The sequence below is a fragment of the Engraulis encrasicolus genome, chromosome 10, assembly GCF_034702125.1.
Source record: "Engraulis encrasicolus isolate BLACKSEA-1 chromosome 10, IST_EnEncr_1.0, whole genome shotgun sequence".
Taxonomy (NCBI): domain Eukaryota; kingdom Metazoa; phylum Chordata; class Actinopteri; order Clupeiformes; family Engraulidae; genus Engraulis; species Engraulis encrasicolus.
Genome location: NC_085866.1, coordinates 50678535 through 50805032, shown reverse-complemented (window position 1 = coordinate 50805032; position 126498 = coordinate 50678535). Strand labels below are relative to the sequence as shown.

Below are 126498 nucleotides of genomic sequence, written 5' to 3'. Positions count from 1 at the left end.
TCCACAATGATCTCATTCAGTGATGATGACAGAAAAAATAATGCTACGCACCGATTGTTTTTCCATAAATGCACTAGACATGGCATTATTTCAGTCTGACTGAAATATTTCAATTTTCAATTCACTGACAAGTTGCCATACCACAAACACATAAGGCGCAAAAGGGCAAAATTGAATACTGGTAACACTTTAGAATAACTACAGTGCCCTCCATAATTATTGGCACCCCTGGTTGAGATGTGTTAAAAGCCTTAAAATAAATTCAGTGTTTATTGCAGAAGAATACTGTCACACTGAAAATTTTAGGAAAATGTAGCCTTCATCTCAAATGAATTGTAGGAAAATAAAAAAAATCCCTGACTAAAAAATAATTATTTTTCATTAAATCACCTGTTCCACAATTATTGGCACCCTTAACAATTCCCAGGAAATAAATATAATTGAAGCATTTCTGTCATTTCTACAGTAGTTTACAAAGTTTACCAGAGTATGTAGGAACATTTAATTAGTAATTCATCACTTCCTGTTTCCCTGGGGTATAACTATGACGTGACACCGAGGCCATTTCTCTTATCCACTCTTAAACATGGGAAAGACAAAGGAACACAGCATACAAGTGAGGCAGATGTGCGTCGACCTTCACAGGTCAGGCAGAGGCTACAAGAAGATTGCCACTCAACTGCAGCTGCCCATATCTACTGTGAGAGGAATAATTAAGAATTTCAAAACAACTGGAACAGTGGTAAACAAGCCTGGACGAGGACCCAAGTTTATTTTGCCACCACGCACAGTGAGGAGGATGGTAAGAGAAATCAAAATATCTCCAAAGCTCACTGTTACAGAATTACAACAAATGGTAGCATCCTGGGGTCACAAAGTCTCCAAATCAACCATCAGGCGCTGTCTACACGCCAACAAGCTGTTTGGGAGGCATGCACGGAGAAAACCTTTCCTCACCCACAATCATAAACGCAAACGTCTGGAGTTCGCCCAGCGGTATTGGGGCTTCAACTGGGACCGTGTGCTTTGGTCAGATGAGACCAAGATTGAGCTTTTTGGCAACAAACACTCTAAGTGGGTCTGGCGTGCCACGAAAGATGCGCATGCTGAAAAGCACCTCATACCCACTGTGAAGTATGGGGGTGGGTCAGTGATGCTGTGGGGCTGTTTCGCTTCCAAAGGCCCTGGGAAGCTTGTTAGGGTGCATGGCATCATGAATGCTTTGAAATACCAGGACATTTTAAATCAAAATCTGTTGCCCTCTGCCAAAAAGCTGAAGATGGGTCGTCACTGGGTCTTTCAGCAAGACAATGACCCTAAACATATGGCCAAATCTACACAGAAATGGTTAACCAGACACAAAATCAAGCTCCTCCCATGGCCATCTCAGTCCCCAGACCTCAACCCCATTGAGAACCTGTGGGGTGAGCTGAAGAGGAGAGTACAGAGGAGAGGACCCAGGTCTCTGGATGATTTAGAGAGATTCTGCAAAGAGGAATGGCTGAAGATCCCTCTTTCTGTCTTTTCCCATCTTGTGAAACATTATAGGAGAAGATTAGGTGCTGTTTTGTTGGCAAAAGGGGGTTGTACAAAATATTAACAACAGGGGTGCTAATAATTGTGACACACATTATTTGATGTCAAATAATTATTTCTTTATGTGGGACTTTTTCCCCACTGAATAAATGCACTTGTATTGAAGGTTGGATTTTTCTCTTTTTTTCCATTAAGGTCCCATATTATTTAGAGAAAAATAATAATAATTGGAAGCTAAAAAACACATCTCAACCAGGGGTGCCAATAATAATGGAGGGCACTGTACCTACTCACAGATTTATAAACACTTTATTATTAATAATAATTATTTAACAAAGCATTTACAAATACGTCGGGAAATATTTTCCTATAGTCACGTGTGGACAATACATTATCCCTTACGTGTTACCTGAATACTAGCTTAACGTACTGTAGTTGATAATGAGCGAATGCTAATTCTCTCCTATATTAGGTAGCAATAACTATATAACCCATGTCCACAGTCAAGTGGTGGTTTGCTTGAACTGTTTGGCATACAGGGCATTTACCAGTGGGTCATCAGTTCTCAGGAGCCACTTCTGTTTGGTTTTGGTATTTTCTTAGAGATGGCCCCGCAATTTACTGTAGGTTAAGTGGAAAAATGTCTGGGCCTGAGTGGTGGGTATAAAGGCCAGCTGCAGCTATCTCTATAACCAAATTGGAGAACCAGGAAGGTGTGGGAGAAACACGTCATTCCAGTAATGCTGATCCAAAACCTGGGTTGCACTCGTGGTCCAAGTGCACAAAAGGTGGAAATGGAACATGCCTATTCATAGAGGATGGAGGTGATGACGAGTCACCATTGAGGAAGCTGGAACGGATGGAGTTAACATGCAATATCCTTCCTGTTGTGTCTAGATGTAGGGATGCGCAATGGGTCATAGGCCTTATTGCTGTGCTGGTGTCATGCAATGTCAATGTCAATCTGGGACATTGGGGTGCGCTGTGGCGCTGCACCCAGATCATATACGTACATGGGGAGCCAGGCTTGAGTCTGGCCTGGGTCTTCTCCCATCCCGACCCCATATCTCCCTCCCCACTTCTTTCCTGTCACATTTTCCACTACTATCCTGTCCCATCACAATAAAGGCACCAAAAAGCCCAAACATATACTAGACTAGAAATGCACTCAGAGAGTGCAGACCTCCACCAAGGAAGCTGTTTGACTGTTACATCCTAATTTCTTCTTTAAATCTTTCTGCCTTGTTTTGTGGAGTTAAAAACCGTAATGTGAAAATCCGTCCTATCCCGCAATGGTGAAGAATCTTACAAATAATTTAAAAAATCCTGGATACGGATCACCACCAAAATTTAATCACTTGTTCCTTTTGTAATTTCCAACAAAATGTCATCAAAATCAGTTCATAACTTTTTGATTCATCCTGCTGACAGACCGACAGACAAGGAAGAAAAATCTGCACTCACAAACTGCGTCTCATTATTTATTTATATTACCACCATGTCCAAAAGCAAACGCGTTTCGGCTATCAAGCCTTCATCAGTGCGTGGTAAGGTTTCTTCCTTAAGTTGTAAGTTCCTTACATTTTATCGCGCACCCAAAGACTTTCGTTTTTTCCAAGAAGTTGAGCGCGTCCTTTGCCAAAACTTGAAGACCGACAGACAAACCAACGCAACTGAAAACATAACCTCCTTGGCGGGGGTAGAAATGTAACCAATGAAGTGAACGTAAAACTAATATTGGAGTGGTGTCAGAATCGTTTTGTGCAGTGACTGACATTGACATGCCAGTGACCCAAAGTTTGGTGTTTCATCTCCAACTGCAGGTGACTTCTTAAAGTCAAAACAGTCCATGTCACACACACAGAGCGAAAACACTCACTCACTCCTTCACGCTCTTTTAAAGTCGAGGCAGCAACAGCAGCAGCGCCAACTCTCAAGGGGGTGGAGTGACTCATTTTCATCCTGCGCCAGGGCCGCGCATAACTTTGGCTGTCATTTGAAAGGGCCCCCAACCAATACACACAATGTAATGAGGACCCAATTCTGGGGCCCCTCTTTCCCTGGGCCCGCGACAAAATTACCCCTTTGTCCCCCCACGTTGGCTTCCCGGGTTCACGCAGGGCCGCTGACAGCTTTGGCTGGGCCCAGGACAAAGATGATGTACTGTATGTAATGAGGACCCAATTCTGGGGCCCCTCTTTTCCTGGACCCGTGACAACTGACCCCTTTGTCCCCCCCACGTCGGCTTCCCGGGTCCATGCACACACAGATGTCCCAGGCTGGGAACACAAGGTTCCTGTTGAGTTCTCCCAGGGCCTGCTCCATCGCAGCCCCGAGCCTCATCATCCCATGGCCTTGTGTTTGTCTGTTTCCATGTTATTGACCCAAGGACAGAGATACACCCTGGGGACCACCCGGGCCAAGTTAATGGGCCTTGTCGAGGAGGGATGTGGGAGGGCGGGTTAGGGGGTAATTTTTTTTGGCCGCGGTCCAGACTAGGGTCAAACGGTCAAACAGAGGGATGTGAATGTGCTGGTTTCATATGGGGGTGATGCGATGGAGACAGAGGCTGCTTTGTATATAACACAGGGTAGCAGACCTTTGCCTTCTTGTTCTTTTGGGGCTAGAGCTTTGCTATTTTAAGAGCAGCGTTCAGTACTTCTCAATTCTTCTTTATTCAATGCTTAAGTAAGAATCACGCCTGTTTTGGAAGAAGAGCACACAGTGGGTTAAAGTGCTTTAATGCAATTCTGAAGGCCTATTTATTAATATTTATATTCTCAACAACTCCTTAGCACTCCCCCATGTGGTGATAAGTAAGTATGATGTGTGTGAGTGCGGCCATGCTTTTTTTCACATGTGAGCTCTGAGCAGCTCGGGCCCCCAGAGGGATGACTAAGTAATGGAATCCTTACATCTATTGGTGTTGCGCAAGCCCTCTCGAAACACTAACAGCATGGATTGATTACGGCGACCCAGCATTCCGACGGTGGGGACCCGTCCCGGGAGTGGGTTTTTATTTTTTTTAATGGGAGTCCTGGAGGACATAGTGGGCTCTTTCAGAGCACCCCCTGACTGAGCTGTGTGCACAGATTACACTGTGGAGTCAGGAGGACGTCCTTCTTGTTTATCGCAGACTGTGGATTCACATAATTTAGCAGAACTTACATAATTAAAGGTGCTCTATGTAAAAATATTTACAGCGAGTTTTAAATAACGCAGAGTTAAGTCAGAGGTTGACAAATGACATGGGTAATGTACAAAATTGAATGACTGGTTCCACCTTGGTAGAGATATGATAATTTCTATGATTCTATGATTAATTAAAAGTTAATTTTCACTTAACACATTGTTTATGGTTACATTTTGAAGAGGGGACAATACTTCTAAGTATTTTGAATTTGGTTGCAGTACCAGGTTTGGCTACAATCCTACATATATATCTCTTTTGAGGAAAAATAGTTAATATAAAAAGAAAACAAAGTAAACTTGGGCACTTTTGAAAGGCCATCCTCATTTCTGTGACGACATTGGTAGTCCTAGAGAGTCATGTTATTTGTTTTAATGTGAAAACAGTATGGAGACACATAAGCGCAAAGTGAAACAAAAACAAACAGTAATACTGATTCCTCCATTTCAGTAACAGTCCTTTGAAGTCAAAGCCCTATAAAAATAGCAACTCTGAACCTTTTTAGTGCTCGGTCAGCACAGCTTTTTACTCTGGCGTTTCACACACTGATTCCAGTGATCCAACCATAAACGTAGTGGTGCTAAATAACATCCAAGATGGCAAGGGCCAAATTCTTCAGCTTCCCTCAGAAAATGTTGAATATTTTCTGGCTTTCATTTTCATAAGACTAATATTACACGGGTAAGGCATTGGTAAAGCAGTAGTATTACTGCTATGTCAAAAGGTTGCAGATGATCCAACAGGGTTCTTCTACCACCCCTACCTGGCTTATTTTCAGAGATATTTAGGAAGTACATTGTGGCTAAACTACAGCTGTGTGTAAAAAGACTGCATGGTGTCCTTGTAGGGAGGCCCCTTAGTATGCATAAGGATGAGGTATACCTGCCAGGAGGGCACAAGTTAGTTACTTATGCCTCTTTCCCACAGCCGTTTTTCTGGTAGGCCTATAGCTCGACACAGCGCAACTCGGCCGCCACATTTTGCTTTTCGAATAGGCAAGACACAGCTCAATCGCAAAGCAAAAAGTGGCGACCGAGTCACGCTGTAGGCCTACCAGAAAAACGGCAGGGGAAAGGAGGCATTACTTACCTGCTCTGCATTCAAGACTTACCAGTTCTAGCCTGGCTATTGCAACGGCAAGTCTCTTCAAGACTTAAGTCTGGCCAGGCAAACAATCCACAACATGTCTCTGTGGGAGATGCAAAGGGTTTTCAGATGCCTCTGTATGCAACAGGTTTAAGCTTCAATCGTTTAGACCACCCAGTCCTTTACTTTACTTTACCTGTTAACTGAGCTGGTGTGTCACTGCCTAAAACACGGCCATTGTAGACGTGTTCAAAATCCACTGGTTCCCTTGTTCAGGGGAGTTTGAAATGTTGTAGATGGTTTGCCAGGACAGACTAAAGACTCGAAAAGACTTGCCGTCGTGATAGCCAGGTTATGTCAGTCCAGCCACAGAGGGCGAAGTTCTCAATTTGCTTTACACAGAAACACCAAGCTGACGTTGACAGGAAATATAGGGGGGTGGATATGTATTGTGCATCCATAACATCATCCTCTGCAAATTTTAGAATGTACAATAACGACTTCTATATGGAGTCTATATGGAGGTAGTACTTAAAACCTAATGGAAACAAGAGTCTGCCGGAGTCTGCCTGAGGCTGCAGCGTGGAATATACTGTATACGGCTCTTCTCCCCCTCACTCAAGAGTGCAATGGTGTATGATTGTGTGTCCCAGCAGACGAGCATGATTTTTTTTGTGTGTTTAAAATCCCCCGCTTATTTTGTTATAGTCATTTATTCAACATTTCATTTCCCCCATTTTCTTTTCTCTTTAAAACAAGTCCAGTATTTCACTAGGTTTAGGTACAGTCCACAAGAAAGCGAGAGAGGAGGAGTTGTTGGGTTGTTGATGTTGGGTAATGGGTTTTCAGTTTTGACTTAGATGTAAGCAGGACAAGAGCTGGATAACAAGTCCTTCAGTGCTGTTGTTGAAAGTTATCAGGAGGCGTGTCGTTCTTTAACGGCACCCTCGTTGCTCCTCCTTTTCTTTTTTCAATCCACACTCAGATCCACTTCATCTCCTTGATCTCCGTCCATCAGCAGGGCTGCGTACTTACTCGCTGTGCTGAATTTCTGCACAAAACAGGAGACAAAATGAAAAAAAGAGTTCATGAAAGGCAGCACATTATTCAGGACTGTCCCTCAACAAAAATGCATTTATATGAAATGGAAATGTGAAACAATGACAAAAAAAATCACAAAGGCGCTTGGTTTGAGAACCATAGGCACCTTGAAAGGCACCACATTATTCAGATGGTGTAGTGTGGCAAATGCACAAATATAAAATGGAAACATGAGACGACAATGACAAAATTTAAGGGGTCAGCTGTGTGTGTGTGTGTGTGTATGTGTGTGTGTGTGTGTGTGTGTGTGTGTGTGTGTGTGTGTGTGTGTGTGTGTGTGTGTGTGTGTGTGTGTGTGTGTGTGTGTGTGTGTGTGTGTGTGTGTGTGTGTGTGTGTGTGTGTGTGCGCGTGATTCAGGTTGGTGGAATGATATATTTTACTATTGAAGAGAGACCAGCTGGGACACATGAGTTGAAGGAAATCAAAGAAAATCCAAAAACTGGTGTGAACAACAACCATTTCTGAAAACAGGCCCGGCAGTGTTAATGATGTTCAAAGCTCTGGTGTTTCAAACACATTCCCCTGGGGAGCAAAGTGGTTCTAACCCAATGACATAATATTCCAGTCCATTAGCTGTGGAGTTCAACATCAGCTTCTGCTAGGGCTGTAACGATATTGTATTGAACCGAGAAATCGTCACAATACTGTATCGCGTTACAAGGAGTATCATACACAGTATCATGATTTGCCCTTTTAACTTTCTGATACCCATAAACCCAGAAAACAACCATGATATGAAGTGGTAGTGCTTCCAAGCATCATCATTATTACACAGAAACTTTTAAAAATTATTAGTAGTCTCTTGTAACCTATTTTACCTATAAACTATCATAGTTTTTATTCATAAAGTTTGTAATGTTGGCAATTGTGAAATCGTGGGGTGTATCGAACCGCGATACAAACCGAATCGTGAGTTGAGTGTATCGTTACAGCCCTAGCTTCTGCCCAGCGCAGAGAGAGGAAAAGAGGCAGTAAAACAGGTCATAAATCTGACACAAACTAACATGCTGGACTCCACAATAATATACTAGTTGTATACCATCAAAGACTCACGGTCAAGAAACGTTTAGATAGGATAAAAGAATGGTTGGACCTCTTCTTAAGCCCTTTCTAAAAGGTCCTAAAAGTGTTTTGCTGTTATATTTTAAGAGGAGATTATGTTAATTAGACAGGCTGTACAGCACATCCTGTAAATCACCTACTGTAGCTTTCCCCCCTCCTTAGTTTATCTGCTAGTGCTGCTCTGTAAATGTGCAGCACTTTTCTGTACTTGGGGGAAGAGGGATGAGGGGTGGGTATGACCAAGGGAATTTTGAGTTTTTTTGTTCTGAGATGATGGAGGTCATTGTGTGAGTAAATATAAAATATTCTGCTTTCTCCAGTATTGCTCTGCATTTATACAGTAATTCATGTACATATTTACACAATACACTGTTTACACAGTACGTACATATCAAATGTGAATTCATGAAACAAAACCAACTACATCTGAGGGAACAATAGCGAGGGGAAAACAGAGACAGAATAATGATGTGTTTTTCTGTGTTTTGGTGGCGTTCCCATGACAGAAATAACCATACATGTTATGCAGGAAAGGCCAAGCACCACCCAAGAGCAGAACTAAATAAAAATGCATCACACAGAGGGACAAAAAAACAAACACACACAAACAGTGAGAGTGAGAGATGTGGGAGGGCAGGTTGGCATACTCTCACCAGACCACCGGGGGGAGGAGGAGAGGAGAGGAGAGCAGAGAAGAGGAGAGGAGAGGAGAGGAGAGGAGAGGAGAGGAGAGGAGAGCAGAGAAGAGGAGAGGAGAGGAGAGGAGAAGAGAAGAGAGGAGAGGAGACCAGAGGAGAAGAAAGGAGAGGAGAGGAGAGGAGAGGAGAAGAGAGAGGTTTGCCTTTCCTGAAATCGCAAAAACAAATACTTTGGAACCAGCTGGACAAAACCACCATAACCACTCATTTGAAAGCGCTTCCGAGGTGGTCAGACGTACAAAATGGAGCTTACAAAAATAGAGGACTACGTGTGTGTGTGTTTGAAATAAATAGCCTGGGAGGTGCATTTCACAATTCAAGAGAGATACGGTAGCCTGATCTAAAACAGTCCCAGCTGTATGCATATCTGCGGTGAATTTATATCAGGTACAGAAACTAGTGTGGTTGGTGCAAGTTCTGATATGGTATTCCCCTTGTGTAGCTTCACAAACATCAGAGGTTTGGCCTATGCCTACAGTACAGTTTTGAAACTCAGTGTTGGGCGGGCTATGCTGGATCACTCAGTTCAATTATCCTACTGCAACCCTTGTTCAGCGAATCCAGTTAGAATGTTAAATACATACTAAAAATACAGTACATGAAAGGAAGTTATCCTGCATTATCTGGAAAAAACACAGAATGTTGCAAAGATGGAAATCTATTGTCTTAAAAACAAAAAAACAAACAAAAATAAAACATAAACAAACAAAAAACAGATCTTGTTACTCATTAAGCTTGCTGAACTACAGAGTAATGAAGTTCCATCACAAACATGTAAATGACATTGTAATGCAGCTATTATACTGCCACATGTGCTGTTGTTTAATTAGCCTGTATTATACCAATGCAGTAGAGAGGATGACATTTTTCGGGAATTCCCGCGGATACTCGTCAAAATTTAAAGAATGAACAGGAGCGGGCAGGAGCGAGAATAAAGATGAACGGGAGCGGGCAGGAGGGGGAATGACAAAAATAGATGATATTCATCATATTTAAAACAACCAAAAGTAGCCTACACCTGTCCACTGTAACACAGTTTCACCCTTGAGACCGCATTTGCTACGAGAGAGGACAGAGTGAACTACTTATTTTTTCTTTTCTTTTTTTTTTTTTTGACGAAACAAGATAAACACGAGAAGGCGGGATTGGGAGACATTCTTACAGGAGTGGACGGGATGGGATTTGTTTTTTTTTTACTCCAGCCCAGCCAAGGAAGGGACAGGATGGGATTTTTGTTTTGGGACCAGGATGGGACGGGAGGGAAAATCCACTCCTGTGACATGCTCTACAATGCAGGACATATTCAGCATTTAGGATTTGAGGAAAAGGTCCTGTGCACAGTTGGGCACTAAAATAGGCCAATTATATGAGCAACAGTTTGGGGTGTCATCAACAATTGATATTGAAGCTTCTTAAATGTTGGACTGATCGTGACTCAAGGCTGGACTTAAAAAAAGCTCTAAACTCACAGACTACACAGACACTTTATGGACTGTATGGAGGTTGGGGTCAGAAGTGCAGACTCTCTTTTCTTGTGGGGTGTAAAATTCACCTGTGTAAGATTCATGGTCCACTACTGACATTATAGTTGGCACTGATTATCATCATGTTTTCAATTAAAATGTTCTTTAATACTTAAAATATATAGGGTAACACTTTACTTGAAAGGATCGTCATTAAGCATGACATGAATGTCATGACACAGTCATGAAAGTACTGAAGTTGACCCAAGGCACAAGGTTAAGAATTATTAAAAACGCCAACAAGCTTCGGCCAAGATGTGACCTTCAAATAGGTTAGAGTCAATTGTTATTTAGTCAGTTGTTTCATATTTATATAATGGAAAATCACAGCTCCCAGAATAACTATACCACAGTACTTATACAAGCTAGCACCTATTATATCTACTGAGTATCAGATGCATGATAGGCTACTGTAAAACATCACACAATATGAAGTTCCAGGCTTAGGACTGCAATTGCATGATTAACCTGCCAACCAGTGCTGGGTAACCTCATCTCAGAAGTCATAATACAGTACCATATATTTGATCTAGCAATTCAGTAAACCAGTAGTTCAATAATTTACCAATACTTTTACCTGATATAGTAGAGATGTACAAAATCAAAGGGAGTGTACACTGCACACATAAGCAGACCAGGCTAATATGAAATATGTGATACTGTTATTTAAGCTTCTGAGTCCAGGTTAGAGCCCAGGTCACTGTGTGAAGGTGTCCAGGTAAGGTCATGTGTAAGGTGTGTGTAAAGCCAAGCTTAAACTACACGACTCCCGATGGTTTGTCCAATTTTGACGTCGGGGTGAAATGCACACAAGAAGAGAATCGCAACTGTCAATCTTATCCCTGCTCGCAACCACCGAGACAATGCCCGACGTTCTACAAGTATTTCCATTCGCAAATATCAAACATTGATTTCTAAGACTTGCGATCGGAAACTCTTTGAGCTGCCAAAGTTCTTTCTTAGAACGTCGCACACGACGAGGGAATCTTTACAGACTATGGCTTGCGATGGTCCTGGGGGCTAACGTTCCACCGATTGTCGGTGGGGTTTTCAGCCGAGAATCAGACCGATAGTCGTGTAGTTTGAGCCAGGCTTAAGGTGGTGGTATGGTTTGGGAGAGGGGGCACACTACTACCAGAGACAGACAGGCACTCACAGGGCTAGGAGGTTCCTCAAATCTCTTTGGCTCTGGTGCAGGCCTGAGATCACGCTCTCGTCTGCCGTCCTTTCTACAAGCAACGTACAGCACAATAGGAGTCAAAGAGCAAAGACCTGGAACTGTGACTCACGCACACAAACCACACCATCACACACTGACGTCATGTGACACACTACCATTTCAGCACAGCTTTTCTTCTGTATGGAACTAGACACTATCAAATACAATAATGTGGTACTCGTTCATTACAGACATCTAGCTTATTTTGGAATACTGTAGCTAGTGGCTATAATAATCATTTCCTTACTACGTACATAAAGTTATCGTTCAAAGACTGAGCCACTAGATCCTACTGTCAAGATGAACCAACTATTGTAACCAATTTGTCTAAACTCAGACAAAACTCCATAAACAGGTGTTACAGATCGTCTGTAGTTGCTATCCCCCTGTAGTATGCTGCAATAGCGAAGTAACATTGCCCTAGTTAAATCAGTCCCTGAGATATACAGTATTTACATGTCTTACGCAGCATTTCTTACAAAGGCTGTGTTAAAGCGTTCTTGCTTGGGACATATTCATCAAACAAATAAAAGCCTGAGTAAAAGCACGAGTACACAAAAATATGTGTTTTTATCATTTCACCACACCACTCTTGATCGGTCCTAAAGTAATCCAGGACAGGTCTTTTAGCTGTTTGAGAATTCTGGCCAGCAGGCAGTTGAATGAGTCAGTGCTGACAACAACTGTGAAAAAAGCCACTCACAGCATATTAGACAGTAATGGTGTGCATTGGCACTGCCCTTATGATACGATTCGATTACGATTACGATTCGGGAGGTAACGATTTGATTCGAATCGATTCAGTCCGATTCTACGATGAATGGCAATGCATTAAATTTTTGTACTGAAAGCAAGACAAATATTTCATCAGTCATGTGGCAATACAAGTAGTCAGATACTGAACAACACTTAATTTGCTGTTGTGTGTATCAGCCATGCAGTTTTCCATAATTGAATGTCAAGTTCATTTGCTCTGGAAATGCCCATGGAAGTAATTGAAACTTCAAACAAATATGCTGCATCAATTATGGCATTTGCTGAATCGATGATTAAATTGTCCTGCCCCGCAGTGCGATGCATTGCCGAATCGATTATTGTTGACACCACTATCAGACAGCACTATCTGTGATATCCATCACTGCCATAGTTGCTGATTCTTAATCCCTGTGGCTACAATGACCACTTCCATGCCAGTTGTAGCCATAGGCTAGCAGTTCCTTTCTCTTACATACAAGACAAGGATATGGAGAAGGAACCATGATATGAAGGGAGGAGAAGCAATGAATGCGCCATCAACTCGAAACAAGTCCAATTGAGGAAGCTACAGTTGGGATGATTTAGGCAAACACATAAAAGATAAAATCAGTGAAATTCAATCATAGATATGAACACTAGATGCTGTGTTCAGCCTGTACAGTAGTTGTGGTGCCGCCGTCTTGGTCTGGTATCCTGCGTTTTTCTTTTTAAAAATATTTGTTTTAGGGGCTTTTTATGCCTTTATTGGACGGGACAGTGAAAGATGGGACACGAAGCGAATGGGACAGATACACAGGGGAGGATCGGGAAATGACCACGGCCGGACTCGGACTCGGTCCTTGTGGGTGGGCATGCAAGCCCAAATGTGGGGGGCTTAGTGCGCTGCGCCACAGCGCCCCCCGGTATCCTGTGTTTTTTTTACTTCCAACAACAGGATAATGTACGTAAGTATCGTCTTGTCACCAATTGATGGCAGCGTTTTATCAGCTAAACATGGCAGTGATCTAGTCTTGAGCCATTCGTTCCAATACAAAGGAGTGGTTAACACGGCACCTAGGGTTCATATCTACGAGATTCAAAATTCTAGCCTTGTAAGGTTGGTGTCTTGACGAGATACCCCAGAGAAAATGCTTATGGAAATTAAAAATCAGTATTTAAGGAATTTCTCTAGCAGACACAGCAGGCACACACACACACACAAACACACAGACTAGTCATTACAACAGTCTAATATGAAAGGTCCCACAAGTCCACCCATCTCTACGTACTGGCAAATCAAATGTCACGTGGTCAATGGTGATCTGTACACTGGAAGTGGTGATATGGACTCCCGACTAAATCGGAAATTTAATCTGGCAGCAGGACACATCAGAACGAGACCGAGCTGACGGGTGAGCAGTGCCCAAAATGAGGAGGTTGTCATGGAGATGGGGAGATGGGCGGAGCCGCAAGAACTGTGTGCTCTGTAGCGCTACAGAGGATTGGCCACCACTGCCGCCACCGGCAGCAGCAGCAGCAGGGGCCGCCTCTGATTGGCTGACCTGTCCGCTTCCTTCCGCCGCTCCCGGCTGGCTGCGTCTCCGCGGCCCCGGCCCAGGCCTCCCGAGGACCCCCCTCCTCCCCGTCCCCGAGAGGGGCCCCGGTCGCGGCGCAGGCCCACAGCCACCTTGTTCTCATCTAGGAAGGAGAGGCTGATGTTGAGCTGGCTGCAGGGGAGCGAATCAGGGAGGGGAATGGAGCTTGAGGTGGGGTGGGGTGGGGTGGGGTGGGGTGGAGTGGGGTGGGGTGGGGTGAGGTAGGGTGGGGTGGGGTGGTTGGGGGTGTTGCTACTGAAGGTTACTAAGGGATCTGAGACAGGCTCAGGCTGGAGGAGCACAGGAGCCACACACATACACATAAACACACACGCATGTGTATACACACGCACACACACACGCAGACACTCACACACATACACACGCACGCACGCACACATACCATTGATAATGAGGAAGCTGGTGCACGCATACACACACAATAGACACACACAATGGACACACACACACACGCATGCACGCACACGCACACACACCACAAGGGGATGGCAGTCTACTACGCGGAGACTGAGCAATCTTGCCTTTCAGAGAGAAAAGCTTCAGAGGAAAGGATATGGGTGCAAGACATTTGAACAAGAAAATATACTCAAAACCAAAATGAATGAACGAATGACAAATGAATTTCCAGTGGACGGTCCTCTTACCTTTACCTCTTTGGGGTTCTGTCTCATCAGCTGAGCTTGGGGAGCTGCAACAAAGTTTACAATATAACGTTTTTCATTTAAAATCACACACAAAAAACAAAAGGCTTACCTTAAAGACAACACTGCATCTCTGTACATTACACTAACAATCCAAAGTAAAGAGAAAGCTTCCACATGCTGACTTCTACAATGTTGTGGGGAACTTTCAAAATATTTTTTGCCCCCCTGCCTAGCCACTAGCAGCTCTGTCAACATTATACTTTCACAGGACATACTGTGTGGATGTTATGTTACACCAGCTTTATATTTGAACAAATTCATCTCCTTGAAAGCTTACTGTGGACTAGTGTTGTTAATTTCAAAACAACCTAAACAAAGGACCTGGTCTATCCAATCAGATGCCTGCATCCAAATCAAATAAACATTGGAAGTAAAAAGCTTTTGATAAACTGTGAGTTTAATTCCTAACAAACTGCAATATTTTAAAACTTCATATTCTATGCTGTAAGATGAGGTGAGTGCAGTGGTCGCTGCTCTGGTGGAGTGTATTCAGCAATAAAGGTTGGCCTGGCAGGGCATTCAGTGATATCTGTGCAGTGTGCTATTTTTTGTGCTGTGTATCTGCAAAGTTTGTGTGTGTGTGTGTGTGTGTGTGTGTGTGTGTGTGTGTGTGTGTGTGTGTGTGTGTGTGTGTGTGTGCGTGCGTGTATGTGAGCGAGAGAGAGAGAGAGAGAGAGAGAGAGAGACTCTGTGCGCGCATGTTTGTGTGTGTGTGTGTGTGTGTGTGTGTGTGTGTGTGTGTGTGTGTGTGTGTGTGTGTGTGTGCATGCGCGAGTGTGTGTGTGTGTGCGTGCATGCGTGCATGTTCCATACCTGCTGAGTTTGGGGGGATTGCCGCTGATAGGGGATGTGGGGGTGTCTGTGCTCGAGGGCCGCGTGTCTCCATCGTTAGAGCTGGCGTTGGAGCTGAGTGCGCTCCGTTTGGCCCAGGCGTTCTCCTTGGGCGGTGGCGCGGGCACCACCTTCAGCGGCAGGGCTTCCTGTTTGGGTGGGGGCGGGGCTTGGCTACTGCTAGGCGACGGAGGCTCCTCTTCGCGCCCGCTGCCAAACACCTCGTTCTCCACAGAGCGCTCGCTCTCCCGGCGCCTAGACCCTGCGGAGGAGGAGGAACCAGAATACAACACCAGGATGAAACTTGAAAGCAGAGCACGGGAGGCTAGCTGCGCTGATGTCTACCAAACATGACAATTATTGATGGAGCACGTGAAGCTGTGGACAGATGTTCAACAACATTCATCTCAGCTAGTGTTTCTCAACAGGGGCGTTGGTGAGCCCCAGGGGGGCGTTGAGAAGGTTACAGCTGAGTGGGGGGGGGCGGGGCTGAGTTACCATCATGGGGCATAAGTCTATTTTATTTTTCAATACTAGGGGGCATTACCAGGCTTATGATGAGGTCAAGGGGGCGTTGGGAAGCTTATGACGAGGTCAAGGGGGCATTTGTTCAAAAAAGGTCGAGAACCACTGATCTAAGCCCTGGCACATTTAACAGCTACTGAAAGGCCCAGAGGAATCTGTGCAGATTTACAGACCTTCACACAAATTCAAGGAGTTCAAAAATAGCATAGAATGACGGACCCTGCTAAGCCGTTAGGTGGAATAATTAAGGAGTTGGCCTTGAGATCAGAATGTTGCAGGTCCCAAACCATGTACCGTAGGAATCCAGTTGGTTATTTCCATAATGCTACACTGTAGTGCCCTATAGAGCAAGGCATCTTACCCTACTATTTCTCCAGGGACTGTAACCAATACCCTGGGATAAACGTCTGCTAAGTGTAATGTTGTATTATAATGGCTAGCTAACCACCGTTTGATGGAGCACACCCAGCTGGGGCCAGATGTTCAACAACATTAGTCTACGCCCAAGCATCTAGTCCAGGGGGACAAAGGGGTTAGTTGTCCCGGGCCCAGGGAGAAGGGGGAGTAGAATTGGGTGATCATTACAATTGGTCCTGGGCCCAGCTGAAGCTGTCAGCAGCTCTGGTTAGAAGTGTTTGAGGTACTTGAAGGATGACAGCAAAGAGCACCACAATTAAATACAGCCTAGTAGGCTAGCTACAATGATGTCATCCCTGATTTAATGGTGAAAGACTTAAGGGCAGATTATAGTTCAGCAACGGCGCCTGTTGGTTACGGTCGCTTACCACTGTTGATGTTATAGATCTGCGCACGAGGTCTCATGTCGTTAGCCACATTTGGCTACATAGCTACAAGGCTACAGTACAGTAGTCAGACTGCAGGCATAGTGCCGTGAGTGCTAAACTGATGTATTGTTTGTTTGTTACTTACTAATTCAGTCATTGTAGTTTCATTTATTTACACACACTAGAAAGAAAGCGTTCGTATTCCACAGAATATTGACAGTTTGGCTCTCGTAATCTACCGGAGAGCTGTGCCGCCACGAGAACAAGGAAGTAGCGAGACGACCAATCACGGCGCCTTTTTTCTGCGACCTTCGCAACCGTCTGTCGCGTAGTCAGGTTTTTTTTGAGGCGCGCGACGACGGTTGCAGAGCCTCTGCGCGGGGGGCGTGGTCGCGCACAGACGGTTGCACAGGCTCTGCAACCGTCAGCGCCAATAAGTATAAATTGGCCTTTAGTCTTGAACAGAGGATTGCACATTTGAAACTATGTAGCAGGAGAAGTCATTTGGATGGTGCCCTGGAGCAAAGCACCTCACCCTAAATTTCTCCAGGGACTGTAACCAATATCCTCCGATAGTAAGTCTAAGTGGCTAACAAACAAGTTAGTGATGGACACATCCAGATGTTCCACAATGTTTCTCTAAGGCCTGGCACCTTGTGTGGTTATTGGATGTTCATGAGGAATTTGGGCAGATTTACGGAGCTTCAAAGAAAATTGAAGGAATTCCCAGGGTAGTGAATGAGCGTTAATAATTGATGGTATTGCCTCAAAACAACAGCGAAAGATTTCCGGAGAAACACAGTGCAGAACAGTGCGCTCTTTCAACCTCCCCCAAAAACACCCACACACGAATAAGATCTTCTTTTCTTTGAAGACAGTGTGGGCCAACATCAAAGATCACAAGAAAGTCTAACCCGGTCAACAGACCGATGACACATGGAAAAAGCAAAGCGGTTTTGGACGGTCTGACCGTCATAGTGGCATATAGAGACCCATAAGCATGACTAGAAAGTAATGCAGTATTAGAGGTGAATCCCCAGAATATTTCTGAATTATCTAGTACTGCAATTTCATTGACATGACAAAAGCCCATTTGTCATTAGCAGCCATTTCCTTGTGTACAAGCAGATTACATTCCATTACAGATACATTAAATGGACATGTGCTTTTATCCAAAACGACTCCCAAAACATGGAGATACGAACTAGTCACCATCATACAATGTGTGGGGAAGACTAGGTGATTTGATTATATGTAATGAATGTGTAACATGAACCACTAACAAATCAGCCCCCCTCCAGGGATCATGCAGCTGGATGCTGTGAGACACTAAAGGTCATGACCTCTCACCTCGGCCTGACATGCTGCCCGGCTGCGAAGACTCACTTCCTGTCCGGGAGCGTTCGAGTTGGTCCTCGCTGCGCCAGCTGGGATGCCTGCAGGGAGGTGAGTGCTGCGTTAACGACTCATATACCCGCAGTGGAGTAATGACCACAATAAAGTTTACGGCCCATTACAGACCACACAAAGCAGGGCCTTCTTCTTTTCAAAACAAACAACCTGCTTGTGGTGTTTGTTCTTGTGTGCTCAAGATTCTATTCTGCTGCCATGTGCTTTTGAGGTGGGCAGGGGTCCCTGAGGATTACTTGCTAGCCTGGATCATCTGATGACACAGAGCCCATGAGATGATACTGACTATATTGATCCTGAACAATGGTCGTCATTCCTGCCCAAGTTGTTTAAATATTACAGCAGAGGCAAAGCCTCTCCTCGTTCTGCTCCCTGCTCCTCTCCCAGTTCTCCTCCTACCTGCTCCTCTCCTAGTTCTGCCCCCTGCTCCTTTCCTAGTTTTCCTTCTGCCTCCTCTCCTTGCTCTCTTGCCTCCTCTCCTAGTTCTGCCCCCTGCTCCTTTCCTAGTTCTCCTTCTGCCTCCTCTCCTTGCTCTCTTGCCTCCTCTCCTTGCTCTCTTGCCTCCTCCTCACCTTTCCCGGGCCTGCGCTAGGGCCCCCTGCACCTTCCCTTCCTCCAGCTGTCTCTGCTGCCTCTCTAGCACATACAGTCCCTAAATTGTCCATGTGTCATGTCCCTATATTTGAATGTCCCATATTGAATATGGCTCTTTCTCAATGCTCAGTGTTCTAGCCTTGCTAGGACGTGAAATGGACCGTGATTGGATACTCTTTGGTGAACTCCGCGGAGTATCCAATCACCAGGTGCTTCACGTACTAGCAAGGGTAGAACACTTGACATTGAGATGGGCATTGATGTCTGGGTCACCTCTCGCGGGGCCTGCGCTCGGGCCCCCGGCCCTTCTCGTCCTCCAGCTGTCTCTGCAGTCTCTCCTGCTCCTTCTTCAGCCGCTCCTCCACCTCGCGCTCCTTGGCTGCTGTGTCTACGGGCCGCGCGCCGCCGAAGATGGAGGACGCCCGGTCGGATGCTGGCGCCGGCGCACCGCTGCCCTGCTCCGACGAGTCCTTTGGCACGCTGCGCGGCTTCAGCTGCAGCTTGGGCCTCTGGGTAGGGCCTGCAGACGAACACGTGTAACAGACATGCAGTACAGTGCACATGTTGTCAGCCTCTGGGGAGCGCATGCAGATAGACACAATAACCTGTTAAGACACAGCGTTATAAATTTGCTGTTACCAGAACGGCAATGACCAAGTCATAGTGCATTACTAAAGGCCCTGTGTTATGCCATAGTAGTGTAGTACTACAGTACTATGATAGTTAACTTTTCAATTACTATTTCAGCGTGCCGCTAGAGGTACGGCGTGCTTTAAGGGGTTAACAGTTTGTGCATGGATACATTTTACATGGCGTCATCCTCTGGGGAAGGAGTTTAGATGTACACGGTAACGTACAGTGGGTTACAAAGGGTGTCAGTCGTTTTACCTAGATTCTCTGGGAAAATTTGTTTTTTTTCACTCAATGCACTTTAAACTCAACTTTGATCTCTGAGGATAATTGAAATGATGGCTTTACAGTTTTTCTCGATGGCTTCCACACAATTTCTGGTACTTCACACACATTTCTCGGAACATCTCACCCATTTCCCAACTCCCCTAACCAATGTCACTGAACACTAAACACAATTCCAACAACACAATCTTTACACTCATATTTCAGTTTTAAAACACACTCTTTTCAAACCACTACACACAATTATCTGGATTACACACAATTTTCATGAAGGAAATCCCTGGTTGTCGCATTGAACACACTGTCATTCAAAATACTAAAATCAACCGCCATACTATGCTCACTTCCTCATCACATGGGCAGACTCTCTTCATACCGGTTTACAATCTGAAATCATCACCCCCATAAGGACACACATTGCATGTGATATTGATGAAAACATGAGTGGATGCAGTGAGAAAACACATTTGTTTAGTTCTTGAACTCCAAAATACTTTATACAGGAGATCACTTTCATGTGGTTACCAAATATTTTACAATAAATTAGTGCAATTTTTCAAATGTCAGAAAAAAATGTAAAATATACACACATCTGTGTAGTCCAAGTCTAAAAATAATATTTCAGTATTTTACTACAGAAAAATCTCTTTAGTAAGTAGAACACTGAAGAAAATACGTTTCTGTTGTGAGTCAAGTTGAGCATAGAGTTTTACCTTGTGCATATTACTGTGCAATGGTTCACATAAGAGTGTATTAAAATGACTACTTGTGTGTGTCATTTGAGAACAAAATGACCTTTTTAGAAGAGAGTACATTGTTTTGAGACAAGACGTGCGTTTTTCAGAGGAAGTGAAGAGTTTTGCCCGTTGTGTGTGAGGTTTGGAGATTTGTGTGTAGAGTTTTGAGAATTCGAGAACTGATTCCAAAAATTGTGTGTAAGCAATCGAGAAAAACTGTAAGACAGTGTCATGCCCTGGGTCTCTGACGTGAACGCTGAATACTTAACTAGACATCTGCAGTACTGATAAAGATAAATTCAGTGTCTGTTGAGAGGACCAAAAGCCTACCAAGGCGAGTTCAGAAAGTCAAATCACTGTCTGGCATTCGTTTCTTCTTGCCTGTGAACTTCACACATGTGAAACTGGCAATCAGATAATCTACTTGGCTGCTGATTTGAGAAATTAGGATCAGATGGTTCAGTGAGTGGCTTGAATACATATGTTTCATGACTTCTTAAGAAGCTGGAATGGACACCCCTAACCCACCTCTATCCCTTCGCATTGAGCTCTGAAAACCATTTTTTGATATTGGAAAGGAAACTTAGTTTGTGTGAAGTGGGAAAATACAGTGGAAAGTAAACTAATCATAGATTAACATGTCTTGATGGTCTTATTACAGCATGCAGTCTCAGATGGAAATTCAGTCTCTCACTCAAACTCGGAAAAAACTTATTTCTCGTTTACAAAAGGAGAGAAAATGACTGATGATAAAATTTGAGCTTACTCACCTCGGTCCTCACGCCTCTCATCCCGTCTCTCAAATGTATCATCCCTGTCACTATAGCGATCGCGGTCACTATAGCGATCCCGCTCTCCGTAGCGATCACGATCACCATAGCGGTCTCCTCCGCCACCTCCACCTCCACCCCTGTAGTCATCCCGCTTGTCATCATAGTCACGTCGAAAACCGCTGCCAAAAGGCCGACGGCCACCGCTGCGCGAGTCATAACCACCTTAAAAAGAAGCAGCACAGTACAGCACGTGATCAAATAAGCACATTGTCATGATATGATATTATACATTTATTATGGGCAGTAATAAATTAGTACCATGGATCTGGTTCAGCCAATCATTAGAACTAATCATTAGATTAGTTTAATAATCCTAACTGTCCCCAACCTCTCTGGGTCTGAGGGCTACCAAGGGCTACCCGAGGGCTACTGAGAGCTACTTTTGTTCAAAATCCTCTACTGATGTCTTGGCATCATTCTCATATCACACTATTATTGAATGATAATTGGCCTATAGGTTATAAAGAATAAATAATCTCATATTTAAATCAAGAAAAGCATTAACTGTGGCTAAAATCTGGTAGTCGTCACTGTTTATTAACATCCTTGGTGGGCACCACAGAAGCTCCTGGAGGGCTACCTGGCACCCGCGGGCACCACGTTGGTGACACCTAACAGTTGCGTGCACAGACATTTTGGGGGCAAGTGGAACTTCTGACTGCCTTACCAAGCTTATAGAGGCTATATATTGTATCGGGGGAATATTGTAACATGCATTTGATCGTGAAGCATTTGTAGATTTATCATGTCAACATGGAACTCAGTACACTGTGAAAAAAAAACTTTCAAAAAAGATTTTCCAGAAAGGGTATTTTTTTTTGTTCAGTAGGGCAAATGGGCAGGTGCTTTAACACCACCTCTTTCCTATCTGTGCACAACCCCATCCTGTTTTCATGCCTTAAATGTATAGCTGTCAAATGCCAGTTGTGCTGCTTCTGTCCTGTGTCTGACACCATCGGCTCAGAGATGAGCAAAACCAAATATTGAAATCACAACCAGTGCACTCGACAAGATGTACAGTAAGTGATCTGGAAAAAGTGGTGTTGTGGTGTAAAAACATGGAAAATGTGGTGTGATTCTAATTTCTAAATCAAAGTAGCCAATCACATTATAATGCAATAAAAAACAGTGGACTTTGTGATGTCTTGGTGTTGGACAGTGTGGAGCCAAGGGGATAGTGGGTGATTTCATGGCTAGACGGAGGTCGTACCTTTATCAAAGTCTCTGCGGTCGCGGTCATCGTACCGATCCCTGAAGCGGTCTCTCCCGCTGTCAAAGCGGTCACCGTCTCGCCGTGGCCCATCTCTAAATCGATCTGACTCGCGGGACCCTGTGGAGTGTTATCAGTTGGGGATAGACAAGGTCAGGAGAATCTATGCGGTCACATGACTGCATAGCCTAAACTACACTTAAACAATTAGATAACACAGTGAACCAGACAAAGGAGAAAGGTCAGAGGGCTTCGGCGTTCACTCCGGTTTGGCAAAGGTGCTCTTTGGTTAGCCTTTACTTAGGATTCAGGATATGAAAAATATGTTGGCACTCTTCTTCTTGGTTAAAAAAGCTATTTAGAATAAAAGCGACTTATGCTAGGCCCAGCCACTATGGACCTTACGCATCTAAGAATCCTGATCCTAACCTACGTTGACCTTATGACTCTACAATCTCTATCTATCTCTTCTTCCTCTGCATTCCTGCTAGTTCTGCCTCTCCTCTATACCTCTCCTTTTAAATCCATCTCTAATGATGTTTTTTCCGATTTGTTAAGCACTTTGAGTTACATGCCTTGTATGATACAGTGCTATACAAATACAATTATTATTATTAATGGAACTGTTAAAAAATGCCAACATGTTTCGGCCGACAATGGCCTTCATCAGTGCTTTAACTGTTAAAAAAGTCCAACTGTTTCGGACATTTCAAAGTCCTGATGAAGGCCATTGTCTGTTGAAACATGTTGGCATTTTTGAACAGTTCCATGAGTGTATGAGTGTATGAGATGAGTGTATTGGCACAGTACAGTATATGTGAGAGGAGAGTTCCTGGCTGGTCCGCTGCAGGTGTACAGTAGAGTACTTACGCTCCCCAAAGGACTCGTCTCTCCAGGGGCCGTTGTCTGTGTCGGAAGAACTGGTTCCCCTGGCCCTCCAGTCTGAGTCCGTTTTATCCGGGCCGCCGTCACCACCACCCCTGTTCCGGTCCCGGCCCGACATGCCCCGATCATCTCGCTCTAAGACATAAAAAAAAAGCAAAGTCAATCACGAGATGGCACCCTGGCACCTACGCTAGACGCACATTATATGATGATGTGTGTTTGGTGCCCTCTGCAGACTACCCAAAACACTGTGAGACAGACAGACAGACAGACAGACAGACAGGCAGACAGACAGACACATGTATGCATCACTTTATGTGCGCAATACATGAAGGCCAACTATGAAAAGCCTAATAATAAAAACAAAAATGTAAGGCAAACCATTAACACCTACACACCTTTTTCATTGGACTGATCTGCAATGTCCACCCTGATCCTTCGATTGCCCAAGTTCTGTGCATAAGGAGAGAAGAGACATTAAGGCCCATAGGAGGAAGAGAGAACAGTAGAGCACAGCACAGCACAGAAAAACGAAAAACACAGTATTGAGTAGTTAGTGACACTTATTTCCGCTACTTAATCAAATTGAATTACATCACACAACGATTATGAGGCCTTTGCAAATCTTTCTGCCTTTTTTCCAGATCTCATTTGAAGCTACCTGGGACAAGACATTCATGGCTCAATTTGAACACATTGCCATGTACAGTACACAGATACAGTACTGGTAGGAACAGAAACCATCAAAAACTGTGCAGTCTTTACTTAAGGTTTACTGAGAGGGACCAACGCCTTTCTCTTCCAATGTTTGCATTTGAGTATGACTACGCAACTTTCTGGTACATTTCTGTTTCGGCAAGTCATGATATTACAAAATTCAATATACAAACAAAGCTGAGTTTTCTCCAGTGTACTAGATGACAATACAAAAACCCATGCCAGGAAACAGTGTCCAACTAAAACATGAGTATGAAGTCAACATCCTCCTTGGCCTAGTCTATTGTTGTATTGTCTAAATGTGCCTGCATTGTATGTTCGTTCAGCTTTTTTCCCGTTGAAATCAAATTACAACATTTTGAAAACACAGGGCGCAAATAACTTCCATGTGTACCACAGTCATTCTCCCCTCTATTAGAATTATGCATTCGCCCCTTAGGGCTAACATGCAAGACTTCACACACATTTCTCAATCTCTTCAGCTCAACCCTCTGACCCATTCATAACAGTATTTTGTTTTACTGAAAGGAAACGCGACAATAATCTTGCTTTCAAACATGCTGTAGTATAAGTATGTAAGCAGCCTATTGCAAATGGCCATTTAGTGGCAAAGGCATTTTGTTTTTTGTTTTCAAGTAACATTTCGAACATCAAATGCACAAACACCAATGCCAAGGTCAAAATCTTCACATGTACAGGTTCATCTGTGCAAGATACAAAAAAAACATGTAGACATTGGCAGAAATACAAAGAGGTGCAGTGATAGCAGCACGCATCTGCAGTCTCAGGCTGGTTATAAATGATGAGCCGACTGGCTGGCTGGCTGTTCTGACCTCCTCGTTGAGACTCAGGGCGCGCAGTAGAGAGTCCACATCATCAAACTCTGCATAGCCGAAACCTTTGAGCCGCTCTGGATTACTGGGCTCTCTTGGGAGTCTCACTGCACTGATCTGAAGCAAAAAAACAAAAAAACAAACAAACAAACAAAAACAAGAGCGATAAGAGATGGCAACCTGGCCCCATTAGTTCCAATGCCTGATGTGTGTAAGGTTATGTGTTTGGTGTCACCCGCGGGTGACCCAAAACGCTGTGGGTGGACACACAAAAAGACAGACAGACAGACAGTCATTGCAATAGGCCCAGTCCTCTCTAGGGGCAGGTAACAACAGACAAGGCACTACTGTTGTAGTAACCCATTTTAGCCTGATGCAGCGTACACATTGTTTGACCTTTGGCGACATAAATGGTCCATTCAGGCTCTTGAGATTTGAGCTTTTTTATATTTAAAGTGTGGTTATGTTAGAGCTAAATGAACCCATTCTAATGCACATTGAGGGTCCATGCTTTAAAATCTAACTTATTCCATGTTTTTTTGTGCTTCGGAGGCTGAGATATTTAGGTTATAATAGGCAGAGGGCACCTTTTCCCAAAAAGGGCTTAGGCATTCAGCAGCCGTTTTTTTTGCAAGTGCCTTAGGCTAAAATGGATTAACAATTTGTTACATACATACACAACAGAGACCGACTCAGACATTCAAAAGTTAGGATAGGGCTACTAAGATAGGTCACAGAGAATCAATACAACAGACTGTATCTATGGTACATACAGTATATGGTCAGTCTAAACAACAGATGACCATACACGTCAGTCAACATTATTGACATCAAGTTAAAAACTTTCAAATAGCCAGGCCATTAACTACAGTTAAGCACCACACAATAATTTATGTTGTTTAACTAAGCAAGTTAGCAAGCTATCTAGCTTTCACCTGTGCCACTGATGCAGCCATCAGCATTTGCAAGGCAAATTTACTTTTACCTTAAATAAGCTTGCCATTCCCTGGCTGTTGCATAAGTAGTGTTCTACGGGGTCAGCCCTATGTTCCCACGGCCCAATGGTCCCACAGCTTATTCCTGCTGCTCCATGTTCCCACATTTTTGAGAAATTATTAAAATAAAGGCCCATATGTTCCACAACTCCCATGTTCACACATTTCCGTGTAAACTATGGACACATAGTTTGAATAAATTTTGAATAAATGTTGGAACATGGAGCCGCAGAAATATGCAGTGGGACCAATGGGCCGTGGAGCCAATGGACTGTGGAACCAATGGACTGTGGGACCAATGGACTGTGGGACCAATGGGCCTAAAAATGAATATTAAAAGTCTTAGTGATGTGGGACCAATGGGCCGTGGGTACATAGACACCCTCCCGTGTTCTACATTGATCAATTGGAAGGAAAAGGCACTGAATGTGTAATTGTTGTACTGTACATGTCAACATTCAGTACACATTATGTGGTCTGAGTCTGGCATTTATGTATAAATGACGTAATGCAATTAATTTGTATTATTAGGGAAGATCTAAAAATAAGCTCACAGCTTGCAGGTATGCATCATCTTCTTAAACATCTGCATTGAATAAATTATGTTTTGTTGCGTAATTTATTATATTATATTTATTATGATATATATTTTAATACATTTTGAAAGCATCATTTGAGCATTAAGATAAAATGGTGGAAAAACATTTTAAGAGTAATCTATTAAAAACATCTTAGAATTCCTCATTCTGCAAATTCGTATTAGTCACGGTCCTACTCGTTAGGAAGCAGGTAAGGTAGTCTTTTAAGTAATAAGCCCAACAGTGAGATGGATGACCGTTTTTCTTTAAAACTGCTTATTCTACCACAATGACCGATCATTACCGCATAACAAACTGAGTACCAACAACGCAATAGTACGTATTTCACGCCCATGCCTTGTATACCAAATCGTAAAAAAGGTGTTTTTTTGTGGTTATATTTCAAAATTAGACATTTCAGTGCACATTATATGTGATTTTGATAGCTCTTTGATGGATAAAACCGACATAGATAGCACAGCAGTAAAACGTTTGTGTCATCATCAAGACATTTTAATCACAAGCAATAGGCCTACAGGTACTCGGCGCCAACACAACAACAGTTTTGATGAGGCTGCGTTTGATTGTTGTTTACCGATTGTCATTTCCGCCTTGTTACCAGTCAGGTGTGTCAATTAGGCGTGATCGACTTTGATGCTGTCGATCCAAGTAGACAAAACAGAGAGAACTTGTTGTCACGATGTGAGTGGTATCAAACACTGCCCATTTAAGAGCCAGCCACAAATATGCACGAGTGGATGAGCTTGCACCAGTTTGACCTACTAGCACACCATGTGTGAGGTGTGGGGGGACAGGTGAGGAGGAGGAGCTGAAGTGGGGAGCAGTGCAAACTTGTGTAGGGGTGTGAGACAAGGTACCTATACACGTGAGTGAGTTGTTGGCCAACCAGTTCAGGGGTGCGTCCCCTCGGAGGCCGTATGCAGACCCTTGCAGACGAGCATCAACGGGGATAAGCAACCGCGGGAGTTGCAAGGTCTGTCTGCAGTCCACAGTGACATTAACTTTTTTGCTCACCGGCCACTGTGGTTAGTGGTTTTCCCGAGTCACTAACCATTCAGCCTTTCTGCTAGCCAGAGTTTTATTGTCCATTTTTTCCTCAGAATATTCTTGCATTTAAATACAAACAATTGGTGCAACTACTGTAATTTGTCACACCAAAGAATAATTTACCAGTCAAAGTGGCTAGTGAGACTGAAATTGTTACTAGCCACAGCCAAGTTTTACCAGCATTTGGCCAGTTGGCAGGTGCCAGTGTCAAGCCCTGCTGCAGTCGCATTGATCCCGCGATAGTTTGGCACCATGTGACATGTCACCTCGTGGACGCAACATGACTGAAATTTGGTCAATCGGACATGAAATCTAACCATCATACAACATTTTCATCCAGAATACATTGCTGTCTACATACGTATGCAGCCGTTGTGGAATCTCGAATAAGGCTTTACCCTGCACAGCGACGAGGCGGAGACAGACTGACTTATTTTTTTAACTATTTTTTGGGGGGGCTGTTTGGCCTTTACTATTACAGTACAGTGTGAGAGTAGACAGGAAATGACTGGGAGAGATGGGGCAGGGCCGAGAAATGACTCCAGATGGACACGAACCGGGGTCCCCGTGGGCAATGTATGCCCAAATGTGGGGGGCTTAGTGCGCTGCGCCACATCGCCCCCGACAGACTGACTTCTAACCAGACTGACGATTTCGTTGCAGACAATAGCTTACCATTCTTGGAAAAAGGTGACTGTGCAGGAGCGCATGAGTTTTTTGTTTTCTTTCTCGCTGGCATTGTCAAAAAGCCATGATGAATCATTGCACGCACCCTATTTCAACAATGAATAGCGAAATCGGTTTCAACTTATTTGGAGGTATTTGCACGTCAGTGACAACCAGGCAAACAAGGGTGGTGACAAGCTGTCTAAAATCCGACCTGTGTTAGATCATGTGTTACCAAAGTTTGGTAAGCAGCAGCCATATGCATAGCTGTTCCTGCACAGTCATCTTTTCCATGGTTTGCCCAAGTTGGTTTGGTCAACTATTCACCAGCCTATTGATGAAGTACAGGCCCACTGCAAAAAAATAAAACCTACTTTTTTCTGTGCATCATGTATGTGCGTCAAGTGCCCCCACACCTCAGAAAGTGCCTCAGAAGTGCTTCAAAACTTTATTCGAATTAAATGAATAAAAGTAAATAAATTATAAATACTGAAAAAATATGCAAGTGTGTACAGTATTATTATTTATGTAAAGAATGTGTATAGTAATTGTCTCAGACTTGCTATGTGATGCATGTTGTAACAGATTTTCCTTTCATTTCCACTGTCGTCATTCTATTACAATACTGTAGAAATGTGGTTGCTCCTCCAAACTTCTTGGTGTTTTTATGATCATTTATACTCCTTTGACACAAGGAAAGTACGACCCGGATATATAGTATCAAAAGCGCGAGAGGCAGAAACAGCATGTTTCACAAAAGCCTCGATATCTTAGTTTGTTGTTGATTTTGGCGGATACCTGCCTTAGTTTAAATTAGGATAGGTCGGCAATGGAAGAACCTTGAGACACACAGTTTTCAACTACAAATCTTTCAAATGAGCCATAAAACGTTGTAGTAGCCCAATCACAGAATATGCTGTGACTGTACAAAACATTTCAAAAAATGGCTTAGAACTCCGGCATTCTACTACACAATTCCGTAAACACCGCCGGTATTCAATGTGTTAATATATAGCTACGTTGGCTGTACCAATTAATGTAATGATCTTTGATGCAATTAAAAGAATACCACGCCTTGTGAAATCCACATAGCTTATAATGAATAGCTACTCCAGTTTAATCGTGCACACATTACAAAACATTTAACACAATCCGCTTCTGAATGTTTGTAGCCATTCTTTTGCGTCATACGAAATTGGAACTGAATTAGAATGCAATATGTGCACTTACTGATTGAAAGAAATAAAATAACCATAACAGTCATACACATAAATACACATGAATAAGAGTAACATTTCAACAAGAAAACCAATCTAGATTTGATACACAGAAAAATATACATAATATACATAAGTACATAGTACATTAAAAAATACATTAACTAAAGTATAATGTCTCAACGAGGTAATTTAACAAAATTTGCTAAATGTATGCAACAGCTCTGCTCTGGCATGCCATGTTCTGCATGACTCACGCTGAGGCCGCGGAAAAAGTCCTTGATGGACTCCTCTGTGACGTCATAGGGCAGATTGCCAAGGAAGGCAGTGTAGGGGGGGCTGCGTGGCAGGCGTGAGCGGTCAACGTTGGGCTCGCGTGCGGCACGCGGCGCTGTGGGGAGGATGGAGCGGTCGATGGGCGGGGCCCGGTACACATCCTCCTCAGTGTGCCAGGAGGTAGACACTGCAGAAGAGAGGGATGAGAGGAGATACAGTAAGGAGATGAGATGAAGAAGAGGAGGAGGGGGAGAAGGAGGAAATAAGGAGAAGAGGAGAGGAGATGATGAGGAGGAGGACAGGAGGGGGCGAAGGAAAAGAACAGAGGAATGAGAAGAGAGGAGAGGAGAGGAGAGGAGAGGAGAGGAGAGGAGAAGAGGAGTAGAACAGGAGATGGGATGAAAAGCAGGAGGAGGAGAAGAGAGGAGAAGGAGAAGAGCAGAGTAATGAGAAGAAAGGAGATGAGGAGGAGGAGAGGAGAGAGGAGGGGAGGAGGAGAGTAGAGGAGGGGGAGGAGGGGGAAAGCAGCGAAAGGAGAAGAGAGAAGATGAGGAGGAGGAAATAGGAGAGAAGTAGGAGAGGAGAGAAGTAGGAGAGGAGGAGAGGAGAGGAATGAGAAGAGGAGAGGGGATCAGGAGGAGAGGATAGGGAATGGGGAGGAGAGGAGAGGAGATGAAGAAAGTAGGAGGAGGAGGGCCGAGAGAAAAGAAAAGGGGATAAGGAGAGGAGAGGAAAGGAGAGGAGAGGATATGAGAGGAGGAGGTGGGGGAGAAGAGGAGAGGGAAGAGAGGAGGAGATGAGAGGACATGAGAAGGAGGAGGGGAGAGGAGAGGAGAAGGAGGGTAGGGGGAAGAGGAGGAGATGAGGAGAGGAGAGGGTTGAGAAGAGAGGAAGAGGAGAGGAGGAGAGGAGAGGAGAGGAGAGGAGAGGAGAGGAGAGGAAGCGGACAGGAGGATACGAAGAGAGGAGAAGATACAGTGAGGACGAGGATGGAGATTAGGGCTGCACAATTAATCGAAAAATAATCAAAATCGTGATAAAATAGTGAAATCAAACTCATGATTTTAATCGTGATTTAATCGTGGCAATAGTGACCTACTTTTGAGAGCTTCCTTGAAGCCAGAACATACAGAGAGGCTGGTGTTTCTGGCCAGAAATCTGTCCACCTAAGTTTCATGCTATTGCCTTTACATAATTATTACAATTTATTTTATTTTGCTCATCCCATATGTAATTCATTCTTGGTTATATTTCATCTTGCTATAATTTTCAAAAAAAATCTGCAAAAATCAATAATCGTGATTAATAATCGTGATTATGATTTTGACCAAAATAATCATGATTATGATTTTTTCCATAATCGTGCAGCCCTAATGGAGATGTAATTTTATCTTTTGGGACGGGCTACTCCTCAAAGATGGAGATAGCATTAAAATATATAATCTCAAATCAACAACATTATACATATTATAACCCTGAGGTCCTCCCTTCCAGACATCTGCATGTGAAGTCAGTTTAACCTCGACAATAAGAGCTCACACAGTGGCCATTCCTGCACCTAATCTCGAAGCAAATGGCGTGTTCACACCACAAGTCTGGGCGTTCGGGAACCGGAAAGTTGTTTCGCAATGCGAACCGAACAATACGTTTTTCTCTGCAAACCGTGATGACAACGTGGACATCAGCAGGTTCATCCTGGTAACAAATGGTCACTTATGGAAAAGTTCACAGCCCGTTCTGAACACGGGTGGTTCGCATGTAAGCGAACGTACCTGCTGCTGGATGGGAACCGGCACCGTTCTGGTCAGCCTGAAAACAGTATGTGAAGATGAAGCCCAATAACTGACTACTGACTCCAATCAGTGTTAGTGCCATGGCCCCACAGTAGAGCGGTAATAGGCATCATTTGATAACACTTGACAGTACCATCATAAGCATGACATGACACAGTCATAACAGTGACAAAAAAGTGCCAAACAGTGTTGTGTGCACCTTGACGGGAAGCTTTAAATCCCATTGTACTGTGTATAATGACAATGAAGGCTTTCTATGACACTTATCGTAATCACAACAGTCATAAAAAACAACATTGACATAATGTTTATGTCACTTGTCAGGACATTGTAATGACGCTTTGATGTCACGTTTATGACAGTTGTTATTACCCATCATTGTAAATGCTGATTAGTTTTTGTAGTACCAATCATTGTGTGTGTATTTTTTCCAAAGCATAGTCTCGTTCTGTGTTCTGGGATGTCCTGCTGTTTTCAAGCTTCAGGAAAGTGGTTTTGGAAGACTGCGTGAAGCTAAATTAAATGTCATGCTGTCAAACTATGTCTTTTCTTAAACAGGAGCTAACTCATCATCACCAATGTCTGTTACAAGAACAGTCGTTTCTGAGTCTTGAGACAGGTCACAGTGTGAGTGATATTATAGAACAAAACAGATCTATAATAATGATAACACAGTACATGCAACACGGAGTGGTCTGACAGCCTTGGCCCCTGGCGGAAGCTGAGGCCTTGCGGTCAGGGAGTTTGTTTGATCTGAGGACTGCAGGGTACAACAGCAGGGCATGTGGGGGAATGAATAAGCATTGCATTCTCTTCTGCATCCTCATCTAGAGTTTGAGGTGCCCTTGGGAAATATATCTGACATTGCAATGCTCCAGAGCGAACTGTCCCTGTTCTTCATTTCTTACCTGTGCATCTACTTTGTGAGGGGAAAGGGTAGAAGGGGGAAGTCAATCAAACTTAATCTTAACACATGCAGAGAGTTCCCCAGGACAAACAGATGGCTCTCGCTGGTTGCCCAAGCACACAAAGAAACAAACAAACAAAGGGAGGAAGATTAGGAGGAAGGAGAGGAAGAGGGAGAGGAGGAAGAGGAGGAAGAAGAGGAAGGGTCGGGGGAGAGGAGGAGGAGGACGAAGATGATAATGAGGAAGAGGAGGAGGAGGAGGAGTATGAGGAAGACATGGGGGAAGGGAGGAGGAAGAGGAAGATAAGGACGAAGACGAGGAATGTGGAAGAGGAGAGAGAGGGGGCGTGTGGAGCTCACCATCTCCCTCAAGGTCATCAGTCTCGTCAGCCCAGCTGGTGGGCTTGGTTGGCGGGTAGCTGGGAGGAGCGTTGCCCCCGCTGTCTTCCGCCAAAAAGTCAGTCAGGGTCAGGGTCTTCCCCTTCTTATTCTTCTTCTTAGCTGCATGGTAAATAAGGAATAAGAAGATTTAAGACTTTCAGTTTAAACTTTTAGTACATTTTAAAATTTGATGACAAAATGACAAACTGTGGATAGTTTAAAAGTCACGTCTGCAGGTAAGGTTCATGACTCAACAAGAAATAGATTCATGATGTTTGTCCACTGTTAAACAAGCATAGTCTTTATAGGATGTATAGTTGTTGAGGATCTTTGTGCTCATGTCCATTTCCTCTGTAGTGCTCAATTTGCAATTTCTGTGATATGAAGCTTTTTTTTTTTAAAGTATGGCCTGAATGCCCAACCTCTTCCTCTGTTCTGTTACTTGAACTTTGAAAAATGTAGTGTGGTCAATCTGGCATTGACCTACAGTTTATTCACACGCAATCGCAGCACTAGACAAGCCTGCATTTGCTGAAATCTTTACAAGCGCTTTCTGTCCAGGCCAGATCAATGCCACTGCTAAAAAAACACAAAAACAAGTGTGTGTGGTGTGGGTAGGTGGGTGACATCAGGGGTGCACCACTGCCTTGTTTTGACAACTAACATTATAGGGGGGGTAGGTTTGTTTTTCCCTGCAAGCATGGTCCCCCCCACCCCCCACCCCTCCCATATGCTATTGTAGGAAAAGCGTACAGTCAGGGAATTCCTCTGGTGCGCCACTGAATCAAGTGTTTACTGATCTGGTGTGACCTCCCAAGCAAGCCATGCTCGGGGACAAAAACACAGAAATCAGAGCAAAACAAAGGCAAAATAACACAGCTGCCACAACCATTGATATGTTTGCATAATGTCTGCGAAGATGTCTCATTCATCCGAGTCATGTTACTTAAGTGAGTTACAGTGTAAACAACTGGATGTTTTTGGACGTTCCAAGCCCCAGAAAGAAGCTCAGTTCCATATGATGCACATGGATTATTGTTTGAAGTTATATGAATTCATCTGTCAAGCTTAACATCTACAATTCAGGCTGTTGTTTGAAATGTGTTACACACAGACTGTTGGGTAACACTTTACTATGATGCCAATGTCATAAGCATGTCATTACAGTGTCATAGATAAGTCATAAACATTATGTCTGTCATGAACAACCTAGGGTTGTCTTTACCATTACCAAATGTCACTTAAGGCCAACAGTCATAAAATGTTTATGACATAGACTTAATGTTTATGACACGTGCATAACTGTGCCATGACTGTTATGACACTGTAATGACATGCTTATGACACCCGCGTCAAGTAAAGTGTTACCGACTGTTGTTTGAAGTCATGAACCAGTTGGGCTGTCCTGAAGTCTTGCACTAATAGAGATCACTCTGGGTCAAGATCTCTCTTATTCAGGAATCAGGTTGAGTTTTGTGCTGGCAGTCAGTTTTTAAACCAGTGTCACTATTCCACTAGCAAACAACAACAACGACAACAACAAACTCATTGCGTCACTTCCTTTTATAATGGAAGAATAAGATGTGAGGATAAAAACATATATATTCTGGACTTCCGGTTGGCGTGATGTGGTGTTAAGACGCGAGAATCGTGAGCTCCGATACCTTTCAGTTTATAACTTAACGAAAGTACCTTAACTCTTCACGTATCTTACATTTGGTGAGATATGGAAATATAACGGTAATATACAGTTATACGTTATGCGCAAAATGGGGAAAACTGGTGGAAGATCGACGCCAAGCCAGGATAAAGCAAGTGCTAGCAACATGGCGGATGCTCCACTGACGACTGAGGCACTTGTCACAGAACTGGAAAAACTCAGAAAAACTATGACCGACGAACTAACTACTCTCCTGAACACCTCGTTGGAGTCTATTCGTTCTTCGGTTGAATCGATAGAGTCAACACTGGTCACCCAGGCTGGCACAATCAGGGAAATGGAAACTAGTCTAACCGACCACAGTGACCGCATCACGTGTGACGGAGGTCATCTTGCACCTGTTCACCCCCCTCGGGGATCGAACGTGCGACCTCGTCAACTACAACGATTCGGCAATGAGAGACACAGTACGATACCGCTGGGCCAAGAGACTAGTCTCTCGGCCCAACGGCACGAGACTGTATGAAGCTATCGGAGGGAGGTTTTACCAACGTTCCACGCCAACTCTGTGCTAGTTTAGCCTCCGTTACACTCACTCTCCCCCTTAAACCTCACTCCCATCCCGGGTCATACGGCACCACTGTGACGGAGGTCATCTTGCACCTGTTCACCCCCCTCGGGGATCGAACATGCGACCTCGTCAACTACAACGGTTCGGCAATGAGAGACACAGTACGATACCGCTGGGCCAAGAGACTAGTCTCTCGGCCCAACGGCACGAGACTGTATGAAGCTATCGGAGGGAGGTTTACCAACGTTCCACGCCAACTCTGTGCTAGTTAGCCTCCGTTACACACGCAGATCGAAAATGAGGTGTGTGTGCTACAATGTACACTGGATTCATTGATGGAGGAGAATGCCGCGCTCCAAACAAAGGTGGAAGATTTGGAGTCAAGATCAAGGCGTCAAAACCTTCGTGTGCTGGGACTACCGGAAGGCATCGAGGGAGGTGACTGCAGAGGCTTTATGTCTAAAATGTTCCACACTTTACTCGATGGGTCTTTGTCTGAGCCACCGGAGCTGGATCGCGCTCACAGGACCCTACAGAATCAGCCCAAAAAACGAGCAGCCCCTCGCCCAGCCCCACCAGAGTCTGCACAGAGACCGCGCGCTCTGATTGTACGGTTTCACAGATTCGTTGAAAAAGACATTGTGCTTATGTGGGCAAAATCTCACAAAAATATCTCATACGAGGGTCACCAAATCAGAATTTTCGAGGATTTCACTGCAGCAGTGGCAAAGAAGCGCTCAGCATTTAACAATGTCAAAGGGCTCCTCTACAAGAAAAACGTCAAGTTTGGCATGATATATCCAGCCCGTCTCCGCGTCACCTACAGAAACAAAGAACACTTCTTCAATACCCCAGAAGACGCAGAGACATTCTATCAACAACACATCTCAACCACGGGCGGTGCACGGCCGACGGCAGCTGAGGAGGAGGGCTTACCCGCGGACTCGTCCATTTAAAGTTGCTGCCTAGTGCTTACAGGTGATTTTCAGCCTGGCTGGCTGTTCTTTGTAATGTTAATTTGAAAGTGTTATCCTCAGTGAATTAATATAGGGGTGTTCAGGGCCCTTTCTTTCTAAAATAGTAGTCACATGTCATTTGACGTTTAGTTTTCTAGTAACGCATAAGATTGTTTTCATTTGAGTGTGGGGAAATCATGTGTGCCGTGTTTTTTTGCTTTTTGTGGAGCAACGTCGCCATCTAGTGGTCTTAATGCAGATCGTGTTTCAATGTCTGCTATTTCCCTACACCCTTGTTTATTTGTATTTCTATGTCTTATTTTATTGTTTGTTCAAGGTATAATAGCAATTTCATTTAGGAGCAGGATCAACACTACATGATTAATCGGATGTATGTCCACTATCTCTGGCTACTCGCCGCTCAAGCGGACGAGCTTCAGACATGTTTGACTGTTATGCTCATTGTTAAAATTTTGGGGGTGGGGGGTTGGGGGGTCGGGGACGGGGTGGGAGGTGTGTTAGGCCAATTGTCTCTTTTTTGTCTAGTCCAATATTATTTGTTTTTCTGTTTTATTTTTATTATTTTCCTTTTAATCTGTGTCACTGCTCTCTATTTAGTAGGGGTGTGCCCCCCTGGTGTAGATCCCATATGATTCACTTAGTATTTCACGATTTCAAAGTCCTGATTTAGATGACAACTCCCTCTACAATGCAAGGTGGATCAAATAGACACCCAGTTTATATAGTAACCTGGAATGTACGTGGGTTAGGTGGGCCAATTAAAAGATGTAAAGTCCTCTCACACTTAAAGAGCCTCTCAACTGACATAGCTTTTTTACAAGAGACACACTTAGGCCACACCAATTTAATTTGTTGGTTCTCGGATTTTTTCAGGAAAAAGTTGAAGCGAGAGGGCGAAAAAAAATAAATAAATTAGTCGTGTGGTAATGCCACGGATGTAATAAGGGGACTGTTATGTTATACCACCTGTATATCAGCCTCACATGGACCTCCAAAGGAAGGTGCAAGACAGGCAAACACCTGGACATGGAGAAGGACAGTGTAGAAGGGAATTAAGGCAGCCAAATAGACCAGGCACAAAATTAGCTCATAGGGCAAGTATTATATTAATCTGGTTTGAATAAACTGAGATGATTCAACAGTCTGAAACCGCAGTCTTCATTGAACAAGACAGCAAATACAGCATTGTGACCATATCAATGGAATTACAAGCTATTTTAGAATGTTAGACCACTTACAACAGTGACCAACAAGCACAAGTCCCAAAATCAATAAAATAAAAGACCAAAAATAATGTAATCTCACTCTTCTTTGAGTACAGAATGTGCACAAAATACTACTAGTAACAGAAAAAGTTACAGTAATTAAATTTTAACAAAACAAACAGTCCAATCTGATTCAGATTCTTGACTTTTTCTTGGCACTTCAGGGCTCCAGACTAACTTTTTGCGCTGGTTGCACTGGTGCGCCTAAACATTTTTTTAGGTGCACCAGCACAAAATTTATGTGCACCCAAATGTTTTCACCACCCCATACACACACGCACTCAGCTTTAAAAAATAATAATTAAAATAATAACAATAGCAATAATAATAGCAACAATAATATAATTATTATTATTATTATTATTATTATTATTATTATTATTATTATTTTATTATTGTTGCTGTATTTTAAAAGACCTGGAGCATTTCATGTGCTATAGACTAGTCTTCCAAATGTGCTCTTTATAAAAGACATGACAGTAGGCTACCTAACTAACACATCTTGACTACAAGCAGTTTGGCTGGTAGAAAAGACCAAATTAGTAGCCTTTTAGGCAGTATGTGTTTGACTAGTAAGATCAACATACCAGCCTTTTCTGCAATAAGGCTATGCACACGGCACAAGTAGAGTTACAATATGAAGATAGATGGATGGATGGATGGATGGATGGATTTTTTTTTTAACAAACTCTGCTAAAAATGTCATAATTTTTAAAATCATTAGGCACAAATAGCCTAGCCTATGTTTACAGTGGAATCTGAGGTGAATTGGGTTTTGTCTATTTCCCCGTTTTTGAGCGCTCTCCCTCTGCATAATGAGTGTGGTATCTTAGCAAGCGCTACGAACAGACACGACAGCACTAGTGCGCTGCGTCTGCGTTTTTGTGTGGCAATGCGTTTTTGTGTGGCCATTTAGTTTCCCCCCGTGATTGTGACTCTCTCGTGTTTAAAATATCCTCAAGTCATTTTGCTGTTTCTACCGTGATAGTAACTCTCTCGTCCGTTGCAAAACTCGCCTGGTTGAGAACACAAAACTCGCTGGCACACTCGCTGGCACAACTCGGATAGTTGAGCGAAGTCGAACATTCTATTCTGAAACGTCGGGCTGCCTGTGAACGAGGAAGGGGGAGAAATTAAGCTACCGGTAACCCGGGGGGTTGCTTCCTCCAAGCGGGACCATAGTTGTTGTATTACTTTTTTAAAACTGCTATCCCACTCCACTAATTCCACTAAGAGCCATACTGTGTTTCACCGCTGCTACTGCTAACCCCACAGACTTCTATTATAACAGTGGCTAACCCACAGGGGCTTCAACTTTCCATTGCAAGTTTGTCTGTAAAACCATTTGAATGTAACGCGTTTCCTGATTCGCTAGTCGTAATCGGCATGTTGAAAGGAGTGATTTTATTGGTTCTCTACGTCACATGACCTCCAACTACTAAAGAGACACCTCTCCGTTCATGAAAACATGCAGTCTTCGGGTTTTTTTAAGCGATTTCATTTTTTGGGGTATTGAAACTGTTTTTTTTTTTTTTTTCATTTTGATACAAAATACAAGCGGCGAATCCGAGAACCAACAAATTAAATTGGTGTGGCCTTATGCAGAGAAGATCATGTTAGACTACGCAAGCCATGGGTTGGTCAGATCTTCCACTCCAATTTTAACAGTAAATCCAGAGGCGTGGCTATTTTAATTCATAAAAGAATCAGGTTTTCTCCTGATCAGATACACTCTGATCCCTATGGCCGCTATATTATAGTTTCTGGTTTACTCTTTGAAACTCCAGTGGTTTTTGCAAACTTGTATGCACCAAATTGCGATAGCCCAAGTTTCATGTCAAATGTTTTTTCTCAATTACCAAACTTGCATACTCACAAATTAATTTTAGGTGGAGACCTGAACTGCACCACTAGCCCTATTGACCGTTCTCAATCTAAAACAGGGATGCCATCAGCTATGTCCAAGACGTTAACAACTTTCATGGAACAAATTGGCTGTGTTGACCCCTGGCGCTTTTTACATCCTAGTGCTAAGGATTTCTCATACTACTCTGCTGTCCATAAGGTCTTCTCACGTATTGATTATTTTTTTATTGATAAGACTCTTCTACCCTTTCTTAGCAAAGCACAATACTCTGCTATTGTCATTTCTGACCATGCCCCCCATATCTTAGGCCTGTGCCTGCCATCAAGTTCTCCAAGGCATCAAGGGGGATGGAGGCTTAATTCTAGTTTGCTTGCTGATTCTGACTTTTGTAACCATGTCTCCACAAACATAAATGTTTTCTTAGAAATGAATAGATCTGAACAAGTATCTCCTTCTCTCTTATGGGAAACATTGAAAGCATATATCAGAGGTTGTATTATATCGTATAGTACACACCTGGCTAAAAGTAGAAAATTGAAGCAACAAGAATTAACTGATGCCATTATTGACATAGATAGACAACAGGCGATAACAATTACTCCTGATCTAACTGCCAAACGCTTACAATTACAAACTGAATTTGACTTATTATCCACTGGGAAGGCAGAATACCTATTGCAGCGTACAAGAGCAACGTATTATGAGCATGGGGATAGAGCTGGCTGCCTTTTAGCCTCACAGTTGAGACACCAGTGTGCTTCAAGTTTTATTTCACAAATTTTTGATGCTTCCCATAACCTAACTACAGACCGCTCCTCCATAATTTCAGCATTCTCCTCTTTTCACTCTACTCTATATAAATCAGAACCTCCCTCTGATAGTTTGTCCATGGACTCCTTTCTAGATAACCTAGAATCCTCATCTCTAAGTGAAGACCTGTCAGGAAGTTTAGAGGAACCCATTAAGCTAAAAGAAATCACCTTCTGTATTTCTCAAATGCGTAGTCACAAAGCCCCTGGCCCTGATGGCTATCCAGTAGAGTTCTTTAAGAAGTTCTCAACTCAGCTAGCACCCTTACTACTGGATGTTTATAATGACTAATTGGAACAGGGTGTTTTACCTCCAACTCTCAATCAGGTTGAGATTTCCCTTATATTAAAGAAAGACAAGGACCCTAATTTATGTGGCAGTTATAGACCCATCAGTCTACTTAACAATGATGTTAAAATTTTAGCAAAGGTGCTTGCACGCCAACTTGAGACTTGTCTCCCCCATATAATTTCAGAAGACCAAACAGGTTTTATCCTTGGCCGTCAGTTATCATCTAGTGTACGTCGCCTCTTAAATGTGGTTCTATCTCCTTCCGCCTCTCCAACTCCAGAGATGGTTATCTCATTGGACGCAGAACGAACCTTTGACCGAGTCGAATTTAAGTACTTATTTTCTGTATTGCACAAGTTTGGGTTTGGAACTAAATTTATATCTTGGATTTGCCTTTTGTACTCTGCTCCTATGGCTAGTGCTAAAACTAACTCTGACTATCTCTTCCCTTCCCACTGACACGTGGAACTCGCCAGGGGTGTCCCTTGTCACCATTATTATTTGCAATATCCGTAGAACCCCTTTCTATAACCTTGAAATCTTGCCCACATTTCTCTGGTATAATTAGAGGAGGCCTTGAACATAGAGTCTCACTCTATGCTGATGATCTATTGTTATATATTCTTGACTCTCAAATTGTATTGATAACATTGTGGATTTACTTAAGTTGTTTGGAACTTTCTCAGGATACAAATTGAATATTGCTAAGAGTCTTTGTTTTCCTGTCAATCAGTCTGCTAAATTAATCCCTCCAGGTACACTGCCTTTTCAGTTTTTACCCAGTGGCTTTAAATATGTAGGCGTTAATATCTCCCATTCACTTAGCTCTCTTCATAAAAACAATTTTATGAAACTCTTTGAGAATATAAAAACAGACCTTCAGAGATGGCATGCCCTACCTATCTCACTTATTGGCCGGATTGAGACAATCAAAATGAACATACTACCCCGTATCTTATTTCTGTTTCAGACACTCCCTCTCTTTCTACCCAAATCTTTTTTTAAATTATTGGATACCATTATATCCTCTTTTATTTGGACTGGCAAGAATCCCAGGATTCAGAAAAGAATGCTGGAGAGACCCAAGCTGGTAGGGGGTTTTGCTCTACCAAATATGTTGTTATACTACTGGGCAGCCAACATTCAAATGCTTAAAAAATGGTATCATCACCCAGACATTAACTGGTGTGTAATTGAAGCTAACTCTTGCACTACATCCTCACTTCCTGCCTTACTCTTTGCTCCTCTCTCTACACGCCCTTCTCAACACACTAATAATCCTGTGGTACTTTCTTCCTTAAAGATATGGAAGCAGTTTAGGCATCACTTTGGTCTCAAATCTCCATCTGTTTTCCTTCCAATCTGCAACAATCACTTATTTTTACCTTCCAGTATAGATCAGACCTTTATGCGATGGAGAAATGTGGGAGTGGTCTCCTTCAATGACCTTTATTCAGGTAACTCTTTTGTAAGCTTTGCGGACCTGGTCAAAAAATGTGGTATTTCAAACCATGATCTTTTCAGATATTTTCAATTGAGAAATTTCACTAAAGCTCAGTTCTCTTCCTTCCCAACATTGCCAGAGAGAACTTTGATAGAAGACATTATGTTCTCCTCAGTCTTTAATAGTCGCATTTCATCAATACATAATCTTCTCATCTCATCCCAGCAGTCTCCCCTTCTGGGACTTAAGGATACTTGGGAAAGGGAACTTGGTCTTCCATTAGATGAATTCTGGTGGACAGATGTTTTGGCTAGGATTAACACCACATGCATATGTGCACGAATGAGTCTTATTCAATTCAAAGTGGTTTTCAGGCTTCACTATACTAGGGCCAGGTTGAAAAAGCTGTTCCCAGATGCGGATGACCTCTGCATCAGGTGTTCTCACTCTCCAGCAGACCATACACATACTTTCTTCACTTGTCCCAAATTATATGCTTTCTGGTCATCTTTCTTCACCACTTTTTCTGAAGTCCTGAATATTCAAATCTCCCCTTGCCCTTTAATTGCAATTTTTGGTGTGTCCCCTGTTTTAGGGAAATTTAACAGTTACCAGGCGGATGTTATCGCATTTGCTGCACTGATAGCCAAACGCCAAATACTACTTCACTGGAAGAGCCCTAAACCACCTGGCTCTTGTTCCTGGTTTAGAGAGCTTTTGTCTTTCCTACACTTAGAGAAAATTAAGCATACAGTTAGAGGATCCTTGAAAACATTCCATAAAACGTGGGACTCCCTCCTTTCCTATGATCCACAAAATATTAACCAAGTATCCGACAATGAAGATTAGTGACACCCCCCCCCTTTAAGATTTGTTTTTATATGCATGTTTTGTTTTATTTTATCTTTCATTTTGTTATTTATCAATTTTGTTTTTATTTTTATTTTCCTTTTCATATATGTCTATTCGTGTATGTGTATCTTTCTAAGTTGTAATGTATAGGCCGTCTTGTCCTTCCCATATAATGTTTTAAGTTACTTTCATTACATGGGTGGAGTTGGGGTGGCGGGTGGGTGTGTTGGGGGTATGGGTTAAGTTGTTTGAAAAATGAAAAAAACTATGGTAGGCCTATGTAATTGTGATATATCTGGCTGTATTACTTTGATGGTTTGCCTAATAAACATATTATATAAAAAAAAAAAACATATATATTCTGATCTACCTCTAGGGTACACTTAAGCGGCATTTTAAATAACCAAGCATTGTCCAAAGAGAACTTGAGACTTCCATCCAAAGAATCTGGTTCAAAGAGCATGGATTACTTTACTTTCAAAACAAGCATCGATATTGACCCTCGCTGACTGCACAATAAAAAGGCAAAACAACCCCATCTGCCACGGGACTGTCATGAGGGGAATTACAAAATCAGAGCAGACGTGAACAAAGACAGACACTGTTGCATGAAAACGCATAAAGCAAAATGAGGAATTAACATGTATAACAGCACGGCCACTTCATCATACATTAAGATAGCGTTAAAATCTGCTATACAAAATAATTGACATATCCCTGAGACCCCGCCCTACGGACGTCCACGTGTGAAGTTAGTTTAGCCCCAAAACAGTGAGCCCCTCCCTCGGCCTATGAGCGCCTGCGCTTGGTAAACAAATCGAGAGTTTTCATGCGTGGCAACAATACCGCTGCGTCTTTTTAGATGCCCCATAATGTGCAATGACAGCGATTGCATACCAAACATCCATATTTATCCCAAAGCATGGAGTAAGTTTTACCGCACACTGCACAACAGTGTGGCTATTCGCCAGGGCTGAACAAAAAACTTCCCTTGACAGGCTGCAGAAAACACAATGCCTGCGAGACAAGCGACAAGACATGATCTGTGCGCATACCCAATGCATGGGAACGAAATAGCAAGACATGTAGAATAGAGGAGGTGGACGATTGCAGAATGAGTATAATGTCAAGTTAGCTTCCAGTCCGAGCTTGCTACCTCAAAAAATCGAGCCAGCCGCCAGCTAGCTATTAGCCTTCACTGGTGCAGTTTCTACGCAGCGCACTCGCGGAGGCAAAGCAGTTTTTTTTTCAAGTGCCCGTTAAAGTCATAAGAAAACGCATGGCACATATAAGCGGTCGAGAATACATCTTCACGCCTGTAAGAGCACACACTAGCAGGTTTTGATACAAAACATTTTTTTAAATGTAATTGCAATAGTGGTGCATGCACAGACCCAAATAATCCTCACCTGACGCCGCCATGACGGAGAAACTCTGCGTATCATTTTCCCGGATGCAGGCGTCACCATCCCACTGAATCGACGCATCACCGAGTGATGCGCGGGTACATTTGGAAACGATTTGGACCAACTAAACAACTGGGCCAAATATTGTTCATTAGAAAGTGATACCTGACATGCTGTCTGGCTAACACCCCCTTTTATTTGTTCGAAACAACAAATATATGGTTTTATTTGCTACATTATAATTCAGAGCACCACAGCGTGTTGATATGGTGCCATTACGCATGGCAGTTTAACGTGGACTACATGTGACCAAGGTAAGCAACCTTTGTGTTACGCCTTGTGCCAGTGCTGTTGTCATGGACAGCAGTAGTATTCTGACAAGTGAATGTAGATCTTACTACCATGCCATGCGCTATGAGTGGAAAGCTAACGCAGCGCCTTGGTGCACCCCCCTCTCCAACTCCATCTCAGCAACAGTTTGCTTATTTCCCGTGCATTTACTTTTTTCATTATTTAGAATAATAATACTAATAATACTAATACTACTACTACTACTACTAATAATAATAGTAATAATAGTTAATAGTTAGTAGTTGTTGTTGCTATTCTTATTATTGTTGTTATTATGTAATAAAAGTGTATCAAGTTTGGGCGCAAGCAAGTGCCCATTCCATTTGACGCTAACCGCCACGTGACAGGTAGAAAAAGGTGCGCCGGGGGGCGGGTCTCAGTGTAGCTTGTCTGTGGTCTACTCTCACTCACCTGGGGGCAAAGTGAAATCTTTACGGAATCCCGGAGCTTTGATTGTGCTACAGCGTTAGAGGTGTGTATTCACATCATGACTTCTCCCGTGCAAGCGGGTTTTCACAGAGTTGAGATTCAGAAAACAACCTGGGATGTCTCGGACAGATACACATCTTTGCAAGCCATTGGTTCCGGTGCCTATGGGACGGTCTGGTAAGAGCGGCACTGCACATTATCTATATGTATGGATTGTCAAAAGTTGATTGTATCCTAAATTCATTGAAATCAATATCAGAAGCAATTTCTGGAACAGAAACAAAACGGCACTGCAATAGTATAAACCGTGTAATTATATCTTCACTCACATGTTTTCACAGTCCCCCCTAAATCTTTCATATAACATGACTGTCATCTCCAGTAACCAACAAGTGGATTCCTGTTACACATGTTGGTACAGGCTGAGATGGGACAGTGAGATACAGTAGCTAAATAAGGGATGAGACAGGAGCTAAATAAGTTATTACAGACATATGCATGCTTTCTACAGAAGGTTATGAGTGACCTAGAAGGCTTACAACATGGTAACAAGATGAAGTTACAACATACTTCAGTTTTCACCAACCACTATTTTGAAGCCATTCATGTCAGTGCATGTTGTCAGTATTGATCTTTGTGTCTGTTATTGTTGTTATTCTGCACACCTTTAGTTCTGCCATTGATCAAAAAACAAAAGAAAAGGTGGCCATCAAAAAGCTGTATCGTCCATTTGAGTCATTGATATTCGCCAAAAGGGCTTACCGTGAAGTTCGACTGCTCAGACACATACAACATGACAATGTAAGTTCCAAGGTCTTATCCATTACACCTTGAAATCATGATCAATGTTTACATTCTTTACATTTGTTACAGTGAATTCATAGGTAATGGGGAAAATGCTATTTAATGCTCAAAACCAACCATTAAAGTTGCAGGAACATGCTTTGCCTGGCACTGTCATTTAATACCAAACCAGTTTTGTTGTATTTTGGCGAAAAAAAGTAGTGCAGTACCCTCATACCATTTTTGTTGACATGCACTACATAAATGAGTGACTGTCAGCAAACAACAACATCCCTGTGCACTCTGTGATTAATCATAACTTCACATGAGGGTTCAAGGAGACTTGTTTTACTTAGACCTTCTGTCCATACTGTACTGTACCTAATGAATATTTTGTATAGCAGGACATGTCAAAAAGTGTCAGTGTGTATTATGAGGGTACTTTTCTTCAGGTTTTAAACCTTTTTTTAATGTATTGCATTTGGCTTTTTAAAGGTGATCTCGTTGTTGAACGTCTTCACACCTGATGCCACTCTGGACAAATTCCAGACCTTGTGAGTAGGGCCTTAGAAAAGATGCATTCCTGTGTTAGAATTCCCAGCTTGTTGAGACAAGCCATTTAATCTGGGTCATGTCTCTCTCTCTCTCTCTCTCTCTCTCTCTCTCTCTCTCTCTCTCTCTCTCTCTCTCTCTCTCTCTCTCTCTCTCTCTCTCTGTCTGTCTGTCCAGTCTGTCTGTCTGTCTGTGTCTGTCTGTCTCTCTCTCTCTCTCTCTCTCTCTCTCTCTCTCTCTCTCTCTCTCTCTCCCTCTGTCTCTGTCTCTGTCTCTCTCTATTACAATCGTTTTCCATAATAATTTATGTGTGTTTGTTCACGCATGTACTCTGTTTATGTGCATATCTCTAAATTACTTGGTCAATGTTAGTCAATGCACATACATGTATTTCAAATACTTTGTGTGTGTGTTTGTGTAGGCATATCTACATTACTTGATCAATAATGGTCTGTTAATGTCAATAAATGTCAAATGTTAATGCCAAAAATGTCAATAACATTTTTCAAATACTGCGTGTGTGTGTGTGTGTGTGTGTGTGTGTGTGTGTGTGTGTGTGTGTGTGTGTGTGTGTGTGTGTGTGTGTGTGTGTGTGTGTGTGTGTGCATGTGTGCCTGGCTGAATCACTCTCTGTGTGTAGTACTACTATTGCATGTAGTTGCTACATTACCTGATTTATAATACTATAGTCTCAAAATCAAAATGTAACATTAGTTCTCTCCTCTCTACTTCATGCGAAGACTTAATGGATAACTAAATGGATGTCTTAGTCAAATGTTATGTAATAACCTTACAAGTCTCTACTCATTCAGTCTGTCTATTAGGCAGAGCTGTTATCACTGTGTCAACATCACCCTGTGTAGGAATGTGCTTGACATTTTGCTTTGGCCTTTTCAAGTTACCAATTTACAGGTACTGTAAATATTGCTGAAATGCTCTGAATGTATCATTTCTGTTACAGTTATATGGTGATGCCCTTTGTGGCCCAAGATCTTGGTCACATCATGAAGAGAAAGAGACTCTCAGAGAGAATTATCATCTATTTATTCTACCAAATCTTAAGGGGACTGAAGGTTTGTTCAGTCGTTTGAGTTGTCTTTGTTGTTATGCTATACCATCATTATTCTGTCTACATTACACTATTGTACAATTATATTCACTATTTTTCCCTGATGAAGAGTAATTGTCAAACTAAATTTAGGCCTACTTTTTCTTGTTTCTATTTCAGTACATTCATTCAGCTGGCATCATACATCGCGTGGGTATTTTGTCGAACTCTTTGAATTATGTAATAAAGTGTGTTGCTTTCCAATATGGCTACACGCACGCACGCACACACACACACACATACAGACACACACACACACACACACACACACACACACACACACACACACACACACACACACACACACACACACACACACACACACACACACACACACATATACAGACACACACCCACACACACACACACATGCGCGTGTGTACGCGTGCACACACACACACACACACACACACACACACACACACACACACACACACACACACACACACACACACACACACACACACACACACACACACTAGTTACACACTAGTCACACACTGCTTTTTCACCGGTATAAAATGTGTCTTTGTGTTATAGGATCTCAAGCCTGGCAACCTGGCTGTCAATGAAAACTGTGAATTAAAGGTAATATAGAGCCTAGCTACAGCAATTCATTTACCATCACCTGATACTGTACTGCTGTGGTTCTTAACCTGGGGTACAGGCACCCCTTGGGTTTGTTCCAGAGATTCCAGGGGGTGCGCAAAATTTGGTTTGTGTTGAAGTTATGACCAAAATTCTGCTTGCGAAAATCACAATTAGGCCAAATCAAAACCAAATTAGTTTACTTGAAGAAGAATTTGATGGTGGTGGTAAGTATTCATGAAAAAGGTAACATTAGTGAATGGGTAGCATGGATTCTGGAAATAAACAGCTAAAAATCTCACACAGTGTCCCTTTAAGGCAGGGGTGGGCAATTATTTTGGCCCAAGGGCCACATTGGGTTTAGAAAGTTGACCAAAGGGCCGGATGTCGTAGGCAACTTGCCCGTGCCAATAATAAGAAATGGTGTACGCCAACATAATTACACCATTGTCAGTTATGCCATTCCTGCTAATTGTATCTAGATGTAGACTTTAGTAATCTTAGGTTTCCAAGACCCTTGTTTTAGGTAGCGCATTGAAGAATGAGTGACCATGTGAATCTGCATTTTTTTTCTTGGAAAGGCTCTGAGGGCCGCATGAAATGGCCGAGCGGGCCGCATGTGGCCCCCGGGCCTGAGTTTGCCCACGTCTGCTTTAAGGTATTGATTAATGTATCAGACAAGAATCATTGTAATAAAACACTTTTCAGTGTTTATACATATGTAGAATTTTCAGTTTGGGGTGTGCGTCTTGTCTTCGGCACAGGTAAGGGGGCTAAAAAAAGGTAAAGAACCACTGTGCTGTACAACCGAACCTTGAAGAAGCCTATGTTGTACAGAGCACAAGGAGACAATAGGCCCATTGTTGAAGATAATATAAAAGCTGCTGCCGGTGGGTCTTCGTAATTGCAGGACCTTGGCCTTGGAATGACGGCAGATAACATCCAGGTCCCTCCCCCCGGTTCCCACCCTTTCCTGTCCTCCTGAACGGCCCTCCTGTATTTCTACTCTTCAGCCTGTTGCAGGCTGTTGTACATCAGAAAAAAAAACTAAAACTCATGTACGCTGACAATTTCTCTTTATCCACGACATTTCAGTTTCAAATAAATTTTGATCTGATGTTATTAGCATTACATTACATTGCATTTGGCAGACGCTTTATAACCAAAGCGACTTTCGAAAGAGGATATAATCATAGCCAACATCACTAGCAAATACAAAGTGCACAGGAAATATACAGAACAACAAGTGCAGATGCAAAGAAGGGTTAGTACATTACATTACATTGCATTTGGCAGACGCTTTATAACATCTGATCTGATGAAGGTCAAAGGTTAAAGTGAAATAGTGCGGGAGTTATAAAGTTTTATAGACCTATGGGTTGTCTCCAATGTGCCTGCCAGCAAAACAATCCCAAGTTGTGCGCTAGTGCACATAGCACAGCTTGCTCAGGTGAATACACGTAAGTAGCTTGATTGACAGGAGCTGCCACTCCCTTCTTCATTCCGACAGGTTCCTAAATCCTAATCCTCGCTGTGAGCATAATATTTCAGCAAATCCGATTACTGGCTGTAGGTGGTGCCAAAGGGGTCGTAATTTTTCTCGATTTTCAGTGACTTGTAGTACTGTTTCTGACAGCACAAGTATGTTCAAGAATGTCCTCAGCTTGCCTTAAGTGAAGGATTCTTCAGCGCAACTGACATTAATCAGCCTTCTTTTATTTGAGAGTCACAGTATTTACATCCCTTGGTTTTGGCTAACAGGCAGAATGTAGGTAAATGTAGTGCTGTGATTCTTCTCACAAAAGTCAAAATTGCAGCAAGTTTTGTTAATGTCTAAGGACACATGATGGCTAATTTTCACTATGTCCTACACATTGTACCTTTTTTGGGGGAGAACGGGGTTGGTTATCACAAGTTTTTACGGTTGTCACACTCGTCATATCTCAGCCTCCAAAGGTCGCTGATCAAAACAATTGACACAAAAATGTCTGTAATTAGTGTAAATACAGTGATAGTGGAGGTAAAAACATTACAACTGTGAGATGAGGCAACATGATGTGTTTTTCACAAGGTGCCTTTGACAGCCCATTGAAGGCAATTGATTTCTTTGGAATCTATGACTATACAAATGTACCTGACACATGAAGCATTGAATCGATATAGAAATGGTTTCCCTACAACATACCGTTTTTCCTGAAATCAGATGAAATCAGTGAAAAATAGGACAACCATCCCCAGTCTCCCCTCTACTATTTATTATAACACACATCTATTAATTCTGTCCTCTGGTAGATCTTGGATTTTGGTTTGGCCCGACAGACGGAGATGGAGATGACGGGTTATGTGGTGACACGCTGGTACAGGGCTCCAGAGGTCATCTTCAACTGGATGCACTACAGCCAGACAGGTCAGCGCTGTGCTGCTGTACAAAGGCAATGTGCAGTAACTGTGGCCCTAAAGCTTCTTTGTCAAAGCCACAATACAGGCTAGGTTATATGCTATACCTGAAATGGCATTCTTCTTATTTAAAAATCTTAGTGGTGCTCTTTGGTGTGGGGGAAAACAAAGTCTCATCGAAAAGGAGTGCCTTTACATAAGTGTTGCCTCCTGAATGTTTGCTTTTTCGAATGAACAGGTTCTTGCAAATATGTGTGATTTTACTGCTTGTTTGTTTTATTCTCAGTCTGTTTAATGGTCTCTCTCTCTCTCTTCCTGTATTCAGTGGACGTATGGTCTGCAGCGTGTATTCTGGCGGAGATGCTCACCGGCCAAGTTCTCTTTCCTGGCAATGACAGTATCCTTTGGTTTCTCTACATTCCACTGAGGAACACCCTGTGTCGTTCTCTAATGCCACTACGTATATTCACCTGTAATTATGACATTACACTTAAGTGAGTGTACAACATGAGGAGGGACACCCAGTAGGCTATGTGTTGTGTCCCTCCTTCTTAGTACCTTCTAGTAATCAATATTACCGGACACATAGAGCAACACAGACCACTTCTTACTGGTACAATGGTGGTTTATTATCAAACTGAAGGTTGCCTAGGTTACATCGAATGTCCTAGTGGCAGTATGCCCTCACGTGGTAATCCTTGGTATGGTCATACATAACACTATGTACAATAATTTATGGCATTTTCAGATTATTGTATATTAATCCATTTCAGATTATTTGGATACTGTGTTTGCCCAATGCATCGTCTGGTTTCATTTCTGTAAACTGAGTGGAGCCACTAGGTGGCGACAGAGTGACAAGGGTATTTTCCCGCCTTTCCAACTCAATAGTCAATATGTTACATCACCATTAGCTGACACTTTTATCCAAAGTGGCTTACAGACATTACAGACTATTAGTTACAGTCCCTTCAGCAGTGTGGGCACCTTGCTGAAGACACCTATCCTGGAGCAGTTTGGGGATAGGCACCTTGCTCAAGGGCACCTCAACCATGGAGGCGGGTAGGGATTGGTAAGGGTGGTGATTGAACCTGCAACCCTGTGATCTACACTCCAACTCCCAAACCATTACACCACGGCTGGCTTATAATATTCTCACAGTCTCTCAGTCACAGCAATGTTGTTAGGATGTAGTAGTTGAGGCTTTTTCAGCATACATTGAGTTCTGCACCAAAAGGCTGCTGCTCAGGCACCTCAGACCCTTTTCACGACTCGCTGCACAGTTCAAAATGCCACACCACACACACACACACACACACACACACACGCACACACACACACGCACACACACACACACACACACACACACACACACACACACACACACACACACACACACACACACACACACACACACACACACTACCTCAACAGCTAGAGTTGAAAAGAGCTGTTTGAGGGCCCCTTGAACACTTACAATAGACCCTTGGAGGACCACAGCTGTGAATGGCTGAAGGTCAGAGACTCGGGAGTCAGTGGCATCCCCACAGATTCGGGTGATAAATGGAAGCAGTGAAAGAGGACAAGAAGTTGGTTGGTGTGAGAGCGAGGTGATGCAGAGGACAGAGATGGAAGGAGATAAATGGGTGTCTCTGTGACCAGCCCCGAGGGAAACAGCTGAGAGGAGAACAGGAACACGGACTTGTCTTACTGAGACCGCCTCTTGGAAGATAAAAGACGCGTCGCTGTGTAACAACAGCAACCAGTGTTGTTTGAAAGTAGTGTCCCCTGTGCATGCATGTGTGTGTGTTTGTGTGTGTGTGTGTGTGTGTGAGTGTGTGTGTGTGTTTGTGTGTGTGTGTGTGTGTGTGCACGTGTGTGTTTGTGTGTGTGCATGCATGCGTGTGTGTGCGTGCCTGGGTGCGTGTGTGCGCACATGTGCGTTTGTGTGCATGCATGTGTGGGAGTGTGTGCTTGCACGCATGCATGTGTGTTTAACATCGGCCCGCGGACAGCCTTAAAGGAAGTCTCTGAAATGCCATTGCAAACCAATTCTGGCCCCTGTGCTGTCCCTGGGCACGGCACAACTGACTCTCTTTCCCCACCTGTATTATTTACATCGTATGCATGCGTTCATGTCTGCACTGTGTTGTCCTTGACGTCCTCTCTCAGGCATCGATCAGCTGAAGAAGATCCTGAGGGTCACAGGCACGCCAGAGTCCTCCCTCTTCCAGAAGATGCAGAGTGAAGATGTAGCCTACTCTTCCTTACTGTTCCGTGAGCACCACATGTAGAGTACTGATGCAGACAGATAGGGCTGGACTGGTATATGATATGATATGGCATACAGGGCATTTTCCCGCTGGGCCGACGACAGCCGATGCTTTTGTTTTGTTGTTTGTTTCTTTCAAATGTTCCCCTACGTAGAGACCGGCCCACAATTTAGATGGGGCGGCCCATCAGTGCTAGCCTGGCTCTCACGCAGACCCTTTGTGCTTCGTGCATCTTCGTTAAACTTCCATCTGCGTGAGAACCAGGTTACATCAGTGGATCCTTAATATACATTGGACTGAGCCCATCATAATTGTAGTATGGGGGTGCGTTTGGAGGGGCTGGCCTATGCCAGAAGTGGCCAGTCCAGTTAATGGTACCAGTCCAGCCCTGCAGACAGATGCACTATAGAGTTATGCGGAGTTGTATAAAGTAGAAGTGAAGTTGAAACCATGTAATATCATACCACTAGTGTTGTAATCACATCTGTAAGAGTACCTCTACTTCTGCTTTATACAGCTCTGGTGTTATGTTAGCAAATTAAATATCTGCCCTGGGTATAGTCTAGAGATGTACGGTATATTTCCCATAGGGCATGTAGCCAAGCAATGTAGATGTACCTACAGTTAGCAAATGATCTGTCCTTTTTAAATGCATTATTTTCATAATTCCCTAAAAGTTTGTTCATGCAAAATTCACCTTCATTTCTTCAGAGTGGAAGACAATTCCATTTGGATACTATTTCATGTTAGGTTACACAAGGATGTTTATGTAGCTGCATAGCTGCTGTGAACAAACGTCAAGTGCCATTGTGAATGTATCAGCATGTGGCATCAAACCCCTTTCTTCTGTAAATCCACAGGCTCGCTCGTATGTGCAGTCCTTGCCCATTCAAAAGAAGAAAGACTTCAAAGAGGTCTTTCCCTCGATGGACACTAAAGGTTTGTTTGCTACTGTCGTTCTGAGTATCGTACACAAGGTGGCAGTGTGGTGTGTTGAAGAGCATGATAGCGAAAGACAAAAGCCAAAGCCCACCTGGGAAACTCCACCTCCCGTTGTCACTGTGACACAGCACTCCACAGCACACAAGTGCACACTGCACACAACAAAATTGCATTTATGCCTCAATTGTGCAAGGGGGCAGTCCCCAATGGTGCCCAAAGGGAGCAGTGTGGTGTGACCATGCTCAGGGTACCTCAGTCATGGAGGAAGATGGAGGAGCACTGGTTAATTACTACCATCCACCTGGTGGGAAGTCGAACCGGCAACCTTTGAGCTACAAGTCTGACACCCTAACCGCTTACCCATGACTGCCCATGTGCTGTACAATCAGGTTGGTGGGGGGAGTAATAAACTAGTGCTCTCCCCCATCCTCCGCCATGACTGAGATACACTGAGCATGGTACCGTCCCGCCACACTGCTCCATTGGATCGCCATTGGAGGCTGCCCCCTTGCACGGGTGAGGCATAAATGCAATTTCGTTGTGTGCAGTGAGCACTGTGTGCTGTGGAGTGCTGTGTCACAATGACAATGGGATTTGGAGTTTCCCAGTTGGGCTTTTGCTTTTGCTTTCGGCCTTTCTCTCTCCCTCCTGTCTTTGTCTCCCATCCTTTCTCCCCTCCTTCCTCTGTCCTGTGTGTCTCATCTCACCTTGCCTCTGTCCCCTGTCCCCTCTCTCCATATCCATATCCCATTCCTATATCCCTTGTATATCACCTCTGTCCTCTGTCCTCTGTCCCCTCTCTCTCCATGTCCATATCCCATTCTTCTACAGTATTCTTCTACCCCTTGTGTCTCATCTCATCTCTGTCCCCTGTCTCCTGTCCCCACTCTCTCCATATCCATATCCCATTCTTCTACAGTATTTTTCAATCCCTTGTGTCTCATCTCATCTCTTGCCTGTGTCCCCTATCTCCTGTCTCCTGTCCCCTGTCTCCTGTCTCCGGTCCCCTGTCTCCTGTCCCCTGTCTCCTGTCCCCTGTCCTCTCTCTCTCCATGTCCATATCCCATTCTTCCACAGTATTCTTCTACCCCTTATGTTTCATCTCATCTCTTGCCTGTGTGTCCCCTGTCCCCTGTCCCCTCTCTCCATATCCATATCCCACTGTGTCTCATTGTGTCTTGTGTCTCGTCTCATCTTGCCTGTGTGTCCCCTGTCCCCTGCCCCCTCTCTCTCCATATCCATATCCCACTGTGTCTCATTGTGTCTTGTGTCTCGTCTCATCTTGCCTGTGTGTCCCCTGTCTCCTCTCTCGCCAGCGGTGTCCATGCTGGAGGCTATGCTGCTGCTGGACCCTGAGGCTCGCATGACGGCCGCGGAGGGCCTGGCTCACCCCTACCTGTCCGAGTTCCACGACCCCGAGAGCGAGCCGGAGTCTCTCCCTTACGACGACTCCTTCGAGAGCCTGGAGCTGGATACGAGCGAGTGGAAGAGTAAGGCTGCATTTAAAGATGTCCTCTCATCATTATTTCATGAATACTGCTGTGTTCCCCATTGTTATTGAATGTGTTACGCATTGGTCCTGTTTAAAAAAACGTTCTGGTTGCAAGCTAGCAAGGTGGCTTGTGGACAAACGAGAGGGTATTCCAGGTTTTTCGTGGATATCCGTCTCTGATTGGCTCCCTCCTCCTGCTCTGCAGAGAGATTCTAAAGGTTATAGACTCGCCACTTCCCCAGGTGGTACTGCACTATAGGGGCGCCAACGGAGGCGTGTAGGCTCCATTCAGGGCTGTGCTCTCTCGACAGCGACCCCTAGGCAAACTGCAGGCATGGGTTGACTAGAGTGGTGAGGCTGTATGTAAACTGGCTGTGTGCTCTGTGTGTATCTGAGAGTAGCAACCAGCTGATAGCTAGGCTAAGCTAGGTTTCGGGCCACCAGGCGTTGCTTGTTTTTAAAACAAGCAGAAAAAAATACTCAACATGTTTTTAGAAAAATTGGTCGACATAACCTCATGTGGGCAACGCCTTCATTCGATGTGATGCAACACAGGCAGGCTTTCGTGATTCGCTCCTGGCTCTGCATTGTTTATGTGAATTGGGAAACACAGCCAGGCGAGGTGACGCACCACTATGAAGCCTTGCATGTGAGTTTAACTTGGGGTGACTGTCCGACAGAGGTTTAATTCAATATCTCGGAAGAGCACAATTCAAAGGTCATTTTCTCATTTGCTGCCGGGATGTTAAATGAGACAAAGTCTTGTGGATAGGCTGACAGCGGGGAAACTTTATTGTTTTCTTCAAGGAAGGCGGGGCATCAGCTAAGTGTGAGGACACAATCACAGGTCGAGGATGGGAGTTAGGATAATGGAAAGAATCCACTGTATATCACCCTGGTCTGAAAACCAGGAAGTGTCATTCACCGATTTGGTCCAATAGCGTGCAGACATGATGCCTTAACTTCGTCCAATTGTGTCACTCTGCAGTTTAGCAACTTAATGCTCAAATAGAAAGCAATTGGTTTAATAAGAAAAATAAAGCCTCAAGGTAATGTGGTACAAACAATTCCCAAATCTTGTGAGGTGAGACGGTTTCCACCGAGTGAAATGAAACTTGCTTATGCATCAGACCACAGGCATGTAAAGAGGCAACCCAAAGTTTCATAAATCTGAAAATTGTACACTGAAATCTCTTTGAGACTTGGTCTAACCAAGAGCTTAACAAGTAACATTTCCCAAACTGCATGTTAACCAGCCTCCATTGGTTTGCTAATGGTTGTTTGCTTCCTGCCAAAGTAGGAGGAGTTCCCGATTTTTCGGGAGCTAAGAAAGTGCTTGCATTGCTCTTGACCTGACTAGTAGCAACGCTGAAAGTGTTGCGTCACTAGCAGGTCATGGCCTGGCTACAGCAATATTACACCGAGGACCCAGGTTCGATCCCGAGGTTGTTTCCAAATCCTCCCTTGTCTCTCTCTCTCACTTGCCTCCTCTCACCATCTTACGCTGTCCTATCGAATAAAGGTATAAAAGCCCCTTAAAGATCTAAATGTAATGTGTTTGATGGTACTAACTGTATGTTTGTTTCTTCCAGGTCTCATCCACATGGACATCATGACCTTTGACCCCGACAACCCCGGATTGGTGGCAATATAGCACTACTTGGTAAAACACCTGCAGCGCAGCTACATGTTACAGACTGAAAGGGCTTAAGAGATAGAGAGTGTAATTCTATAGTGGTTTGTTTAGTAGTTTGTTTCATGCTGCCTATTCACAAATGTTATCTTTTTCATGAATATTTATCACCACCATCAACTTCAGTATTCATTGTGACTGGGAAATTTGTACTTGACATGCACTGTACATGAAAAGGTGGATCTTCTCAGTGTCTGCCATTTTGCATTTCCAGTAAAATACATATTTGGCTGCAAAACGTACTGTACTTTGGTCACACCATAAATATTAGTTTATTACTTCATAAATATTCATATATGCAAAGTTTGTGAATAGGCCGCATACGTTAACTAGAAACGCACTCAGAGAGTGCAGACCTCTGCCGAGGAGACTGTCTGATAGAACATTTGATTACGTTAAACCCCTTTCTGCTGTTTTTGTGGAGAGAAACTGGAATGATAAAACATTTTTGGATCTGGATCGTGATCTGGATCACCATAAAAATTGAATCACTTGTTCCTTGTGTCATTTCCAACAACGCGACCGAAATCATGACCTCCTTGGCAGAAGATATTACATACTCCCTTAGAACCTTTAATGAGTTGAGTTGTACAGTTTTTTTGTCTTCATCATCATCAGACACCACTGCCATGTTATATGTCTGATAAAATCATAAATGCATCTATGGGCCTTGGTAAATCATATTAAAATGGTGTTGTTGACATACAAAGTTGAAATACGTAGTTATACATGGGTTCTCAGTGTTTATCAACACAATGTTATGAGGAGGGGCAAGACACTGGCAGCCAACCATGTGAGCAATTTTCCAACAATCTGAGGTTGAGTTGTGCGCAGCTAGGTTGGTGCAGTCAGGTTATAAACAAAATTTAGAACCCATATATTGCATGATGCCCAAGTCTTCTTCCTACAGTTTCATTGGAGGAGCTTGACTAAGCTTTTATTTTGAAAACCACTTTGACTGTTTCACTGACCAAATAAGCTGCTTCTGATAAAGATCTAAACTAAATGTAATAGACTAATAATATACTGCAATCTAACATTTCTATGTGTGTCATCCACAGGGCATTTATGTCAAGAGTAATTTAGCCATATATTTTCACATTTCAGTGAGGATAGAGCGAATTTGTTACATAATTTTCCGTCTTTAGATGTGCACCACTGTCATCAGGAGAAACTAGCTTTTTACTTGTGTATGGTTTGTAACCACAAGATGTCACTATTCTCAATAAGAGATGAAAATGTTTGAATAATGAAAAAAAACTATGCAAAGGATCTACAGTTTAGAATGTTGTGTGTTGACAAAATAAATGTTTTGAGTGTTGTATTTACATTGTTTTTATTATTTGTGAGGTAACAACCACTTTATGTGGAATTATTGCTGATTATGGTGGTGGTGTCTGAAATTTTCATTCATCCATTCACTCATTCACTCATTCATTCATTCATTCATTCATTCATTCATTCATTCATTCATTCATTCATTCATTCATTCATTCATTCATTCATTCATTCATTCATTCATTCATTCATTCATTCATTCATTCATTCACTATAGGCCACTGCATGCTGGGGAGGCGGGGTGGGTGGCTTGTTTGTTCCCTATACAGTACACAACACAGTGAAGCAGTGAGCATTTTGGATTTGGCCAATGTGCCTAAAATACTAAATGCTGTTAAAAAAAACCTCATTGTTTCTCAAAGACCCTTCAGGTAAATGCAGGGAACGGCGATGAAGGTATAACAATATAATATGGGCCCACTGAGGGCTATATAGGCACTATTATTAGACTCTATTATTATGAATAAAGGGCTATAAACTGCACTGTATATTGTTTCATGAGATGTCTGCAGAGTCAGACCAACCATATGGATGTGATTGTATTTATATAGGCCCTATATTCCATGCTTGAAACCCACATGACCCTTTTGATGCATGCTGATCTGATTACTCCCCTCTGGCTTTTAAACAAGTACAGTAGTAACTCCGTTCTGTTCACACCATGGAAATTAAAGGCTTTGTTGAGGTTTTGGTCAGATGGGGCATTATAGATTTAACAAATTGAATAACAGACCCATGTGCACATATTCATGTTCACACTCTGCAAATGAAAGGCCTTATCGAGGTGTTGGGGAGAGGGGGGTTATTATAGATTTGACCAATTGAACCACAGAGACCCACGTGTCCCCATTCAATTGCATGCAATGGCTACAGTACATTGATGAGAAAATGACTTTGAAAAGCTGCCCACCAGTGTGTAGATCAATGCTAAGTGGCCGGTTAAGTGAGAGTTCATTCAAGACGAAACAAAACAGTTGGTAATCAGAGAAGTGCATGTGAAACTCACCTAGTTTCCAGTCAGGCCCTGCAAACCACCAGGGCTGTGAAACATGTGGTACAGGATCACGATGAAAACCAAATGTCAGCGTGGGACCAAGCCATAGAAAAATGCCTCACAACCAGATGTAGGCCTACATTTATTGAGAATAGCAAAGTAGGCAATATGGTGCAACTGGATGAACTGATTATTACCATGTTTACTGTAAGTTGCAATTCAACAAAAAAGCAATATGCAGCAACTGGATGAACTAATCGCAACCATCTTTACTGTAAGTTGCAACTCAACAAAAATGTATATTGTGTAAATGTATATCGTCAACAGGCAAAATGCTGCAGCGGAATAATTCTTTCTCGCAAGTTAATCACTGCCATATTTACACCTTAGTATGTGCAACAGATGGTTGCTATTTTGTATTTTTCCTTAGAGCAGACTTGTAAAATTTTATTGCCTCATTTTGATTCCCCTGTGGAGCCTTGGGAAAGGGAAGGTTGAAATGAGGACACAGCGTTACCAAAATGGAGCTGGGTGTTTGATTGTACACCCAGTGCACCTTTTGAGTGCACTGACTTGTTAGGACTAATCCTTCAATAAAATATGTTTACTGGGAGTGTTGCTTGTTTCAACTCATAAGGTGTGTCACTCGCACGTTAAACACTCTTACAATGGCAGATATTTGGCACCAATTTATTTGCTCTTGAAGCTTCCTGGACTCTGCTGCAGTTGTGTAGGTGTTGTGTTGAACTGGAAGTCTACTGTACATTACAGGCGCTTAAATGGTTTGGCAGTTTCATTAAGAAAATCCATGAATATACTGTAATATGATGCTAATTCCTATTTCAGATATGCCAAGAAATCCTCAGAGAAGTGTGAACTTTCCCTGACACAAAGTATGAGTGGCAGACAAACTCCTCTTCAGCTTAGCCCTCATCTGGGTTGTTAGGCTATTTGTTTTGTCTTGAGTTATTACAAAGAATTATAATGCAGACTTGACAGATTTATGAATGCAGTAGAATATATTTGTTTTAGTCATTTACATGTAAATTGTTTGGTTTGTCTTCAGTTAATACAAAGAACTGTGGAGACGTCAAATTTAAGAATGCAGCCTTGTTATTTTTTTACTTTGAGTCATACAGTCTATGTGTGCACATGAGTACCCACGTTATTCAATAATAATCCCCATTCAATAATTCCCTTTAAAGTTTCAAACTCACTCCTAAACCCCTGGTAAGCACTGTGGAGCACTGTAATATTACACCACCAGGTATAGGCAGGGAGAGCACAATCCTGTAGCATGGTCCAATTCGAGACGGTCGGATAATTCATATGGATTGTCTATCAAATCTATAATTAATAATTAACGGTTCGTCGGTAAGCGTGCCTATCCATTGGGTTCTCCCGGTCGCGGAAAACTCTTATTTGAATCCGTTGATCACGTTGCTGAATGTGCATAAACTCAGCCATGTCTGACTTAAGGCGACGATATCGGTCCCTCAGATATTTTCCCTTAACTTGGTTGTTAAGGTCTTTTGTGCAACGATTTTAAAAAACTTTAAGGGATTTCTTAACTTTAAGGGGAACTCTTAAATATTTAAGGGGAAACCCTTAAGGAAAACTTAAGGGGAAATTTTAAGGGTGTTTGTGCAACTGACTTTCACTTAGGGGACCCTTAACTCAGACTTTAAGGGAAATACTTAACTTAAGGTGTTTTGTGCAACCGGGCCCTGACCTGACGGCTTTGGTAACTGTATTACATAATCTCAGTCCTCAGATAGCAGCTCTGTATGAATCACCACCAAGGTTTCATCCATGCAGTGTGACATGTTTCTCAATGATTCCAGATGGTCTTTTAGCCCCAAGAGCATCATAACTCTCAAAGTATGCACTGCTCTACCCCTCTCATTTTTGGCAATCGCTATGAATCTTCTTTTTTTTCCAGTGAGTCAGTCTGCTTTTGGATATCTGCCATTTGTGTTTACTCCAAAATTACCACCAGTTGGAATGTTCGTTTCCAGCTCTAGTTTAACACTTTGGTTTCAAAGGGTTTTAAAACAGTTTTTGCATCGTCACATTCATCCATTCACTTTTTAAATGACGATCTCTGTTACAATGTAATGTTTTTCTTTAGTGTCACATCACAATATTACTTAATTACACTGTGATTTTGCATTTCTTTTCATTTAGCTCTTTTCTTTTCATTTGCTTTGCTTTTTTTGCTTTTTGCTTTAGCATACTTTGGTTTTTCTTTGATTTTAGTTGTTGGTAAACCTGGGCATTACAACTTAGTTCACCTCAGCAGGTTTTGTTTCTTATTTTATGCCAAGTGAATGCAATCTAGAACAACAAACAACGAGAAGACAACAGTGATTTATAAAGAACCCAGATTTATTCAGCATTTTCACGTGGTTACATGGCTTCTCACACATCCTAAATCTGGTTAAGACAATCAGCCGCGTTGCAGGTTGAAACATGAAATAAGGGACTGATTACAGTGGGTCGCCTACAAAGCCCTCTGTAAGGCCCACAATCCCAGGGGAAAAGGTAGACGAGAGAGCAAGAGCAAATGATGAACATCCATTCTGTAGGGCTATCGCACAATCGCTCCATTCAAGGAGGGCCAGGATATCACTTTGCTCAAGTTGCTTTTGAGGCTCCCTGGGCCCTGTATTTGGAAATGCTTCAGACGGGAGGCCTTGTGACTTGCAAAAAGCTGCAACAACTTCTGGAATATATTTTTTAGTTCTTTTCAGCTTTTTTCTTTCGAAATGAGTCACGTGTGTCACGGCGCTCGTTGAAGGCATTTCCAAACAGTGACAAAAAAGACTGTGGGCTGTCTGATTTTTCTTTTCACAGATGACAACGGGACTGAATGATTTTGGGGGGACTTGACTTCCACACTGCCGGTTTTGAGCTATCTCTCAGGTTTGGTCATGAAAAACAGGTATTATTGCAGGATTTGGAGCAGGTAAGATGGAGACTAAGTAAGGAACGAGTTACAAGTAAGGACCACTGACACACAGAGCATAACATTAGCCACTATTCTCCAGACATAAAGTGTGAGGTTCCTTCTCTATGGAGAAAACTTGTCGCAACATGATGCTCAGTGAGTGAGTGAGTGACGAGAGGCCGCGAGGACAGGAAGAGGAAGGGAAGGAGGGAGAGCAGAGAGGCAAGGGAGGAGGAGGAGTAGAGGAGAGGAGGCTGGAGTGCCTTGTTTAGTAGCGACGCATGGAGGAGGATGAGGAGCGGGACATGGACATGCTGCTGCCGCCACCGCCCATGCTGAAGCTTGAGCCACCGCCCATGCCTCCTCCGACGCTCATGCCGTAGCTGGAGCCACCGCCCATTCCCATTCCACCGCCCATGCCGATGGACATGCCCGAGCCGCCGCCGTAGCCGAAGCCACCGCCGCCGCCGCCACCACCGCCGAGCGCCAGACCGCCTGTGGAGGAAAACAAACCCGTTAGGAGTCAGTGGAGACACAGTGGACATGATCAAAGAACGTAGGCTACGTATATTACATTAGCTGCTTTACTGTAAGTACTTTACTTGAACACATTGCTCAAAAGTGTTGCTAGCCACTCAGCAACTTAAGTTGGTTGCTCAGAGGAAAATGCATGGCAACCAAATGAGTTGATAATGTATGTAGTTAGCAACAATGCTTTTGAGAAACATACCCCAGTAATATGTCAGTTGTATAGTACAACCACAGTGGAGATAACCAATGAATGAACATACTGTATATAAACTGTTCTTTGTTTCATGTTATGTTATCAGAAATGTTCATGTATGACACCTACCTCCTGAGGAGGACTCCTGGATGTGGACTGTTGCAGTGGCACCTCCAGCGGAGATTCTGTGGAAATGGACAAAACATTACCTTTAGTTCCATTCTTTGTTGACACCCAATAACAATAGTCAAAACAGAAATCAACTTCTGATGGTCTCACTCATAAGAGTCCAGAGTTCTGCTCACTATGTTCCTCAGCAGTTATATTCATAACAGTCCTCAAAGTGTTCACCGTGTTCCACAGCACTCTTACCTGGTCTCCTCTCCTTCCAGCAGTTTCCTGTAGGTGGCGATCTCAATGTCGAGGGCGAGTTTGACGTTCATGAGCTCCTGGTACTCGCGCACCTGGCGGGCCATGTCCTGCTTGGCTCTCTGGAGGGCCTCCTCCAGGTCCCTGATGCGCAGCTTGGCGTCCTTCACTGCCAGCTCTCCGCGCTCCTCAGCCTCGGCGATCTGAGCCTCCAGGCTGGCGCGCTGAAAACGCACAACGACAACAGAGGAAGAAGAAAAAAAATCATTATGCATGAATCATGCTGAGTGAGTGTGTGTGTGGGAGGAGTGAAGATCATAGAGATTCTTTCATAATTAGGTGAGAAACAAAATGTGAGGTGAGAGGGAAGAGGTGAAAGGGAATGTGGTCTCACTTGTCCCTTGACTGCCTCGATTTCGTTCTGGAGACGGCTGATCATGCGGTTGAGCTCAGCGATCTCAGCCTTGGTCGTGCGAAGGTCGTCTCCGTATCTGCCGGCAGAGGTCTGCATCTCCTCGAACTGTTAAAAGGGGAGCACAGACATGGCATTAGCATGTTGCTAGCGGCTGTCTCTGTGCTATTGTGAACCCGCTAACATATAAAGGTAGTCCAATTGCTGGATTGTGTAACTTCTCCCAACACAGGTTATTTAAAAAAAAATAGCCAGTTCAGAAAGTTATTTGGAACTCTGTTATAACTTTTAATATGTGCCTCTGCAAAAAAAATGGTTAAAAAATAGACAGAAACACAACGCAGGAATGCCAGTCTGATGGCAGTTTCTCAGCACTCTCACCTTCTGTTTGTACCACGTCTCAGCCTCGGCTCTGCTGCGGTTGGCGATGTCCTCGTACTGAGCGCGCACTTCGGCCACGATGGAGTCCATGTCCAGGGTTCGGCTGTTGTCCATCTCCACAATGGCAGAGGTGTCCTTGATCTGGGACTGCAGTTCGCGCAGCTCCTGTGGAGGGAAGAGGGGAAGATGGGAAAAACGGTGGTGAGTTTGTGTGACTGTGTGTGTTACTGGGAGATCCTGAAGCTGTCCCGTAAATGTGTGACCACTGCAAATGTGTGACCATTGCAAATGTGTGACTTTTTATGACCAAATATGGCTGTCTCAGTCTCTCTCACCTCCTCGTAGATGGCCCTGAGGAAGTTGATCTCGTCTTGAAGGGCATCAACCTTAGCTTCCAGCTCAACCTTGGTCATGTAGGCGGCGTCAACATCCTAGTGGAGGAAGATAGGAGGGGATTAAAAGATGTTAAGGTCTGACTGCACTGTGCAGCACAGTAGGCTCCAATGTCCTAACAGCAATGGGATATCACTGGGATAGAGAGTTGAAACAGAGTTCAGTTGTCTTTACCTTCTTGAGCAGAACAAACTCATTCTCAACGGAGGCACGCTTGTTGATCTCATCCTCGTACCTGCACAGCACAAAAAGGAGCGGTGGTCAGTTGAGAAAGTTAGTCAAGTCAGAATAATGAACTGAAGAAACTGATATCCTATCCCATAAGTTCCCTATGTTTGACAGGTGGTAGATACTGGCCACCGCCCATGAATAATTCAGATCAGGGCAGCTGTGACCTAATAGTTATGGAAGTGGTCTTGGGAGCAGAGGGTTGCAGGTTCGTATCCCACCCTTAACAGTAGATCTCCCAAGACCTTCCTCCATGATGACCGTGAGAAAGGCACATAACATGAAGCCTTCTACCTGGAGAAAAGACTTGCACTGGCTATCTCTCCTTTTATCAGTAAAATTACTCACTTCAGTTTGAAGTCCTCCACCAGACCCTGCATGTTCTTCAGCTCTCCCTCCAGCTTGATCTTCTCGTTGCCCAGGCTGTCGAGCTGTCTGCGGAGGTTGGCGATGTAGGCCTCGAACATGGAGTCGATGTTGGAGCGAACGGTGGTCTGGTCCTGGAGCAGAGACCATTTGGTCTCCAGCATCTTGTTCTGCTGCTCAAGGAAGCGTACCTGTTGGGAACATGGAAATGGAACATGGTTATTCATTTAGTGGTGCTTAGTGGTAGCTTTAGTGTGGCATAGTAGTGAATAAGAAGTGTGTCTGTAGAGGACTTCGAAGGAACTCAAGAAGATTCTGTGAACATTGAAGTCGTGGTGCACGTCCTGCATTTTGTTTGATGCCGTGCACTGCCATCCATGGTCAACTGTTGAGGCACGCTTTGTAATTTTACTGAAGGCTTGTTATCAAGCAGGCAGTGGAACATTGGTTCACACCTCCGTTTAGAATTGTGTATGCGTGTTCCAAAGAACTGTCAAGTTCTGCAAGGTACATGCCCTCATGCTGTGCAAACAGCTTGTAGGCATAACACTCTTTATTGATGATGCCCTCAGAAGACCTGACGTGCCATGAGCTTCTCTCATGAAAGGAGGCCCATCCCTTCTCCCTCAGGGGAAATAGGGCGAGGCAGCAGCCACACCCCATGCCAAGCCCACTTGAAGGGCAGGCTTCGGCAGAGATGAAGAAAAAAAAACTGCTCTTGTGCCCGCGAGGGACTGCGCTGTCAACAGTCCAACTTTCTACCGTGCCAAAAATCTACGGCTTGCTGCACCCTTGTTTTGCAGGGTTCTGCACCTTGCAAGTCGTTTGTTTAGGGACTTTGTCCCTTGCAAGCTGCAAAACCCTAATTCATGGGCTCTGCTTGCACATCACTGAAATAATTGCAGGGTTGTGCATCATTGGTGTGCTAGCTCACTGCCTCGTATTTCAAATGATCGAATATGGCACCTGACCAAGAGATGATCACAGCCCCATTCATTCAGTACCTGCCTGAAAGGCAGGCGTGGCCCATTAAAATGAAATGACCTATCATCATCAAGGTGCGGCGATCGACATTTTATTCCTAAGAGAAAACCCCACCCTACTACAGTACATATCATGTCCCCGGGGCCACTGACAACTTTGGCCGGGCCCCCGACAAAGTAATCAGAAAGGCCCCCCACCCTATAAATACGATGTAATGTGGACTGAATTCTGGACCACCCCGTTCTCTCTGGGCCTGGGACAACTGACCTCTTTGTGCCCCCCCTGCTGACGGTTTCCCTGTGGGTCCCTGGGTAGCTATACCTATGGCCGAGCATGTTAAGTTAAGGAGGACACAGAGCTGCGCTAGCGGACCCAGGAGACTTTTACACAGCGATCGGAGCGAGCGAGGCCATTCATCCACATCTCGGGTTTGTGAGCCAGAGAGTCAGGGCTGCCATGGGAATGGGCAGATAACTTGATCTCCGCCCTTATTTAGACAGAGGCTGCAGTCATAGGATCTCTCCAGGCTAGAGTTTCAAAACCCCCACTCTCTCTCACTCCTTCTCCCTCTCTCTATTTCCACACACAGTCACACACACATTCACCCACATTTTGTTGGTTAATTCTGTTGGTTTATTCTTGCAGCCTGACAATACAGCCAAAATAGGCCTTTCGCTGTCCCTCTTGTAAGAAAAGTGGGGAAAGTGTTTTTCTATTGAGCATTAAAAACGAATGACTGCTTACTACACACAGTGGAGCTGCTTGCTTGCTTCATGTATCTTTTAGCATTGTGCTATCTGAATCCTATACCTTCAATACTTCCGGCACTGGGGCAGGCTTTAGGAATAATTCATGAGGATCACCTGAGTGCACCTGCTTGCTGTTTGCTGTTCTAACTATGTCACTCTGGATGGAAGACATGTGAGTTAACATTGCAATGGTACAACATTCTGCAATGGTAATTTCCAATTCAACTTTTTTTTTGTCTTGGCTTAAATTATATTTCATCAGCAAAACATTTTCAATGCCCTGTGCTTCAATAAAGACAATCTAACACAAGGCAACACACCCTTCACACATCATCCATCCAGATGATTGATGGGAGAATGAGATATCCCCAGATGTGAGTTGTGTCATGCAATCTTGCCTATGCTTGCCTCACTCCAGTGCCAAGTTTTTTACAACGGGAATGAGAAAAGAGCACAGACCTTGTCGATGAAGGAAGCGAAGCGGTTGTTGAGGGACTTGATCTGCTCCTTCTCCTGGGTGCGGACGGTCTGGATGGTGGGGTCGATCTCCAGGTTCAGGGGGGCGAGCAGGCTCTGGTTGACGGTCACGGCTGTGATCTGGGGTGCGATGAAGCCACCGCCACCACCACCCATGCCCATGCCGAATCCGCCTCCGCCGCCGCCGAGGGCCAGGCCGCCACCGCCCATGCCGAATCCGCCACCGCCTCCGCCGAGCGCCATGCCGCCGGCTCCGAAGCCGCCGCCGCCGCCGCCCATGCTCATCCTCATGCTGCCGCCTCCCATGCCCATGCCCAGGCCTCCGCCCATGGAGCGGCTCATGGAGATGCGGCTGCCACCGCCGAATCCACCGCCCATGGCGGACTGGCTGGAGAAGCTCTTCCTCATGCTGCCGCCGCCGAAGCCGCCGCCGCCGCCGCCGCCCATGCTGCTGCTGCTGCTGTAGCTGCTTGACATTCTGACGGACATGGTTGCGTTTTTCAGGAGCCTAGGACGGCAAGAGGCAGGAGAGATAGAACAGGACCGGAGCAGGTGAGTCCACTAAGAGGAGATGAACCTCTGAGTGCCTTCGTTGGTGGTGCGGACGGTCTTTATACTCTGCTGAGGGATGGGATGGGGAACGGTGGAAGGAGGGAGGAGGGAGGGAGGGAGGGAGGCGGCTCTCACCTGCATGGGCTCTGCTCGCAGCCTCCCTGCACCAGCTCCTAAGGCCCCTCCCCCCCCCTGCAAGCTCACCTGCCCTGCCGGGGATGCTGGCAGACAGCTGATTGGCTAGGGGAGGGAGCCAACTCTGAAAGCTGATAGGGCTCCTCCAGAAGCACACTCAGGTGCACAGTACAATCACACATAAGGGGGGGGGGATGGTGTGTGTGGGTGTGGGTGGGGGTGGGGGTGCGAAATTCACAAAATCCCCTGGAGGGGTTCTGCTACCGTAGGAATGGCAGTCGTATACTCTACTCTCACTGAGCCCTCAGCCTGATTCACACACACATGACAACCGTTTGCATGAACGCCTGCTAGCACATTTCTTAGCTGCCCCCCCAGCCTTCCCCTACCCCCCTTACGCATCTTTGTTTAGTTTTAGGCATGTTTCAGATCACTTGCCTGCAGACAATTAGGAGTTGTTCTTCTGCTGTGCAAGCAATTCCAGTCTAGATAGGAGGTACTTTCATAACTGTCGACTCCATTCTCCATTGCCTTACAAGTTGTGTAAAAAAGTAAAAGTTGAAGTGCTCTTACAGTGTATCTATCTCATTAGTGGTAGAGTGGAATAGACGGTGCATAACCCTTACGAAATCATGTTCTAGAGTTGCAAATTCATCTGTGAGCGTACTTCTACTTCTACTTCTACTGTGTATTGCATACACCTCCTGCAATTCACTTTAGGGCAGTTACACATAATCTTTTGTGAAGTGGGAATCTATGGTCACACCCATGTCCACTACTGCGCCACTTAAAAGGTGTAGTAGTAGGCCATGGGCATGTTAACTTATGCTAACAGCCAACTTGAGAAGCGATTATCAAAAAAGGATCTGGACACATTTGCACATTGTCAAACAAAAAGCCCTCTGTCTTTGCTGAGTCCTGAAGCTCTCAGGCAGGCAGAACGACAGTGAATTAGGCAGCGGTTGCATGCTGCTGCCAGATGCACACTATGCACTGCTGCTCGGCATGAAATGATCTTACTCTGGTCTTACTCTAGTCATAATTCACTCCTATGCTACTTCTTGATGCACACTCATTGTCTTCCATCCATGCATGCATGCAGGCATATACTGCACATGCATGCTGAAACAGTCATTCTAAAGAATACTTGCAAGAATGTCTGCTTCCTGCTTCCTGCCTTCTGTTTCATTCTTCACATTTGACCAATTCTTATGCATCATGTTTTCACAAGAAAATCAACCCTTACATAGGAAAAGCAGGACACATTCTACAACCTAGTTCTTGGCCTGGTAGTGTCAGGTTGTAGTCCATAGGTGGCACCAGAGAGGACAAGTCTGTTTCTTGCAAGCGGAGTAGACCTGTTCAAAAAAAACTTTTTTTGTAATTTTGACTTCTGTAACTTCTCCAAGGTGTGAAATGGCCAGGTATAAAATTATTTTGATTTTGGACCATGGGAAGACCTGCCTCAAGAGCCATAAAGTTTCAATGTTTATTTTAATCAAAAACGCCTGACATTTGGCCCCATTTTGCCTAATAACTTCACAGCCATTTGTCATAGAGCATTGTGGGTGGTGTCACCTGAAAGCTGACAAAATATCCTTTCAGGTGATACCCAATATGTCAGTATCATGCACAGTTATAGCTGACTTTAAAGCAGAAATGTGTAAAATTTAGGCGAATTTTGGTGGTTTCAGCTCAAACAATACTCAATTGGACCCCAGAAAGGTTTATTAATTCACCAAAGTATAGTGCCAAATTGAAGTCTGAAAGAAAATATATTTCCTAACATTTCATATATTGCCAGTGACACATCCTGAACTGTCAGAACACAATATATAAAGTCGTGATCTCTTGCTTACTCTTCCTGTGCTGTCGGAACACAATATTGGCCTAATGGATCCTGATTTTGTTGGTTTGCCCACCAATAAAGTATCAGTCTGTAATTTTAATATTAGGTGTATTCTAACATGGAAAGATAGAATATCAAAAAGCAAATCCAGAAAGTAGCTTAAAAGAATATATATTAGGAATTTATTTCTATTACTTCAAGACACCTGAAAATAGTCAGCTGACTTAAAAAGTCTCCCGTTGATAGAAATGGTGAACGAATCAGACACAAAACTCTCCAAACATGTTAAAGAGCCAGAAGCTGTAAAAAGGTGATGTTAGCTTGTGGACCTGAACATGGGTGGAATGGACAAAAACAAGTCAGAGTGTTTCAGTAAACAGCACCAACAGCTGTGTCCTTAAGAAATATAAAAACGACTGCTGATCTACCTCAGTCTTAGGGTGCAATCAAAACACAGTCAAAATATCAGGCTTATACTAAGCATAAAACATAAAACCAGACTATTGTAGCCCACACTTCCACAGTGGAATGCTGTAATAGTTGTTGAAAAGACATACCATACTATTACCATACTACTTACCAAAGACTACCATAGTACTACACTACTATTGCATTACACAGAGCCTATAGTGATACATTACGATTTGGTCATTGCCATTCTGGTAGCAGTAAATGTATGCTGTTGCCTTATGTCTTATGTCATGTCCCAAAGGTGTGTGTGTGTGTGTGTGCGTGTGGGGTCTGTGTGTGTGTGTGTGCGTGTGGGGTGTGTGTGTGTGTGCGTGTGTGTGTGTGTGTGTGTGTGTGTGTGTGTTGTCAATAAACCATGGATGAATGGATCTCGGCCATTGTAGTCATGGACTGTTTCAGCTGCCACTATCTGGCAAGCAACAGGATAGAAGCCATGGCAAAACAGCTATTTTTACCAGATAATAAGACAGATGAACTCAAGAGAAGCAGAACACACACACACACACACACACACACACACACACACACACACACACACACACAGACACACACACACACACACACACAGACACACACACAGACACACACACACACACACACACACACACACACACACACACACACACACACACACACACACACACACACACACACACACACACACACACACACACACACACACACACACACCTTAAACTTCATTATCATGTATAATAAGTGTGCTAAGTATACAAAGTGTGCAGACATTGAACTTTATTTTCATAGTGTCTGACCCTTTTGTCCTGTACCTTCTCATGGGAGAATTTCAGATGATGAGTTGTTTGGAAGTGCCCAACTGGTCTGTGGAACCAGAAGTCTTAATGGTTACCAGGGGATCAAATGCCTTTCTCCCTCAATGTAATAGAAATCAATACATATTTTTTAAAGTTACTTTTTACTTTGCTTTTTGATATTCTATGTTTCCATGTTAGAACACACCTATTAAAATTATAGACTGATAATTTCTTTGTGGGCAAACCAACAAAATCAGGATCCATTAGGCCAATATTGTGTTCCGACAGCACAGGAAGAGTAAGCAAGAGATCACGACTTTATATATTGTGTTCTGACAGTTCAGGATGTGTCACTGGCAATATATGAAATGTTAGGAAATATATTTTCTTTCAGACTTCAATTTGGCACTATACTTTGGTGAATTAATAAACCTTTCTGGGGTCCAATTGAGCATTGTTTGAGCTGAAACCACCAAAATTCGCCTACATTTAACACATTTCTGCTTTAAAGTCAGCTATAACTGTGCATGATACTGACATATTGGGTATCATCTGAAAGGAAATTTTGTCAGCTTTCAGGTGACACCACCCGCAATGCTCTATGATAAATGGCTGTGAAGTTATTAGGCAAAATGTGGTCAAATGTCAGGCGTTTTTGATTAAAATAAACATTGAAACTTTATGGCTCTTGAGGCAGGTCTTCCCATGGTCCAAAATCAAAATAATTTTATATCTGGCCATTTCACACCTTGGAGAATGGGAATCACAGCAATTGGCTTCAAAATTACAAAAAAAGTTTTTTTTGAACAGGTCTAAAGCGGAGTCTTGCCTCACAGTTAAAGATCATCGTCACAAACAGCCCTCACGCACACACCAAAGATAAAAAAAAATGCATTTGTGAGCTTTACACTGTGGGCACATTTGTTACAGAAGGTGTACACATTTCGATAGAACAGGATTCATATGCTATGAAATACACGCTGATGAAATGTGATTCTCCACAGTGCATTACATGAATTAGGTTTTTCTTTGCAATATAATCTCTGATAGTAACAAGTATCAGATATCAGAGTTGTCTCATAGGGCTCTGGGTAGCATCAGCAGATTTATGTTTGAATAAGGTGCGTGATTAATACCGGTAAGTATCTGCAAAGACTTAAGGTTATATATTGATTTAACTCCTTATTTGTGTTCGGGTCATTTTTGACCCATTTTCAAGTTTTAGTGTGAAAAAAACACACTTTCCTTTATTTTCTTGGAATAAGGCTTCATCTAATCCTCAGTCACAATCATTGCAACACAAAAAAAATATGTTTTATCATTTTAGTAAATTTCAAAGGTCCAAAAAAAAAAAAGTTACATCTGTGGTGTTCAGGGTCAAAATTGACCCGGCATAGATTTTTGGCTGTTGTATGCATTTCTGAAAAGCTGTTGGTTGCCCCTTGTCTTTAGTTTGGTGATTTATGGTGAGGAAAATATATTTCTTGCCTGATTTTTTTTTCCCAGCTTTTTCATATTCCAAATCCAATATGTCCGCCGGACAGTCCCATACACTACAATACGTCATATCTCCTGTTGTGAAAGGAGTACAGATGTATTTCTGGTGTCTACTCATATGTTTTCATGGTCAGGGAATCCATTTCTGCATCATATAATGAGATTTTTTGCACATTTGTTTGCAAAATACATTTTTGCACATTATTTTTTCCAAAAAACGTATCAAAAATTCATAATGGCACCCAAACATGTAGAACTGGTTTTATACTTTCCATAAAGTTGATGTGGCAATGACATAATGGTCCATGTTGATGGCATAGGGGATTCAGATGAATAGTGTGACTTTTTTCATGTTAATTGATGTGTTCATTTCCAATATCTTTGCATTAGATTGGTGGAATAGCTGTGACTCGGACAGAATTGTTATTTTGTATATTTACCACACTAAAATCATATAAATATTGAAAAACACCAAGTCAACATATTTAAACATTGATTTTATGCACTGAAAAACTAAATTAGTTGACATTTGGTCTTTATCCTGCTATAAATCTCTTTGGGTTGGTTTGGACCTCAACACCACAAATGCCACTATTGATGATATTTTTCAATATTAGAGAAAAACCAATACAATAAATTTGGGGGTTGTTGTACTCTCATATCAGCTGTAATACATGGACAACATAATCACTAATTGTATCACTTTAGGAGGTATTAATAGTGAATTTATGCAGATTTTGATAGTTTTGGTCATCAAAAACGATTTGCATAATGTAAGATAAAAGACCAGTAAAGTCAAAAAGATGAATACATAAAGTAATATTTCCATGGATATGAATACATACTAAGTTAGCCATGAGATGAAAAACAATATTTGATGATAACTAGTGTTTTTGGGTATTTTATGGCTGAGTTTTGTTATCACGGGTCAAAAATGACCCGAACACCACAGGTGTATGCAGCTTACGAACACAACACAAGGGTTAACTCCTTATTTGTGTGTGAGCTATGGGTGTATGATATTGTTTTGTTTGGGAAAGCTGCCCAGAAAGAAGGTGCATGATTATGCAATACATATTGCAAAACACTTAAGTTAATATATTGATTCAACACCATACAGTATGTGTGTGAGAGCATACGGTGTACATTGGGTTTTTTGGACAACTGCCCAGAAGGCTGTGTTTTAACAGATATGTGAACATACAAATTTTAGAAATGCAGCTTGACATTTACGCCGAACACACCCTAATCCCCAAAAATGCGGTTGACCTTTTGAAGCTGCTATGATTAAGCTGAAGTCTTATTCTCCTCTTTCTGAGAAAGGAAGTCATTTGACTACAGGGCTCCAACGGAGCAATCATGCCTTTTCAGCACTACTCTGCCTGGGCAAGTGCTGCGGTGAAAGTGAGAGAAATGAAACAGGCCAAACAGGCCTCCTGGCCTATACTTCTACTACACCTTTGGAATTAAAGTCTTAGTGGAAATTAGAATCAACAGGCCTTATATATACACTACTGTACTTAACCTTCTTGCAACTGTGCACAGGGCTGCCGACAAGGGTGGGAAGGGCAAAGGGGGCAGTTGTCCAAGGCCCAGGAAGAGAGGGGGGCCCAGAGTTCCTCATTACGTTGTATGTATTTTGTTTGGGGGGGCCTTTCAGACAACTTTGTCCTGGGCCCGGCCAAAGCTGTCAGCGACCCTGATTGTGCATTGTATTAAAAGTGTTCCTTAGAATGAACTTGAAAATGTTTCGATGAAAGTGTGGGAAATGTTGCATGGTCGCAACGATGTTCATTTAGTTTTTTTCTGGCTATTTTCTATTTAACAAACATCGCCTTGTGATTCGTCGCCCTTGCATGCACAGTAAAGGCAGCATGTTCCTTTTTTGCAATGCTACAGTGACTAACACTGTGCACACTTTGCAAATACCTCTCTCTGTTGCTTGATTTATGGGGCATTGGCTGTACAACACAGAAACAACCCTCAACCCTGTTGCATCTTTAGCATATGCAGAAACTAATGTGTCCCATACGCTGCACAACTTTTTCGAAAATGCATTCGATCGTTACAGTGAACTCTGCCTTCTTATGTAGTATCACAGTCTTACATAATTTGGAATGGCGCCATGAATTTGATATGTCAGTAGAAAGCAAAAGGTGTGGGTGTAGGAGGAGGAGTAGAAGGAGGAGAAAAGAGAACCTGTACAGGCAGATTGTGCCTGGCAGTGTAGGACAGGTGCAGATCTGTCCCCTGATGCACACTCGCCACCCCCCGCAGGCCCAGGGAAGACACACCCATCGCTTCACTTATCCCAGATTTAACTCACTGTGCTCCTATGGGCTCCTTCAACACACTACATGGGTGCTGTGAATGGTTTTATGTCCAAATATGGTAAAAACATATTTAACTGGTACTGTAACACATTATGTTTGTCCAAAGGTCTCCTCAGGAGAGTGGCTCTGCAGTACTGTGTTGCAGTGGGGGAAATTCTGACACAGAGGGAGTGGGTTAAACACATCAATGTAATGGTGTTCATTATGAGACAACGGGGCAAAGCTTGTTATGTAGGCCTAACAATTTGCATTTAAGGCCTTCAAGCATGTGCTAAGTCTCGTAAGTGTATTTTAATAGTTATTTTCATATTGTGTCAAATGGTTCCGTGGTGCAATGGCCATTTGTTTTAAGTGATGACATGTTTAAGGCCTGTAAAGTCAAATGTTCCAAGAACTAATACCTGACTTTGAATAGTATTTGTGTCATATTATTAAAAAAACTGCATGATTTGAAAATAAATCCCTTAGCCCCTTAATGTATGACGTTCCACCAGATTAAATGCAGTAATAGTCATTGATAAGTGAACTACCATAATACTACAGTACTATGATACAACACAGAGCCTTTAGTAATGCACTACGACTTCATCATTGCCATTCTGGTAACAGCAAATGTATAATGCTGTGTCCTAACGGGTTAAATAAAATACAACATACACCTTATATTATAACATGAAATAATACAATTAGTAAAAAGTTCAGCAAAAAACATTACAACAACCAAACAATAAGGGGGTTGAAGTCACAACACCCACACTAAAAATTTTACAGAGACAATAAAAATGTCAGATAAAACGTAACTAGGCCAGTCAATAGTCTATCATTATCCCCCCTTGCGCATCCCTGGTCTACAGATTTACTAGAAACATGCATTCGGTCTCCTATAGATTACACTTTCAAAGTTTTCTCTTTGGACACGTACTGTATGCCTAAACAATTCCTGCTACTGGCATACATTAAACATAATGATAGAGCGATTACTTGTGCAATGAACGTATGTCCTGCAGAAATACAGTGTGAACATTCATTTTTCTGAAGTGGAACAAAAAAAAAGCCTTCTGCGTTATAATGAATTTCTACAAATCAGTTCACACTGGCTGACTAAAGTGACATTTAGCCTACGTAGTCTCTGGTTGCTGTTGACCTTTAAGGAAAATAATACAATGATTATGTGGTCTTTCCATAATTGTACAGGAGGCTGACAATCACTCGGCCCGTTCATGGTGCAACTTGTTATAACAACTCATTTGATTACTTTCAAAGTTACCCTTGACATTTAGCGCTTGTCAGTGCAGGTTATGGTATGCTCTGCTGGCTGTGCAGGATCAGGGGGTGGTCTCTTCAGCCATATGTGTTGGAGAAATAACACACTGCCATGATACAAAAGTGCTGCACTTGAGAGAAAATAAAAACAGAAAACAATTAAATTGTTTAAAAACTCAACATATAGGCCTACTTTTCATTAGTTCTTGTTCACTGCAGCACTTTTAAGTGTGAGCAAACAGGCAAGATAATGCCCTTCAGAAATAGCTGAAACACAGTTAATAAATGAAATGCCATTTATATACAAAATGTTGCTATTTTGAGATGCTGCTTCATCTATCTACACAGTGGATCATTCGGTCACAGTGGTTTAAGTGGTTCATTCAGTGATTTCTGTCACTTTACTATACCCCAATTCACTCCATCCCATCCCACTCTGAGACCAGGCCTTGGGCCACTCTTATTCTTCATAATCCCCCATTGCTGTGTGTATAAAAAAAATACAATTTACACACGAAAATGTTGCCATTTTGAGATACTGATTTACATATGTATCTATGCAGTTGACATATGGTGTATTCAGTAACTCCTGCTCACCCCAGTTCACTCCACTCCTTTTACTTACTTTTTTACATAATTTTTACAGGCCTACAAATATGTTGCCATTTTGCGATGATGCTTCATCTAATTGTATCTACATGTACACAGTTGACAAATGGTTCATTCATTCATTCCTGGCACCTCACCCCACCTCACCACACCCCATCCCTGGGCATAGGCGATGGGCCACTCTTATTTTGCCCAATTGCTGCGTGTCTAAAAATGTTACCATTTTGAAATGCTACTGTAATTCATCCATCTACATAGTTGGCATTTGGTTCATTCAGTGATTCCTGGCACTTCACCTCACCCCTCTCCAGTCTCCACCCCACCCCGCCACGCCCCAAGCCCAGGCGATGGGCCACTCTTATTTTTCTTACAGTAATGCCCCATTGCTGCGTGTTTCAACAGCTTCAGTCTGCAGTCATTCCTTGGAGGTCACTGCAATTTACCCACCACACCCTTTTCCTCTTCACTTTCATGCTTCCTCACTCACTTTCTCTCTGTCAGGTAAGATGCCAGCACGACAGGACTGGTCGAGTTGAGGGACAGTCGGTGACATATGACACGACTGGTGGAGTGAGGGGATTAGGACATTTTTTTGACTGCAAGGTAGCAGCCTTTTACAATCACCAGACCAAACGGTAACACTCACAACACTGTGAAAGACAGGCCAACTTCCATTATCTTAACTGGTGCATATATCAATTAACAACAAGCTGATGCTATTAATAAATCTTTGAAGATCCTCATTCATCGAGGTCATCTCAGTCAAAAGAGTTTTAGGTGAAAACAACTGGTCTTCTGTTTCAGAATGGGCTGGTCTGGGATGAAAAAGCAGGCCAGGCATTTTCAGTCAAGACCAGTATTGGCATTGAGAGAGACAATGAAGCCCATGAAAACACTTTTAGTAATCTATTGCGAGCCATTTTGACCACAACAGCCAAAATTAATATTTAAATCGGACTCTGAGAGGTCAGCTGTATGAAGAGGGGAGGGCCAGGTCAAAATCATCAATGGACCACCGGGCAAATGCCCTGTATGCCTCATTGCCAATCCAGCCATTCTACCCCTCTGATCTAAAGTAGCCTATATAGGTTGGCTTTAGGTTTCGGTAACGTAGTGCAGATCTTGGCAGAGGTTGTGACTGAGCATGTTGATAAAATTGACAGGTTGGAACATCATGCACCAACTCTCTTGTCATCTGTGTTTTCCTTTTTTCTTCTCTGAATTTGAAAGCACACAGCAACACTGTGGTGAGGAGATAGAACATTATGTGCTGCATATTCTACCTCTAAAGCTTTCACAGTGCTTTCCTGTTTTACACGCTATGGAACGCACTACAAAGTTATTTTTGTTTGCTATGCAAAATGCAAAGGAGCTCGCATTGGATCGCCTCCAATTTACAGAAGCTTTCAATAGGCTATTGTTGTTCGCTGAACAGCATGCCGAAAATGTTTTCTTCACACGCCAGATTCATTCATGTTTCCATATCAGTAAAATAAACTGTGGTGTGATCTTGACCAAAATATTTCTACCAGAAATGTTTTGAAACACAAACACACACAGACACACAGACACACACACACACACACACACACACACACACACACACACACACACACACACACACACAGACACACACACACACACACACACACACACACACACACACAAACAATTACACACTGATAGGGCCCCCATTCAGCCTGCCAAGGTGAAAATAGGGCCCCACCACCAATACAGTATGCTAGGGTCCTGGACCCCGGGGCATATGCCCTGCTTTCCCCCAATAGCTCCACCACTGCACACACACACACGCACGCGCACACACACACACACACACACACACACACACACACACACACACACACACACACACACACACACACAGGGACGCAACTACTAATTTCTGGGGGGGTATGCAAGAACTATTTAGGTGCACCCCCCCCCAAAAAAAATAATAAAATAAAATTATTTGGCCTCTCTTTGGTGCCCCCCTCTCTCTGGCGCACCCCTGCAACGCATACGTCGCATATACTGTAGTTGCGCCCCTGCACACACACACACACACACTCATTTGTACCCAAAGTTCTATTGAACTATTGAAACAGTGGGATAAACAGCTTGTCACTTTGACGCACAAGGCGCAGGCATGTATGAGGAGGACGGGGTGGATTGATATAGTGAAGTGAAGTGAAAGCCCAACTGGGAAACTCCAACTCCCATTGTCATTGTGACACAGCACTGCACAGCACACAAGTGTTTACTGCACACTGCACACAACAAAATTGCATTTATGCCTCACACGTGCAAGGGGGCAGCCCCCAATAGCACCCCCATGGAGCAGTGCAGCGGGACAGTACCATGCTCAGGGTACCTCAGTCATTACTCCCCCCACCAACCTGGCGGGTCTGGAGTCGAACCAGAAACCTTTGGGCGACAAGTCTGACGCCCTAACCGCTTACTCTGACTGCCCAACTGCCCGTATATGGGCCAGGGCCACTCAGGCACAGCCTCAGGGGGCCACATGTCCCAAGGGGCCAGGATGAACTGAAACATACCCCAGGGGCCTCATGAACCAGATAACATGGTGTAGTCAGGTTAAACACAAGAGTAATCTTGTAACTGTTGCATGCTAACCTAGGGTGACCAGACGTCCGGTTTTCCCCGGACATGTCCTACTTTTGAGACCTAAAAAAATGTCCGGGGGGAATTTCAGAAATGTCCGGGATTTTGTTGGACTACCTGAAATATAGACCTAATTCATCTGCACTGAATTTTCACTCCGTTCCATTTGACTCCACTCCAGGTTTCTCTCTGCCGTTCACAAATTAGTCACGCCCTTCTCATCAAATCTAGCCACTTCGCACCATGAGGCTGTTCCAAACTTCGTACTGTCCGCCCTTCCCGCACTGTGTTTGGGTACGCAGGGCAGTTCCATTTCTAATCGCGGCGGTGAAGTGTACTGTAAACTACCCGGATAACGCCCTCAAATCGGCCATGTTTTGAAGTGTGCAGTTATGTACACTTTTCGCACTCAACGGCCGCCATGTTTGTTACGTAGTTTCCTCTCTGGTTGAGTGTCACATTGGTCAAACTGCCGAATCTCTGTGATGACAGCATAGCTTTGATTCAAAAGACAATAGCCATGTGTATAAGAGAAGGGGGTAACTTTTAAAAATTGTCAACATAAGGAACAGTGTCTACCGTGATGAATTGTATATTGGCGGTTGGTAAACGCTGATGACACGCGACAACCGTCATTTCCGTGAAGTGTATCAAAGACTAGAAGCATTTCCAGAAAAAGGCCCTTTATAAGGGTGTTAGAAGCATTTTTTAGTAAAAGTTGGGAACCTAGTTTTCTAAGACAATTAGAGTACCCTGAATTCAGCTAGCCTGGTTCCCAAGCTGAATTTTGAGTTTTTGACCATGAAATGGGCAAAAAACAAAATGGCCGCCAAAATTCTTGATTTTGAGCAGAATACGTTAGAAAGTATCACTTTTCCACGGAAATAAATGGGCAATGCTCACATATTTGCATTTAAGATGTATTCCTACACTTACACAAAGGCAAAATGTCATGGCAAAAAGATAAAAATTACTATAATTATGCCTTTTTATAATGTGATATCCTCGTAAACTGGCATTCAATAGCAATAGCCTCCGTAAAGCACATTATCATACACAATTGTCATTCAATAAGATTTGGAAAGAAAAAGAGAGAGAAAGAAGATAGTATTATCTAAAAAACTAAATATTGGAACATGAATATGTCCCCGGTTCTTTAAAGGAGATGAGTGAGCCATCTCTATGGGAGCACACTCTCAGCTGTACGATTAGCTGAAGACCTTTGCAATCACGCCAAAGGTCTATGGGCGGGATGTCCACTTTCTCAAAACCGAAAATAAGCCACTTTGATGCCAAACCCCTCTTAGGCTGTCGGCAACGAGGATGTCTTGAGAGATGGCTCACTCATCTCCTTCAGAGAACCGGGGACATATTCATGTCCTAATGTTCTCTTTCAGTCGAATCGTTCGCATATCTATGGGAGAGTTACAATCACTCCCGATTGCTGGTCCAAACTAGGCAGAACTCCAAGAGCCTCCTGTAAGGATAGCGCTCCTATCACCCTACAGACAATCAGTGGTCGTGCCCAGAACCCTATGTTCCTGTGGCAATGTGGTCACATCTAGCCGGTAGAACCGGACAAAGGTGGCGGGGTTGGCCCAACCAGCCGCTCTGCACACGTCTGAAACTGCTGCACCCTTGAAGAGAGGACAAGATGTAGAAACCGCACTGGTAAAGTGAGCCCTAATCTGAGCCGGGGGTTGGCGACCCTTGGACTCATATGCCAGGACAATGGTTTGAACCAACCATTTGGAGACCTCTATTTTAAAACTGTGAGCTCTGTAGAGGGCTTGATGAAGCACACAAACAGCTGCTCAGTGTTCCTAAAAGAGTGAGTCCTGTTCACTTCATGTACATGCGTAATGCGTGCACAGGGCACAAGTTGTGTTGTCCCCTCTCTTCCACGGATCTGAAAGGTGGTGTGCAAAAGCAGTTTGGAGAGACCCCTCTTGGAGGGGCTCGAAAGGGGCCCCACACATAGACTCCAGTACTAGAGAGATATCCCAGGTGACGTAGCACGGGGCGTAAGTATCTAGTGGATGGGCACTCAGAGTGTTGGAACTGAATCCTACATGGCACAATGAAATCGCTGCAAAGTAGACTTAAATGGTAAAGCATTGTCTCCCCCCAATAAGTCTTGTAGAAAGGACAACACCATTGGTACTGAACACTGAGAGGTTGTCTTGTCGCGTTGGTCACAGTAGCGTTCGAAGACAGACCACTTCAGGTTATACAGTGTCCCAGTAGATTGGGCCCTGGCCCCTTCAATTGTCCTGATAACGTTATCCAGAAAACCGGTTAGGTTCAAATGTTCCCTTGCCAGACTCATAGGGGCAGGTGGCCCCTGGGCTGGGGGATGTCCTCCTCCTGGTCCGGTGCCAGACTCGAACCTGCAGGAGAGAGGAAAGTAGCAGGAGGGGCCGAAGCCCCTACGCTCTCAGCTGAGGCCCCTGAGCCCCGTGGGTTAAGGTCGGACAAACCCTGAGAAATCTCGCCTCCTTGCAGGAGGGGAAAAAGGGAGGCGTCAGACGAAGGCGCTCGTGGTGTATTATACAGGACTTTTGGAGTCTACAAGCGCGCCATGAATGGTGACGGGGTGCGCTTTTGTGCCAAGCGCAATGGCCTGCGGTGATGGCCAAGGGGCTCCAAGGCAGCTGCTCGAGCTGGGGAAGCCACATCAGCCACTAGGGTGGTGGTCAGTCCCTGCTGTATGAGATTCTCTGTGGTGGCAGGGAGTTGGGATAAAAAGTCGTCCACCTTAGGCGGGAGATCGAAGCACTTTGCCAGGGGGGAGTCAGAGTCTGACTCCACTGAAATGCGTTGCCAGTCGACCGTAGTCAAGAGAACAAAGAGACAGAGCAGGCTAGAACTAGTCAAGCTCTCGTAACTCGTGTCGTTCAGGGTACTCGTGACCTCAGTCAGGAGACGTGAGTCCAAGGAACTGGGTACGCACAAATGTGTGTAAAGAACTTTTACTCCGTATTGTTTCTAATCTGCGGTGAGTAGGTTCCGTCATTGAGAAGTTTCTTGCTGCCATGGAGGACACTGTACATTCCATATGTTTGATCTGCAATGTGTGATCTCAGGTTAAAAGAGAGTGTCCACCTACACAAAGCTGAGGCTGTCTCGGTGATCGTAATGATGCTCTTTTATTGCCTGTGACATTTACCCACTTCATAGCCTGATCAGAATCTGGCTAAACTTGTATGTTCCTGTCCAAAATGTGAAGATATGACAATGCATTTGTATTCAAAGTATCAAAATGTGTGCAAAACGTGTGCAGTAGCGCATAGTAGGACTATTGGCAAATACAACGCAGCAGTCTGTTGTTCCTTTGATGACAGTGACTGATTGAACACTGACCAAGAAGTCTTCATGTCTAAGTTTTGACAATGCAAGAAGAAAGCTAGGTCCGTAGCCCTTGCTTGTTTAGCATACTTATGCTCCTCTCCAGATTTTCCAAAGCATGATTCAGCAATGGGTGGTTGGTTTGAATGTCCTAGGAGTAATCCTGAGAGGATGTAGTTCCATCAGGGCATTTGGCACATTTAATGTAGGGCCTATGTCTAGTGGACACCTCATATTTTTAACAGAATAATCAATTGGTTGGCCTCTCTGCCATGCTGCCATTTGTGTTGCATGGGAAGTATTCTTCCCATCAAGTGTTTCATCCAGGATGTCAATGTTATCACATGTGTAGTGGATGAATTTATCTGCCGCAATGTTTGTTGGAATAATGGCACCACTCTCTTGGTTCAGTGTTTTTACAGTGCTCTCAGCTAAGGAGGATCTGGACTTGGAGGACCTGGTTGTAACTCAGACAATGACCTGCCAGGTTGAATTGTCGTATTAGGTCTTTTACCCAATAGCTTGATGAAGAGTACAAGCAAGACCGACATGTTTCGGAGTCCATTTTTTGCCATCACTGACACAATAAACAAGGACTTAAGCCTCATTCAGAACTGTACTTTGAGCAAGTTTTTCCTTGCTACCAATTCCATCATCTTCAAGAGATCTGGCCACTAACAATCAGGCTGAGTAGCATGTATAGACTATCTCAAATGTATGCAATAGTATCTTATAAAATAAAATATGTCTGAACATTTTTCAAAATGACACAAAATAACTTATGTTATATGTAATATCATTATGTCATCTAGCGATTTCTGGACAGTTTTCAGAGAGCTAATAGCAACTTTAAGTGTTTTTTTGGAAACACTAAATACTGCACATTATGCTAAGTATTTCTAAAATACTTATATCAATTTTCTTAACCATATACACACATAGGCTACAAATATCTTATTAGAAAAGCTAAATATTTGAAACGTTTAGGCTAACACCTACAATATTAGCATTATTAGCATTCTAGAAGCTATTTTATACTTTTTAAAATCCTCTATAGTAGATACATTCATCAAGAAACATTATTGGGACACAAAATGTTAGAAAAGAGCATTTATTTCCAAGTACAGCAATACTTGGTAAAATGCTCTGTCAAAAATAGCGTAGGCCTATTTTGGCAGCCATTTTGTTTTTCAAATGTAACTGTCAAAACCTCAAAATCCAGCTTGGGAACCAGTCTAGTTGAATTCAGCACACTTAAATTATGTTAAGTACATAGGTTCCCAACTTTTACTAAAAAATGCTTCTAACATTCACAAATATGAAAAATGTGTCTAGACTATCAGACAGAACGTGAATTGGACCTGCACTTCACCCTCAAATTTAGCCGTTAAGTTGAGGGTGGAAAGTGCACTGTATCACAGTACACAGTGCAGAGTGTAGAGAATGGAACACGCTCCCAGTGTCCGAAAGAAGTAGCCTAGGGGACTAGCCAGTGCGCCCCATGTTTACAAGCGAAAGCGCATCGGTCCGCCGGTTCGACGGACTGCAATGCCGATAGAAACGCAAATGCACGTTCGCGGTGGGGTTGAAAAAAAATTCCCGCGTGTGAAGCCAGGTATGAAGGTAATCTAACACAGGAGTATGCCTAGTAACACCTAACCTGACTCTCGCGCAGATGCATGAAGTGTAACGAAGATGCACGAAGCACTAGGGGTCTCGCGAGAGCCAGGCTAAGTAACACCACCAAATCCATCATTTAGGGAGGTACAAGTTTTGTTACACCTTGTCACAAGACTTAGCCTAAAAATTATTTCATGATCTGACATTTCCAAGTTATTTGCAAAAGCAATTTCTCGGAGCTTGAAGGACTCATTCCTGAGTTAAGAAATTAAGCTTCTTCTTCATCAGCTTCTTCTTCTGTCTATTGCCTTTGCAGTTATTGATAACACTGTATGGGTTATCTTATTAATGGTAGTTAAAACTCCAGTTCCTCTCTTAATGGCTGCAGTGCCCATTGCTAATCTCTGAGCACCATGCCACTACAAATAGCCTATCTAAATAGGCCTAATGGATGACAGTGGAGGGGTAAATTGTGAGGTGTCTTATAAACATATTAAGCCTAAAATGTAGCCTAATAGAACTTCATTATCAATTCAGTTGAAAACCACAAATGTTGTGTTTTTTATATTTAGTTTCCAATGTTATATAGCCTAATGCTGTTCATCTTTGTGGGAAATGGCTGAGATGGGCCTACATGATGGTGAATCTATTTTTAAAAACCTAATGCAGAAATTAGAATAGGCCTATGAAATTGAGCTGCATTGTTATGCTGTTAAGCTACTCCAATATAGGTGTTAGGCCTACTATCTAGGATTGTACACTCTGCATCATATGATCACACAAATTATGTGATAGGCCTATAGGCGTAACTGAAGAGATTTTAATTGTCATTTATGGTAGACAAATGAATGTGCATGCCAAAAAGTTTGAGTGGCTTTTAAACAAATTACCATTTTGGATGCGTTGATACTTTATAGGCCTACTATCATACCTCATACCCATATATACTTTCATACCTGTAGATACACCGATACACCGACGATACCCCCCCCCCCCCAAAAAAAAGTGTCCTCCTTTTTACAAATCCAAATCTGGTCACCCTAGCTAACCTTTAAAAACCCAAACCAGTTTCTGCAGTTGCACTCGACTAAATCAATCGTAAAGGGTACTAGGGTACAGGTGAAATGAATGGAGGTGTAAAACAATGTTTTTTGGCCGAAGGGTACGGTATTCTTTAATCCATCCCTGGAGGAGCCTAAAACTAAGGGTGTTAGCAGCGCGGACTAGCCCGTGTCTTACAGCTGCCATTGTTTTTCGTGTCATATACTATACTTTCTGGTTTTGGAAGTTGAACAGTTATATTTATATCTATATCATCTGTATCGATATCTATATCTATATCTATATTTATATCTATATATTTCATACACGGCAAGTGTATGAAATTCAGACTTTTAGATGTAAAAAAAAGAATCCCTTAATCTGCACTGATCACCCGATGACCTTTTGGTAGTCTCTGAGTCTTCAAGCTTTTCTGCATTTCACCATCCTTTGATTACGAGACATTAATATATTATTTTGATGATATTTCCTTCAACATCATCCAAACCCTGACCCTTCCGCAGACAGACAAAGTTGTGAGAACTCAGCCATTGAAATATGCCTATACATATATTGAAATATTGGCTCTTTGAGTCATCAATCCTATCAATAATATGATGTGTTTGCGTTTGTTCATCTGTGCTGTTTTGTTTAGGTCTATTATCAGACAGTGCTGTGATTTCTATGAATGAGTGTTGTAGAGGATCTGAGTAAATTGTACTATGTACTCATAATACCAACATACTCATAATATCAACACATTTCTTGTCGAATCACAAACGTATACTTACTTAGTACCACCACCATACATTTCAAGGATTCTTGTTAGCTTCGAATGATTCATTGGTCATCTTGAACTACGTATGTTAGCAAAACAGACATACTAGCTATCAAGTATAATTTTCCGCCTGCAATGACATGATCTACTCACAACAGGTATAAAGGTCACTTTTCAGACTTGGCAAGTTTGAAGAACGGAAGGGAAATCTTACACATCAGACCTTTAAAAAGGCTCCCTATGGAATGCACTATATATTATTATTATGGGCCTGTGTTCTCTGTCTGGCACTGTCTGTGTCTGCTGCATTGTTGACTAAATTGCCCCAGGTCCATGGCCCTAAAGGTTAAGACATTAAAAGGAATTGTTTGGAGGATTAGCAGAGGCACTTCGCAGAAGTGATGAACCCTCATCATACCACTATCCTTGCTGGGATGACAGTAAAAGAGTGACACTCTTCCAATGCTGCTCACACACAGGAAAATGCTTTAACTGAACAGGTAAATGGCATACAAATTGACCTCGTGTGATGCATCAAATGGATTGTAACATAACAAAAAATATTCCCACCATCTGAATGGTAGGCTATACTTCACTTACTTATCAACTTACACCAACTGATCAAGTAAATTCCATATAAAATGACTTCATGTGATGCTTTCAAGTGTGTAATATTACAAAAAGATTAAAGTAGGGCCAACCTGAAAGGACTTGAGTGATCATATGGTAGAAGACTGGTACAAAGAAGTCGAATAAAACTATTAGGTGCACCATTCATTGCATAAAACAAATCATACAGATGTTGTTAAATATTTTCATTCATTGACACATGGGACTTGAACTAAGCTAAAGCATCAACAAAGAACGGTTATGGTTACGGTCACAAACACACATTAAAAGATCACGTCGCAAAGTAAAGTTCACAAAGTGTCTTTAAAGACTAATTGCACCTGTACCACGACATTCCAGCCCTTAATCCCTGCCAGGCATATGGCACACAGACCAAAGCCGGTTATTATAATTTGATCATACAACCTGCCACACCTTCAGCTGCTGCTGACTGTGAGTGACTTTGTGTGAGAAGAAGCCTGCAGGTCTAGGGCAAAAGAAAGTGTCTTCACTCATCAAGTTATGTCTTGTTTTAGTATGTACTAACATGTTATAGTGATTAGTTAACTCAAAAATTTGCATAGTACCCTAATAGCACGCTAACGATTTAAACTCTTAAAAGTAAGCTGTGTAAGATTTTTAGTTGTTTATTTCCAGAACTCATTCTCTAATGTTACCTTTTTCATAAATACTTACCACCACCATAAAATTTGTATGAAAAAAAATTTTATTCGTAAAAAGTATGACTGGGAAAATTGCACTTTTCATGCATGAAAAGTGGGATCTTCTCCATGGTCCGCCATTTAAAAATATATTCATATTTTGAATTTGAAGGAATAGACATTTTTAGCTGCAAAATGACTGTACTTGGGCCATATTAGAAAATATGAGTTTATTACTTAATAAACCTTCATGTAAAGATCAAATTTGTCAGTAGGCAGCCCAGTTTCAATGAGCAGCATAGTTGCAGTACCTTTTTTGACCATTTCCTGCACAGTGTACCTTTAAGTTATAAATTTGCTGCACCAGAATTGCAATGACCAAGTCGTAATTTGTTACTAAAGGCATTGTGTAATGTCAATAGTAGTGTAGTACTATGGTAGCTAAGTATTTTCAACATGTTCCACTGCCAAGTATAATTGTGTTACATTCCCACTTAAAGAAATGTGCTGCCATGACACATGCCAAAATTGAGTCTACATAGCGTGTGGAGACAGACTACCTTGTTCAGCCACAAGGGAGGATTGAGGAGATTGCTTGTCCTTTGAGGAGATTGCTTGTCCCCCCCCATGTCACTGTGGTGAACCCTTGGGTGGTCAGGGCTCCAATCCCCAGATTCGGAAACACTGACCTAGGCAACAGTTTTTGGCTTTGGTTTAGGCTTAGGCCAGTATTTCTCAGCGTTGGGGAGCCCTAGGGGGGGCGTTGAGAAGGATACAGCTGAGAGGGGTGGTACTTAGTTGCTATTTTGGGGCATTAGTCCATTTTGTTTTTTAATACTAAGGGCACGTTGGCAGGCTTGTGATGAGGTCAAGGGGGGCGTTGGGAGGCTTATGATGTGGTCCAGAGGGCATTTATCAAAAAATAGTTCAGGGTTTTCACACCTGGTCCCCTTTACTGTAAGTGAACCAAACTCAGTCCTCTTTAAGTGGACCAAAAAGCAAACCGACCGCAAAGGACTCAGTTCTGTTTTTGTTCATATCGTGAGTGTATTGCAAAAAATAACTGGCTGATCTGTCTGGTCCTTTTAGGCTTTTGTGGTTTGTCACTCTTCTTTTTTATCACACCCGGTCCTCTAGAGCCCTGATAGAGTAATTATATATTTCAGGGTATTGGTTACAATCCATGGAGCAATGTGTGGTTAGGTGCCTTGCTCACTTCAGCCATGGATGGAGGTTTAGGGAGAGGCTTTGAACCTACAACCCCCAGATTGAAAGACCAACTCCTTGACACTAGGCCATAGCTGCCCCTTCATGGAGGTGTAAGGTTAGCCACATCTCAGTTGTCAACTAATTTCAGAGTACCTGGAACACAGTGCAGTCATTGTTTAGTCCAAATGGATTTGATTTATAAAAGATTATTTGAACTAATATATTGAACTTAAAAATTGGATCAAAAGACAGACTTTTCACAGCCATATCCCTTTATTGCTTTCAAAGGTGTCATATTCATTATCTTAATACAATACACATTTGTATCTTCTTCAGTCAGTTGCAAAAAAACGATACATTATGTAACACATACAGAAGGCTTCAAGTGAAAGCTGATGAATGGTGCTGCTGTACACGTCTCACTGCAGACCTACAGTAAAGGCCCTATAGGCATGTCATGGACCGGTTCTAGTCATCATAAAATCAGATAGACAGGGGAAAAGCCTGTTGGGGAACATGTTCAAAAGGCAGGACAGGTTCTATCATGCACATGGTGTTTAGCTTCAAATATAGAATAGGCCTACATTTTCATCAAATATAAGTAAAGTTCTACATTAAATGGCAGCATTTTTTGCCGATTACTTAATCAAGGGGTGGGGAACAGTTTTCATTCAAGGGCCACTTCAAATGTTATGAAGTCCTCCAAGGGCCGTACTATGAACACACAAACCAGGATATCCCCCGTGCAATTTAGGCCTATATTGAGGGCGGCCCCCTTTACAACAGAGCCTTCCTTCATTAGGTCCCCTGAAAATATAGCATAATTGTATTGCAAATGAAATTTCTAAGATTTCTTTACAAAACTAGTCTTATTTCATATGATTCTGCATAACATTGAAATAGGTGGCCGGGCATGACGGCCTCAAGGGCCATAAATGGCCCTCGACACATAGGTTCCCCACCCCTGACTTAATCCATTAATAGCCTATGTGTTATTTGAATACAAGGAACATGCAGTGTGCAACAGTTCATTAGTTCAGTTTTGACCATCCTCCAAAATGCACCATAAAGGCCTAAATAATTGGCTCCAAGCCATACTGTAAAAAGTAGTCTAACAGTCTGAGGAACACTGATTTTGGTGAAAACGTTTTTAAAAAAAATCCTTGATTGTGTGGGATAACGGCTACACATTTGACTGTTAAGTCTTTTTCAGGGCACCCATTAAACTCTTAAGACTTGACCCTATTATAAATTCAGTGCAATGACCAAGTTGTAATGTATTACTAAAGGCTCTGTGAGTTGTCGTAGTAGTGTACTACTATGGTAGCAAAGTCTTTTCAGTGAATATTACAATGTTCCACCAATGGAACGATGCACATGATGAGGCCACCTATCCCATGTAACCATTGTTTACCCCTGGGCTAAAGTGAATGTCGCTGCAAGGCAGAGGTGTTTAGCGTGCTGAGTAATGAGTTTATGGTAAGGTGTTGTGCAATGACAACTGACAGATGATTACGCACCAGATGTGATTAGTTACGAGTACTCACGAATTGAACAATTACTGTCTTACTCTCACATGTCTCTCAGTGATTTATTTATAAATTAATTAGATGGCTTTGTTTCACATGCAAAGGAAGGTGTGAGGAATAGCTTCAGGGCGGTAGTATGTTTATGTGTTACAGTATGTCTATATGTCTGTACATTTGAGGACCCTCTCAAAAATGAAATGCTCATCTACAGGGGCTATATCCTCCAATCAAGAATCTGAATTTGAATAATGTGTAAACTGCTGGCATGCTTTGGCTTTATTTTCAAGGTAGCAGGTACTTGTATGTCCTGACTGGATCATGTGTTAAACTTTCAATCAATTATCATGGTATCAGATGTTGTTCTCATGAACATTACGAACCTTCTGAATATCCACGCTTGCAGTGAAAGCTGTGGGAAATTGACGTATCAGTCAACTAATCATGGTATCAGCAAGATTTAGAAGCTGTTTCCATGTAGCCTATAATATTTTTGAAAACGCATTGGTTTTGGCCTTCAGTTTACATATAAACAGAGATTTAAAACCTGCATATCAAAAAATCCTGCCTTAAAAATATCCCATTTAGGGGGCTAAAACGCATTTGTTATAACAGAGTTTTTATTTTTATCCACATGTTGCGTTTACTCCTTCACAGGAGAAAAAATATCCACATTTAAAAATAGCGGGCTACATGTGTGGAAACAAGACCTTAAACAACTTGGCTCTATGTGGATATTTTGTAAACTTCCCTCTCAAAGCTGTACCTCAAGAGGACCAAGGTCCTCCAAGGACCATGCTGCTACAATTGTTCAAATGTTGTCTGTGAATGTCCTATCAATTCAACATTAACAACACAAATTCACATTACCATTAGATATCTAAATATAGTATCTCTGAATTGACTTTCACAGCAAAAGTTGTGTGTGCCAGACCTGAAAGACAACTCATTGTCCAGCATCAGCTCTGCCATTTGCAGCTGTCTCTAAGTTTTAAAGTTTGAATGCCATCCTGACATTGTTTTTTTTAATATTGTTTTCACCATTTCATATTTTGACTTAGCACCATGTTCACATTTTTCTATCTCCATTACTGTTTGTAAAGCACCTTGTGTTGCATTGCATATGAAATGGGCCCTATAAATAAACTCGACTTGACTTGACTTGACATTTCAAGGGTGGCTTAACCGGGCCTTGGCCCCATCTTCCTTAGGGCATTGTATTCAGTGCCGCTGACAGCTTTGTCCAGGCACAGGAGAAAGTCGCCTGAAAGGGCCCCTTACTCAGGGGGCCCCTCACACTCGAGGTGGGAATAAGTTATTGGTGCACAAGTCCCGAGTAAGTATAAAGTCTTTTATCTCAAGTCCCAAGTCCAGTGGAGTCAAAGATGATTTAAAGTTAAGTCAGAAGTCATAGGGTCACAAGTCGAGTCAAAGTCATTCCATTTCAATTTCGAGTCCTTTCGAGCCGGTAGAAATATAAAATGTAAACACATCTTACATGTTTCTGCAGATCATGTGTCAACAAGTCTTTGCAGTAGCATGTTCAACACAATGCTATTCATGTCTGAAGAACACAACACAACACAAAACTTGTGGATGAGCAACAGACAGAGAGAGAGAGATAATTTTGGTGTGAGTGTGTTTGTGTGCACATGTGCCTGTCTCTCTTCCCAAGTTCATGCACAGAAGGGAGAGTGTTGATGCATTTTATCACTTGCTGTTTTACATTAAAATATAAGTAATTAGCTCATATGTGGGATAGAAAAATTTGTTTAAAAAAAAGCAACAACAATTGGGTCTTCATAGAGTGCTGTGTCGTATGTGACAGAATAAACATTTTATTTCAATAAGGGATAATAAAATACAATTTTGTAAGATATTCTTGTCTGTGATGGGGTATGATACCACCAGTGGTGTAGTCTACTTTTTTGTGGTGGGTATACTGTATATTTGAGCATTTTTTTGAGGTGGGTATATTGTATACATTTGTGCTATTCTAAATAATCGATCAATCAATTTGACTGCAATACCAGAAATTTTGAGGTGCCTGCATAGACTGCACCACTGGATACCACCAAATTGTATTGAGTCAGTGCACACAATGCAATGAGTACTCATATCTGCACCCAGGACAGCTGACACCCCACCCCCCCTCGTCCGCTTCCCTAGATCCCTACCAATCCATGTCAGGTACAATGGGAGGATACCACATGATGGTCATTATTGGATCAATCCAAATGATTCAGGAGCCTGAATGTCTTGTAGCTATTTATAGTAAAACTTAATGTTGATCTACGTATGTCACTGATTCTTGAGAAAGTGGCTAAAACAGGTTGTAATCTTGAAAGAAAAAAACTAAGTGAATTATAAAATAATATGGTATATCCTCGTAGACAAAGGTCTTGGCTTTTCGGAAATGCACAAGGCCAATCTCCCCATTTTCCATTTTTTTCAGAAATCAGGTTTTTCTCCGATCATACCTTGTTTTTTGTCAACACCGTCAGACACAATTAAAAGCAATAAAAAAGTGTATTGATTTGGTTGCATATGTATCTGGAGTTTCTAAGTGATTGTGTGTGTTTTTTGGTTCACACATACGCCTTTAAATGTTGAAAATTCACTTTCATTCTATTTTAATACTGCTTCATGTGTTCTAATTTAAAAATATGTGCTGTCAGACAATGCTTACTTAATGGCTAAATAGATCAAACATTTTTTTGTAATTTCACAAATATTCGTGTAGGCTTAAATTTGCTATTACTTTGATAATTCAACAACTACAAAGGAAAATTTTGTAAGCACATTCATTTAAAATGTCCAAAACTCCTTCTTACGGTGGTGACTTAAGAACTGACGGTGGTGACAGTAATCTGAAGGTGGTGAAAGTGACCTAATTATTACCTACATTTAGCAAAATAAATAGCCCTCTCAAGTCAATGACATCTAGCATAAACACATTATTTTTGTGTGTGCACAGTATGTTTGTGCATGTGTTTTTTCTTCATTTGTTAGATACTCTAGGAAGTAGGCCTAGATTATTGAAAATGTGGCATAAACAGGTTTAAGTTGTTCAAATCCAGAATATAGAGGTGTATTATCATAGATGAACGTCTTGGCTGTGCAGTGAATGTATTGGCCAAGCTCCCCATGTTTTACATTTTTCATAAAATGGGCTCTTTCTTGGTTTTGTCACCAGCGTCAGACAGAATTAAAAGTAAAAAAATAAGTTTACTGTATTTAAGTGAATTACTTTTACAATTCACCATAATTGTAGATACTTATTGGAAGCATATTCTTAAAACTTGTCAAAAACATGTAAAACACATGCTTTTTTGTGAACTACATCAGATGTCACCACCGTCAGGTTTTGTGACAAAAAACCCTCCAAATGCACCTCAGTGGAGGCTGGAGTATAAGTTTGGGTCACAATTATTATTAACATGTCTGGTAATGTTTCATTAACCAGCACAATTTAGTAAAATATGGAACAAGATGATGAGCGGAACAAAATCTGACGGTGGTGACATCTGACGGTGTGAGACAAAAAAACACTCTTTTACATATTGTGCATTTTTTGCTCACATTAGCCACTTCGTTTTCGCTCTGTTTCTTAGGGGCTTCATGACGCTTCTGAAAAAGTATATATAATTAACATTAATGTAACAATAATACTATTAAAACCCCCGACGGTGTTGACAGTTTATGGTTGGGACAGTACCAATGTCCAAACAAATTATCAAATTGAGGAGAAATTAGTAAACTTACAGGAGCTTCAGTGATGGTGAAGTACTCAGTAGATCTAAAGGTTTGAAAAGGGGTCCTAAGTAATGACAATGACCTTGCGCATACCTGATTTTATTGTCTTTTTAAAAAAATCTGACGGTGGTGACTAATATACTGGACACACTTCGAGCAATCAGAAAATAGTAGTAAATATTGCTTTACACGCACTACGTGCATATTTGCAGAACCACTTCAATATGGACTTTCACATCATGGTGATATTATTCAATAATATCAGTGATTTTTACATTTTAAGTCAATTGAAATGATGATGTCTGTCCTTGGGACAGCTGTTTTTACAGGGTGTGGGCAGGTTTATAGCCATGAAAAGCAATAAAATTACACTTAAATATTTCAAACGACTGTACATTTATGTAACAGACCCCTGTGTCTTTACCTGGATTCATTTTGTTCATGAAAATGTAGTTTATTTTCAACAGAATTGGCAGTTTATTGCAGAGACATGTTTTAGCCGCTTTCTCAAGAATCAGTGATGTCTGACTGTAAAAGGGCTCCAAGCACAATCTCTGTAATAATGAGCTACAGGTCGGTCTTGCTCCTGTTTAGAATAGCTTCTCCGTGTAATCTGAACAATTGGCTGCATTCTTCTGGCGGATTACATGACTTGAGCTAAACAAGTGGGATTGTCTGAGAGATAGCACATTACTTTGTTTTGTAAGCCGGCGTGATCTTTTACTTATGTGGCCTGCAGAAAGGGAGCAGCAGTTTGCCTTTGCTGCCGATGAACCCGTTAACATCCTTAGGTTGTGCGCATAACTACCACACCCCTCAACCTTCTCATGCGTTTCTCATTCACCGTTGCAACACTAAAAAGTGGAACACTGGAATGGAAAGTGACCAGGATTCATGTATTCATATTTTGAAAGTTTACTGTCTATGTGTCCATTTCATTAAATGCAGAACTACCGAATATGCCCCTTGTCTCAAACCGGCAACCTTGCATTATCCATCCCACACAAAGAATTTTGGTTCAGCACTTAAAGAGTAGGAAAAAAATAAGTAGTATTAGTATAGTATTGGGTCTACAGTATTCTCTACGTAAGTGGTTAAATAACACTATATATTACTTAACACTGCAGGATTTACTGTGCATATTCATAGAGAGCAGATGCTCCAGCCTTACCTTGAATACCTCAAAGGTCTACATTAAAGGTGATGAATGACACACTTGGCAACTTTTTGAGCAACACTTTTGAACCTTATACTATAAGATTTTATTTGAACAATTTTATCAGGAGAACCGGGAGTAGACACATTTTCTGAATCATTTCATCAGAAAATTAGAAACCAATCATGTCGTTGCCCAGCAACATTGCCCACAAGGTTTCCCTGTGTATCATCATCTTTATATCTTTAGTCACCATTTTCAAAGTCTGCTAGGCACACCACCAGGAGGACACACCATAGAAATGTGACTGTCTATCTATATCTATGTCTAGTAGCCAGTTAACGGACGCCATATCTCCAGTGGCACGCTGTAATAGTCATTGAAAAGTTAACTATAGTAGGCCTACTACACTACTATGACATAACACAGGGCCTTTAGTAATGCACTACGACTTGGTCATTGCCATTCTGGTAACAGGACATTTATAACGCCACATCTTAACCCTCCTGTTATCCTCAGATTTAGGTTACATCCGTGATCCTTGGGGTCATTTTGACCCCAGCCACTTAAATGTCTACAAAATCAGTAGAAGCAAAAACTTTTGCACCGGTTTATGCCTCAGATATTTACTGTTGCTCTGTTGGGGACATAAAAAGCCCTTTAGATAAGTCCTAGCACCCCCACACACAGCCCACACACCAAAAAAACGAATCCATGACTAGGCGAAAATGTGCAACAACTGCCCAAAAGTTGCCTTGAATTAGTTTTGGCCCTCGTCCACATCATACATATTGTTAGTTATCAGAGCCCTAAATAAAGCAAAATGTTCTGTTCTAAATAACATATGTTCATGTATTTGACATTATCTGAACAGATTGAAACATATATTTGCAAAATATGGATGTTCCATTTATGTTTAATACACTTAAAATAATTTGGGGTCAAATTGACCCCAAGGAACACAGATGTAACCAAAACGTGTACAGCACTTAGGGAAAACATTTTTGTGGAAATTTCACTTTTTTCACATTGACCCCATATATTTAGGAAAAGTCATCAAAGATGAAGCAAAAGAATTATGTTCTTCATGTATTTTTCAGACGTTAAACATTGAATGGGGTCAAATAGACCCCAAGGATAACAGGAGGGTTAACGGGTTAAGCATCTTTTCTATTCTGCTCTATTCTATTCTATTCTATTCTATTCTATTCTATTCTATTCTATTCTGACACAAACTCTGATTATCAAACAGCACATAAGCGGCCCATTTCTTGTGGTCACAGATTTTGTGGATGACTGGAGATAACCAGAGTGGCTGCTGTCTCAAACCAACATGCAAGCTGACAAGAGTCACTGAGTTGTGATTTGTTGACCTGTCTCTCTGGTCTGAGGGCGGAATCTCTGACATTTACTGACCATTTGTCTAATAGGACTGTCCTGGTTTGATGGAGCCTGTCTCAAACCTTCATGCAAGCTGACAGGAGTCACTGAGTTGCGATAGTGTATGTTGGCCTGTCTCTCTGGTCTGAGGGCGAAATATCTGACATTTACTGACCATTCATCTAATAGGCCTGTCCTGGTTTGATGGAGCCTGTCCACCTGACAAGTCTGGTGACAACACGTGAAATGACTGTTGAAAGGTTCTGGGAACAACAGGTATTGTCAACGTTCTGCTGTCTCAGGAGTCCGGACCCCAGTTCCACTCTATTTCTGTGTTCTTGAAAAATGTTGTGTTGATATATGACCCAAGTTGTGACAAGTGGACTGCCTCATGCTTCGCTTTTGTTTGTTTTGCTTTTGAGTGTTTCCCTGTTCCCCAGCTGTGTTTCATGTTCACCTCTCCGAAGGCACAATGCACACAGTATGTATAAATAAATGCAGTGTAGGCTATATTGTAATGTGACACTGGAATGGAAAAGATGTGAATGAGAGCTTTACCTCCTTGGACATCTTCACCCCTGGTGTAGGAGAGTATAGCCTCTTACTGCAGATGGGGTCGCCAGATGGGGTCGCCTTCACTATTTGCTGAAAATACTCAACTACATCATAACAACATTGCTGGTACTAAGAGCCTTAAACATGTTAAGACAGCCATTTGGTGATAGGTAATAACATAGGCGCTGTGCTAAGGGGTTAATATGATAAAGAAGATGATAAGAACATGCATGCATTTAACTTTTTTCACATTTTCATTTTCAGATTCATGTTCCTCACAGAAAATGAGCCAAAGCCATTGAATCTCAATGGGAAAGAATAATAACTGATACGATTTTTTAAGTAAAATGACTTGAACACCTTACAAGGGTTAAAGGACTAACTATGCAAGGCAAGGCAAGGCAAGGCAAGTTTATTTGTATAGCACATTTCACACATATATGCAATTCAATGTAGCCTACTTCACAAAAAAAGTAAAAAGAAAGTAAACAAAAAAGAATTAGAGTCAAAGAAAATGTAAACATTAAGATAAAACATGAAATAATTAGAATAACAAAAAACAATAACAGTTTTAAAAAGTAGGCAGATGCAGCACCATACAACGGTAGCACATGACACCTACACAGTCTAAACATCTTTAACTGCAAATTAAATAGCCACAAAGGTCACTAAAGTACAGCATCTGGTCTACATTTTACTGTAGTTTCATGAATGAGTAATCATGCAGTTTCACCTGAACAATAGAGCAGCACAGCCCTCTCTCTTACTGTAAGTCCTTTGAAAAAGAAAATGTCATGTATTAAGCAAACAATAACTTGACCTTCATTTTTAAAAAATGCAGAGACCAATCAAAAGGAGAGAGCAAGCTTCTGCAAAGCGACGTCAGAACAAACTTTACAACCAGGCAATGGTGGAAGACCTTGTGTGTGAAATACTGGAAGGAGGTTTTATGTTGTTGCCACACCCGGTTGTTGACTAACAGAGCTGCTCTAACTTAGGCAGAGAAGCCATTTTGAAACCACAGTCAAATGTTCCTATGGAATGGGGGATGCCAAATCAAGCCACAGCGCTTCTATTTCCTCTTACCGAACCTCTCATTTTGTAGTTGGCAGAGGTCACGATTTGGAAGGCAACGTTGGGTAACGTTAGCCTGGGAACTCCCATACTGCCTTTAGTTCTACACAATCGTTTCGATCTGAAACTTATGATTAGGTCTGGTGTTAACCAGGCAAGGGTAACGTTAGGGTAATGTAAGCTTTCACTGCACAACACAACATGTTCTCAGGACCTGGGCAGTAACAGGCCTACATATGCAAATGCATCATATCCAGGGAAGGAAAATGCAATGCAAAGGGGTCAGTAGTCCTGTGCGGAGGGAAAGAGGAGACCCAGAAGGGGGGCCTGTCAGATAGCTTTGCTCCTTGCCTGGCAAATCCTGCCAGTGGCCCTGATGATATCAACTGATTTATTAATTAATGGCAATGCAGAAGTACCCAGTTGTCAGTTCTACAAGGATAAGGAGATGCCATCTACCAGTATGATATTTCAAGTTTTAAGTAAAAATGAAAAAAAAAATACAGTCACCAATAAGTTGTGATATCAATGTCATATACACCCATTGTGAATCCCTTCAATCCAACATAAGTATCATGACTGAATGGCTGCAGATTATAATGTCTTTTATTTGTCCTCCACAATAGCAAAGTTAATAATATCATTTGACAGGGGAGCTTTTTTAAGTGCTGGAGCAAGCATGTATCATAATCACAACCTACTGTAAATGCACAAGTTGCTGTCATGCTACAATGGTTCTCTTCATAAAAAAATTTGGCACCTGTTAAAAGCAAATAAAGCGTGTGTTGTCATCACATGTTGATGCATCAAATTCTTCAGCATGCAGTGTCTCGGCGTCCCTTTTGACGATTGGGGAGGGGAAGGTAAGTTTCGCCTGTATCCACCGAGGACATTTCATTCCCGTATACTGTATGAGCCACACCCTTAAAACAGCCGCTGGCACTGAGGGATCCGCACTGAGGACCGATCCAGCCACCATCTCCCCAGCACTCTCAAGCCTCCCCCCATCCCCTGGAGTCATAGCCAAGCTGTGGCATGACAGACGAGGGGTAGATGCGATGCCTTGCCCTGGCATGTGCCTCGCTGCAGGGCATTTCACTCCCAGCAGCAACCTGGCTTTATGGGCTTGAGTTGACATTAAAAAAAATACAAAAAAGATTCAAAAGCCAAGAAGCCAACCAAGGAAAGAAGGTTGTAAACATGCAACAGTGTGCAAATAGAGCAACTCGAATCTAGTTACTAACCAGCAAATGAAGACAACAGGTGCAACTTGAAGCCACTAAATCATTCTTGAAAATGTGTACCATACAAGTAGCCTAACAAACATCGGTCAAATAGTATGTGTCAAGCTCCTGCACCATACACTTTGTTGCATCAATTCAAAACAAAAAGAGAGCTGAATGTATCAATGTGGATTATCATTATCAATATCATTTGTGGATTAATTTGGAACACACTTTGAGGTTGCACTGCTAATGAATAAGTCTGACACTGAGGTCCCTGGATAATCCACATTGTGTCTTCTTAGCTCTTTTCTCCCCTTTGTTTTTCTATCACCTAAACAGGAACTGGGCATTTACATCATGTAATCCTTGAAGGTGTTGGATGAAAGAGCTGCTGAAAAGGGTGAGAGATGCACAAGTTTTGAATCAAGCTGTGAAACTTCAACAGATTCAACTGTGTAAGCAGGTAGTGAAGAGAAAAAAAGCCAGTCATGTCAGCCAGGATTAAGAAATGGTATCTGCATCTAAACCTTTCCAGAGCCTTGTGCCAATTAAGTGTCATGCATGCAAGAGCCAAAATGAACATGTTTGTTGCCAACGGCATTCACTCTAAATCACTCTGACAACAAAGCAAAGCTCAGCTTTACTCTACTCCTGTCTCACCCACCCTCTCATCTCTTCCATGCAAATTTCAGTTTCATGAGCATGGGAATCCATGTATGCCTGTGTGCATTTCACCGGGGTCATTCACCTGATGCCTAAACGCTGTCAGGCAGGAACACATAAAGCACAGCTATACATGTGTGATCTTGCAAACCCATCTGAGCACACATTCTTACACAGACAGTTTATCTCACTTTGGTGTATTTCTCTGGCCATTGATGGCTGCAACTTATTCCCCAAGTGCCACACAATAGGTTACTAGGAAATGCTTGGTGATTTTTGGTCTACTGGGTGTTATTTTCACTGGTGTTGAGCAAGTATGGGAAAAGCACTGCATGCCTTAACATCAACTTTCACTTTTTACACTTTCTTGACTTTATGCTCGTTTATTTAGACCAAACGCTCAAGTCAAGAAAGTATGCAGAAAACGTCTTTCTTTTGAACTACTGAACACTCCTGCGTTTACCAGCACCAAGGAGCTGTGCGTGGAACTTTGAACTGTTGAATTCACTTTTTACCATTTTATTCATATTATTTCCTGTACTTTAATTCACATCTATGTAGCAAATCTCATAATATATCATAAAAAAAGAATAAATATAATGTGCATAAAACACATGACAGTGAAACACTAATCTTCCGAAAAATCGTGTGAATCTCCGTTAAACACCCTGATGCCATTAAGTGGAATTCCTTTGAAACACAACAGCACACCCTTCTGGTGTGCTGGAGACATTCTTCTGATACTGTTGCTTTCTTGGACTGACTGGAAAAAAGTGTACAGCAAAAAAAAAAAAAGACCCGATAGTAGTGGTGGTGGGGTGATAGATAGAGCTATGAACTTTGAGTACTTTGAGTATTGTTTTTTTGCCAATAGCAAAAAAAAAAAAAACAGCAGAGAAAGTTCAAAGAAACTGATGACGAACATCACATGTGTTTGTGGGCCAATGAAAAATAGACAAGCCCACAAGAGCCAACATATAAATAGAAGTTGTGATGAACTTGCAAGATGTTTCTGTGCTTTTCACAGCTGGAAATTTCAGCAATAATAAGTTTTCATAAAGTGTTGCGAAATACATCTATTTTAACCAATTGGAACAGTCAGGTACCAAAGTTATTCTTCAGCTTTCAATGGATTTTGTTTAAGAACAGCTGACGACACATTCACATGGAGTATTTTTTCTCTTTTGACTTTTTGTCCCTAAATTTTACACAATGTAATTCATCTGGGTGAGTTGGTCACTTGCTTGTAGAATGTATCCACAACGCCTGCAATGACATTTTGATTAACTCCTTCCAGTTGTGGACACGAACACTTTTGGACACTTTGTAAAAGAAGAGTAAGAGTATTTACTGTATTCATGCAAGCTTTTCGAATACAATATGGCACAGGTAAATCTTAAATGGAACATTCATGTAAATATCATGGAGAATTACCCTTAATTTTTTAATTGATTTGCAATTATATAAAACTTGACAAATGTCAGTGAAGATAATTATTCATCACCATCAACAAAGGAGGCCTACTTCTGTTGTACTAGAAAGTGGCTTCCCTATCACCAGCATTCACTGTAACACAAGGCAGTGTTAGGAGCATGCAGGTATACCTGTATAAGGCCCAACTTTATACAGTAGCATCTCTTGCGATGTGATATATGACCCTAAGTATGCCACAAACCATTATGATGTTGGACATTGGCCTGAGTGCAAATGCCAATATAGGTCAGTGTCAAAAACAGACTGAAATCATGGAATACATCATTGCAGAGCTGTATGTTTGATATGGCAGCAGAGATAGAACATATTCTGCCAACATTTTCTGAGGATTAAAACAAGGAATCACAGCAACAACACTGGACTGATCAGTCAATCCAGTCATTTTGTGTCACAAATTTGTTTGATGATCTTGACCTTGTACTTTGTTACTGCCCATTAAGTATATAATGTAAAATGAGTGTGAGATGGAGGGGATATGATAGCTGTTGAGTAAGGCTGATTATTAACATCATCATGATACTTTTCATTATTAATATATATTATCATTATATGATATACTATGTTATATTATCAATTGTATTATATCATATTATATTATAATTCTAATACAGTGCCCTCCATAATTATTGGCACCCCTGGTTGAGATGTGTTAAAAGCCTTAAAATAAATTCAGTGTTTATTGCAGAAGAATACTGTCACACTGAAAATTGTAGGAAAATGTAGCCTTCAACTCAAATGAATTGTAAGAAAATAAAAAAATCCCTGACTAAAAAATAATTATTTTTCATTAAATCACCTGTTCCACAATTATTGGCACCCTTAACAATTCCCTGGAAATAAATATAATTGAAGCATTTCTGTCATTTCTACAGTAGTTTACAAAGTTTACCAGAGTATGTAGGAACATTTAATTAGTAATTCATCACTTCCTGTTTCCCTGGGGTATAAATATGACGTGACACCGAGGCCGTTTCTCTTATCCACTCTTAAACATGGGAAAGACAAAGGAACACAGCATACAAGTGAGGCAGATGTGCGTCGACCTTCACAGGTCAGGCAGAGGCTACAAGAAGATTGCCACTCAACTGCAGCTGCCCATATCCACTGTGAGAGGAATAATTAAGAAGTTCAAAACAACTGGAACAGTGGTAAACAAGCCTGGACGAGGACCCAAGTTTATTTTGCCACCACGCATAGTGAGGAGGATGGTAAGAGAAATCAAAAGATCTCCAAAGCTCACTGTTACAGAATTACAACAAATGGTAGCATCCTGGGGTCACAAAGTCTCCAAATCAACCATCAGGCGCTGTCTACACGCCAACAAGCTGTTTGGGAGGCATGCACGGAGAATCCTCACTCACAATCATTAACGCAAGCGTCTGAGGTTCGCCAAGCGGTATTGGGGCTTCAACTGGGACCGTGTGCTTTGGTCAGATGAGACCAAGATTGAGCTTTTTGGCAACAAACACTCTAAGTGGGTCTGGCGTACCACGAAAGATGCGCATGCTGAAAAGCACCTCATACCCACTGTGAAGTATGGGGGTGGGTCAGTGATGCTGTGGGGCTGTTTCGCTTCCAAAGGCCCTGGGAACCTTGTTAGGGTGCATGGCATCATGAATGCTTTGAAATACCAGGACATTTTAAATCAAAATCTGTTGCCCTCTGCCCGAAAGCTGAATCTGGGTCGTCACTGGGTCTTTCAGCAAGACAATGACCCTAAACATATGGCCAAATCTACACAGAAATGGTTCACCAGACACAAAATCAAGCTCCTCCCATGGACATCTCAGTCCCCTGACCTCAACCCCATTGAGAACCTGTGGGGTGAGCTGAAGAGGAGAGTACAGAGGAGAGGACCCAGGTCTCTGGATGATTTAGAGAGATTCTGCAAAGAGGAATGGCTGAAGATCCCTCTTTCTGTCTTTTCCCATCTTGTGAAACATTATAGGAGAAGATTAGGTGCTGTTTTGTTGGCAAAAGGGGGTTGTACAAAATATTAACACCAGGGGTGCTAATAATTGTGACATACATTATTTGATGTCAAATAATTATTTCTTTATGTGGGATTTTTTCCCAACTGAATAAATGCACTTGTATTGAAGGTTGGATTTTTCTCTTTTTTTCCATTAAGGTCCCATATTATTTAGAAAAAAAATAAAATAATTGGAAGCTAAAAAACACATCTCAACCAGGGGTGCCAATAATTATGGAGGGCACTGTATATACCCTGATTTATTATAATTATTATTAACGCCCTTTGGCGTCTCGTGATCTCTACTGACCCTCTCCCATTTAGAGTAAAAGAAATATCATGGGTGTATGACTCTCCTCAGAGATGGTGAAAAGGTAGAACCTAGAAAATCTTAACACTTCATTCCAGAGAACATCAACTGCAATTCAGGGGTCCACTGAACTCATTTTGCACTCTGTATGCTGTGTAATTAATAAGATAACCAGTACGACCTGGTCAAATAAATGTGACTGTCAATGTGACAGATTATTCCTGCCTTGTCGTTTTGTATGATTGTTATTCCAAATAAAGCATCATGAGAATTACAATAGTGTGTGTGTGTGTGTGTGTGTGTGTGTGTGTGTGTGTGTGTGTGTGTGTGTGTGTGTGTGTGTGTGTGTGTGTGTGTGTGTGTGTGTGTGTGTGTGTGTGTGTGTGTGTGTGTGTGTGTGTGTGTTTTCTTCTTAGTTAAGCATGCCTGAATGTCTGACACCACTCATACCACCTCATATTATAGACATTTCTGTAATACCAAAGTCAACACACCTCTGCTGTCTTCATTTATCCTGACTCCCTCCCATAGACATTACAATAGACATTACTATGTTGAACTTGGTCCCCCTAACTCTACTTTATTTTATTTTTTTATCACCCATATTATTTAATTTTTACATGAACGACCTGTCTCATAAACTAAGATCATGTAAAACTGGCTGTATGGTGGGCAGTACAGTTATTAACCATCTTATGTATGCCGATGACTGTGTTATTTTTAGCCCTAGCTCAGCTGGTTTACAGCAGCTCCTCAATGAGTGTTCTATGTATGGGGAGCTGCAAGATATAAAATTCAATGAGCTTAAAAGTGTGATCATGATATGCAGGACTCTGGAAGACAAGCACATGACTTTCCCTGAATTCAGACTTTCAGGTAAGGTCCTAAACACCTGTAGGGAAGTGAAATATTTAGGACATGTTATCACTGACCAACTGACAGATGATGAAGATATTTATCGTCAGTGCTGTATGCTGTATGTGCAAGCAAACATATTGGCACGAAAATTTGGTAACTGCTCTGTAAATGTTAAGTTGACCCTCTTCAAGACATTCTGTTCTCCATTATACACTGCGCATCTATGGTTAAACTATAAAAAAGCCAGCTTCCAGAGATTACAAGTGGCCTATAATGATGCTTTGAGGATACTTCTAAGAAGACCTAGATGGACTAGTGCAAGTGAGTTGTGTGTGAGCCATGGAGTCAATACACTGTCTGCATTATTGAGAAATATAATGTACAGATTCATCTGTAGGCTGAATGACTCTAAAAACCATAATGTTGTGGCAATGATAAACATTTCATACAGTGACACTCGCTGCACATCCCAGTTTTGGAAGCACTGGTATAAGTGTTTACTGTAAGAGAGTCAGTATGGTTGTTTTTTAAAGTTTATTTTTATATTGTTTGTATGATTTGCTCTTCTATATTTGTTATATGTCTGTATGTAGTCTTGTCCTGTTCTTGTATCTTATCTGTGTTCTTTGCCTGGATGGACCCAGAGTCTGTAATAAAGCAATCAATCAATCAATCAATCTACTGTTGTTCACCTGTTTGTCTATTGACGTGTACCTGCTGACACCCTGTGGCAATGGAGAATAGTGAATGGTGGGAGGTTGGTGCACCTCAGTGTGCACGCACACACACACACACACACACGCACGCACGCACGCACGCACGCAAGCACGCAGGCACGCAGGCACGAAGGCACGCAGGCACGCACGCAGGCACGTACGTACGTACGCACGCAGGCACGCACGCAGGCACACACACACACACACACACACACGCACACACACACACACACATGCTCGTGCACTGACTCTATAGTGCATTGCAAATAACTTTGGACAAGTGTTTTTGCAGAGGAAGGATTAACTTAAATGGATCTTCAAGAAACAACTTCCCTTTTCATAACATCTTGTGATCATACTGTAGGTTAAGAACAATAGATAGGTTACGTCCTGTTGACCTTGTCAGCGTGACACCCTTGTAGAAACACTACTGTTTCCCTTTCCTGCAAATGCCTGTGTTAACTAACTGCAGCATCTGTTGTTAAAAAAATGGTATTGCTTTGCATCACATACACTGTATTTCCATGTGTAAGTAAGTACACATAAATACACATAATAGGTCGAGAGCAAATGAGATCTTGAATCTTGCAAGTTATTCAGTTCAGTTGTGAATGGGCAGCATAAATTCTGGAGTAAACTAAACTACACTTAAAAGGGGGGGTTGACCACTTCTGTCAATATAGAAACTTTGTGTTTAGGCCATTTTTAGCCACAACAGCCAATTCCTTTGTGGTTTGATTGATTGTTTCATTCACTCCTCTGTCTGTCCTCTGTCAGAGGTAAGGGTAAGTGGAGCCATGAAATATTGGAGTCTGAGTTAAGAAACGAGACATTTCTCTTAGAATTAAGAAAAGTGAAAACATACATTTACTGACATAACGTGGGTGGCCCTTTTCCCTTCTGTTGGTCTTTCCGTCAGGAACTTCTGGCCTCTGGTGGTAGATTGTTGAATTGCACTTTGAGGTTTTGCCTGCAGCATTGTGTATTGTAGTGTGAAGAGGAAATGTGCTTGTAGAGCTTTTTTTGTTTTTAGCATGCTTGTATGTTAGCTACCATTTAATGACTGTGCAACGAGTTACTGACTCAATGCCCAACACAGGTCTACCTTAGTGTAATTGCAACCATTTTCCGCAATTTTCTCCGCAATGAATGCAGTTAATGAGGAAATGTACAGCATTTAATGGGAAATGTGCAAAAATGTTGTTGATTCTCAGAGGAATTAACACTATCAAACAACCACAAAATGCTACTGAGAGAGGTATCTGGTCAACTCCTATGAGACCACCTCCTTACTTTAATGGGGTCCCAGAAGAGCAGCCAACTGGAGTACCTAACTCGAGGCTTAAATACAAGCAGTATATCTTGTCCCTTTACTCTATAGCACATTGGTCATATGTCACATAGCCTTCATCTGTTAAAAATGCTTTACTATGTTTCAAGAGATCATACTGTATTTTCCACAAAGGTTTTCTCGTCGTTTTTACTGTATAGTTTTATTTACAATGTCATGAAATGAAATCTACTTCCTGCATCTTTTTATCCATTAAGGTATACTTTTCAAATAGGGCTGGACTATTTAGGTGATGACATTATTTTTTTCATCCAAAGGTTGTCAGGAAAATTAAGATAACTACATCATCTAAGTATACTGTCCAGTCAATCTAATGCATCAGATATACTGTTAAGCCGTGGTTCATGGTTGGATTGGTTCAACTTTTCAAGATGATAATTTACTGTATACGTACTTCAATAGTCTGTATGTATGTATGTATGTATGTATGTATGTATGTATGTATGTATGTATGTATGTATGTATGTATGTATGTATGTATGTATGTATGTATGTATGTATGTATGTATGTATTTATGTATGTATGTATGTTGTTGGTTTAATTCCATGTTTGTTCATGTAGGCTACTTTTATAAAGAGTACAACACAGGCTCGAAAATATACTGTTCATTAATAAGAAAGGGATTCCTTTCAAATAGGTTATTGGACTACTTTGATGATGGCATTATTACTATCATACAAAGTTTATCAGGTAATGGAGATAACTACATCATCTAAGTATACTTTCCTGTCAATCTAAGGTATCGGGAATACTGGTATGATGTGGTTCTACATGGTTGGATTTGTTAAACATTTCAGGCCTATCATTTACTATATAGTTCAATATTGATGTACAAAAAGCTAAACACAATTGTTGGTTTAATTGCTTGTTTCTTCATGTACTGCTACAGATGGTGTAACTTCAATCTGCTCATTACCGTGCCGGGCCGCGGCAGCGTACCGTGATCATTACACCCTGTGGCCATTCGGAATGCGGGGGGCAGTATAGCACCGCTTTTGCAGAGCAGCGTCTGCCTGTGTCTGTGGTCTGTTTGTGCTTCCGTCCTTGCCCGTCCCCCAGTTTTAGTAGTAGTAGAAATACAGTCAGCAAATTGCATGTTTTATTTAGCATTGGGCATTTGATAGGGCATTTGATAATAACACAAGTGTGAGCCCTAAACAAGACCACAATGTGAATTTAAACTCGACTTTTTTTCTGTCTTGCATTCACCGTCTCCCAATCCGTCTCTAACTTATTTCAGCGCTATTCAAGCCAGGAACGGGTATCCTCAGGATACAGAGTTTGCATACCTACTACAATTTGAACCGGTAAAGACAATTAAAACCGACTCAATCAGACAGGAACACCATTGTAATTAAGTGTGTCCCGTAACGCCAGCATGAGAGAGATCGAATTTTAAATTTGGCGACGACATTGTGTTGCACGTAACATTGGGCATTTGATAATAACACACGCGCGAGCCCTAAACAAGACCGCCAGTCGACGGTGTTTTGTTTTTATTATTCTGCATTCATGCCAGGAACGGATTGTGAACACTTATGACCGCTTCTTTGGAGGCTGGATAACCTGTCACACCACGACGTGTCACAAAAGGCTGTGCACTGCCTTTAAAAAAAACAAACAAAAAAAAACACAGCAGTCGTATTGTCACGGGGGTGACAAACTTGGACTAACTGTTATTCTCACTGATTGCAAATGTTTGCAGGTGCCAATGGGAAGAGGGAGAAAGGTGATTGGGTGTACGGGGTGGGTATGGGCTTTTTGAATGCAGGTGGCAAGATGGCGAGGAGGATCCGGAGGAGGACGAGACGCACAGCTACCGCACAAGAGAAGGGTCGGAGAGACTACCGCGGCCGGGGGGCAGCCTTGGGGGGGGGGGGGGGGTGACCTGCACGCCGGTATCCGGATGGGGCCAGGAGAAGATGGGGCACGCGTTCGGTCCTTTGGACCAGCGGTCCCCAACCACCGGGTCGCGGACCGGTACCAGTCCGTGGACTATTTGATACCGGGCCGCACGACATAAATTAAAAAATAAATAAATAAATAAATAAAATCCAGAAGACATGCCTTCGTTATGAACTGCAGTACAGAACATCGCCTATATCAAATAGCCTATAACTTTTAGTATTGCCATTGCATTACTAGACATAGCACAAGTATTTTAATTTTCAATAACAAGCAAACTGTTCTATGTGCCGTCCAATCACTAGTTGAATGTCAAATGCGCCAGAAGCATGCTGCGAGGCCGCGCCCACTTCATATCACTGCTGCAATGTAAACAGTGGATGTGTCATTTTGGAGTGTTGTGTCCTCTGGCTCTTCTTTTTAAGGCTTTTGAACGTTGCGAAGCAAACTTTTGGGAGCAACTTCAGAAATCCACTTCTATCATTTGTTGCTATTTCAGTTTCGTGACAGCAACGCTGTGTTACGAACGTAATTCCCCTTTGGCTAAGCCCTGCCCTCGAGTTACAGTTGCTAGGTCGGACAGATACATTTTTTATGCTGTGATATCAACATGGTTTGAGCAGTGACTGCAAATCGCAGCAGTTGTTCACTCCTAATAAATAAAAAAAAACATTTCATTCATAGTATTGTGAATACAAGTATTTATTTTCTGAACGGTCATGCGATGCATCACAGCTGTTATGGGCTCTTCTATGGGTATCGATAGGCATTGTAACCAGCACCATGGTAAGCTGAGCTCGCATATCTTTTGAGCCCTGACTCAAACTTGCTAGACGAAAACGAAATCACACAACTTAATGGCTGGAGTCATCTTCAAAGCTACCACAGCAATGTGTAACATTAACGTTTGGCGTTTATATCTTCAGTAGCTTAACAAAGTCACGTCCATCAGCTGCTAGTCAAAACACTCCTGCCGTGACCGATAGTTAACTTTGCTAGCGGTGTTTCTTCATTAATTAGGTCAGAAATCCTACTCTGAAACAGGTTCGTGGTTTGCTTACAACCTTACTGAAAAGGGACATGAATGAGATAGTGTCATGATCGGAGCACACAAAGTATGTTTTTGATCCGTGTGCTTTCTAGTCGAGTGTGAGGCTGCCGAGACCCTTCAAGGCAGACTATCCAGCTGCTAGTAATATTAGTCCGGTTTTTGGTAAAGAGGAAAGTGATTACCACCTGTTACATCGCGGGGAAACTTGCACATTTGTCACAAATACCCCAGGCACAATTTCCAATCATATTTTAATAATAATACGACCGTATCTCGCTAACTAGGCTACTTGAAAACATGCGATTTCAGCATTGAGTTCAATGGAGCGCTGTCAAAACTGTCCGAGGTTTGTCCGAGGTCGTCCTTTTGCTGCGCTGTGATTGGTCAAAAAGCACTTTAGGGCGGGCCTTAGCCAAAGGTGAATTGCGTTGCGAGACATGTCTTGTGGTTGCAACTAATAACAACCAATGCTTGTTTCAGGAGCTCCTGAAAGTCAGCGTTAGCAGAAAACAAGGCGATGACATGCAACCTGTTGCCTCTTTTTAAAATATTGCATTGTTTTTTTGACAGATAAAACTGCGCACTCAGACTGCGGTAGAATCACACACTGGTTATGCATCAGTCCACACGCGACGCAAGGGCTCAAGCTGCAAGTAGCAAACTTCAGCGGTATCAAATTCCAGCTTCCAACTATTCCCGTGTTGTTCGAAAAAACAATGACGACTGCTAGTTGGAAACAGTTGACCTTGAATTAATAGAAGCGCCACTTAGCCAGGAGATCTATAACCCAGTCATAATAGCCGTGAATTTCACTGCGCAAAATTGTCCTCAATGAAAATGAACATGGCCAGAGAGCATACTTTCTCGCATGGTGAAAAATAGTAGTAGCGAAGTAGGTCTACGCAGTAGTTTTGGGTGATCATTCCTTGCACCACTAGCCCTATGACCTGGCTCCACAAATTAGTGGGGTAATTGTCAGTTTAATAGTCAGATGTTTAAATGTAGGCTGTTACACATTTTGAGTGGAGTGAAGGAAAAGGATTAGGCCTTATTTTTAGATCCTATTAATACTATTATTATTAGGCATATTAATAATAACTATGATAACAAATAATAATAATTGACCTAGGCTAATATTGGTGTAATGTTATTATTATTATTACTATTATTATTATAACGCGTGACTGCCGGTCCGCGGAAAAGAAATGGGACTCAAACCGGTCCCTGGTGCTAAAAAGGTTGGGGAACCCTGATTTGGACGACACAAGCAACAGACGACTACGAATGGCGCGGACGGCATATTGCCTGAACGAGGTTTGCGGCCAGAGTCACGAAGAGGTTGCGTTGGAAAGCTGGTGGTGGAGGACGCTCACCACCGAAGTTAAGTGCCACGCCTGGTCACCATAGCCTTCACCTTGAAGCCTCCTCCCCGCTGTGTGCGCTGCCCCTGGCCCGCTCTGTCTGTCACTCACTCACTCTCTCACTCCCGGACCCAGCGAATGCACGATCGGAAAATACTTTTTGCGCAGCGAGGATGGCCACCCCTACACCATCGTTTTATGTGTGCTGTGTTGGTTGCTGTGCTGCTCACGTGTGCTCCTTTAAATAAGTAGCTTAGTTACTCGTGCTGTGTAGGCATATTTTATTCACAATTGGTGATGGGAGTTAGCATCCCCCTGTGCGTTATTCATACGAATTCAGAGACTGGAAGCCTGTTTACCCTTCTCCTATCTCCACCAGCTGATCCGCCTCCGCGTGCCCAGACGAGCCAGGTGGCCCCGCCCAACCTGTCGGAGGCTACGATGCGCACGGACCGAGTGAGAGGTTTGAGGTGCTGATCAGAGACATTGGACCATTGGACCCCGCGGACAGAGAACTGGTTACACATCCACACACACGCGCGCACACACACACACACATGCATACAGAACTATGTCTCCAAATAGAAAATAAATACTTGATTTAAATGACTTTGTTGTCTTGGTGTTTCCTGATGTGTACAATGCTCCTCGGGGTAGTTGGTATTAAGTGGGGGTGCCGCTGTCAAACGCGCACCCCCCACCTGTGACAGTATGATAAGTGTTAAGATAAGTGTGAAATTCTTTTTTTTTTTTTTTTTGCTTAGGCCTATTTTTTTGGCAAACGAATTCATTAATAGGCCTAATTACTTCTATTGTTAAGGCGGCTACATAGTATAATTTGTTTTCATTATTTCATAATTGTTGTTGGTGGTAAGCCTATATAGGCTACTATATAGGCTATTTTTAATTAGGCTAGTTGAATGATTCAACCAACTGCCCGAATTTAATTAAAAATATTTGGCTATAGGCTACTTTCGATTCGATTGTGTGTGCTCTTCTTAAAACCTGATTTTAATATGGCAACCAAGCATAGGCCGTACACATTGTGAGGGACTAAACAAGTGCGTCCAATGCGAATACTCCCTCTTGTGTTGTTGGAGAGAGAGAGAGCTCTTTTGTGTGCGTGTGGGTGTTTAATCACCCCCTCCCCCACAGACAAACATTCACTCCGTCACACAGTTGAAGACTGTAGTTAGTTGACATCTATGTAAGCGCCCCTCCAGGCGTCTGCCTGTGTTTGTGCTTCCGTGCTTGTCCATCCCCCAGTTTTAGTAGTAGTAGAAATACAGTCAGCAAATTGCACGTTTTATTTAGCATTGGGCATTTGATAGGGCATTTGATAATAACACAAGTGTGAGCCCTAAACAAGACCACCATGTGAATTTAAACTCGACTTTTTTCTGTCTTTCATTCACCATCTCCCAATCCAGTTTGCATAGGCCTACCTACAATTAAATTAAATAAAAAAGACGTATTTTAAAAAAAAATATTATTATTATTATTAGTGCTTGTGGACACTTGTGAACTATGACTCCTTCTTCGGAGGCTGGATAACCTGTCACACCACGAGCTCTTTTGTGTGCGTGTAGGGGTTTAATCACCCCCTCCCCCACAGACAAACATTCATAGCGTCACACAGTTGAAGACTGTAGTCAGTTGAAATTTATGTAAGCACCCCTCCAAGCCGTGTGAGTTTAACAGTTTGCGGCCAAGAGTTTTTTTTTTTCACGAGCGCGCGCGCGCGCACGCACGCACGCACGCACGCACGCACACACACACACACACACACACACACACACACACACACACACACACACACACACGAGATGCAAGGCAGAGTATGGATATTGTTTCAAAAGTTTGAATGTTTATTTGTTGTGATGTTACAAACAGTGGTGTAGTCTACTTTTTTATGGTGGGTATACTGTATATTTGAGCATTTTTTTAAGTGGGTATACTGTACATATTTTTGCTATTCAAAGTAATGGATCCATCAATTTTAAGTGGGTATACTGAAGTCCCTGAAATTTAGAAGTGGGTATACTCCGTATACCCGCGTTCTACGTAGACTACACCACTGGTTACAAATAGCAATAAAAACATAGATCAATAAAAAGGCGTTCAAAAAATCAAACTATGCCTAAAAATAAATCCTTACAAAGTCTTTTAAGTGTCCAGGTGTAGGCCTAGCCTAGCCTACTTCAATGTCCTTACTCCCGTGTCCATACTGTAAATCCCATGGTGCAAAAAGTGCAGTTGGCTAGTGACTCAACAAGGGTGGCAGCAACGCAGTCTGGTCTTGATTCAGAATTCACTCAGGACAAAGGCGGCATTCAAAAAAAATCTAAGTAGGCTATGCCTAAAAATAAATCCTTACAAAGTCTTTTAAGTGTCCAGTCACCTGGATAGGCCTACAGTCATCGACCAAATCATCGATCTAGGTGGTGAGCCCACTGCTAGGTGAAGGGAAAGAGCGCACTACTGCACAAACAACAGGCCGAGTCGCAGGAGACACAGCGAAAGGGACGGAACGCAATTCTGGTTAAGCCGGGCAGAAAGGATGTTTTCTGCTGTCTTTATCTGCAGTGTAGCCTACATTAGGCAACTTGTAAAGGCTGCTGTGTAGGCATTGTCTACTAAAACTCTGTATACTTGTAAAATAAATGTACACTCTTACTGAAATGTCAAGTTTAGCCTACGTTTATTTGTCTATACACAGAATTAAAAATCAATAGGCCTACAATAAAAACAATATGAGGTAATAAAAGAGTATGACGTGTGTGCATCCGTTTTTTTTGTTCAACATTGTTCAACATTGTCATAAGATGGTGCGGAGAACCAGGTAAAGACCACAAATGCCCAGACGCTAACCAGACATGGATACCAAATTATTTCTATTTATTTATTATATTTTTAGGCTTAAACATATGTTAGCCTACTAAATATTGAAAGAAGGAAAAGAAAAGACAGACACGTCGAGGCTACTGGTCGTAGCCTATTACAGCAAATCGAACATGCGCTTTATGCACACATAGCAATAAAGTAAAAGGAATTCAACTTCGGAGCGCAGTGGGTTTCGTGGGTCCGGGGGGGTGGTGATGGCACGTTTGGTGTCTTTCCACCACCCCTGCACGGAGAGTGCATGGATGGAAAGCATATCCATAAAGCATCTGCATTCCTTCTGGAAGAATTAGGCTACAAAGAGCTGGTTACAATTTCAGTAGGCTATTATTTCCATAAAGGAATCGAATAGCCTAATTGTCATAACAAAAGTTGCAGTTTCAGTCAAATAGCTCATATTAGGGGACGAGTAATATTTCATAAGCATATTTTAGTTCATATATTATGTAATTCATTCTGCAAAAATGAGTATATTTTTCTCTCAAAAAATGACATTGGTTTCAATGAGGGCACTCTTGTTCTGGCAGGGACTCGCTTTTCGGCACGACACTGGCTGTGCCAAACATTGTTTAAAAGTTTTTATCAAATTTTGGTCGGCACACAAGGTTTTGGACATACTAATTTCTAGTGGCACCTGGGCTGCGTTTGGTGCATTGATCAGTCATGTTGCCTAGCGAAAAAGACAGCCTGGGTGAGAGGATGAGATCTTCCTCGGCTGGCGAGCGCTCAGCATGTGTGCCCACGCGTTATCTTCTCTCCCAAGACCCGCCAGTTGCTTACAAGTCAATTTGAGCACGAAAACAGCAAAGACATAGGCGTATTTCATTCAAATAGGGCCTACACACTCCAAATAAAACATTGGTCGGAGGGATTTTCAACCGGACCGCAGCGCGAGCAGACAGTCAGTGTGAAAAGCCAACTCTACCGGGAAAATCGCCGCTCGCTTACCATCAGTGCGCGAGCCCTGAAAATCGCAGCTCGCTTACCATCAGTGCGCGAGCTCTCGAAACAGTGAAGTGGCATATCGCAACAGCACATGCGGATCAGCCAAATCATATGCAACAAAGCCGCCAACAAAGCCTATGCTATGGCTGTTGTTTAAAATAGGCATTGGATTGCCAACCGTCCCTTGTATTAAGAAACAAACGTATGGATATGAGCTGACATGGGACTCAATGTCGTTCAAATGCAGGGAATTGCATCTGTTTTTTTTTCCCTTTTGTATTCGTTTGCGTAATTATAGTTTTTCTGTGCGTTCCGGGACCTCTGTCCAACTCACCGTCGCTGTGATGTCATATGTTTTTTGCGTTCCGGTACCTTGTGATTTACAAATTAAGCATTGATTACGGAAGTGTAGGTTAGGTTATCGCCCCAGCTGTTGGCGATGTAAGATAAATAGCCAACGCTTAAACACTCAAACGCGGCGCTGTAGGTTACTGCAGTGAGGTTTAGGCCCCCTATTGCACTCTCCATAATTTTTACGAAATGAAAAAAGTATCCACATCCAGATAACAAGTTTGAAGTTGCAATATTAGACGTTTCAAATCTTGCGATGCGAGAATCGGTATCGGGGCTTGTGGCTTCAATTTACGTCTACACATAGGCTAGAGCTTGCACATTAATAGCAATTCATCCGATCATCATAAAAAAAAGAAAAGAAAATTCATTAGGCTATTTATTCTTTTTATGACTCTTCTTACTTCCTGGAGGTGTTCTCACACAATTTAATTAGGCATGTCGTTATCCGCTGAATCGGTGCGTGCTGGTGAATATGAGCATATTAATATGCCGTCAACATTGTCTAAAATATTCCATATGGTAATAAATGTTGCCAACACATTTGCGCTTCTTCACCACTCTGTGCTATGGTTATCTGATATGAACAAGAGAGAGAGAGTGAGAGAGAGAAAGAGAGAGAGTGTGTGTGTGTATGTGTATGTGTATGTGTATGTGTATGTGTGCGCGCCCGTGTGTGCGTGTGAGTGAATGGGTATTGAGCGAGCGCTCCCAAGTGCCACCCGGCGGTTGTTTGGGTACACTGCAGCTAGGCCCGGTACGTACCGAGGTGGATGACGTGGCATTACCTCGGTAAAGGGTGTGCATTGTAGGGGGACCGACTGTATAAAGAACTCAACACAGGCTCGAACAGATACTCTCAGTAAACATTTATTGTTGGTAGCAAAATACAGCTCCTCCTGGGACAGCATTCATGAAGGGCAGTTTTTTACTTAGTGTCTGTCAAGGCACAGATGGAAGACGAGAGCCAACACACATCACATCACATTACGTGGCCACCCCTGCATTGCATTGCCAAGATATTGTGCTCTTCCTTGCCAAAGACAGTGACCAGTGATTTGTGCTTCACAGGCATGTGCCATAATCCTTTAGCTGGCTTTAGTGTGCATGCTTCTAAAGCATATAAGGCACTATGTGGGGTTACACAAGTTTGGTCTCTCTCTCTCTAAATCTTTGGCCAAAGTTAGGTTTACTTTATCGTATAACCTGGATCGTGAACATACTTGACGTTAAACTCAATGTAACAGTGTTTAATCGTAAAGAAGGGAGTGAGTGGAAAAAACATAGCAACATTACTAATGAAGGGACAACATTTCAGGGTCAAATCTCTCAATCCTGGACGACCTCAGAGGATTCGGATACCACTTTGCCATCCTTGGTCTCGATCATCTTGATGACCACGCTCTTCTTGCTCTGGGTCATGCTGCCGTCGCTGAGGCCGCTGCCGCCGCTGAATCCGCCAAGGCCGCTGCCGGAGCTGAATCCTCCAGAGCTGTATCCGCCAGAGCTGTATCCGCCGCCGCTGCCGTATCTGCTGGAGTAGCCACTGGAGTAGCTGTTGTAGGCGCTACCGGAGCTCTCCATGGGGAAGGAGCTGTAGCTCGCTAGAAACGGCAAGAAGAAAAGCAGATTAAGAATGGAACACACTTTGTCTCTGAATGAGAACAAATGTATAATTCAGATTATAGTGAGGTGGGTATATTATCAATAAAAAATGGTTTCTTGACTTACTGCTCTGTTTGGAGATGTTGATGGACTGGATTCCACTTGCAAGCCTAAGGAGAGACAAGCATAACATGCAAATACTTAGAACTTTGAACAGACAGATATGAAGCAAAAGTTAGAAAAAGTAGCCTATGTAGTAAATTGCTGCTGATTGGATAATATTGATTCAGAAATTATGGTAACACTTTATTTTAGGGATACATCTATTAGCACTAATACATACAATGTTAATGCCTGCAGCATAAGTAATTTGTAAGGCATGTAGGCTACTAAGCAAGCGCTAAGGCCTACTAGGTCCTTACTAAGGTTAAATTGGTAATAAATCCCTTATTGTGCATGAACAAGACATTTGCGAATACATGCCTAACAAATGGTTGATTTTGCTTTGTACATGCCTGACAAGTTACTTATACAGGCACATTGTATGTATTATTGCTAATAGATGTATCCCTAAAATAAGTTGTTACTGAAATTACTGTACACATTCCAAATGCCCTGTGTGCTTTCATGCAGATTTAAGAAATGTACTTCTCTATCTGCCTGTAAAGCAGTGCTAATTTGAAAAAGATGTTTGAAAAAAACTGACTGGAACACAATGGCACTGTCTTGTCCTATGATCAGCACAGAACTGGACCTCACCTGTCCTCCTCTCCCTCCAGCAGCTTCCTGTATGTGGCGATCTCGATGTCGAGGGCGAGTTTGACGTTCATCAGGTCCTGGTACTCTCTGATCTGGCGGGCCATGTCCTGCTTGGCTCTCTGCAGGGCCTCCTCCAGATCCTTGATGCGCATCTTGGCGTCCCTCACGGCCATCTCGCCGCGCTCCTCGGCCTCGGCGATCTGGGCCTCCAGGTTGGCACGCTGGCAAACCAAACAAAGGGAGCAATCAGTGAGTCACACGGCAAACTCGTCTGATCCAACACAGATGTGCTAACTGCTATAAATAGACTTCTGAGGAGTACTGCTGTAGATTTTGGACCCACTGAATGAATTGAATATTTTGAGGGTTTTTCATCCCTTTTCAGCGGTGGCCAGTGGGGCTTTTAGTAGAAGGGGCTCACTGTCCGTGTTTGGCCCTTACAATTGGCAAATACCTCCCCATAGAACCATAATTAGTCTCACATTGATCCAAATGTGGTACAGCTAGAAATGAACTACTGTGGTCAGGATGGGGTTCCGCTAGACAATGAATAGACAATGGATAGGTTTCTGCTAGACCCAATGAATAAATAATGATTTTAAGAGTTTTCATTTGTCTTTTTTAACAGTGTCCTTATGGGGTGTATTGTCAGAGCTGGGGGGGTGCACAGAATCATCCAATACCTCGCTACAGAACCATAATCGGTCACACATTTATCCAACACAGATGTCTCGGCACCATAAATGGACTTCTCTGGACATGAGGAGGAGTGAGTGCCACTTGACATTTTGGGACCAATGAATAGACAACAATCTCTATCTAAGGGTTCTTTTACCCATTTTTCAGGCTCATCAACAGTGCAGGGATGAATTTCTCGAAACCAAAGTTGCTTACTACATTAGCTACTTCGTTGCTTTCAATGCATTTTCCCATTGGCAACTACCGAAGTTGCTAACAGGCTAACAACTTCCCTTTTGAGAAACTCACCCCTGGGCAGTTAGAATCATCCAATAACTCTCCACAGCCCCTAACCCTCACCCACTGATGACTGTAGTGCCTGTCTGGCTGCATGGTCTCACCTGGCCTTTCACGGCATCGATTTCAGACTGCAGCCTCTGGATCATGCGGTTGAGGTCAGCGATCTCTGTTTTCGTCGATCTGAGATCATCTCCATACTTGGTGGCAGAGGTCTGCATCTCTTCATACTAATGCGTAAGATAGACACAACATGACATGACGTCAGTTCGGATGTCAAACAACCAATTATTCTACGGGTGTTTCTGTAATTGTAAGAGTACACACAGCAAATTCAACACTTAAGTCAAAGTCAACATTTAGAGAGTCAAAGTTAACAGTCGCCGTGTAGTCCTACACTCTCAAGTACTGGATTTACACTGCAAAAATGTGCTGTGGTAGTGTTTAGAGTAGCGTCAGCCTTTGTCCATACCTTGCTCTTGTACCACGTCTCGGCCTCAGCCCGGCTGCGGTTGGCGATGTCTTCATACTGAGCGCGCACTTCAGCCACGATGGCGTCCATGTCCAGGTTACGGCTGTTGTCCATCTCCACGACAACAGAGGTGTCTTTGATCTGTGACTGGAGTTCACGGATCTCCTAAAAGACAGAAGCATTCCACACCTAGGTCAGGCACAGCTATTGAGAGTATCTTTTTTCACAACTCCAATCCAGAGCAGACATGGCCTGAGCTCCTTAAAGATCTCAACTCAAGAATTCCAACTCCTCAAACTCAAATTGATTTTTATTTTATAGAGCTTTAACATGCTATAACTTGCCTGTTGCTTAGTCTGTTAAGTCAAAACAGTTTAGTTGTAACCATCTGGACTTCTTTCCGGACTTATTTTTTTGCCTTCGTTTATTGCATAATATGTCAACGTCGGCCATGTTATCGTTCAAACACTAGAGATTTGTAACTTAATGAAGCTATCGGGTCTGTAAAGGGGGCCCACTTGGCAGGGCCACTGACAGCTTTGGCTGGGCCCAGGACAAAGTAATTTGACAGCCCCCTTCAATACACACAGCGATGTAATGAGGAACCAATTCTGGGCCCCCTCTCTCCCTGGGCCTGGGCCAGCTGACCCATGTGTCCCCTATTGGCCTCCTTGCCTATGCTGGAAATTACCTCCTCGTAGATCTGCCTCAGGAAGTTGATCTCATCAGTCAGGCTCTCCAGCTTGGCCTCCAGCTCCACCTTGTTCATGTATGCCTCATCCACATCCTGCACAGCACAAGAGAACAGAGAAGATTGGTAAGATGTTTTTACGAAACTGCAACTACATTTGCAAATTACATTTGTTGTTGAAAAGCAGCACTCTCGGCTACAATTCTTGTTTTTCTATTTAGATCGTCAGCATGACACACATGCTAACCCACTAAATCATTGATCAAATACAAGAATTGCGGACAGGAGTGTGGCTTTTCAACAACAAACAGATTGGTTAGTGACAAAGGTCTTTTCATATGGAGAGAAATTCAATAACAATTAGGCATACTGACCTTCTTGATGAGAACAAAGTCGTTTTCACATTCTGTGCGCTTGTTGATTTCGTCTTCATACCTAAAAAGGAAAAAGAGAATTCAGTTTCAGTTTCATCAATTTGTTTTTTGTATTTCAGAATAACATTGCATGACAGAAGCTTGGAATTCATAATTGTGCTTTTTGAGCTCAAATAGTTTTAAAAACACGAGGACAAATGTGAAATATTGCTATAAAATATATGTTTTAATTATATTTGTAGGCCTATAATATTGTTATTTTTACATTTTAATGGTTAACTTGTTAACTAAGTGCAAGCTTCTGTTCAGTTCATTTGGGTCTGGCTGTATTGCATAATGTTTTTCACTAGAGGGAGACGATGTCATCTTCTTTGGTGCGTCAGTGAAACAGGAGAGCATGCGGCCTGAGGCGCTTCCTTATATTATACTATTGTGTGTGTCTTCTGGAAGTCCCTGACGAGACTACAGTGAGCAGCACACCACATTTTTCAAGAGCCCGACACACAGACACGGCCTAAAAGGCATGGCAACACGCCCGCCCTGGTTGCCAGGAAACCACCATTGGTGTGATTTGCATTGGGACGATAATGCTGTTTGAGCATGTAAAATGTGCTCCTGCTTTGTGCGAGGGGAGATCTGCTGTAATGAGTGTGTAATGGTTTCTTTATGCCCTGCCAGGGCTGGGTTACCGATGCCAAGGACCGAATGAATGAAGTGTAAAATGCCACAGACATAAAATTTAGACCCCGTCCGGAGGGATTCTACATGTGGCGATTGTACGTCAGCTCGGGTAAAAAGCTCCTTTGTCCTTATTTTTCCATGACTGGAAGGAGCAGAGGAGTAATCATTTTAAAATGTTTCCAGCTCTAGGTCATTTTCCTCCCCCCCACTTTTTCTTTATTTAGTATACAGTGACTCATTTGGTCAGGGGAACATTTGAGGTTACACCAAAATGTGCACGTTTAGCACATATCTGCAGGCTCTTGCTCTCTCTCTCAGAGACATAGAGAGAGAGAGATAGACCTCCCTGGGGTGCATTTCTGGAAAGCGTAGTTGCCAACTATGTTAGCTACTTTGTTGGTTGCAATGCAATTTCCCATTGACAACTACCGGAGTTGCTAACTGCTAACAACTACGCTTTCCAGAAATGCACCCCTGATTACAGGGCACAGGACTCACTTGTTCTTGAAGTCCTCCACCAGGCCCTGCATGTTGTGCAGGTCGGCCTCCAGCTTCATCTTGTCATTGCCCAGGCTGTCGAGCTGTCTGCGAAGGTTGGAGATGTAGGCCTCGAACATGGAGTCAATGTTGGAGCGGGTGGTGGTCTGTCCCTGCAGAAGGTTCCATTTGGTCTCCAGCATCTTGTTCTGCTGCTCCAAGAAGCGGACCTATATTGTGGGCAGAGAGAGAGAGACAGAGAGTGAGAGACGGAGAGACAGACAGAGAGCACATGCTTTTTCAATTTTCTCTTGAGGACGGATGAATCACACACTCGTGCCTGCCTCAGATTTGGCAGACGGGTTCTTTCCTCCCTCAAATTGGCATTTGCCAAACACAAATAAACCGATTCTGAGGCTCTCTCTCACTTGCTTGCACAGACTGGCAATTGGTGCACAAAAAGCACAACCATATGTGGACTGTACATCTTCCTGCGCTGTACAGAGTAGTCAGGGTGTAGGCCGAATGGGACATTGTCCAAATGTTTGACTGTGTGAGTGTCGTTTCCAAGGCAACAGTGGTATTTTTTTCCAAGGAAACGGTGATGCATATCCTAACAGGAGGAGGGTCGGGGGACGTGGGAAGGGGGGGGGGGGGGGGGGGAGAGATTAGGACTTCTCCTCAACCTCCCCCTGCTTTCCTGTTCCAACTGGACACAGAGAGCAGAGGCCACAGACATTAACATTCACAAAAGCACACAAAGGTGCACCAAGTATAGAATGAGGGCCTGAACATTGAATCAACATGTGCCACTTCGGTGACAAACTGGGTCGTCAGGTTTGACAGAGACTACAGTACAAGGTGGACAGCTGGCCCTCGTAAAGAAAATGGAAAGGGGAAAGTAACGGGCTACTTTAAACAATCACCAGCCGGTGTGACTGAAACTTTTTAAGTGAATGATGTCATGCAAGGCTCAGTAATTGGGGGGGCAGAATCCAGAATATATTTTTTTCATCCAGACTCAGTGGATGTCACGTCAGCTCTGGAGAACTTTGATTATTTCCTCTGTGTCCAAGAGGAATAAAGCGCTGGTTATGTAACCACACCTTCCACTATTGCCCTGAACATGAAACCATCAGTACTGTTTAAATATTAACTTTCCCTCTATCTCTCTCTCTCTCTGACTATTTTCTGTAGAGAAACAACAAGTCAACGAGAGGAGAAATACCTCATACAGTACATGATACTTCATGAAACACGTGACTGCAACGTGTCACTTTCAGATTTGATTGCCTCTTTGTCAACTTTTTTTCTCATTTGATTGCGACACATGACAAAAACTATTGCAAGAAATCAAGAGAAAAGAAAGAAAAGGCAAATGGGAAAGTAAACCCCTTTTGTGAAGAAGAACATCGTTAATCATTTTTCTGTCTTTTTAAACAGTTTTACATAATGATTTTGATATGCGGGGCAGGGCCCTTTTTTCTGGGTGTGTACAGCATGAACTGCCCTTCCCCCAGGGTAGCTAAGCCCAGTCCCAAGGTGAAGCACTTGTCTGCTCAGCTCAGCTCAGCACAGCACAGCACACAGCAGACACACCCTAACCTCCCACTTCTAACTCCACCATGCGTGCATGCAACACTTCACTCACGCACAGCTACAGAAACCATTGGAACAAATTGAAGTGTGCTTTGACTATTATGTTTGCAGTTCTTTTTGAATAGTGCTATTGTCACTTTTCTATGTTTTACAATAGAGAGGAAGCTTTCTACGATGATTGCAATATGTCTTCTCTAGCTTTGTCTCTCTTGTTTCCATCAATAAAAAAGAAGAAGCTTCTGAATAGGAAACCACCTCGCCCATTTTATACTGTACTTCACTCACTCCTGGCACCACAGAAACAACGCACTGATGTGCAGCTAGGTGTCTCACTTAGACTATACTTCTGAGGTCTGTGTCCCTACAGTGCAGTGTCAATGTGTAGCGACAGCTTCAGTTACAGTCTCCAGGACGCTTCACTCAATTTCACAACTTCACTTAAACTTTTTTTTAATGAGGAAGTATGACACTTTTATGCTTATGTTCACCAATACGCACACAGCAAAACATTCATACAGCCACAGTTGTCCTTACACGTCACACTGCACTGTCTTGAATAACTTTTCTGTCATAGTCTGAGACTTCCACTCCCACTTTTAACTTTTCAGAACTAACACAAGCCACCAAACATGACAACAACAACAACAACAACAACAACAAAAAAGACACCCGTACCTTGTCGATGAAGGAAGCGAAGCGGTTGTTGAGGGACTTGATCTGCTCCTTCTCCTGGGTGCGGACGACCTGGATGTTGGGGTCGATCTCCAGGTTCAGTGGGGCCAGCAGGCTCTTGTTCACCTGGACGGCCGTGATGGGTGCCACGGCCCCGCCGCCCATCCCCATGCCCATGCCTCCCCCCATGCTGGAGCCCAGGCCGTACACCGAGGAGCTGGAGATGTACCCGCCGCCTCCACCCATCCCACCTCCCATGCCCATCCCCATCCCCATCCCCATGCCTCCGCCGGATCCATAGGAGCTGCGCACGCTGTAGCTCTGCCTGCTCTGGCTGGGGCCTGCGTAGGAGCGGCTGCTGAAGCTGCGTGGAGCCGTCCCGGAGGAGGACGATGTGACTTTGTAGCTGGTTTTCGCGTAGGACATCCTGGAGGCTTTGTAGTTGGACTAAGACTGAGAGAAAGAGAGAGAGAGACACGGGGGGCTTAGGGAGGTTTTTTGCCGGTGGATGTGGTGCTGGAGTAACTCGAGCAGATAGGAAGACCTTCAGACTTTCTGCCTTTCTATATCAGCGCAGCTAGTGGAGGTGGAGTCACAGGGGGATGGGCCCTCGCCTTTACCGCTCTGCTCCAGAGCACGGACTGTGAAAGTGGGAGGAGAGGAGGAGTTGTAACTGAACACTCTTCCCTGCCCTGCAAGTCTGCATTGCATTGCATTGCACACAATGCTCCCCCACCCCATTTTTGTATGGTGTAAGTTTTGCTCCATGGAGTCCAGGGTGTTTTCATGCAGATGGTGGATCCAGTTTTGACTTACCCTGTTGTGACATACAGAGTGTTTGGGCCTGCATTACAGCATTTGGGCTTGGTTCTGGCCTTAGTGTGACACACACACTATCAAGTATTTGTAAAAAGAATGGACTGAAAATGAAGAATGGCATGAAAATGGACAATGGAAACACTACAGTACATTGATTGCACAATAGCTTATTCTTATTCCAACTCTCAAGTGTGTTTGTACTTTGTCAAGGGGAAATGGGAGAGAATAAAGAACTGGACATTGTAGTTTTGATATATAGCCAGCTGTTCCATAATAATAAAAGTCTTGAATACTTGAATCATGTTTGGTGAAACCACAAACATTGTTGATGGCTCAGAAGTAGGCCTCTTGTATACAGTATGTATGTAATACAGTATGTATCTGTGGTTGTTGTGTTGTTACTGACATAATAGATACTGAATGACCGGACTAGATTGCGAGGTGTTGAGCGCTATCATTGACCTCAACGACACGCTGACAGGAAACCAGCTCAACAGGTGTGGTGTGAAGCTGACACTTTCATGACACCAGGGTGGTCCCCTCTCCTACAGGTTTGATGGCCTCCAGCTAACCCTCTGGCCCATGAGTCATTAACATTACAATCAATTATTGTGGCCGGTCACAGGGTCATATTGAGTTGATCATGCCTTGTGAGAGTGTATATGCTTAGGTTTATAATGATACCGGATGATATCAGATTAATATCTGGTAAAAGTCTAGTCATGTTCACTTCTTAATGTAGAAAACAGAGAATTCAGCTCCGAAAGTTTCTATTCTCCATAGAAAAGGCATGAAGTTTGTGTTTTGAAAAAAAAACAACCTTTATTGGTGATTTTCTCAGAGAGACATGTGACTCTGGGATTGAAATCCAGTCACAGCTTTCTCCTGACATCACGGCTCACACAAACTGAACACTGACAGAGATATTTAAATCGATGGCCTTTGTTAAATCTCAGCCGGTCAACATTTGTGCGCTTGGTGAGTCAGAGCGCACTGCAGTAGTAGCACGGCGCACTGCCTAATTCGGTAAATGGGAGGTGTAACTGGTCAAAATATTTGACACATGCTCGCAGCCTTGACCCTTTGCGGTCTAGACACTTGCAGCATGCTTGCCTTGCTTGATGACTACATTTACGGTACTGTTTGTTGCAGATGTGCGACTAGACGTCCTGGGCCCTACAGAAGAACAGAAAGTCAGGTATCCTCTGTGTGTAATAGCCTCGTAATTCACACCAGTCCGTCGGTGGAACACGTTGCTATACGTTCAAAAACACTTTATTAGCAGAGTACTACTAGCCTGGCATGATGGGTTTGTCTCGTTTACTGGGCTGCAGTGGTGCTACACTAGAATGACATCACACAGTGTCTTTGTTAATACTTTAAGACATACCGTATTCTTGCCGGCCTTGGCCATAGCTCAAATGGTACAGGCACCGTGCTGCTACAACCGGGACACAGGTACAATGACCCCCCCCCCCCATCTCTCTCCCATTGCTTTCCTGCAGTCACGTCTCAAAAAACTGACCTATCAAATAAATGCAAGAAAAGCTCAAATCAGATGAATCCAAATAAAAGACACGATTATTGCCGTTCAGATAACTACGAACCTCTATAAGGGGCCACGTCTTAACGCATTGTCCTCAAAGCACCTCTTGTTAATGCCTGGCCCTTAACAGCAGCCTAATGTTCTGGGCCTGACTTGTGCTTCCTGCATTTTTCTCTTTCCTTGGGCATATCTCGTCTTTTGCTACGTCCATTGTGTGAACTACAGAACTAATAAACATCTTTGTACACTCGCTCTTCCTTTGCACCTTTTCCTGAGCTGGCAGCGTACTTCAGTGGGCGAGGCCCTCACCCTCATCTCCTCTCTCCCTCCCATGTCTTGGCCTGGGTAATACACAGTAAAACTACCTGTGTCACTGTAATATAACTGAAAGAGCTGAAATTGATTCTGCTTCAGATCATTTGGTCCCACTCAAAAAAGTTTTACTCTTTGGTCAGTGTATGAATTTCAGACATAATTCTAAATATTAAGAGCTGTCGGGTTGAAATTACACTGGCCACTTAAAACACATTAGTCAAGTCAAGTCAAGTTTATTGTCAATTTCTTTACATGCACTGGTCATACAAAGAATTTGAAATTGCGTTTCTTGCTCTCCCATGCAGACATAGACTAATCTAGGTAAGGACATAGACAGTATAGACATAGACAGTACTCATACATGGACATTGACAGTATGGACGTAGACATTGCTCATACAGACATTTAAAGTGCAAGACTGGACAACAGAAGACTTGTAGAGAACATACATTAAGAGGAGGTATTTTGTTGTGCTTTTTTTTTAAAAGTCCTTTATAGCGTTCTGACATAGTAATAGTAGCATTTGAAGAAAATAAATAATTAAAAAAGGTTTTATTAAATACACCAGCAGCAGTATGTGTGTGTGTGTGTGTGTTTGTATGTGTTTTGTGTGCGTGTGTGTGTGTGTGTGTGTGTGTGTGTGTGTGTGTGTGTGTGTGTGTGTGTGTGTGTGTGTGTGTGTGTGTGTGTGTGTGTGTGTGTGTGTGTGTGTGTGTTTAGTGCAGGTAGAAAGTGCGGTGTGCGTCTGTGTGTGTGTACCTGTGTATGTGTGTGTGTGTGTGTGTATGTGTGTGAGTATGAGTTGTGTGTCAGTGTGTGTATGTTTGGGTTTTGTGCAGAAAGTGCA

The 126498-nt window shown here is 42.7% G+C and overlaps 4 protein-coding genes across 6 annotated transcripts; 1 reads left to right on the top strand and 3 right to left on the bottom strand.

The window, feature by feature from the left end:
• Nucleotides 1-5024: 5024 nt before the first annotated feature.
• On the bottom strand, nt 5025-43820 carry eif4ba (eukaryotic translation initiation factor 4Ba). Of its 3 annotated transcripts, XM_063209233.1 has the most exons (15): nt 43759-43787; nt 32607-32747; nt 29528-29733; nt 24747-24863; nt 23595-23649; nt 23182-23331; nt 22312-22431; nt 21039-21263; nt 18890-19136; nt 17963-18048; nt 15285-15564; nt 14418-14455; nt 13714-13849; nt 11354-11426; nt 5025-6863 (listed from the first exon to the last, which is right to left on the bottom strand). In XM_063209233.1, the coding sequence occupies exons 1-15, from the start codon at nt 43784-43786 to the stop codon at nt 6783-6785; spliced, it is 1983 nt and encodes a 660-aa protein (XP_063065303.1). In that variant the 5' UTR covers nt 43787; the 3' UTR covers nt 5025-6782. The 3 variants fall into 3 exon arrangements, with proteins under 3 accessions (XP_063065303.1, XP_063065301.1, XP_063065300.1); XM_063209231.1 differs by lacking the exons at nt 11354-11426; nt 13714-13849 and having other exon boundaries at nt 5026-6863; nt 14412-14455; nt 43774-43820; XM_063209230.1 differs by lacking the exons at nt 11354-11426; nt 13714-13849 and having other exon boundaries at nt 5026-6863; nt 14412-14455.
• Nucleotides 43821-44569: 749 nt separating this feature from the next.
• zgc:171775 (STKc_p38 domain-containing protein) lies at nt 44570-57751 on the top strand. Its single transcript, XM_063209229.1, has 12 exons — nt 44570-44727; nt 45222-45351; nt 45829-45887; nt 46847-46958; nt 47114-47143; nt 47534-47581; nt 49874-49988; nt 50304-50375; nt 52151-52230; nt 53112-53190; nt 54510-54683; nt 56278-57751. Exons 1-12 carry the CDS (start codon nt 44609-44611, stop codon nt 56337-56339), a joined length of 1080 nt encoding a protein of 359 aa, XP_063065299.1. The 5' UTR covers nt 44570-44608; the 3' UTR covers nt 56340-57751.
• Nucleotides 57752-61080: 3329 nt separating this feature from the next.
• krt5 (keratin 5) lies at nt 61081-67322 on the bottom strand. The gene is made up of 9 exons (XM_063209228.1): nt 66726-67322; nt 64516-64724; nt 64114-64174; nt 63882-63977; nt 63547-63711; nt 63148-63273; nt 62757-62977; nt 62514-62569; nt 61081-62155 (listed from the first exon to the last, which is right to left on the bottom strand). The coding sequence occupies exons 1-9, from the start codon at nt 67230-67232 to the stop codon at nt 61929-61931; spliced, it is 1668 nt and encodes a 555-aa protein (XP_063065298.1). The 5' UTR covers nt 67233-67322; the 3' UTR covers nt 61081-61928.
• Nucleotides 67323-115520: 48198 nt separating this feature from the next.
• On the bottom strand, nt 115521-123526 carry krt8 (keratin 8). The gene is made up of 9 exons (XM_063209227.1): nt 122975-123526; nt 120722-120930; nt 119543-119603; nt 119169-119264; nt 118478-118642; nt 118110-118235; nt 117031-117251; nt 116398-116441; nt 115521-116270 (listed from the first exon to the last, which is right to left on the bottom strand). Exons 1-9 carry the CDS (start codon nt 123395-123397, stop codon nt 115996-115998), a joined length of 1620 nt encoding a protein of 539 aa, XP_063065297.1. The 5' UTR covers nt 123398-123526; the 3' UTR covers nt 115521-115995.
• Nucleotides 123527-126498: the final 2972 nt, after the last annotated feature.

Coding starts and splice junctions, on each gene's coding strand:
- eif4ba (XM_063209233.1), bottom strand. CDS start 43,786: ATGGCGGCGTCAGGTGAGGATTATTTGG. Junction 29,734..32,606: donor TGATGACCTTGAGGGAGATG/GTGAGCTCCACA, acceptor TCTCTTCTGCAG/TGTCTACCTCCTGGCACACT. Junction 6,864..11,353: donor TTGAGGAACCTCCTAGCCCT/GTGAGTGCCTGT, acceptor TGTTTTGTGCAG/AAATTCAGCACAGCGAGTAA.
- zgc:171775 (XM_063209229.1), top strand. CDS start 44,609: ATGACTTCTCCCGTGCAAGCGGGTTTTCACAGAGTTGAGATTCAGAAA. Junction 44,728..45,221: donor GGTGCCTATGGGACGGTCTG/GTAAGAGCGGCA, acceptor GCACACCTTTAG/TTCTGCCATTGATCAAAAAA. Junction 50,376..52,150: donor TCTCTTTCCTGGCAATGACA/GTATCCTTTGGT, acceptor GTCCTCTCTCAG/GCATCGATCAGCTGAAGAAG.
- krt5 (XM_063209228.1), bottom strand. CDS start 67,232: ATGTCCGTCAGAATGTCAAGCAGCTACAGCAGCAGCAGCAGCATGGGC. Junction 64,725..66,725: donor TCGCTTCCTTCATCGACAAG/GTCTGTGCTCTT, acceptor TGTTCCCAACAG/GTACGCTTCCTTGAGCAGCA. Junction 62,570..62,756: donor CTGGAAGGAGAGGAGACCAG/GTAAGAGTGCTG, acceptor CCATTTCCACAG/AATCTCCGCTGGAGGTGCCA.
- krt8 (XM_063209227.1), bottom strand. CDS start 123,397: ATGTCCTACGCGAAAACCAGCTACAAAGTCACATCGTCCTCCTCCGGG. Junction 120,931..122,974: donor TCGCTTCCTTCATCGACAAG/GTACGGGTGTCT, acceptor CCCACAATATAG/GTCCGCTTCTTGGAGCAGCA. Junction 119,604..120,721: donor GTGGAGGACTTCAAGAACAA/GTGAGTCCTGTG, acceptor TTTCCTTTTTAG/GTATGAAGACGAAATCAACA.